This window comes from Cupressus sempervirens, chromosome 6, assembly GCF_028749045.1.
Source record: "Cupressus sempervirens isolate cs-2001-9-10 chromosome 6, ASM2874904v1, whole genome shotgun sequence".
Classification (NCBI taxonomy): Eukaryota; Viridiplantae; Streptophyta; class Pinopsida; order Cupressales; family Cupressaceae; genus Cupressus; species Cupressus sempervirens.
Genome location: NC_143123.1, coordinates 292,803,222 through 292,947,400, shown reverse-complemented (window position 1 = coordinate 292,947,400; position 144,179 = coordinate 292,803,222). Strand labels below are relative to the sequence as shown.

Sequence of the window (144,179 nt, the reverse complement as noted above, 5' to 3'; positions counted from 1 at the left end):
AGACTTTATGTGTGCACCTTAAGTGGGTTAGAAGAATGGGGTATTTTATTTAATTAAAAGGGGACATGTTCTTTTAATCAAATAATGAACTTAGGATAGCATAGTCAAACTATAGGTTATAATCAAATAAATTGATTATTAGCAATTTGGTCTAGGTAAATGATTAAACTAATTTAGCCAAAATGCTGAGAAGGGGGCTAATAGTCTAGATGACCATTTTTAGGTGATTACATTTGCCCCTCTTTGACTAATGCGTGATCGATTTGGGAACACATTATGTCAAAGAAAATCGAAGCCAAGTAGGCGATGATAGATATAGATGTCTAATTTCGAAGAGTGAAATGCAGAAATAGATAGCAAGTCCTGAATGCACAGCCTGATAGCAGTAGTACTGAACACTAGGAAGAGATGATGTTAGAATTCAAGAAGAATACTAACACTTAGAAAAGCAGATAGAGTGAGAGCAAGTGAGAAGATCAAACAAATGCTCCTAAGAAATAGATAGCTGTAACAATCAGCAATAGAGTATTTCTGCCCCCTCGGGATCGAAATCGAAATGAGGTAAGAGGAAGTAGAAACTAGCTAGACATGAGAAAATTGAGATATAGCAATGTCCAAGATGACAGATAGATGATTAGAACCCAAGAATGACTATATAAAAAAATTGATAAAATGCCCCAGTTTGACTAGAGTTGACCTTGAAGGATATAGCATAAAAATAAGGTCGAAATGAGTAGAAAGGTGATTTTAGACATGAAATAGTGAATTTAAGTAGATATGAAGTATGGAAATGATGAAGACATGAAGAAATGAAGATGCCCCAGTGATGATTCAGAGATTAGACCTCAAAAGGTCAGCTAACTGCTCAGAAGAAAGTAGAATTTTAAAAGACAATTTTGACCATCAAGATGAACTCGAATTTGGATTTCGATCCCGAAAATGAATCTAGGACGTCAAAATTATTTAAGAGGTCAAAACTTTATATAATGTGATGATAAGATAGAAAAGAGATTAAATGAAAGATTAAGAAGGTGAAAAGACATGAACAAGAAGAAAGTAAAGAAATATATGAAAGGAGTTAGCTGATATGTCCACAGAAAGATGAAGAGAGAGCTCTCCCCATATGCAAGAATGCAAGACTAAGCTAGAAAATGAACCTAAAATGCAAGCTAACATGCAAAGTGGTTTACCAGCAAGAAGTGCATAACATTTAGACTCTTAATTTCATCATTGAGCATTTATTAGGGACATCATGAGATCATACAACCATCACTAGTATAACTATGAGGATATGAATATGATCGATATTAGATAGGTATGTGGAAATCCAATCTAAGCATCAGAGACATGTAAGTCAAGATAACTACACGATTAGATTCCCTAAGTTTAATTTAGCAAGATTACACTTGTATCAAGGCATAAGCGCCAGGATAAACCCTGAGTGCGGTCTTGCAAAATAGTCAAGGATGATACATTTATAAGTCAAAGTGTTGAATAGGACAAGCATGAATGCTTACAACACTATAGACAAACAAAAGTATACCCACAAGCAAAAATCAAAAAAATATGTCCCATGCCCCCAGTCTTCTAGTCAATGACATCCTTGAAAGACTATTAGGGAGGGAACACCTAGCAAAGAAATCATCATAGACAGCACACAAAGTAGATAAAGATCAACATAGCTCAGTCATTTAAGTGTTAAAGTGTGTGTGTGCAAGTCACTTGGCCATTTCTTCAAGACTTGATTCTGATAGTGAGAAATATTGCAACATCGGAGACTGTAGGTAAACTATCTGAAAAGTGTTGAAAAACACTTGATGTCAAGGTGGGGGAAGTGTTGAGAAACACTATTTTGTGAGTTGTCAAAGAAACCCTAATGCACAAGAATACCTCAATAGGCTAAGTAGCTATGCCCCCAAGATGAGGACAAGAAATAATTCCAAGCCAGGAAATGTGTAGTGAAGAGGATGATTGAGTTTGATAGACATAGGTGCAAGGGTTTCAAGTAGTGCCTCTTTCCAGGTTTTCACCACTTGACAGATTTTTTTCAGGACTTTTTTCAATTTTTTGTATTTTTGTATTTTTGATTTTTTTGGGTGATACATCAAAGTGAGGTTTTCACTAAGATGATCATTTTTTCAGGACATTTTCTGATTTTTAGGATTTTTTCAAGATCATATATGGATTTTTTGGATTTTTTAGAAGGTTTAGAGATCACTAGTTCTCAAGCAAGATCACATCATTTTCTCCCAATGTCTAGCAAGGTATAGGACATGATGGAGAAACAAGTCGATGGATAAGCAAAGATGCATGAAAAAGGAGTATGAAGCAAGTGAAAGTGATCCTCAAGGACTAACTCCTCAAGAGTACCCAAGCTAGGGAAAGAGGTGAAATAGTCATATGCAGCATATTTTGGATAAGCAATGGAAGTAATGAGAAAGACAGCATGTAGGATAAGCAATGAAGCCAACAAGTGAGATAGCATGAAGTGTATAGTCCAAAAGAGTAGCCATGTCAAGAGACCTATGAGAACCATGTTTCATTTATTATGATCAAGACCAAGGGGTCAACTAGATAGTATAGCAATGGGATAGAGCAATAAGGCTCAAGATAGAGGCTATGAGTGAATGAGAGAGCACAATAGAAAATCTGATGGATAAGATAGCCAATATGCAAAGATAGCTCAACATTGTCAAGATCAAAGAGAGAAGAGGGGATAGATGGATGATGGAAGAATTACGCATGATGCCTGTTTGCCAGGTTTTCATCATGGTACTTATCCAACGTGCCACAAGAAGTAGTTTTCACCATAGGATAAATTTATTTCTCTTTACTTTTGCTACCAAAGTGCCACAAGATGTGGTTTTCACCAAGGCACATTTTCATTTTTTTTTCATTTTTTCTATTTTTTCTTCTTTTTTTTTTTTTTGAATTTTTAGAAAGAGCTCAAGTTTTGTCAATTTAGATAGTGCTCTTATAGGAAAGATAACCCATGATAAGCCAAGACCATAGAAAGGTATGCTCAAAGATGTTGATAGGGTGATGAAAGGGAAATGGTAGTAGGAAGAATATATGGAGGATAATAGTTCATGTATAGAAAGTAAGTGTAAGCTTTAGAGGATTTCATGAGGGTAGTTGAAATATTGGACAAGATCAACATTGACACACACCTTGAAGGGTATTGGAATGATGGAGGAATCATGGATGAAATAGCTTGAGATTTAGATTTATGAGGTGGTAGAAAAGATTTGGAAAAAAGTGGAGTGGAAGGCTTTAGAATATTTTTAGGAAGATTTTTAGAAGAAGATGGAATGGAAACCTTTGGAAGCTTGAATGTCAACTTTGAAGTATTTTCAATGTTCAAGTCTTTTAAAAGAGACTTGGGAATCCATATAGCTTTAGATTTTCCTTTGGATAATTCAAAACACATTTCTTCAATAATGGGTTTAGGAACCCATATTTTCTTTGGTTTAGCTCTTTGAGTAGTGGACCTTTGCGATCTCTTTTGTGCATTCTCCTTCTTAGCATTCACATGTCGATTAGATGGGACATAGTGATCTTTCTTTTTCAATGGATTCTTATGTTTATTCTCACTTCCAAAGGACTTGGGATTTGTGGATGAATAAAGATGATATGGCTGGTTTAGATGTATAGATGGGTGAAAAGTCATCAAGGATGAGTGTCTTTGTTGATCTTGAGGTATTATAGGAGAGCTAGGGAATGAGCTAGGAGTGAATGTAGGAGATGGAGGAACATAAGGCCCCAATATGGATGGAAGGTTTGAAGACTTTAGCTTTGATGGATAAGGACCAAGGATAGATTTAGAAGATGCAAAGGGATAGTGGGAAGGGATATCAACATCTTTAGAGTGAGAAATGTGGTCAAAGCCATCAATAGACTCATGAGTAGCTTTGACAGGAGCAACATTTTTAATAGGAGCACTTGAAGCTTGAGTAAAATTTTGAAGTGGATGCGGAGAAGTAGAACATGAGGGGATGCTTTGATCTTGACAAGTAGCTTTGGATAGCATATGAAGAGAACTTTTCTCATAATTTTCAGCAAGCTCAAGGGAAACGGTGGAAGTGGTGTCTTCATCATATTTAGGAGGTAGATAAGACATAGGATATGGAGGGGGGAAATCTTGAAAGAGATGAAAGGGTGCTTGATCTTGATCTTTCTTGGCATTTATAGCTTTTTCTTTTTTAGAGTCCTCTTGACATGGAGCCACTTCTAAGGACAAGGGAGAATGAAGAGTGAATGGAGTAGTGCTTGGATTAGGCATAGTAGTGCATGAAGGTTGAGGATGTTTAGGATTAGTAGCATGGAAAAGGTTTGCAGCCAAGTGAAGGTTAGCTTGAGTTTCTTTTAGAGGTAGCCCTTGAGGATACACATAGTCAATGTGGAAAGCATTAGGTTCCTTATTTGATAGAGGCATGTTGGAAAGCTTTGAAGTGTTGGGAGATGCACGAGTATTGGAAGAAGTGGAAGATGTAATAGAGCTGCTACTAGACATAGGTTCATTAATGTAATCTTGCTCAAGAAAAGTATCCTCAACACATGAGTCACTAGAGGTTCCAAGATCAACAATCTCATCATTAATGAGATCTTGGATTTTATGTTTCAGCTCTATACAATCAGAAGTAGCATGGTCATTAGATCGATGATAGGCACAATAGGTATCCAAGAATGGATTTCCATAGGAGCTAGACTTAGGCAACATGATGAGCTTGGTGCCAAGAAGTGTTCTCAAAATGTCATCATAAGAATTCCCCAAAGGAGTAAAATTTCTCTCAAAAGTATGTCTAGAGTCCTTTTGTTGTTTCTCAAGTGAATAGAATGCATTCATGTCTTCATCATTATCTTGGTCAAAGATAGGTCCATCATGAAATTTTAGCATAGGCTTAAAGGAGGTATCACTTGCTTGTTCTCTAAAGAGGTCTTTAGATCTAGAAGATGAAGACATTTGATGTCTTGAAGTAGAGCATGTATACCTAGAAGAAGAGGATGACCTCAAAGAAGGTGACTCACATGCATGTAAAGACCTTAAGGAAGATTCATGTAATGATGCAATCTTCTCCTCTAACCTTTTCTCAAGTTTAGACTTCATTTTTATCATGCGCTTAGAGAGATGAAGGTAAGAAATATCATTTGTCTCTTCTAGTTCTTTGTATTGCACATATAGATCTTGAAATTCTTTAGTGACATGGAGGATATCATGATCATCTAGATTTGGTTGAGGTTTGGTAGCACAAGATTTGAATTCCATAGTGGTAGATGCAAAGCCAAGCATAAAAGAGCCTAGAAGATAACTTGATGTTGAAACTATAGGAGGTAGAGTGTTTACTTGCCAAGATAGTAGAGAGAGATTAAAGTGACTTGTCAAACAATATGTCCAAGAAACTTACGACATGAATGACTCAAGTCAATAGCTAGGCAAGATGCCCAAATAGCCAAATAGATAGAGCAAGTGGGTGACAAGTGAACAACTTTCCCAACCCAAGAGTGTTGTCAAGAAATCAAGGTAACCATTTTAGCAAAAGGATAACTAGCAAGCATGCATAGACCATGAAGACAAAAAGACCAAGAGCACTAAGACCAAAGAGCCACTTTAAGTATGTTCAAGAACTAGAGACATAGAAAGTAAAATTCAAATTATGAGACTCCTCTTAGCAAGCAACACAAGAAAAATGTTAAGACTTGATGCTTTGACTTGGTTGACAAAGTTTGACAATAGTTGATAGCATAGCAAGTTTGATGTTCAAAAGCAATTTCTTTCCAAGCAAGATAGTGACACATGGAGTAGTCTTCAAACAATCAAGCAAGGGACAAAGCAACCTTGCATGATACAAGCATATGTGAGGTCTTAAAAGAAAGCCGTATAAGTATCATCATGTGTATGTTCAAAAGATTTTCACAGGTCTAGCACATTCGAGAATACATCAAGTAATATCTACCTAGAAGTCATGGTTCATTACTCAACAACTTGGCCCACACTTGATGCTCCTTTGCCTCACACCAAGTGGTTGCCCACAAGAGATATTGGCTTTGTCATGAAAATGCCATAAGCATAACCAAGGGAACACATATGGTGAGTGTAAATCTTGGGGTGATCCGGGTAGTCCACTAGGATCAATCCTTGCACCAAGAAGTTGAGCGGCTAAAAAAGGGTAGTTACTAACTTAAGGTGTTTAGATAGGGCTTCCGTTCATAGTGTTCCTCTTGCTCCCAATTACGGGACACCTCACCTTGCGATGAGTAACCGATCTCGCGATCACAAGAGTACCTTAAGCATTCTTGCCTAGTGATCTCCCTATGGTCGAAATCCCATAAGCGATCACACTAGGCGAAGATAAACACTACGTCTACCAAGGTTTTGTGTCCTCGATAGCCTTGAGTTTATAGTGGGTTGGAAGAGCCGGGTAATTTGCTTGTCCCCACTTGGGTCGTTCCTCTCAGGTTGTCCGAGAGCAGGCCCTCTAAAGGATCTTAACTACACAAAGTGGATCAACTTTTGAAAGTCAAGATTTCTGGTTCACCACAAGGGTGAAGAGCATACTCTCCTATTCCAATCGTTTTTTCCCAAACACACCAAGAAGATTCAATTACCCCTTGCTTTTGAAACCAAATGGCAAGTCAAGATTTCTGATTCACCACAAGGGTGAAGAGCATACTCTCCTATTACCAAAAGACTCCAATCACAAGTTTTATGTGCCTATAAAAAATGAACAATTAGTCAATGCCACACATGAAAACAAAAAAGCAAGAAATTTTGGGTTTTTATGCTTTGGGCAGCCCTGCAAACAATGTTAGTATCCCTTGTGCATTTGAAGCTTTGACATGCGTTCTTTTTATGCAATGTTTCAGAATTTTTTTTTTTTTCATAAGGATGTCAACCTGTAATCACAACTTGTTAGCACCAAAAGTTAGTGTGAAATAACATAAACATCTACAATAAAAAGTGGTGAGTTTCCTAAAAAATCCAATTTATCTTCCAACCAAGTACATGCAAAGAAAGTGCAAGTTAATCACAAATGCTCTCATTTTTACTCTTTGGTTTTGACCTAGTCAACAAGATTGGACTTGTTTATTATGATTTTGTATCCAAAAATGAAAATGAAAAGAAGAGACCCTTGTTAAAAATCAGAGAGCTTTCCAAAAATGCAAGAAATTTTAAAAAATCTCTTCATTTACACTCTAGAGATCAATTTTGTCAAAACAGACCAAATTTATCAAATCGAGTTTTTGATCCTTAATACGACCTCAAAATTCAAAACACAAAGAAAGAACCCCCATTAGAATTGAAAACTCTTTCTGAAAATGTAAGCTTTTTTGAAAAATTCGCTGATTTGCGATCAGGAACAACTTTTTATGAAAAAAAAAAGAAAAAGTCATAACTCCGAAAAATCACGTTAAAATGTTCTGAAAATAGGACTAAAACATTTTGAGCACATACCCAACCTGCAAACAAAATTTCAGAACCAAACTCTAAGCGGTTTAAAAGATATGATCAAATCTTTAAACCAACTAAGTTTTTGGCCTTCAAACCAATTTACTTATGGGTTGGCCTTAAAACCAAAATGATAATTCTACAAAAGCATTTGATTAGATCCAATATGCTGCTGTAAAAAACCAAAGATAAAAAATGAAAGCAAATGGAGCTAGAACTTGATTCAAGCCCCACGGTGGGCGCCAAAAATGTACACTCGAAAGTGTCCCACTCTAAACCATTCTATCCAAACGATTCCATGAGTTGGAATGCTTGGATGCCGGCTTAGAGCTCCCTATCCACAGAGTGCAAGAGAGTGTATTTCAAATTCAAAGGCTCTCAGATGAGCCTTAGAGATACTCTTCTTGCTAGTAAACCATGCAATGGGAGGTTCCAAAGACAAAATGCAAGAATGCAAATGTCCCAAGGAGTTCCTCAAGAATGCAATGCAAATGAAGATTAAGCTAGAATGAGAATGTCAAATGCAGCTATGCTAAAACATGTATGAGAGTGTTACAATACCATTATTAAGCTATGTGAGATTAAGCTACATGTAAAAATGAAAGCTAAGCTAAGATAGAATGTCATGATGCCATGGATGAGAGAATGTAGACAAGAAATAGAAGTTCTCCACAAAGCTCCAAAGAAACCTGTTAGAAAACCTGCAGCATAACAATATTCAAAAATATGGATTGGATTGAGGGGGAAAGCTCTCTCCCTTTTAAAGATGTATGGACGGTAGAGATCAAGATGAAGATGGTGGATGATCAACGGTGGAATTTGAAAAGAGGAGTGATCCATGTGCACACACAAATCAACCAATAGAATATAAGTTGACTTGTCATATAAGACAAAAGTCACAAAGCCTTTTCTTTTAATTGAAAAATAGAAAAAAGACTTTATGTGTGCACCTTAAGTGGGTTAGAAGAATGGGGTATTTTATTTAATTAAAAGGGGACATGTTCTTTTAATCAAATAATGAACTTAGGATAGCATAGTCAAACTATAGGTTATAATCAAATAAATTGATTATTAGCAATTTGATCTAGGTAAATGATTAAACTAATTTAGCCAAAATGCTGAGAAGGGGGCTAATAGTCTAGATGACCATTTTTAGGTGATTACAGCATCCTTCATGAAGGTCATCAAGGTATCATTGAAAATCTTCCAAAGAGATTACAAAGTTATCCTATATAAATTTTTAGTTTTCCCTACTATTCAAGCATCTACAAATTGAACATGTGTTTGGTACTATGACTATCAAAAAGAATATAATGGAGGCATTATCAAAAATATTGGATGGAAGGTGTGATAAACAAAAAATTGCCAAATTTTACAGTGACATTTAGGAATCCAAACAGGCAAGAAAAATGTCATTCAATTAAATAGAAATGGAGACCAAATTAATATAGCTCCCTTCCATGGTTATTAATAGAGGAAGAAAGTAATACTATAAATAAGTCATACAAAAAAAATGATTTCCCAAGGGATATTTTTATGAATATAAACAATATCATAACAAAAAAAGATGAATTTGGGTTAGGTATGAAAATGCATGATTGACATAACTACATTAAGGTAGTTTATGTTCTTGTATATCTACTATATATTTGTATATTCCATGTACTTTTCATTATATTTTGTTGCCAGTTTTGAAAAACCAATGAAAATATTATTTTATAATTATTGTAGTATGTTCTACCTTTATCTCTCTCAGACCATTTCGACAATAGTGTAAAACAAGTTTTATATAATCATGGAGGATACATGAGGTAAGTAGTGATACTTGCTCAAATTATTATATAGATATTACATTTTTCATTTCTTTTATTTGTTATGTAATATATTGTATATTATTGTGTTAAATCTCCTTAATATCTTTGTGTCTTGAATCACTTGTAGATGGTTGTCATCTAAAGAAACCCGTAAAGAAGATATAAATTATTGGAAGAGAAAAATTCAATGATGTATCTTTTTATATCTTTAAAAAAATTGTCTTCTTGAGGAATCATACAAATATGTACCTAATTATTTTCATTTCTTTCATCTGACATATATCTCCTGTTGATATAGCTTTAGATAAGTCTTCTAGATTACATATACTAATTGAGAAATTGTTTGAACTTATTTTCTTTGGGATAATTTATTATTGGAAATTGTAGTCATCAATGCTCTACATGCAACACTATATCAAAACCTTGACTTGCACTACAAGTATAGTTCAATGTTTCTTTCAAAAAAATTATTATTATTTATTTAACATCTTCTAACCTTTTCTTTTTTTTTAATAGGTAATATGTGTATTATATTGATAAAAAGAGATACATTGTTATGGTATGGCTAAAAGCCTTTTAGCCTATACTACCCCTTCCCTGACCATACATATGCCATTAGACAACAAAATTCTAGAGTATGAACACTCTGACAAAGAAAAATCCACCCATCCCAGACACTAAACTGATCAAAACAAACAGAACAGAGCCACCACCATCTTCATTGTCTACTACTCCTTGAACCATCACGTCACTTCCTCACAAGTGAAAGTTGGAGTTGAGTGCTCATTCATCACCGAATTCCCTTGTCTCCCCTGGTAGCGCCTTCCACTGCCCTCCCCCTCTATGACTATCAACGAGGCATCAACCTAGACTCCTTGTGATGTGGACACACCCTTTTTGAGGTGGCATTTCTTCACAATTTGGTGGAAAATTTTTTGTCCACAAGCGAACATGCTCTTCCTCGGCATGACCTTCATAAAGCCCTATTCATGCTCCTTCGACGCCCAAATGTGCTTAGTCAGGAACTCCACTATCATTTTCCACCCCTGTTCTACTTTGGGAATATGAATGCCTTGCAAATTTGAGGATAGCCACACCACCAGTGGTTGAATAGAGGAGTCCCCTCCACCAATTAGCCTCCAAGGCTCAGTACTCATCTCAATTCCAACACCTAGAACAACTCTCTCGATTATGTCCTCCAACCCCATAAGCCACTACCTATTCACACATGCAGCAACTACTCGGTGGACCTCTTCTTTCAATTCTCCCACCATCAACATGAGCGCAAAAAATAGTGACATCACATCTAGATTTGATCTCCTCTTCCAGAATGCATTTAGATATTCTAGCCCTAGCATCTGTTGTACACCCTCTAGAAAGGCCAGGTCATCAAAAATAAAAATATGTTTAAGATGTTGCATGGAAATCTGGCCTTCTTAGGTCTATATCTGAGAATCTGAGCCAAGAGCGAAGTTTGCCTCCATTTCTATCGCAGTGAAAAACAAATGAACTTGACTTGCCTTCAAACTGAATATATCTGCCTTGGAACTCTCTAAAACGAAGTACCAAAGAAAACCAACACTCCATTTGACACGCGCAAGGGATACATTGGTAGATTGGAAATCTTTGCTTACCATGGAATGATATAATGTCATCAGAAGTTGGACTCGTGATGCCTTTCCCTTAAAACCTCCAGTTTTAATTATCATGAGTGAATTATTGTGTTTAATGGCTGAACACTAGTGCTCTCTTTATTCAAATCCAAGCTAACGAAAGTCCTCAAAGATTTCATATTGTGAACCCAATGCTAAATTGGCACCTAAATTGGCTAGCAAATCCACTACTTTGTTTGCTTCCCAAAATGATTGTGAAATTTTAAAATTGTTGAAACCAAGAAGCAATTCTTTGATTTGTTGTATACTTTGATCCAAGTGTCATGCCTCCATCTTTCCTCTCTTAATTCCATTTATGGTGATCTCTGAGTCACCTTCTAGATGGATTTGTTTACAGCCATTTTTTTCTCCTAAGCCTAGAGCCTCCCTAGTTGTAGAACATTCTATAGTATTATTTGTTGCATCCTACAAGTGTTTGGCTGCAAATGTGAGAATGTTTTCCTTATGGTCTCTTGCCACACACCCACACCCTGAAACACTCGAGTTCCCTTGGCTACCCCATCAAAGTTAATTTTAATCCAACCATGCTTTGGAGGTGTTCATAATGCCTTTGCCCTCTTTGAAGTTGGATTAACCCCAACAAGCCTATGAACAGGCACCTTCTAACCTTTTCTTATTATCAACACCCAAACACCCCAAAATATGGATCATTTATTTTTCTTGAATAATCTAGAAAATAATTATGCTCTTCCAAACAAAGTTTTTCACAATCCAATTCCACTGTGCTTTCAAGTATGATATCTTTAAATGAAATTTCATTGAAAAGGGAATCTTCATTCATCTCCATCAAATATTTTATACTAGAGAAAAAAAAATCTAAATTGACAAGTACCAATTTGTTACATACTTGAGTTATAGCTTCTTGAATGTCATCAAGTTATGTTTGGACATGAATAAGTTGTTTTTAAATATTTTCATATGACCTTTCATTTTATTATCTCTTTTTTAGTCAAAAGCCTTGATCTAATCTCTTTTTTTACCATTACTCAAATTGTTAGATTGAGTTTCAACTCAATTACACACTAAAAACCACATTAAACCTAATAAAAAAAATTCATATACTATTTATAGGTTCATAAATCTTACTAATTTATAAAAATTACAAAAAAATATTTTTTTTTAAATGATAAAATGTAAAATCAACTTCTACAAAATTGAAGCCTTTTTCACAATCTATTTAAACAATCATAGTCCTTATCACAAAATAAAAAATAAAAAATAAAAAATCTTTCAAACAACATCAAATAAATTAATTTCATATAAAAAACTATTAAATAGTACACTTTCTTTTTTACTATTATAAACGCTAAAGTTATTTCCTTGCATATGAGGCTTTTCTTGCATGGTTGCAAACATGACCAGGTGAGTCGACCTTAATGATTATGGTTATGAAGGTTTTGGTTGAAAGAATTTATTTAAAGACTCTTTTAGTCATGTAAAAGATAAAATGGGAGTATGATTCCTTTATTACAATTAGGAGATCAAGAGGAAGAGGCCAAACCCACAATGTAGATCTAGTTAAATCCATCAAAAAAAAGAGATAAAGCACAGGATCTCAACCTTGCAAATTTGGTGGGCTCTCCTTGGCTAAGATCCCCAATTAATGATGATGTGTAAATCTGATCCAAATGTGAGAATGCAATAAATAGAGATAGAAGTAGGTATACCTTGAAAACCACTAGGGAGAAAAGGCCAAAATAATTGATTTGTCACTGATTAGAAGCCCATATTGACTTGGTTTCTACTTCGAGCCCTCAAAAACTGTCAAATTTAAACCAGGTTGGATAGGGACAACTTGGAGTGTCAGGAACAACCTCATCCTTAACCTAGAGTTAGGGATAACCTTGTCCCTTATCTGGACAAAATCTGAAGCTAGAATCTCCAATTCTACACTTTGAACTATCAAATCTGCAGTTCTCCTATTATTGTAACTACAACATCAAGGATGGCCTTGCCCCTTACCTTAGACTACCAAATCTTGAAATAAAGTATAGATATAGAAAGTACTTCTATGACATTCCTTATATCTGCACTAGAAACTCTACTCTGAATCTACACCTACACACAATAGAGGGAGAGATTCAAGTTGATGGGGAGGGGCTTGCCTTAGTGAAGCCCATACTAAGGAATCAACCTTAAATTGAAATAAAGGATAGAGGAATGCTAACATGTAGAAGAAGCAACTATAAAAATGTAGAGTATCCTAGAAATGTTGATGCAATTAAGTTTGATTTATAATGAAGTATGTTAGAGCAATAGCATTTACTTAACGCAAAAATCAAAAGGAAATTGTGTAAGACAAAACCTCATGTATGTGGACGATTGTAACATGTCTTAAAAAATGAATGATTGTAGGAATGTAAATATCCTCTTCGATGACCAAACTCTAGTACAAAGTTAGATCTAGGAGGAAGAATGCATGATGGTTGATGATAATCTTGAAGGAATAGGAATGCCTTGCTTACTAGAAGCTCCTTGGATGAACTTGCTTGTTTGAAAGATATTGGAATGTAACTTGAGAGCTTGAGCATGGATAGCTTGTGTACAGATATAATTTCATGGATTCCCAAATGAGGAAAGAAGGTATTGTTTTATAGAAACTCTAAAGCAAACCTTGAGAAAGGTTGACTGAAGAAGGTAGGAAAAACAATATTTAACATTGAGCTTAGTGATTTTATGAGATAATCACTTAGGTAAGGGAAGGGTTTATCCCTTACCACCTAGGTAAGGGACAATCTTGTCCCTTACCCCAAGTGAGGGATGAGGTTTTCCCTTACCTAAAGGTATGAGGGCCCATAAATGGGCTTCGAATCCAAGAAATATGGCAGAATCGGGGAGAAATGGTGATATATGTAGGGGAGATGTCAGAAATGCATCTAAATCATGATTTATGTGATTAGGGGAATAAATGGGATGTCATGCATAGAAATTTATGTCAATATAGAGTTTTGAGCAAGGTTGGAAGAAGAAAGGGCATTGATTTAAGTAATTAAATGCAAAGGGAGGTTCTAATGTACAAAACCACACTAAGGAGGGCTAAAAGGTCTCAAACAAAAGTACTTCCATTTTAAGATGATACAAGAAAAAATGTCTTGGGTGGCATCCCAAGTGATTGTTACATTGCCTTGAATTTTTTATATTACCAAAAGTTCTCATTTCTGCAACAAATTTCTCCTTTAAAATCCAATTAATTCAAAAAAAAAAAGCCTTTTGTATAGTCTAAAGTCAAGAATCCATTCATATAATTTATTTAATGTTTTGATTAGATTTACTATATTTTAATTTAAAAATAATGTTTTAATCTTTGAAAAAACATTATTTTCTATCTCGTATTTCCAACAACAAACTAGACTAATTGTTAACCACTGAAACTGTGAATGTAGACTGGGGAGGATTTTCAGCATCAAAAATTATGCATGAACTATCTATAGCCTTTAGCTTCCAAAAGTATAAAAGAGTTGGATACATTTCATGATGATTTACAATGACCAACCATCACCTTATAAAGACCTCCAAGTGTCTAGAAAGTTACAATATGCACAAACTTAAATTATTTACAATTATTTTATTAATTGGGCCTCCATTATTTTATAATTAATTAAAGGTCCTTATAATGTTATTTAAATTTTTTGGGACCACTTAATTAATTAACTTCGATAAGTAACTTAAAGAAATTGGGGACATTACAAATCCTTTCCACCCAAAGTTTGTTTGCCTTTAAGCAATCTATCATCATACAACTTGTCCACTTGAAGCTACAAGATCCCAAACCGTGTGCAAATGTATGTAGTTGTGTCCATTGAAATCTCCAAGTTGCATCTGATCACCTATACGCACTTGGATGTAAGTGAGGTGCATAAATTGCCATCAATCTTTCGTTGCACAAACTTGATATAAATATCTCTATGCTTAGAGTAACCAAGATCCCCTAGAAGCTAGTCCTTCTTGATTTTCTTCAACAATTCAACCAAAGCCAATGTTTGCATTTTTTGTTTCTCGATCATGGGAAGGAAGGTCGACATCAATGACCTTGTGTTGAAAGTATGGATAAGTCTTTGTTCACTTCTTCTTAGCTCCTTCAACGCATCTTTCAATCCATCACTTAACACCATGAATTTATTTTATTTTTTAACATTATGACAAGATCACCAACTCTTGTACCACTACAATGTATTGATCTAGGTATAGCACATGCAAAATATTGTTTGTCTTTCACTTTCCTAAGGTAACTCGCAAAGTTTGTCACATGACTCTTGAATTTTTTGTATGGTGCCAATATTCATTGGGAAATAGGTTATTGATGTCGTTGTATGCTCTAGGTGGGATGTGTTCGAACTTATACCCCCATCCATGAAACACTACTGTTGACTTATGTCACTCTCAGTTTTCATATGTGGCTTATTTGATGATGACACCATCTATGTCACACAGTGTTCGTACAAGGGCATGGGTGTTGTACGTCCCCTTTTTCTACTCGAACACACTCTATAACAGTTGTATAGTAGATAGAACACACTACATATGGATGTCATCGACTATAAGAATGTTATACACTTTGGAGTTAGGATGCTAAGGATTAATATTCTTGGACAACTAATAGATTTTCAAGTGGAATTAATAATAACACTTCATATTATAGTAACTTTGGACAAGAGCCAAGCAATTCATATCCATCTTCAAAATGAAGACTTTCACAAACTTGATGCACAATGTGAAATATCAAAATGTTATTTCCAATGATAGGTTAGAGTGGGGGTGAACCACTGAAACTACTATGCATACTATGTAGGATATTCCACCTCTAGAACTTCGTACAAACTACCTTCAACATTCAACTTTTGAAAACACAAAAGATCAATTATATTCCACGATGATTTATGATGCCCAACTATCACCTTAGAAAGGCCTCCTAGCGTCTAGAACATTACAATATTCACAGGTCGACAATATTTTATGGTTTTGATTAAGTAAAAACGGGTTTTGAAAGGACCTAAAACCTTGTACAAAGGGACAAGAAAGATATAACAATGAAGGATCTTAATGCAATGAAGGGACAATATTTTATAGTTATTTAATCAGTTGGGCCCTCTTTATTTAATGATTAATTAAATGTCCTTATAATATGGTTTAAAACTTTGAGATTGTGTAATTAATTAATTTGAATAAGTCGCTTAAGAAAACTGGGGGCAGTGCAAATCCTTGTCACCCAAAGATTTCTTACCCTCAAACAATCTATCATTAGACTCTTTGTCCACTCGAAGCTCTAGGATCCCAAACCATTCACAAACATTGGTAGTTGTTCTAGTTGAAATATCCATGTCGCACAATGATCACATGTACACAATTAGATGTAAGCGAGGTGAGTAAATTGTCATCAATCTTCCACTGTGACACTTTGATATAAACATTGCTTGTCAAGAGTTACCAAGATCCCATAGAAGCCCATCTTCACACATATCAATGTTTAGATCCCAAGTCTTCATGTGATTATGCTCATCAATCCCTTGTGGAGTCTCGCAGCTCAAGTAGACCTTCTTGTTTCCATGAAGTAGCTCTTTACATGGTGAGAATGTAATCATCCACACCTCATGCACAACCTAAGGATATTCAACCTATTGTAGTTTTTGTTGCAAGAGATTATTAGTAGCCTCTCCATGATGTTGATTAACTAGTGGTAGAGTCTGCTCATTTGAACAATCACCACAAGGGCCCGCATTTCCATCAAGATGATTCTTGGGTGTGGTTCAATGAAATTTGTGTAACCAACCTCTTCACCTTTGTGGAAATCTTGAGGGTGTAGGTGCTCTCCATTTGAAGGGACAATTATTGTCTTATGCTTGTCCATATTTTCGTGTTGCTAAAGTGGATCTGGGAGTGTGCCTTTATCCTCATTAGGATCTAAGGTGTCGTGTAGCCATTTGTCAATCTACCACTTCAAATTATTCTATATGACAGATGGACATATATCTGATAAGGTTAGATAGAATATGTCCATCTAACCTTATCAGATATATGTCCATCTGTCATCCACCAATAACCCAATCATGCTTGATTTGCTTCAACAATTCAATAAAGTGGGTGTTAGCATTTCACGTTACTCAATCCTGGGAAGGAAGGTCGATATTGATGGCCTTGCATTGAAAGTTTAGCGGTGTCTCTATTCACTTCTTCATAACTCCCTAAATGCATCTTACAGTCCATCATTTGGTGCTATGATTTGATATTATTTCCAAAAGGTTGGAAAAATCATTGGCTTTGATACCATTGTAATGTACCAACTTGAGTATATGACCTCCAAAACATTGTGTGCCTTTGATTGTCGTATAATCACTCACAAAGTTATTTGTACAACTCTTGACTTTATGATGCCAATAGTCATTACCAAATACGTTATTGACGTCATCATGTGCTCTATTTGGGATCCATCTGAATTTATCCCTCTGGTCATGAAAGGTCATTATTGCCTTATGTCACTCTTAATTTTTGTGCGTGACTAATTTGATGATGACACACTGCGTCATATGGGGGTCTAGGTGTCCTGCAATCCCTTCTTCCACTCAGTCACACTTGATAATTGGCATATGACAAATGAAACACATTACAGATGGATGTCATTGACCACAAAAAATGTCATACAATTGGGAGTTAGGATGCTAAAGGCCAATATTCTCATACAATAGATATATTTTCAAGAGAAAATAATTATAGCACTTCAAATTATATTAATTTTAAACAAGAGCTTAGCAATACATATTTGTCTTCAAAATGAAGACCTTCACAAACTTGACGCAGAATGTGAAATATTGGAATGATATTTGTAACAGCAGACTAGGGTGGTTGTGAACCATCAAAACTACAATGTAGATTATGGATGATCTTCTACCTCTGAAACTATGCACTGACTACCTTTAGCCTTCAGCTTGTTGAAATACGAAAGATCGGATACATTCCATGATGATTTACAATGCCCAACCATAAGCTTATAAAGGCTTCCAAGCATCTAGAAAGTTACAATATGCACGAATCAACAATATTTTATAATTATTTCATTAATTGAGTCCCTTTTATTTACTAATTAATTAAAGGTCCTTATAATATTTAAAATTATGGAATCACTTAAGTTATTATTTGCCTAAGTCATTTAAGAAAATTGGGGACATTACACATGTCCCTAATAGCCAACAAAAACAAAAACTTCCTAATTGTAGAAGAATTTTTTTTAATAAAAACATTCTATTTTTTTAACAAACTATTTGGCAACTGATAAAGCTGAGATTCAATCAACTTCATTTCCATGGACTAATTAATCATTATCTAAATTAAGTGAAAGGGTTACAATTTTTGGTAAAGTTTTCCCATTTCTCATCTCTCACCATGTCTTATCGATTTACAAATGGTTGGGACTTGTGATATTCATAAATAGAATTCTAAAGTAGAGTTTCAAGTCAAACTCATTGACCACAAAGAATTAATTTTTATTTTCAATTCCAAATATACTTACCCCTCACTTATGAGCATAATTGTTCCCTTAGGCATGGGTCCCATGGGAGGGGCTTGGGCTCTATTATTGTGGAGCAGGTGGCCCCATGATATTTTTTTAGGGGAGCTACATGTTTATTTGGAATCTACTCCTATAAAATAGGAGCTCTGACTTTTTAGCCCCCTCAATTTAAGAGGGTGAAAATGGGGTGGAGCTAGAAATAGCCCCACCAACTTAGGAAAAAAATCTGTCACTTGTCAAAACGTACTATTTATTTTCCCACCAGAATGATATAATCTCACGAAAATTTTTTATGAAGAAATTAAATTTTTATTTTTAAAATTTATAACACCACAAAAGTTCCTTAAATTTAGGAGTTGATTTTTTTAAATTTGATTCACATATAAAATTCATGGGACCACTTCCTTTTATATATTCTACAAATTCTTAGCTGACACCGGCTCTATTCATAGGAAGCGAGTACCATGGGACCTAGCCTGGGCTATAGGATCTATTTTTATGGAGCAGATGGTCCCATGAAACAAAAAATGTTTTGCTATAGGATTAATTAGAATCTTCTCCTAATAGCAGCCCCTACTTTATAGAGTGTAAATTTGAGCGGGTGGAAAAGATGGGAGGCTAGAAATTGCTCCACAAGCTTAAGCTTTTTTTGCCACTTTTTAATCATATACCAATTTCTATTTCTTTATCAGTAATCTTTTTAAACATTTTTATTTATTTAGTAAGTGAATGAAATATGTTAAATAAAAATAATTAATGAGACCACTGCTTTCATAAATTATGTGGCTTAAACTTTTCAAGACCTTCCACTTTAAAATAATCCTAAAAAATCTTTACAACACCCGCTGAATCTTTTTAGGAAGCCCCCTCCATAAGACTGCACCCTTAGTACAAGTTTTCAGCTGTGCGCATTATGCATACAACATAGTTGATGATTGCTCGAAATGAATGCTCCGTTCTGTTTGAAAGAATGGGACTCGTATGAAAAAAAATTTAGGCTACTGTAAGATTATCAAACTGATCAGTAACCAGACTCTAGAAGATCAGTTCTAGCGCCCTTATTCTAGTGAACGATCTTAACCTTGAAAGATTTGACATTCGGAAAATCGATGAAATATATAAGAGGCTAGATAACCTGGTAGGAAATGTGAAAATTAACTTCAAACTCCCTTTCGTTGCTAGGTCATGAATTACCAAAATTCTCCGCAAGAGCAAAGTCCATCCTTAAAACAGTGGAAACGATTCATATCTCTCACAATAATCTGTCGTCCAACAATCTTTGAAATGTACTTGGTTGCATTATGGCAATCGCCACATATGCGAAGGTTCTTTGTGACTCTGATTGGTATACCAGGGGCTGTTTTTATGATCCCAAAAGCAATTGCCAATTTCTCACTGTGAGTAGACAGAATTCTTTCTCTCTCTTTCTCATCCTCTACATCTTCAAGCACAAAATTAGTGTCAGGCACATAACCTGAACATTTCATCAGCATAAATAAGCTCTCCAGCATTGCATATATTTCCTCTGATTCTGGATGTGACCTATCATCTCCAACAAATGCATGAACTTTGTTATTCACCTCGATCCAGCTGCACCCTGGGCTCTTTCTTAATCCTCTTTCTTTCAACATTTTCCTCATCTTTGCTACACCACTCCATTTTCCTGCTACAGCATAAATATTTGACAACACAATATAGTAACCCTCATTCATGGGATCTAATTCAAAGAGCCTTTCAGCCACAAATTCTGCCAGATCGACATTACAATGAATTCTGCAGGCACCCAACAAGGCTCCCCATATTCCAGAGGTGGGTTTTAATGTCATCTTCGTAATGAAGTTATACGCCTCCTCCAGGCAACCAGATCGACTGAGAAGATCGACCATGCAAGCATAATGCTCCAAACCAGGAGTTATGTTATGGTCATGATGACTTATGAGATTAAAGTATTGCCAAGCTTTACTCACCATGCCTGCATGACTGCAAGCAGAGAGTAGAGCAATGAAGGTCACATGATCTGGCTTTGTGCCTGAATTGTTCATTTCGTTAAAGAGTGCCAAGGCCTCCTCACTGCGTCCATGCAACCCATACCCTGTTATAACTGCAGTCCATGAAACTACATCTCTTCGAGACATTCTGTCAAACACTTTCCGTGCAATTTCCATGTTCCCATTTTTAGCATACATGTCTACAAGAGCACTGTTTACAAAAGCATTTGAGTTGAATCCACTTCTCAACACATACGCATGAATTGATTTCCCGTACTGCAGAAGCGTCAATTGGGCGCATGCTGGCATAACACTTGCAATGGTTACATGGGTAGGTTTGAAGCCTGAAAGCTGCATTTCTCGGAAAAGAGCTAAAGTTTCGTCACAATATCCGTTGTGGGCATACCCTGCAATCATGGCATTCCAGAGGACCACATCTTTCCGAGACATTTTGTCAAATATTTGACGTGAAGATTGTACCTTGTTGCACTTGGCGTACATGTCTATCAGGGAAGTACTCGCAAAGAGGTCCAATTGAAGCCCGCTTTTGATAACGTACTCGTGAATTGCCATGCCCTCTGATACATCGGCCAAAGACGCGCACGCATGGAGAACAGTTGAAATAGTAATCATGTCGGGTTCTACCATTTCATGATATAGGCTGAGTGCCTCCTTGTAATGTCCATTTTGGGTAAAAGAAGAAATCATTGCATTCCAAGAGATGACATCTCGATGAGGCATTTTGTCGAACACTCTGCCCGCATCCTCAACTTCCCCACATTTCGAGTACATACCAATCAGTGCGTTGCCCATGGATATCCCCCACTGAAGCCCATTGCGGATCCTCTTTCTCTCTTGTACACCTGATACTTGACAACAATGTGGGCGACTAGTTATGTGCATTGCAGGGCACCCAAATAACAAACAGCGTATCGGATGTTTATACTTGTGCTTGAGCGACTGACTGGTAAGAAAGTCCTCTAAGCATGGCATCCCATACATTTCTTCCCCTTCCCCTCCTCATATCATACTAATCAGAGCTGTGCCGGGATTGAATTTGGCAATAACCAGCGTAACATACTCATTTTCTTTAACAAATTCACTCTGAATCCTATCTCCATCCAATTCTTTCGAAATTCGTGTGGAGCATGTCACCATCTTCGAGCTTTTCAGGTGTGGGTTGACAAATCAGAAAAACTCGTGATAAACTTTGTTTTGTCATAAACTATGATGGGGTTCTATTTTATTTTTATTTATTTCAAAAATCTTATCTAGATAGAGTTTTCGTTCAAAAATCTTGTGTATATATACTTCTTTGTGGTGTCAGCCTTGGACTGAATATAAGAGATTACCTTCTTTTATATGTTAACCTGCTTGTAAGATGGCTTTCTAAACTCTAATAAGGATCAATAATAGGAGGTGCACATGTTGGTAGTAAAATTTAGTGGCACTTCTAAAGATTTCAAATATAAGTGAATCTACATACGATGGTGAGACATAATAGCATGTTAGGGAAATGGATTTATTTAGTTTGCTTCAACCTTGGGGTAAACTATTTAAGTTTTGTCATTTAAGTGTAAGGACATTAATTATGGCTTTCAACCCTCTAGGTACTTGCATAGTCTTCTCCATAGTGACAATGAATTGTCAAGGAGACATGAAAATGAATCTCCTTAGTTTGTACACTTCTTAGCAAGACACTTAGTATGTTAGGCAAAATGAATTTCTATAGTTTGTCTCAATCTTGTGTCAAACTACTCAAGTATTGTCATTTGAATGTTGGGACGTCAATCATTAATTTTGAACTCTCTATTCACATGCATAGCCTACTTTGCAATGGCAATGAATTGCCAAGGAGATAATGGAGGGAAAAAATCACTCTATTTCACACTGTGATTTTAGTCATCCAAGATAGCATATTCTCTTATTAATAAGTTTGTGGCTTTAAAGGAGAGCAAAATATTAGCTAGTGTTGACATATTACATTAATCGAGATAGTTTCTATGTTTAATTAGGTTAGTGTTGGTATATTACATTAATTACATTTATTGGCAATGAATTACTAAGAAAGTCCTCTAAGCAAACTATGAGGAACATCTAGGCTAGAAACAAAATCATGTTAAACTAATATTTTTCCTATACTACTTACTATATTCATCTATGTACAAGGAACATCTAGTCATTCTTAAAGGCATTCTTTGTTTTCTTCAACTTATCTTGAATCAAGTTGTGATCCACAAAGTAGCAATCCCCATGAAGGGAAAGTTGATTACCTAGAGATGCAGAAGGTTATGCCTCCACAATGAATTTTTCGGCACCCTTCTTCCTCCTAATGTTTGATTTAATAGTTTTTGCCCCTCCTCTTTGCCTTTGTAAAACCCCTAAATTGGCACCTTGCCACATTATACCAATTTCGATCTATCAATCCTACTACATTAGTCTTCTAATCAACAAAGTCCTATTTTACTAGGCGTTTTTAACCAATTGTCTCTACTTGATCCTAGTATCAAATTGCAAAAATTCTAAAATTGCAATAATCACTTATTTTATTTTATTCCTAGATATCGACTTCATTTAGCTAATATACCCTATTAATTTTAATTAATTTAATTAAAAGTCTATCGGTTAACAGTTTGTCTCTTTATCTTTTTGGTTCATACCTTGACTCTTAAACTGTTCAATGACTTGTGGATAACAAAGAAGTTAACAATATAATGGGTCAATGTAGTCATCTATCAAGGACCCTTGAATTGAAAGGTACAACTCCCTTTTGAATGCAAGATATGCAATGAATTTTGTTTTTCGGGTTTTGGGGGTATGCTCTTAACTAGAGAGCAGAAGAGGCAAATACCAATTTGCTCAACACTTTGAACAACCTAGGCAATTGAAGATTGGACTAACTCACAACATGCAATTTATTCTGACGGCAAAATAGGTAATTCCTGGATTACACAATTAGTTGATGTTTTGACAATACCTAGATTGTTTATTCCTCAACTACTCCACCCACCAATTTTTGACATCCTTATATAATGAACTACACTAAACACACAAACTACAAAGTACAACAAAGAGAACAAAGAAATGCTTATGTTGAAGAAACTAAGATATACAATCTGTTGAACAAAAGAAACAAAACCAAGTTCATTTACATTCATTCAATTCTCAATAGTAGCACATTCATTCCATATAGTATACTAAAACTAAATGAACAACAAAACTCAAAATGGACTTAGAGTCACACACAGTAGTCCCAGCTACAAGGGTTCACCCAAAAGTGATTTTGTCAATCTTTCTATCTTCTCAAAAGGTTACATTTATAGGCCTTCTCAAAATGGTTGGTTACACTAGATGATTGCTTCACAGAGCATCTCTAAATAGAATAGACTAAAAATAGGACAAGCTTAAATCATTTTCTATTACAGAGACCGAAAAAATGCCATGAATGGATATAATTAGGAAAGAGAAGAGGGAAAATGACAGATGTCTAGAAAAGCAACAAAACATCATGCCTTCTTAGAAGTAACTGCTTTGGCTTTGTAAGCGTTCATGGCTTCAATTACTTTGTCCAGCTCTTCGACATCTAAAATGATGATGTTGTCGGCTCGGACCATCCAGTAGTAATGTATCTCAGTCAATTCAATTTATTCTGGCAACCCTTGACTGGAACTTTTCTAATTCTCTCCTTATGATTGTGTCTGCTGTTGAGAGTTCCTAGATCTTCGACACTTGGAAATTGAGTGGATCTACAGCTTCATCAAGGAACGCCAAGAACTTTGACTTCATCCTCTCAATATCCACAAGCTTTCCATTAACGGACACAAAGGACTTTGTGTATAATATCTTCAAATATTGAAATAACTTCTCAAAGGCCTTTTGCACTAGGTCATGTACATCCTTGAGCTCATTTGCGGACCTCGTAGAGCTTTCTATGACAAACTCCAAGGATTATTTCCAATGAAACAATGACTCCTTGCCCGTCTTGAGGATCCCATCGGTAATGGCAACATTAATCTTCATGTCAATAACTTCTTGCAAAAGAGCCAACTGCTCTATCAGCTTGTCTATTACCTTTTGTATGGTGGTTTGATGATTTGAAGTTGCCTCCCTAAGTTTGTGAGCATCTAACACTAGGCTTACCAAGTTTTCAACTAATGAGGGACCTTGAGCCTTCATCCGATCTACCTATACTCGACCAACCTGCTTAAATTGCCTTTCTTGTTGCAACTTTAGGAGTAGATTTTTGTTCTCCTCCACATTCAAGTCAAATTGACTTAACGAAGTACTCCCAAGTGCAAACCAATGTATTCCACCAATTCTTTGTTCAAGGCCTTCAGGATTTCCTTCTCTGCTCTAAGCTCCTCCAACTTATCTTCAATTTTCTCGTTGGTGGACTTCCACATGTTCACCATGGAGTCATAAACTAGATGCCAAGATCCATCGTTCTGATCTAGAAATCATCTTTGGAAAGCTTATAGAATCTACCTTCCTTTTGTGGCTCAGCAATCTCAACTAGCATATGGTCAGTTGTCGAATCAGTAGCTAGTGCAATAATTGTCTTCTGCTTCTTCGTCTTATGGTTGAGAAGAGGTGACTTGTGTGATCAAGTCCTTCGATGGAGTCACTTCTTCATATCTCCTCTTCTTCCTATCAATGGTCTTTTTGAGCCATGACTCTGTAGAGTGCACATTGATAGCTAACTACAAGGTAGTAGGATAAAATATCTTCCTCAGAATTAAGGGAGTTTGCTTGCTCTATGAAGCAATAGGGAAGGTAGCAACCTTAGTCACTAAGAGTACCAATGTATCCCCTTGTAGAGATGCATCTTGTTCTTGGCCATCCATGGGGTGGGTGTCACTATCCAAATTGATGACTTGGACAGGGAAGATGGCTTGGCCACTTATTTCTCTTGTTCTTTCCCTTTGTCCTTGTCTTCATCCTCTCCAACTTTCCCAGTGTCCGAAAGAGAGCCACCTCCACAGGTAGGAGTGATTAGCACATTCTTCTTTGGAGGCTGGTCTCCACCTTGACCAATGGACTGTAATGGGCCTATGGATGTTGAAGTAGTATTTGTGGTGGTCATTGTTGTGGTTGACTGAGCGACTTCTATAGATACTCCACCCATAGAACTAGTACTCTTGGTCCTCTTCTTCCTTGCTCAAGTCCACTCTACCCACTTATTTGTTCTTTTGATTATTCCTTGCATAAGAACCTCTGTAGTGTCTATGACTCTATAGGTCGGGTAGACAAAATTGGGGTGCCTTTGATCGTCTCGTAGGATGTGGGATGCATGCAGGCTCCATCATTTGCAAGGTCATAAATATCAACATAATCATTATATAGTTTAATCTCATTAATTGTTAATTGCGACCAAAACCTCTCCGAGTTTCGATACTCGTTGAGAGACCTGGACCAGAAATCTTCAATATCTGAAACATGCCTATAGGCATATCCCAACTTCAAGTGATCCCTTACAAAGTTGACTAGATCATATTGAGGCTTGAGTACCTCATAGCCTATCAATTTGATTTTGCTCTCAGAACTCTTTACTAGATTCTTAGCATCAGATTTGGAAGCACATGAATACGGTCCAACCACTATAGGGAAGGGGATCCTAGCTATCTTCTTTACATTAGAATAGAAGGTGTTCACTTCAAGGATCTGTTGACACAGTTTGAATAGAACCATCTTGTCTTCCAAATATCTTGGAAGCCTCTTAGGAAAGTTATCATTAGCTCCTATTCACAATTAGGAGAAACTTGAAAACCAAATGAATGAGCATCCGAATTGGCTGATGGCCAAAATTGCCTCTAGAGAAAATCTCCTTTTAGGGCATCCTTGCAATTATTGACATAGCCTCATTGTTAAGGCATCATTTACAACCATGTACTCCTCTAAACTTCTCTACAACTGCAGATGTGGATAGAACTCATATACTTTAGTGTGCTCATCATAGTTCTGGATGCTAGGGAGGTTGGGCCACAAGTGGCGAGTTGCCAAGGCATAAATCAGATATGAGGACATGCAAAATTGCTTAAATCCTCTAGCCGAATTCAACTAGGAGACGAGACCATCGTAGATAATCTATGCCCAGTCAATCTACATATCCTCAACACATATAGCTTGCACTAGGAATAAATGTTTCTCAATGAACTCCAATATCTCCTCTTTTCCTTTTAGTCTGAAGAGGAGTGCGAGGATATCCATTATATCTCTTTTGAAATTTGTGTCGAACAGGGTCTTTGGCATTTCGCTCTTCTTTGAGTGAGCAGTCTAGAACCATGTCCTCTACATATCTTCCCATCTGACGGTCTTCTTCTCATTGAACATGGATGCGGAAGAGCCGAAATCAACATCACAATACTGCTCCTTCACAGGAATGTTGAACATGGACTATATTAGTGCCTTGTTGATCGAGATGAGGATAGATTGGTCAGGAAACAAAATCTACTTTGTTTCCAGATCGTATCTCTCAATACATTCCCTCACAAGCTCAGGTGCATGAATTGCCATTGGAAAACCAACTGCCTCAACTAGTCTGCTCTCTTCAAGCTTTTGAGTGATTGGGTGAATAGGTTGAGGATTGAGTCTTCTATGAAGATCACACAAATTGTAGAATTTGAAATATGTGTTTGTTAGCTCTTTTAATTCACTCTCTAGGTCTATTAACTTATCATAGCTAGCAGCTTTGATTGTCATTTGTTATGATTGCACAGGATATAGTTCTCAATAAATAGTTATTTTAATACACTTGAAGAAATCAATTATAGGCAATTCCAATGAAATAGATTTAGGAATTAGAACGTTGGCACCACATGAACGAAATTAAGATCATCCAACGATTATAACGGCAGGATTTGCATTTAATTCAATGAGTAAAGACTATTTAAACTTTCCATTCATTTGCACATAAAAACTTGTATTTTTGGAAGCTTTATTACTTCATTTAGAGTAAAGTAATAATACTAAAAATCAGTTAAAATAAGTCTTTAAGTTATGCGGTGGAGAAAGAGAAACTTAGCTTTTCCACAAACCAACTTTCCTTCTATTTGGAATCGTAGCACAAGGAGTAATCCTTTGTTAGCTTGAGGGCTTCATTCTTTCACTTTCTACCTTAAGCATTAAACACTACATTTCCTTTATGTCAGGCTTGCATTCTCATTGCTGACTTTTCCAGAAGTATCTTTCAAGCATCTCCGAAGAATATTCATACTTTAAAGCCTCTTGTGTTTCTATACCAAAAGTCTTCGAATAAGTAACCTTTTTCATTACCTTGGGACAGAAAACCCCTTTTTTAGCAACACTTCCTAGATTGGAGTACAACTAACAACACTTCATTCTTTAACCTCAATCTGATGGCCTTGAAGCTAGATCTCAAGCATGCCTTACTGATTAAGAGCTCGTAACAATTTACTCAACATCATGCCTTTACTACTTGTATATGAAAGCTTGGATATCACATAAACTATTGTGGCTTGGGAAACATAACAAAACACATCTGCTTCCATTAATGTGCAACAAAAAACTCATAGATCTGCTCTTTTCCTTCTGAAGGTAAAATTTTATCTTTGCAATATGAATGGCCTTCCTCCTAACTGAGATTCATGGTTTTTTTAGTCTTTCCATCATGCCATAATCATATACACAACTTCTGATTACTTTCATGGCTTCCTTGTTTCGGATACGCACTTGATTAAGTTTACCAATTTAGGAAAACTAGTTCAATTACTCAGAACCCACAGGAAAGAGGATCCTGAGGTAAGATAATAGATAGTGAAACATGAATAAATTACTTCTCATCGAGAAAATGCCAGAACACATCCCAACCATGCCTAGATCACCTAGACCCCTTGTGCACCGAAAAAACAAAAAACCCGCATAGCATGATTAGGAGACCTGAAAAGCAAAGAAAGTGAGGTACTCAGGAAAGATGAGAAGTAAGTAACCTAAAGGATACTTACATATCACACTTGAACACAAACTCTCTTAAGTACCAATAACTTCAAGCTTTTAAGGGTAAGACTTAAACTTAGCAACAAAGTCCTAACATATTTAATTTAATTAAAAGGTCCTAGCACATTTAATTTAATTAAAACATAATTTAATTAAAAGGTCTAGCACATTTTATTAAATTAAAACACCCCCTTTAGCTAAATACACATGAAAAGGGAATTAAATAATATTTGATTTAATTAAATACCCTCATCCTAATTATTAGATTTAATTATTCAATTAATTGGAATATTTCATTATGAGGACATATTTAATTAAATAAATCAAATATTATCTCCAAATTCTCTCTTGAGTTTTAAATTGGAAATTATGAGTTAACTCAATTTCAGAAAAGGAAACCAGGGAGTTAACTCCTTATCTTATCCTAAAGCAACTAGTTCTCCTTCAATTATGGAAATTCCTCCAGTTGAACTCAACTCTCCTCTAATCTAAACCATTCATTTGATTCAATCTCATTTGTCCATTGATTCTAGGATTTTATAAAAGGAACCTCTTGCCTCTCATTTGGGGATCACAATTTTCAACATTGAATTGTTGTCAGTTTGATTCTATTTTCAAGGCTTCATTCATCTATCATTTGCATTCTTAGCTTTATTCTCATTTAGATTAGTATGCATTCATTTAGCTTAATTTTCCTTTATTGTTCTTAGATCATCTTGCATAATCATCTCGATTTGTTTGTTTGTTTGCACATAAAATCACAAAAAAATGGCTTAATTGTAATCATCTCAGTCGAGATCGTGCATTCATTCTAGATTAAATCCTTCATTCTAGTTGGTCTGGTTACTAAACTCTCAATTTTGAGAGCGCATAGTAAAACCATGTCTAGTTAGAAGGCAACAAGTCGCTTTGCTAGAAATTTAGGATGGACAATCTCATGTTCATCCATGGATGAATTTGGCATGTAATGACTATGTTGAAGCATGTGGTTAAATTAGAGGCTCATATTTAGCACCCACATTTTTGGTGCCCATCATGGGGACGGAAACTCAAATTTTTGGCCTCAATAGTCTACTTTTTGTTAAATTTTAATTTTTTTCATACGATTTCAAAGAAAACTTGTATAGGAAATCCTTTTCTCACATGAGTCCTTCATACTCTTGTGTGGCTTGTGGGATAATATTGCATGACATTGTCCAAGCCTCTCGTAATAATTTCATTTTCTCACGTAATTTAAGGCATTGTCTCGAGCAGTTCTCTATACTTGTTCATGTGAGTCTTGGCATCAATGTTTACATGCTAATAGATTTGTGCTTTGGATTTGATTGATTACTTGCCTCTATTATCTAAAAGACTTTTCTGATGTTTTTTGGAATAGCATAACGATGGTTTGCAAGATGTATTATTGAAGACAATTATAAAGAAATCAAAAAGGCTAACTTGTGCTTGTAGGACATGTTTCAAAGGCTATTCAAAAGCAAAACTACTAACGAATTTGTGTTGCAAGTTGCCTCGGATGTTCAAGTAAACAGTCTATCTTTTGACTGCTTTACATTTCTAGGAACATTAAAACCTTGTATGTACTTTCAAAATATTGAGTTAAAGGAGTATGCTCTTGGTTTGTAAGGTCCAATCATAAGCCCAGAAACTTCATTTGAAGTACTATGAAGGATGTTAAACAACTATCTACTAGATCTATTTGGCATGTTCGGGAATTGGTCTCAAGAGAGGAGAGTATGATCTTGACCATTTGTGGCTCAATTAGAAATCTCAAACCCTAAAAGCTAATTCCAAGTCTTGTGAGTCTCTTTTAGAGGGCTCGTCGTTGATTAAAAAAGTATTGCGAGAACAACCCAAGTGGGAACAAGCAAACCTAGCTAATCCAACCCACTATAAAAAAGAATCATTTGGGAATAAAAGCCCAACTAGCATAGTTATCTTATTATGTTACTCTAGTACATGTATGGGGCCCTCAACCCTATAGCCTAAATTGTGAGACCATCTTCACCCTTGTACACTTAGCAATATGACGGAATACAATGGTATAAGTATGTAGGCTAGTACTCTCAATCTTGTTATGCAAGATTGCCTTATACATGAGTGCCTGAGAAGGGTGTGAAAAAGCCCTTAATCCAACTTTGTGGGAACTCAAGAGATAATTACAAATGGAACTCTTTCTAAGAACCTTAAGATTGTAACCTACCCAACTCACCTCTGAAAGGGGGCATAATCTTTCTGCAGGGAGGGGGAAGAATCTCTCCTAAAGATACTCACCATAGATACACACCTAGACTTTGGAAGGTGGTATATGACACTGGCCCCTACCTCAAGGGTAACTTTTTAACATATATGTTATTGAGTCCTTGGAATACACCAAAAAAAGTAGCACCCTCTAGTGGGGTGATATGATTGTGTGAGGTGTGAGTGTATACATAAGATGTGGGAAAAGAAATTGTCTCTACAGCCAAATTGTCCTTAGGTATATCTGTGCTTGAAGTGTCTTTATTGTGCTAGACCTATGAAGAATGCTCTTTAGTGTTCAAAAATGCCGCAATCATATCATTGAGTCAGACTTCCCCATTATTGTTATTCCATGAGATTGCTTTGTTTCTTGTGGAATTTCTTGTTGACTACTATTCTCTTCACAAAATTGTTGGTAAACTAGATCCTTAAACATTTGAAGTCCAAGACACAAACTTAGTCTGACTTTAGGAAATGAGTCAGCTATCATTCAAGATCCTAACATGTTTATTCTCTGGACTTACATCATTACATTTCCAAAGTCTAGTTGGGATATCCATATGTTGTTCAAAATCTAATGAAACCTGGTTAAAACACTCTAACATTGTCTAAGAACTATCAAAATTGAACCATGTTGTCTTAAATCGATCTCAAAATTTGGTCAAACTACAAAATCTACATGTTTACTCACCTATTTCATTGTTAAATCTCACACGAGTCAAAAATTAAGGTCTTGTCATTTTGTTTACTTGTGCCACTCTCTATGTTTCTTCGTGTGGATATCTTTGTATCCTTGTGCAAACTTTTGCATCTACATTATCGAAAAAATAGTCAAAACTATTCAAGCTTTGCACAAACTTGTGCCTCACAACACTATCTTGCATGACTTATACCACATCTTCAAACTAGACAAAACTCTCTCGCATGACATAAACATTATATCGCATGAGTCTATCAGATAGTTGTCCAGACCAAAGAGCTATTTTATGTCTCTCTGTCACATCTTTATCCAATCCGGTCTCTATTTGGGAATATTGATACACTTTTATGTCTACAAATAGTCTATAACTTGAAACATTTGGTCAACAACTACGTGATCCATGTCCAAACTTGTCTCGTCGCTTTGCTATCTCACTTTCCCTATTGGATTGTTATGACTTGTTGTCATGATATTAAAAACTCTCGGTCATTCAAGCCATTTCTCTAATGATTCGTACACAGGTATGCATCACCTCTGTCATTCTTTGTACTTACTTAGAGATGAAGTTTCAAGTATGGTCCTAGTTTAAACCTATCATTACATCTTTTGTCTATGATTTTTGCAACTAGAAGTGGCAACATATTTCATGTACGATGAGCTAGACGAGGTAGAGGAAGAGGTAGGAGTCAAGGTAGTGGTCATTTTAGAATCATTACATAGTTTTAGTGCAACGGAGGGTCTTCATAGTCACCTTCACCAACTACATCTAGGGAAGGATCATCTTGATCTTGTAAGAAAACTTGCAACCAAAAATATAATTGTTTCCACATAACCCATAATAGACCTAAAATAAATATGCAATTAAAATCTCCATGCAAGAGAATAGACAACATACCCACAAAATGTGACACAAGATATAACCTGGGAAACCCTCACTGAGGGAAAAACCTAGCCTCCAAATGCATCCATGACCATGTATTATTCAACAAAAAACCATTGCAATACAACCATGGACGCCTTCAAAGCCATATCCACATCCAATCAATCCATGTGAACGAGCATGAATCCACACATCCCATGTCATGCTTCCAAGCTTCACAAATGCTCCCTTGGCTAACTTGTCAAGCCTTGTCTTGCTCAACTTTTGTCTTTTTCTCGTCTCTACAACTACCCTTGTGGCTACTTATATAGTAGCAAGTCCCACAAAACCACCAAGTGGTATTACATAAGCCATGTGCTACCTAACCAATTGACCCCACATTTAATATTGGACATTTAATTCTTTTCCCCAATATTAAATAATTACATCAAATATTATCGCAATGTTACAATACAACTCATCAAGTATATCCCATGGGAATATTTACATGTTGCACACCCATCTAGGTGTTCCTAGGTGCATCATTACATAATAAAATAAAATAATACAATATAAACAATATTATGCAATGTATGCAACACCCATTATCTCAACAATCTCCCACTTACTGCATATATTGCATAGGATCAATTTGTAGCCACATAAATGAATAAAGAAAACAATCCCTCCTAGCACATCCACCATCATGGATCAAAGTACACCATGTGCTCCATCCTAGTCCCAAACAAAATCGAAGTATCTTGCTTCTCAAATACGAATGAATCCACCTTCTATTATGCCACTATCACTAGACATACATAGAAGTCATCCAAAGAGAAAGCCACCTAACCTGTCACATTAGAAGATCATAAAATCCTATACCAACTAAAATGTCAGGCACAAAAAACCTAATCCAAAGGTAATCATATGTATCTATAGTTGTCAAATATACATAGCTCAAATAACATCCACAGCAAGTGCTAAACCATCCAACTATCCATACTTCCAAAGGTACACCAAGTGAATCTCACATTGTCAACATATCCAATTTGTAACCTGAAATCACAAGCCTCAAGAGCAATATTTGCCACATATATACGAAGAAGCTCCCACTACAAAAGATAATATCAAATCTGTAACCAATTCACTCACAACATCTCATAGAAGTGAATCCATGTAGTATCAATGACATACATTACACACAAACCAATAAACTGCAAGAACAACTCTCATGACAAGTCTCCAACACTCTCTCAAGTTCTCCACAACCAACAAAGGAAAGAGATAAAGGAATAACCATATAATCTCTCACATGACATACATGAACACAAATCAGCAATCAAAAACTCCAACTAATCTCAAATCCAATGTAAGTGAAACCGAACATCTACGAAGATAACCAAGACCAAAGAGAAATTATGCAAATCATAATCTGTATCATGTCCTTCTACACACACCTCTAGATGTAAAATGTGCCAAATAAGATCTCCTCCATAAAACCCCAACCAAGAAGCCACAACAACACCTAAAATGTACCATTTGAAAGGTAAGAAGATTATGCTTCAAGAGAAGGATGAGGATAAAGATACTAAGGGTGATGATGCATGGAAAGATAATCTAGACCTGGATGAGGATAATTTGAATCTAAAAAGTGCCCATGATGATCAAGGGTATATGAAGGGTGTCTTGGGCAATCCTGGTGTGATGAGAAGGGACATTAACAATATGAAGGAACAAATGTAGGATATAAGAAGGGAGTTTGAGTATATCAGCAAAACAAATAGAGGTGAGAAGACCTTAGGCCAACACATGGATAGGCTCTTGGATGTGATTGGGAATGTTGAAGAAGTTAAGAATTTTATGGAGAAGTACTACCTCTTGAAGCTAAAAATATAGATATTGATCAAGTGGTGAAGGACATGTAGAAGAAGATGGACATTTTGGAGAATGGAGTTGAAAAAACTTGCTAATAAGAGTTGTTCCATATTGAAAGTTGTTGCAGAGAATATCAAGAATTTGTTGGATAAGATGGAGCAGGGGAGAAATTAGGGTACAAAGGAGATGAAGCATGATCGAGGTCCCAATAAATGCACAAGGGAAAACTCAAAGAAGACAAAGGTTATGGATGATAAAGAGATTGATGAATTGAGGGCCTCTACTATGAACATGAATATTTTAGCTGATCAGGCAGTTGACCTATTGAAGACTTTATAATTGTCCTATTTTTGTCTCTCTGCTATCTTTTTGTTATCTTTTTTTTGGCTTGATGTTTTAGGGCCATCCATTCTAGCTTGTTTAATTTTCTTGTGTTGATCCATAATTTCTCCTGGGCTTTTACTGCTTCTTTGCTTGATTCTTTGTAAAAGGCTTCGGGTCCTTTCAAAACCTATTTTTACTTAATCAAAATATCCAAACCATACCATATAACTAATCATGGATGCAAGTGTCTCACAAGAAGATCAAACTCATAAACCATTCTTAAACCAAGGAATAACCATTCCTAATCCAAGGATATGCGCAATATAAAACCATCTCTCATACTCAACCAACATTACAAAAATCATATGCACAAGGAGATAATTGTTTGTCATTTTTGCCCTCATTTAGCCCATCATTGATATCCCATCAGAGAAACCTACAATGGGTTGGATTCTTTGCAGACGAGATCCGACGGCTCATGTTTTTGCGAGCTATCTACCCATCTTCCCAAAAGCATTAGATGCCCCCACGCATTGCCTTTCTGGTGCTTCCTCCTACCGTAGTGCCTTTGTGAGACCCAGAAGCCCGAAATCACATAAGATGCTACCATGTGTCTTCATCCAAGTATTTCTTCATATGACAGAGTCTCTGTAGGGTTTTGAGGTTCAGAATTGCGCCACGTGGTGAAGGGTCCCATCTTCTACGTAAGTCCACCCAATATACATATGTCTAGATCAACAATAGAGATTCAATGAAAGATTAAATGATTATCATTCATTCTATTAAATAGTGAAAGCACAAGATGCTTCCATGTGTCACCATTCTGACATTTCTTCGTGTAGTAGAGTCTCCATGAGGCTCCAAAGCTCAGAATTGCATGACAGCCATTGGATCCGGTGCATCTTGGGGTCTCTTCACTGCATCTTAGTTGTTTTCTTGAAATAAAGTAGATCTACATCAATGACTATGACTTAATCTCTCATTGGGGATATTTTCTACAACATCTAGATCATCCATTTCAAAGAGGAGACCTTCATCGATGGTTAGCATTCAAATTTGGGAAAATTAGATATATTCCCTAGAGTCAACCCTGCATGTTGTGGGTGGATAACATGTCTTGTTATTCCTTTCTGTGGTTTTCTGCTAGCGGCATGAATTAGTTTCTTGTGGTTCACACACCATTAGGGCCATCTCTTCAATGCTTAATGACTTCTTGGGCCTTGATTGGCACAATACTATTGCACTTCATGCCTCTTTAATGCATATAATGATCAGATTTTAGTGATTGATCTCTTGCAGTTGGGTGCACAGGTTTCAGTCTCTTTTTGTCACTTCCAACATCAAATTGCACTCTATGATCAAATTTCTTTATAACTCAACTCCACCTAGTTGGGGTTTGAACTTAATGTTAAATCAAAGTTACTTTTTAAAAGGCAGTTGTAAATATGTTTTTTGGGTTCTTCTCTATTTATATTTTGCAATGGCATTATGCCCTACAACTTTTGCCTTTCCATTAATGAAATCTATGTTCCTTACCTTCTCTTTCCATTTTGTTGTCTAGTGCATGTATATACCTTGTAGTAAATGTTTTCTTTTTATTTTCTTGAGTTTACATGTTGGCAATTGTTGGATAAGTGAAAATTATCTTTCCTTCCAATATTTCACCAGTTTTAGACCTGCGTGTCACTTTGGGTTTTCATTGATGTTTTATGAATTGTGGGCAGAGTTGTAACCATATTTCTATCTTGGTGAATCACCCCCTTTCCCTTCAACAATTTAATTTTATGCATTCACTCTCCCTTTTCCTCTCAAGTGGTAGTGTGGGTGCATCCTGATAGTGAGGAAGTCAACCTTCTCCAAAGATTTAGCCTTAGAGCGCAAGTCTCACACTTGGAGGTTGTTTCCATGTTACACAAGGTTTCTTGAGAATCATACCTCAAGCAAGGGTGTAGACTTTTGTGTCAACAATTTTTGGCATGCCCAGTGGGACAAAAGGATTCAACTACTTAAGTCTACTAGTAGCCATTACAATCTTATCCGTTGAGAATTTGGGTGTTATTCTCAATGTCATCAGCCTTTGGAGGTATTCAATCAAACACCATGGTGACACTGGTGCAAATCTACTAGTTTCAAGATGAAACAATGCTGATATGTGAAGATCATGCTTGATCTTTTGTGATTTTTCTAACAAATTCTAGCTTTTATGAAGCTCTAACCATGGACCCATTTCATAGAAATAACTACTATCTCCCCCCCCCCCCCCTCCATATTGTGAAAGTTTAATTTCCTTAGCCCTCATATTGCCATTTTCAATATCAGCCCCAAGTTGTTTATAGCCAACCTGCTCAAATTATTACTACCTCTGTACCCCTGCCCCATTAAACCCAACACCTCCAAATGATGAAATGAAGACCATTGAAACTATGATGGCTAAGATGGGTGAGAAGTTGTTGGGACTCCAATTGTAGATAATGGAGTGAAAAAGGCAAATGGGTTTAAAGCTTCAAGAAAAGAATGAGCAGTTGTTGGCCTAGGATAAGCGGCTTGATGAGATTGCAAGGTGGCAAGAGATTGAGAGACAATAGGAGGAGATGGCATACCAGGCCTATCTCCAACAACAAGAAGAGAGGGAGAGATAGAAACACATTGAGGAGAAAATTGCTATGCAAGTTGCAACAATAAAAGAAGAGGAAATGAGCCTCAATTTGGCTCATTTTCAAACCAAAAAAGAAGAGGCAACCCCTTCTCCAAAGTATGTCATCCCAAGCTTCAAGAAGCTCCCTCCATTACAAGAGCTTGCTAGTGTAATTTCTCCACTCCCTATGCAAAAAATATGGCCTCGTGAGCCTTCCATACCTATCACCATTTCACTCTTTAAGGGTGGACCAATTGTATGGACTCATGATGGTCCAACTATAGAATTTTGGGAGAGTGCAGCAGAGCCCACAAAGCTGCCATTGGAGGAGTTACAACCTATTGAGGAGAACAAAGAGGTAGTTGTTGAGAAGAAGGAAGAGGATCCAATCCTCTTATTTGAAGAGCTTCCCTCCTTTGTTGAGGAAGAAGAAAAGGTTGTTCCTTTTTTTAGGAACAAGTCATGGCTTTTGAGCCTTTATAAGAAAATGAGGATCTACTACAAGCTAAGCAAGAAGAGAATCATTTATTGTAGTAGACAGTTCTCCATGATGTGGAGGATGGAGAAGAGAGCTTCAAGGATAGCTCTGTCCTTGAGGAGGAATGTGTTGATATGCATGAGGTTGCCCCTCAACCTGTGCATTTTATTGCAACAGAGCAAGAGGACTCTAATGAAGATAACTTTTGGGATGAGCTAAAGATGTTTTGTTCATCCTTGGACATGAAACAACATGCCCCTTCATCAAATAATCATGAGTTGCAACAGCAACAAGTGGAGAGCCACACCATACCAGTAGCTCTGAAGGAAGTGGTTCATGAGTAGCATGAAGAAGATGTGGAGATTATTTATTCATAGGAAGAGGAGCCACTTCCAATCTAGTTGAACATCACCATTGTAGAACACATCAGCATGGTCGATCCTAATTGCTTAGACCAAGTGCCATCAAGAGGATGCCCCATAAGGCATATAGTTTGTAGCAATGCAAGTTGCCCCTAGTCATGCCCATTACAGAACATGAGGGAGATGATCACAAGGAAGAGAAAGCATTTCTTGCTCAAGAAAGTAAGGCCCCAGTGTTGGAAAGCTTCATTGTTTTTAGCATTGAGAAGGAAGTGTTCTATGCAATAGTATGCTTGTCATACTTGTTGATTCACTTGACTGCCCTTATGCATGGAACAAGAAATTAGCTTGTAAGGAAGGGCAGCTACTTCAACAAGCCATTTAACGACTTTTTTTTTATTTTTGTTGTAAATATTTATACATAGTAGAGTAGGAGTTTCCAACTTTCCAAGAAGTGCACATGCACAACTTTCTAGAGCTCCCTAGAGTTTTTGTTTTTTGTTGGTTGCAAAATTTTGTGAAGTTTCAAGTAGGATCACACATCAATTCTTGGTAGTGATTCTATGCCCAATGGATTTCTTAAGGCCACTGATCTATTCTTAGCAAGCAAGCATCCCCTCTAAGTCGCTAAGAATGTTGGCCATTTTTCCCTCATTCAACCCATCACTTATATATGATGAGAGAAACTTTCAATGGGTTGGATTCTTTGTAGACAAGATCTAACGGCTCTCATGTTTTTGTGAGCTATCTGTCCATCTTCCTAAAAGTGTGAGATGCCCCCACGCATTGCCTTTTTGGCACTTCCTCCTACTACAATGCCTCTACGAGACCCAAAAGCCCAAAATCACATAGGATGTTGTCATGTGCCTTCATCCCAGTATTTCTTCATACCACAGAGTCCCTACAAGGTTTCGAGGTCTAGAATTGCACCACATGGTGGAGGGTCCCAATACACATATGCATAGATCAATGACAAAGATTCAACAAAAGATTAAATGATCATCATTTGTTTTATTAAATAACGAAAGTGTAACATGCTACTATGTGTTGTCATTCTGGCATTTCTTCATGTAGAAGAGTCTCCGCGAGGCTCCAAAGCCCATAATTGCACAACAGTCATTGGATATGGCGCATCTTGGGGTCTCTTCACTACATCTCATCCATCCGCAAGAAATAAAGAAAATCTACATTGATAACTACAACTTAATCTCTCATTGGGGAGATTTCCCTCAGCATATGGATCGTATGTTTTAAAGAGGAGACCTCCGTCGACAGTTAGTGTTTAAATTCAAAAAAATCAAATTTATTCCCCGCGATTAACCCTACATGTTGCGGGCGGATAACATGCTTTGTTATTCATTCCCATGGTTTTTTGCTAGAGGCATGAATCAAATTCTTCTAGCCGACACACCATTAGGGCTAGTTCTTCAATGCCCAGTGACTTCTTGGGCCTTGATTGACACAATACCATTACACTTCATGCCTATTTAATGCATATAATAATAAGATTTTAGTGATTTGATCTCTTGCGGCTAGGTGCACAGGTTTTGGTCTCTTTCTGCCACTTTTAGCAATGGATTGCACTCCATGATTAGATTTCTTTCTGATCCTTAGTTATTGCTCTCTTCTACAACTCAACTCCACTTGGTTGGGGTCTAAACTCATTGTTAAATCATATTTATGCCTGAACTCTTTAAAAGGTAGTTGTAAATATGTTTTCCAGGTTCTTCTTTGTTTATATTTTATAGTGGCATTATGCCCTACAACTTTTGCCTTTCCATTAATGAAATATATGTTCTTTACCTTCTCTTTCCATTTTGTTGTCTAGTGCATGTATATGCCTTGTAGTAAATGTTTTCTTTCTATTTTCTTAAGTTTACATATTGTGTTTAATCTATTGGCTATTGTTGCATAAGTGAAAATTATCTTTCCTTTCAACATTTCACTAGTTCTAGACCTGCATGTCACTGTGGGAGATGGATTGAAGTCAAGTTCAATGTATTTTGGGTTTTCATTGATGCTTTGTGCAGTTGTGGGCAGATTTGTAACCATATTTTTATCTCGATGCATCACCCCCTTTCCCTTCAGTAATTTAATTTTATGCATTCCTTTTACCTTTTCCTCTTAAGTGGTAGTGTAGGTGCATCCTAATAGTGAGGAAGTCAGCCCTCTCTTGAGATTCAGCCTTAAAGTGCAAGTCCCACACTTGGAGGTTGTTTCCATGTTACACAAGGTCACTTGAGGGTCATACCTCAAGCAAGGGTGCATACTTTTGTGTCAAAGATAATAAATGCTAATCCACCTTTCAAATAAATCGTCTAAAATCAAATCATGTACCATAGCTTAAGATCCATATCCATGAAAGATAAGCATAAACATCATATACTTGAGAGAAATAGTGGGCTATACCTCTCAAGTAGTAAAATGCCGAGCAGACCAAGAGTGGGGAATGAGAATTTTCATCAAGATATCCAAGTCTCCAACCAAGACTCGTCTAAGAACAATATCCTCTTAAGTCTATATCAGGTGAATGCCCCTCAAACTTTCTGTTGAAACCATCAACTATCCCAACAAATACTTCTCTAATCCAAGAGAAATCAACATCACCATCATCTCTAAGTATCCATGAGCACCTGTAACCGATCAATCTATGCCAACTCTAAATGTGACATAGCAAAATCATGAAGTATCTGACAAATGATCAAAACTAAACCAAGATCAATGTCAGAGTTCCAACCATGGCCTCAGAAACATAAACATGACAACATGGTCTAAACTATCTTAACCAAAGAGGCAACATGCTCCATATAAACATACCATAATATGTCAAAACTCTAAACATGTATCAAGAGTATACCATGACATAATAATTAAAACCATCCTTAGACCAAGGATAACATGTTAAATGAAAGCATAAACCAGACCTTTACAAAGATTCCTATGAGTCCTCAAGATGCAACTATCTCCACACACCATGAAGATAACCAAGAACCATCTCTACACACCATGAAGAACAAAGTGCACCATGCAAATGTCAAAGATGCTTCTACAACAATAGGATCTAAGAAAAACCTCCAACATCTACAAACACTCAATAATTATATCAATGCCAACAACTCTCACTCAACTATGGTACCAAGTCAATCGTGCCATCATAAAAACCATCTACTACATGAAGATCCTCTAGGTCTCATCACTATCACAAGCTCCGACTAAACTATGTATCCAAGCTATCCATGAAAACATGATGAAAAAAAACCATCCTCTAACCATTAGAATCAACCAAGGCATCAAACCATCAAAGAACTCAAAGTGCACATCATGAGCTCCTCAAAAGAAACCAAATAACCATGATCCTCAACCAAAAAGGATATACCACCATAACCAAAATAGGAATCCAAACCAATGAACATCAAGGATGTACCTTTATATCCAATCATTTCATGCCAAAATCTACAACACCCTGATCACATTTATGAACCGAGTGTCCAACTCTCAAAATGTCCAACCTGTCAACATAAAATAGTCAACTTTAATCCTCCACCATGACTATACTTGGTAACAACATCTCATCTCTTCTACATGAAGAAAAATTAGTAAACCATGTGATTTAGGTCATAGACAACTCAAATCCAAGCCAAAAATATGAATATGCATCAAAAATGAAAGATTAATGGGTAAAGACAACTCATATCCAAGCCATAAATACAACATGTAAGTATAGACTGCTTACAACACTGCAAAACTTGTAGACCCAACAAGTCATCATACACATCTAAATCAAACACTGATAACCATATCATCATAAGACCAATTTGAAATACAAGTTAAGTGTACAATGACATCAAATCTCAAATCTCCAAGCATATAATGTCATAAACTCGTAATGTTACCACAGTTAATATATATCATAAACCATTTGGATCAATATATCACCAAATAAATCATGTCAAACCTACACCAAATTTCAACTAATGTATAGATCTCTCCAAGAGCTTTCCGTTGACTACTCAAAGTCCAAATTTATCTTTGTATGCCCAAGTTATGCCCAAATCCTTGCTTAAAATAAACAACATCTAATTTTTAGGCTCTTAAAACCCAAAAAAAATGTTAAAATTATATAATCAAACCTGCACCAAGTTGTAGTTCTCTAAATTAGCTTTCCAAAGACTATAAGAATTCCAAAATCTAATATCCTAAGAGAAAGTTATGGCCTCTTTACTAAGACAATACTTTTACCATTTTCAGTGTGATTTGCTTTATTAGGCTGATGAAAAATTCTGACAGGATTAAATTTGACGGTCATTATGGGATGAAACTAAAGTCTTTTGTATTTTTCTCTCAACATGGCCAAACTAGGGCATATTATATATCAAAATTTATGAAAAAGCCAACCCAAATCCAATGGTAAGGTTTTTTTTTGCCCAGGAGGTCATTTTTGCAAGCTCCCCCCTGAAATTCTCATTTAAATGAAACATTCAAAAACTCCTTTTGACCAACTTTCACATGCCCAAAAAAATTCCATCCCATCATAACAACAAATCTAAAACCCTCAGATCTGCAATAAACAACCTATGAAAGCCATATAACTTGCTCTTTTTCCTTTTCTTTTTTCAATCCTCTCATGCATTCCTATGGATTCAATCTAGGGTTACAATAACAAAACCATAGCTCTAATACTACTTGTGAGGAAACTTGCAACCAAAAATATAATTGTTTCCACATAACCCATAATAGATCTGAAATAAATATGCAATTAAAATCTACATGCAAGAGAATAGACAACATACCCACAAAATGTGACACAAGATATACCCTAGGAAACCCTCATTGAGGGAAAAAACCAGCCTTCAAAAGCATCCATGACCATGTATTATTCAACAAAAAACCATTGCAAGACAACCCTGGACTCCTTCAAAGTCATAGCCACAACCAAGCAATCCATGTGAATAAGCATGAATCCACACATCCTATGCCATGCTTCCAACCTTCACAAATGCTCCCTTGGCTAACCTATCAAGTCTTATCTTGCTCAACTCTTGTCTTTTTCCCTTTCTGTCTTGTCTCTACAACTACTCTTATGGCTACTTATATAGTAGCAAGTCTCATAAAACCACCATGTGGTATTACATAAACCATGTGTTTAAACCATGTGCTACCTAACCCTTTGACCCCACATTTAATATTGGACATTTAATTATTTTCCCCAATATTAAATAATTACATCAAGTATTATCACAATGTTACAATACAACTCATCAAGTATATCCCATGGGAATCTTTACATGTTGCATGTCCATCTAGGTGCTCCTAGGTGCAACATTAAATAATAGAATAAAATAATATAATATAAACAATATTATGCAATGTATGCAACACCCATTATCTCAAAAAATATCTCTCACCTATCAACCAATCTTATGTAAGACGTATCTTTCTTGTAAACTTCAATCAAGTTCAAAATTCGTTGTTTTAAGAACATAACTTTGAAGGGTCTTCACCTAAACTCGAATTCATTAACACAAACAGGATTCCTTTAAATACCACATCTCAACATATTGAACCTTCTCATACTAGGTCTCCACATGCTGAAATTGTGAATAGCAACAAAATGGCAGACCCAAACCATGAGGGAGAACATAGTAGAGATGAGAATCAAGAAAACAATAGGATATTTGACAAAGGCAAGAGCCAATATCATAGCATAACTGATGATGATGAGATTGAAATCACTCAAGAAGATATAGAATAAGGCCAATCATATAATAACTTTCAAAGAATGATGGAGATCCTCCTAAACCAAGCAAACGAGAAATACCTCCACAAGCTCACTAAAGATGGAGCTAATTTGCCTTCAGGTTACAATCTCAAGAGTCTTGTGATTAAAGAGGAAGAAACTAAAACCTCTAAATTACAAAAAAAAATCCAAAGCATGCAAGAGAAACTACTCCAAATGATGAAGGAAAAGGAGAAACTAGTGAAGCAATTCATAGTAGACACCATTTGTCCATTTCCTTTTGACAAAAATATATTCATGCCTTCCTTTCCTAAAGGGCTTCAACTCCCAAAATATGAAAAATATCTGGGTACCTCTAATCCACAAGATCACTTGAGAGAATTTGGTTCCTTATCTATGGATTTATACATGATTAAACTTACCTTATGCGTCTATTTCCACATAGCTTGGGAGGACCAGCCATATAATGGTTCTCACAATTACCTCCTTGAATCAAGACCTTTGATAAACTTGCAAAAATGTTTTTCCAACACTACTCACACAACATCCAACATCTAATTAACATCTGTGATCTTTGCAATCTCAAACAGAGGACTATAGCACCTTTCTTGACTTTTCTCCAAAGATGGAGACAACCATACACCAAATACTCTCGTAAGATACCTAAGAGTGAGAAACTTGATATCTTTCTCGATAATCTCCTACCTAATTTTGGATATCATGTACAATTACAAGGACCCTCATCCTTTAATGATATAATTGAACAAGTTGTTTGTATAGAAGACTTTATGGTTAAGAAGGGATAATTAACCTTGCATTAGGATAACAAACATAGGTCTAGGTCAAGCAAAGACAAATCTAAATATGTTAACAAAAACTATGATTTTGTGAATGACAGAGAAGTAGACACTATAACTCCAAAACCACAAAAAGATGTTTTTAATCTCACAACTAGTATGCAAGAAGATAAATCCACTGAATGAGCTACTACATATAACAATCTACCTTTGGACAACTCTAAACACAAACTGTGGACTCCTAGACCCAAATGTGAGTTTACACCTCTAGAAGAACCTCTTGATGTGTTTTATTAGACACTCCTCCAAAATCAAATTATTACTAATTTGGATAACTCACTTCTATATGATCCAAAACTAAGACCTACTTGGTGGAATGAATCTGCATATTGTGACTATCACTAGAAGAAAGGTCATAAAACCAACAACTGCATTGATCTTAGACGTAAAATCCAAGAATTGATTGATAATGGTGATATAGTTGGAGGACATAACAAAAACTTGGATCATAAAGCATTCAAAGAGTCATTTCCTCCTTATGACAAAGGTGAGTCATCTAAATCAAAAAATAATGCTAAGTTCAACTACACATATGCTAATGATGATAATGTGATCAACATGCTTGAACCCATGGAGGTTTAATACTGTACTATAGTCACAATCAAAGGAAAAGGAGATAGTTCAAAACCAAAAACTTTGTTTTTCCTAGAAGGAACTAGGACTTCTAGACCTAAACAAGAACAATCCCAATTACACACAAATGTTGTCACTCAATCCCATGCTAAGATCATCCTCAAAGATCCTGCACCTCCTACATTTGATCCTGAACAACTCAAGGACAAAACCACAACTGGTACCACCAAAAAAGGTGCAAAATAGGTTAGTCATGTATTATGACCAATTACAATATTCTTGAACAATTTCAAAGAACCAATGACCAGATTACTATTTGTAAACTCCTAAAAATCTTGCCTGCTCATAGGTAGATACTTAACAAAGCCCTCACTGAAGCTAGTGTACCTAAGGATCTTGATCTTGATCAGTTTCAAACCATGGGGGGTCACCTGAATTCACCTCACTAACTATCCTTCTCTAATGAGGATGATCGCTCCTTGAGTCATCTACATAATCAACATTTTCATATTGAAATCATGATTGGTCAAAAACATGTTCGTCATGTGCTCGTAGATAATGGTGTTGGTCTTAACATTCATTTCGCTACCTTGCTGACAAAATTGGGCTATGATGATGAATCCATTGATCCTCATAGAAGAATCACCATCAAATCCTATGATGAAGAAGAAAGGAAATTCAAGAGTCTTGTTGTGTTACTTATTAGAGTGGGACCTATTGAATGAGATGTCAGGTGTCAAGTGCTTGATGTACATTTGTCATACAATATACTATTGAGAAGGACTTGGATCCACAAGATGCAGGTTGTACCTTCAACTTATCACCAGAACATTAAATTTCCATTCCAGGGTACAAAGGTAATAATACCTACCAACACCAGTTATACTTGCAATATGCTGACTAAGTCTACTGACAGCTTTATCCCAACAAATCGAGAGTCCACTGACTACTTTGATGCCAAATTGAAGGACATGGAGAAAACCCTCAATCTAACAGATGATGGTATTGGAAAATGCAAAATAGAACCTGTTATATCTTTCACATCTCTACCTTTGTCTCCGTGACACTATGACAAACCTCTTGAAGATAAGAAACCTTATGTAGTACCTCCCAAAATTCTCTATGATTGAATTTTTATACAAGCCATGGTACCTTTAGAATATGAAGATGAGAACAAGGCTATTGCAACTTGAATCTACAAGGAAGAAGATACATTCAAGTCTAAAACTTAGAATTGTAAGATAACCCCTAAAAGGTACGGAAGAGGTCTCAAACTCATGAAATGATTTGGATATAAGGGGAATGGTCCTTTGGGTCCCAATAATAATGGATTGGTCGATCCTATTGAAGCTACATCTAGACATCCTTGTGATACTGTAGGCCTAGGCTTAAAGAAAGTTCCCTATTATCTAGGAATCAAAAAATTTGTACCAAAGTCTGATAGTCCATCTGAACATGAGTATTAAATTGAGTCTAATAATCAACCAAAAAGTTATAATGATGAGGATACCTTTCCTTATCATATTCCTCTAGATCTTGCAATGCTCTTTGTAGAGCCAGATAACTTTGTTCCATGTATTATAGTTGTTTAAATTGACAATAATTTTATTGAAAATACTATGGATACTCCCCTAATTCAAATGGAATAGGGTGATTCTAGTCATGCTCTTACTATTGAGAGAATCATTCAAAATCAAGATGATACTAAAAGCAGAGAATGGGTACCTATGACTGTTGGGGAATACTTTAGTTTGACTCCATGTAGCACCAATTCTCAAGAGTATGAATTTGATTCCCTCTCAAATGCAACTTCTGATAAAAATATTGACAGAGTTCACATATATGAAAACCAACTCGAAATAGGGGAGCAATCTATGGTCATGTCTAGTGAGTTTAACTCCACTATTGTCAACTTGTCTTCTACTAATGTCACTAGGAGTCATAGGGATTCAAATACGCCTTTGGATATGATCGTGCTAGGTCTCAACTTACTTGTCTATGCTTTTGATGACTATACTATGAATGCACTTGAACCAATCACTTCTCTTTCACTCACTTACCTTGAGCTACTAGACCGAAACTCAAACACTACATCTAGCAAGGTCCCCATGTTCCAAGATGAATATACTCTTGCTTGCTACCTACATGTTGTTGAATGGGTAATGTCTCTATGTGAATACAATGTCAACATGACTAAAGATGACATCAAATATCTGTCATACAATAAAAAGGAAAAAGAATAAGTGCTTTAATGGTGAAAACCATGTTGTGATAGTATCAGAGTCCAAAATAGTAAAAAGAAAATATGTATGTGAAGGTAAAAACCTCTCTAAGATGCCCAATGATGACATATTTGATGCACTTCCTAGTCACTTCCAGGAACGGTCATCAGTGCTTATTGGATTGACTCAACCAGTGAATTTGGATACTAAAGAGAGTCCACACATTATCCATCTAGCACAATCTCTATCTACTAAAGAAAAAGAAGAGTTCATTGCTTTATTCTTAGATTTTTTTAAAAAAATTTGCATGGACTTATTCAAATATGTTAGGGCTAGATCCTAATTTCATCATACATCATCTATCTATTGCACAAGTGTAAAACCTATGAAAATGCACCCTCATGTTGCACTTCTGGTCAAAGCTAAATTGGAAAAGTTGTATAAAGTACAATTCATTCATGCCATTGATTATGTTGAATGAATTTCAAACATAGTCCCTATTTCCAAACATGATAAATCTATCAAAGTCTATATTAATTTTAGGGATCTAAATAAAGCATGTCCTAAGGATGATTTTCCACTACCCAGTATTGATATGATAGTGGATATGATAATAGGGTATGAGATGTATTCACTAATAGATGATTTCTTGAGATATAACCAAATTAAAATTGCACTTGAAGATTAAGAAAATATTTATTTCACATGTGCATGGGGCACTTTCTATTGGAATGTGATGTCATTTGGGTTGAAAAATGTTGGTGCTACATATCAACGGGTTGTCACCACAATTTTCCATGATATGATGCACAAAACAATGGAGAATTATGTTGATGGCGCTTTGGCTAAAAGCATGCACCAAAGGATGCACCTTCAAGATTTAGTTCCTATACTAGATTGCATAGAAAATTTTAGTCTCAGACTCAATCCAAAAAAGTGTGCACTTGGTGTGATATTTGGAAAGCTGCTAGGATACATTGTTTCAACAAAAGGCATAGAGGTGGATCCTAAAAAGGTCCAAGATATCATGGAAATGCCACCACCTCAAAATCTTAGACAAATGAGATGAATTCAAGGTCAATTATAGTCTATTCATCGGTTTATCTCACAATTAGCATATAAGTTACAACCTTTCACTAAGACTCTTCACAAAGGTGTGACCTATAAATGGAACAAAGACTATGACAAGAGCTTAAAAAAGATCAAGACATACTTGTCAAGTCCTCCAATACTGAAGCCTCCTATACGTGGGAAATCGCTTATATTGTATATCTCAATCACAGATACATCCCTGGGCACCTTACTAGCTCAAGAGGATCAAACAACAAAGAAAGAACTATTTACTATATCATTCAAACTTTCATGTCATACAAAAAGAATTATTCTATGATTGAGAAGGCTTGTTTGGCAGTGCTATTTACTTCACAGAAGTTGAGACACTACATGCTTTCTCACACAACAAGACTAATCACCAAGATTGACCCACTAAAATATATGATAAGTAAAGTTGCTCTTACAGGAAGATTGGCAAAATGGGTCAAGATACTCAGTGAATTTGATATTGAGTATGTGGAAAGAAAGACTATCAAAGGACAAGCAATTATGGATCAACTAGCCGAGACACCTTTGATAAATTTTCAACCTATGGGTATTGATTTATTAGATGAGTCTATCTTCCTTGTCATGCAACAAGTCTAGACAATGTTCTTTGATAGATCATCACCCAATAGGGGTCTGGTGCTAGAATATTGTTCATTGCACCTAAAAAATACTCTCTGCCTAAAACATACAAGTTGTTGTTTCCTTGTATCAACAACATCATTAAATATGAGGCTTTGATTAATGGAATGAAGATGACTATTGAATGGTGGGTGGATGAATTGAATGTCTATAATGACTCCCAACTAGTAATCAATCAAGTAAATGACAGTTATGAAAAACATTTATCAAACAAAATATGAGAAACTTGTCCCTTACAAGAGAATGGTTCATGATCTCAAGAAATATTTTGCACACATCACCTTTCAACAAATTCTACAGACAGATAATAAGGCAACTGATGTAATGGCTACTTTGGCTTCAATGGTCCAGATAGCAGATAATGACTTCATACATGAATTCCTGGTGGAGACATTACCCTAACCTACCTATGATACTCATGAATCTCGGATGATTTGTATTGTCATTGGACATGAATCAGCCTACTACCACCACATATTCTCTCATCTATCTAACAAGATTATTTCAAATAATCTATCCTGGAACGAAAAATGTCACCTTGTTTGAAATGCTTCATGGTATGTCATCGTCACTAACAAATTGCATAGGAGAGGTCTTGATAGTACACTCCTTAGGTGTCTAGAACCTGAAGAGTCAAAGTGTACATTAGTTGACATATACAAAGGTATTTTTGGATCCCACTCCAATGGATTGACAATGGCTCACAAACTTAGTAGAGTTGGTTACTATTGACCTAAAATGGAGAAAGATGCTACACAATATGTCAAATATTGCAAATAATGTCAATTGCATGGTAATCTGATTGATGCTTCTGCTAAAGAACTCATTCTATTCATCACACTCTAACCATTTCAGCAATGGGCTTATGATTTGTTGGGTCAGATTCATCCATCCTCCTCGAATGGACACAAGTTCCTAATTACAACTATAGACTAATTTATGAAGTGGGTAGAGGCAGTCCCTATTACTGAAGCTAATGGAAAAACTATGGCAATGTTCATTCTCAACTATATTATCTATTGATATGGTATCCCCTCTACAATTATAACTGACAATGGAAAGTGATTCAAGAATAAGGATTTGAAAGAACTATGTTATAAATTCAAAATCACTCAGCACTAGTCTTCCATCTATTATCCCCAAGGACATGGTAGATATAAGCATCTAACAAGATGATCCTTATAATCCTACTTCATATAGCCAACAAATCTGGGTGAGATTGGCATCTCCAGATTAACCCAACACTATAGGCTTATAGAACAAGTATAAGAACACCTATAGGGTCAACCCCATTTTCTTTGGTGTATGGAGAAGATGTTGTGTTACCAATTGAGGACGAGATTCCTACTTTGTAAGTCTCTCTAAAAAGCCTCATCACTGATGATGACTATAGAATATCTCGACTACAAGAGCTAGAACTACTAGATGAGTGTCGATAAGCAATGTTCGATCACCTAAGAGATTATCAAAAACAAATGTCCAAGAGCTACAAAAAGATGGTCAAACCTAGAGAATTCAAAGTGGATGATCTTTGCCTTAGAGAAAACCCAAAGAATCAGCAAAAACCCATCTAGAAAGGAAAATTTGAGTCAAACTGGCTTGGCACATATATTATAATAGCTATGTATGGGTCAGGTGCCTATTAACTCTCAACTACTAAAGGAGAACAACTCAAGGAGCCATTTAAATATAACCTTCATCTAAAAAGATTCTATAGCTGAGGCATCTTTAGAAGCTCTATGTACATATCTAGGTATCCTGAAAAATATATAAAAATTGCAAAAAGTCTAGAAAAAAATCTATTATCCTAGTGAAAACCTAGCAATAGACACCTTGATAATACCAAAAAAATCACAAAAGGAGAAAAATGCAAAAAAATAAAAAATAGAAAATATTTTTTAAAAATGAAAAAAGAAAAGAAAAGTGTCATTGATGAAAACCTGGCAAATAGGCATCATGGTAGCAAAAATAGAATCTCTACCAAGAAGGTGAAAACCTAGTAAACAGGCACCTCTTGTTTCAAATGCTCCATCTTGTAGTGCATCTTCTAGCTTTTGTATAGTCACTTTCCTACTTTTAGTTCTTTGTTTTTCACTTTAGTTTGTTGCTTTTGCTCATGTATACATTCTCAGTTACCTTAGACACTTTGCTCCAATCTACATGGATTGAAAATGGTCATACCCTAGAGGCAACTTACCTAGTCCAGGGGGCAATGTCTCATATCCTACTTGAGATTCTCTTCCACATCATTCACCAATTGTTCTAACTGTGTCTACCTACTATCACTTTGCTACTAAATAGACCTTCCTATTTGAGGCCTCTTATGCATTAGTCACCAGTTGTTCTAGCTGTGTCTGCCTACTATTGTGTCCAGTTGACAAGGATTTCTCAAAGATGCCTTTTGACATCAATCCACTTAAACTAAAATAAAAACAAAAACATGAACATTGAAATTGACTGAGATATGTAGAGCCTTTCATTTGTGTGTTTATCTTTTCACTTTATCATCCCCTCGTGAGCAACTCCAGGACATTAGGTTTTGACTAAGAGGAGCAATGACCGGGGGGTATGACCTTTTTCTTTAATTTCTATTTGTTGGTTTAGTTCCAATGATCCAAAGGATTCATATGAAAGGGGTGTCCACTATAAGAGGCTCTATCTTGTGTTGGATGGCCATGTATACCTCAATTTTATATGAAACTTTTGGTGAGGTTCGATATTCTCCTTATTTATTTGAGTGAATTCTCTATTCTTTTGTGATATCTTGATACACGTCCTCTGAAGTGAACGCACAGTTCACTATGAGTATACTTAGCACAATATTGTCTTAGGTTACAAACATAAGGGTCATTGCAAATAGAAATACTTATTGATCACTTAGCATGAGAAGGATCTCTCACATGTTTGGTCTGCTTGTATGCAAGAAACATTCTAGTCATCCTAGCCTCTATGCTTTGATGCTTATGTTTGCTTGTTAAATTAACATGAATAGATGCTCTGCTCATTATGACTTTTTGTGCCTTAATGCTTACATCTCATTCTAACATATCTACGATTAATGTCATATTCATATTCTTGTGATTGTAATGTTAGTAAGGGTTGTATGACATCTAGTGGCCTTTACGTAATGCTCTATGATGAAAACTATATCTTATGGGTTCAGTAACCATGTCCTAGGATTGCATTTAGCATAGTACTACTATATTTTAGACTTACATTATGGAATCATCTTGGTAAGTCATCCACTTGTATTCTTCAACTTGAGAGATAGGAGATTCCTTTTGTGTATCTCATTTTGATCTAGACTACACAAGCATTCAATTTCATGGTCGACCTTTGAGAAGTTGATAGAGCACCTGTCATGAGCAACAACTGTGAAACCTAGATGAGATGTCAGTACACATTCACTTGCATTGTCATATCATATATTTACACTTATGAATAATCAAACCATGTCACAAACATACATGTTGCATCTATATTTACTCCATACATTGGCATACATTTACATTTCATCTCATCTAAGCAATACATACAACATAAACATTTGCATATATCAACTACATCTAGGAAACATCTCATGCAAAAACATCATCAACGGAACAAATGACACGTGTGAAATATCAAAAAGAGCTTATATATATGTATATATATATATATATATATATATATATATATATATATATATATATATATATATATATATATATATATATATATATATATAATGTCAAAATGGGAATGATACAAAAGAAGTGCTACTTGAGCACTATCAACAACTCAAAATGATACAAAAAAGTGAGATGATGACACATCTCATATACATCCTATACATAAAAAAATGACAAAGGAGAGTGAGCTAGCTACATCCCTCTCCCTTGTCCCCTAGTGGAGGAGGAGCATCTTCTCTAGCTGGAGGATGAGCACTCTCTGAAACCTCACATACTCAGAAAAATGGGGCACGTGCTCTGCAACATCTGGAACTATTCTAACATAGAAAGCATAATAATACATGACTCAAGTTGTTTGTATACAAGCCTCATCTTTTTGTTTCTCCAAATGCTCTCTTAGCTCTTGGATCTCTCAATCCCATTCCACTAATCATGCATCCTAAACTGCTACTTGTATCTATAGCTCCCCTAGATATTGTTGTGTTGTCCTCACTGGCTCTCATGACTGCCATAGGGCATCCTGCATCTGTGCTAATACATCACCTCCATGTGGTCCCTGCACAGACTGGTCATGCATCTCCTCATCTCCACCCCCCTCTGCCTTCACCTGCTATGAAGGTTGGTCCTCCACTCTCTATCGTTGTACATCACCACCAATGGAATCCAATGTGCCCATCTCTCCTTGTGTTCTCCTCTATCTAGACCCACTTCCACTAGCACTAAGATCCATTCTCATCTATCGAGGCAAAATCAAAACTTGTGTTGCACTCTAATAGAATCTCTCCTACTGAGGCTATTGTAGTTGTTGTTGCTACTATCACACTACCTGTACAGGTGCTACACTAGATTTGTAAATTGTGGGAAAGGGTGACTAAAAAAATACTCCCTATACTCAAGAGTCATCACTCCATCTACCACCTCTGGCAAGTAATCCCATCCGGTCAATATCAGGGATTGTACATCTATCATAGACCGATCAGGATCCAATCTTGCTGACCACCCCTTCTTCACCTCCTCGATGAAGTAGGTGTATGAGAAGTACTCCTATGATATGTCCTACAACTACTCATATTGCCTCCACACTAATGTTAGTGGGAACCTCTTGATCACCTGGATCGATTGTCTAATCAATGGCCACGATGCAAACATATATCCCAACTATACCAAGGATTCATCCCATGCATCTGTATCCCTCCAAGGTCTCCATACCACTAACACCAAGTCATCTAGATGTGCTCTCTACTGCTCAGTCTTACCCAGTGCGAGCTAGATCATATGTCCTCTATATCAACAAATTTATGGCTCATGTGGCTATCAAAGATCCTCATAAATGGGTCTAGTCACGGGCAAGTGCTCCCATGACCATATCTATAGTACACACACCCCTGCCATTATGCCCTTCGCCTCTCTATAGGCGATCTCATGTATCTCATGAAACATGTGTAGCAGCATACACTGGTCCCAACCAAAATGAGCAGGCTACTCTATCACGTATTGTAGCATCCTTCCCCACCCACACTCTGATCCATGTTGAGCTTTTTCATGCATCAAGAAATAACCAAGGAAAGGACCTAGTACCACTACCAACCTGTGTGTCAAATCATACTTTTATATCAGCTCCTCCTAAGGGATGACCAAGCCCATAATGATAACCTCCTAGAAAATCACCCTCAATGCTAAGGCCCTGGGCCTTGACTATGTATCATACTCGATGAGTAGGCCATGAAAGGGAATCCAAAGAATCTAGTATATATCATTAGGCATCACTATCATCTCTCCCAAGGGAAGGTGGAATGTGTTCATTTCTGAATGGAAATGCTCCACCACTGTTGTCAGTAGATTGTGATTCACTTGAATATCTAGTATCTCACGAAGGTGTGTCAGGCCTAATACATCCAAATAGGCTATCTTGTCCCCAACCAACTGTTGAACCAAGCCTCCAATGGTTGGATAATGTGAAAAAAAACCAACATCTGAGAAATCCACCTGCAATCACATAACCAAATTGCAATATCAGTACTCAATGCCATCCAAATCAATCCATGTCAATGCAATGCTCATATATTCATGTCCTACGACTGCATACATTTTTATCTGATACCTCAAAATAACTCAAATTCCTAAGCATTCAAGCCTTTGTTTTGAGGTGAGTAAATAGAGTTTCAAAATCTGGCACTAAGTCTCGTGCAAGCAATTACATAGATGTGCACACATTAGCTCTCATGTGAGCTTTTACCGAGCCTCACTCAAAGAAAACCCTCTATTCAAGAGTTTCTTGCATGAGAAATGGGTGTGCCTAAGGTGAAAATATACCAAGCCTTGTGTGAGAATATGCCTTCATAGCATTTCTTCACGCAAGGTCTTCTACAAGCTCACACAAGAAAATGAGTCCTAACGCAAGGACTCGACACAGGACACCCTAGAACGACTCAAAAAAATTGACCAAAATGCATAAAATTCATAATCAAAAGGAGGTTTATCAACTAGATATAGGTAGTTCGTAGTCTGTCAACAGACTGTGTCGCTTGGATCGCTTGAATATGTGAGATCACATAGGGACCACCATTTTTGCCCCAAAGCTCCTTCTCCACAAAAGAAAAATGATCAAATGATTTAAAAATGACTCTTTAAGGCCTTATATCAGGTTTGACCTAATCTTTCAAAGTGCTTTGATTGACATGAAAATCACCCCATGGCTAATTGGACCACCCTGATATCATTTCAGGATCGAAATCAAAATTTGACAACTCTATGAAGCTCAAAATTGCATTTAAAATTTTTGGGACTAACACGATCGAATGCTTGTGTAGACCATTTTTTCTAATGTAATATTCATCTCAAAATCACGTCATATCAACATTTTCTCAAAACTCTCAACTTTTTCATCCAAAGTCAACTCTAGTCAAACTTGGTCAAACAAACCTCAAAATCACTTTGAATTTACTCAAGGTATTTTTTACCTTCTTCTACTCCCTTTTGCATTCTTTTGAATCTTTGAAACATCAATATCTTCAAATCTACTACCTTACATAACCATTTTGATGTGTCATCTTTCAATTTTGCTCCCGAGGGGGCAAGATGGTTACATCATTGAACCAATCAAAACTTGCTTCAAATCTAATCTAAAATCAATGTCCTCATCGGTAGGGGAATCTTCACTCCATCTATCTGTCATCATATGCTATCTAGCTCATCTATTAATTAGCTAATTAAACTCATAGAAGTCCTTATCATAGTTTGACAGATAGGTATCTGGAGATTCTGTCTAGACTCTTCAGGGTTAAGCCTTGATTTGGGGATAATCCTATGACTCATGATAGGTCTTGTTATCTCTTTTATGGATTAGTATTTAGGTGTTCCATCTAGACTCTAGAGGATTAAGCTTCGCTCTAGATATAATCCTAAGCTTTCTTTCAATCACTTTTTTAATGGACACGTATTGAGGCATTCTAACCCTGACTCCTAAGGATTGAGTCTCATTCTGGGAACAATATTATGAATCATGACAATCTTTGTTCTTATAGATCAATATCTAGGTGTTCTATTTAGACTCTAGAAGGTTAAGCTTCGTTTTGGAGATAACCCTATAAATCTCATTAATTGATCTTCGTACCATCAATCTTGAAGCCAATCTTAGTTCTCATTCTATGCTTTAGACTTTCAATTTCTTTGAATCAATGTGTTTCTTGTACATCAATTCAAAGAGGGGGAAAATGCAATACCCCAAAATTGGCACCTTGCCCCATTATACCAATTTTGGTGTATCAATCCTACTACATCAGTCTTTTGATCAACAAAGTCCTAGTTTACTAGGCATTTTTAACCAATTGTCTCTACTTTATCCTAGTATCAAATTGCAAAACTCCTAAAATTGCAATAATTACATATTTTATTTTATTCCTAAATATCAAATTAACTTAGCTAATATACCCTATTAATTTAATTGATTTAATTAAAAGTCCTAGCACATTTATTTAAATTAAAACATAATTTAATTAAAAGGTCCAAGCACAATTAATTAAATTAGAACACCCCCTTTAGCTAAATACACATTAAAAAAAATTAAATAATATTTAATTTAATTAAATACCCTCATCCTAATTATTGGATTTAATTATTCAATTAATTGGAATATTCTATTATAAGGACATATTTAATTAAATAGATCAAATATTATCTCCAAATTCTCTCTTGAGTTCTAAATTAGAAATTATGAGTTAACTCAATATCAAAAAAGTAAACAAGGGAGTTAACTCCTTATCTTATCCAAAAGCAACCAATTAACTCCTTCAATTATGGAAATTCCTCCAGTTGAACTCAACTCTTTTGTAATCTGAACTATTCATCTAATTCAATCTCAACCATCCATTGATTATGGGATTTTCTAAAAGGAACCTCTTGCCTCTCATTTGGGGATCACAATTTTCAATATCAAAGTGTTTTCAATTTGATTATGTTTTCAAGGCTTCATTCATCTATCATTTGCATTCTTAGCTTTATTCTCATTTAGATTAATATGCATACATTTAGCTTAATTGTCATTTATTGTTCTTGGATCAGCTTGCATAGTCATCTAGATTAGTTTATTTATTTGCAGAAAAATCACAAAAAAATAGCTTAATTGTAATCATCTTAGTCTAGATCTTGCATTCATTCTAGATTAAATCATTTGTCCTTGTTGGTCTAGTTACTGAACTCTCAGTTCTGAGAGCACATAGTAAAACCCCATCTAGTTAGAAGGCAACACGTTGTTTTTCTCATAAATTCAGGATGGACAATCTCATGTTCATCCCTTGATGAATCTGGCATGTAATGACTATGTTAAAGTGTGTGGTTAAATTAGAGGCTCATATTTAGCACCCACAACCTTGTGATGGCCTTCTATTTCGTAATTAGCCTAAAGATCGATCGTATAATTTTGTCCAAGTTATGAAGGGCTCATATCCCTCCTCCATTCAGTAGTCCTTCCAACATTTTTCACTTGTGAATACATTTTTTCCTATCCATTTTTGTTCAAAATAGTCTTTGCTTCAATCATTGGTTTCCTCTCTTTAAAAGCCATTTTGGACTTCATGGATAGATTTGGTTTTTTGATCACCTTCTCATCTGCTTTGCATTCATCCCTCAATCTTTTTTGGTGGCAATAATATTTGGGGTAGCGCACCATGAACCCATCATCCACATTATTCACATCCACATCAAATCCCCAAAAATCTCCTTTACAAAGACTCCCTTGCATAATTGTGTAGCTTCAAATTTTAATAAACATGTAACTAGCTGAATGGAGACAAACATAATTGAATGTCAAATTTAACCCTTAGCCTATGCTCTATATCAATATATTTATCACCCAAATTGATCTTAATTTCTCTGAGGGATAAATCATCAATGTCATCCACAATTATGCACCAACATTCATGTTTTACTTCACCCAAAATGTCATTTGACAAGCAATATTCTATGTCTTAAGTCTAAGGCCAAATGTCATCTTTGTGGTTGCTAACCCTTTTGTGCACTCCACCACACAAAATAACTAAGTTTTCCTTCTTGTTAGGAAATAATTTAACACATGAAGGCCACGATTATTAACTATGGTTTCTATCACCTAGTGTCCATACTACCCTTGTCGACATGTGTAAAATGTTATGTTTTCTTGTTGTTGTAGATTACAATCTAAGTTTGATTAAGTGCCTCAATATCTTGTGTTCTCTAGATCCCTCTATGGGGTTTTTGATACTTTCCATTTCATCACTTAGTTTGACTCATCTTATAATACCTCAATCTCGAGTGATCCAACTACCACCTTAAATTTTATTTTTCATATTTTTATCCAATGTATTGATCTCCTTAGTCTCCCACCCTCACTAACATCTATCCATTTGAATTCAAACATTATGTGCAAGTGATAACAACAACATATTGTCCCTCTTACCTTTCCACCTAAAATGCCAATATTGAAATATCATTGATGCAATTTCTTTCTATGACATTATCCAAACTTGATGCTTCTTGGTGTGCTTGTCTATATAAATGATTTATTGTATATGCCACAAACTCATTTAATATTTCTAGAGCTCTTTCCAATATTGCATTTAATTTCCAATTAGGTGTTCTACCAAACCTAATTGTATTTGCTACTATATTTGAATCCCCTTCCACTCAACTCTGTTTATTTTAATTTCTTTCTAGAGAAAGAAATCAATGATCAAAGCATTAAATTTTGTATAATTATTTATGTTAACTCCCAAAAATGTGTTCTTCTCCCTATCACATCTCCTTCCCAATTCTCAACAATGTAGCTTGCACCCAATGGAATTGGATTCTCTCTTTAGGATGCATCAAAATGTAGTTTATATCATCCTATCTTTGGGTAGATCCATTTTGCTTGATTTCTTAGTTTATTGGATTCCTTGCCACTTCCAATAAGGGTCAGATTTTTTAACCCATTCTAACTCAATATCATTTTTTCATTTTATTTTGAGAAGGTAGCCTACTCTTGGGGCATGTAATTAACCATGTTACTAACCACACCACCTTTACTATAGCTCCTTCCACTTTATGCTTAAAGGAACTTAGGGAGATCTTCTTATCCTCAAATTGTCTTTGATTATGTTTTATGTTAGAGTAAATGGTTATTTTCCATTTCACTCTTCTATTAAGTTTACTTAGGTGAACTCATAAATTAGGAGGAATTATATATTTTGGATATTATTATTAGGAGGATATTGTTGAGTCATCCTTTTGATTCCAACTACATCTAAAATGTCATATGTGGTTAATTCCAATTTGGACACCACCCTTCTAAGTTTTAGGTGAATGGTAGGTGGTTGATTCCATTTGGACTCTACTTCCTCCAAATTGAGACACTTGTCTCGATCTTGTCCAAGTTTCCTCCCAACTTATGCCTATGTAAATAGGCTAGCTCTTTGTATTTCATGTCTCTTATATATATCAAATATATCATATAACACATTAGGAAAGATTGATGCTATTATGCCTCTGAGCATTTAAATCAAAATTGGTCTCATATAATTATTATATCAATTTCATTTCCTGTTGTTTCATCTAAGTCTTTCAATAGATTCTGGTTTATATATTTGTTTTCACAAATTCTAACATGGTATCAAAGCAGTTATTGAAAGATTATATCTTCTCAGAGGTCTTGGAAAATCATGTATGCTCTTCTCTTGCATTTTAATATGAACTAGAGAATCAAAAAGGATTTATGAAAACCCATTAATCTCTTTTGCATATATACCGTTTTTTGTGTTCTAGTGATTGCAACACTTTGAAAGATCTTGAAGACAACATGCAAATAGAGCTTTTTTCTATTAGTGAAGCCCACCTTCCTATGGGGTCCACCTTATTGTCGGGCCCACCTTCTTGCGATGTCCTACATCAAACGGAGCCCACACCAAGTGAGGTCCACATCTAGTGGGGCCCACCTCTAGCAAGGCTCGCATCAAGCAGGGCCCGCCTTCAGCTAGCCCATTAATGCCCACCTTCTTGTGGGGCCCACCTATTATGGGTCTTTCTTACTATTCTTGATGACAGTCATTGTGTAATCTTAAATATTACAACTTCTAAGGCATCATTTGAGCTCATTTGGAGACTTTTTTATGTGCTATTTTTTTTAAAGTGCATGATTTTGTCTACTTCTCAGCTTTGGTATCAATTCTAAGATATTATGGTTAGACATAGTACTTTAAGAATTTGGTCAAAATTGGCCTAATTTGGCACTTGTACTCTATTAGATCCTTGAGTGATCTAGTGCCCTAATTTTATGAGTCTCTTATTGCTTTATATTTGAAGTTGTAATTATCAAAATTAGAAGTCCACTTTGGTCCATTTTGGCAAGTGGCAATTGTACATGCACTAAATTATAAAGTGCCAAATCATTGCTTCTTGGGGGGTGATTTCAGATCTAGTAAATTTGGGAGGGTGATCTTGTGTTGTTTTGGTTTCATTGGTTCTTGCTTGTAGTACAAATGGGAAAATCAAAAATTGAACTCCTAACTCCATATAATTATGAATCATGGAAAAAATCATTATGTAATTATCTAAGGGAAAAAAGGTTGCACATAATATGTGAATGAAACTATTACCAAACCAACTGAAGTTAATGCTCATCAAGCATGGGAGATCAATCGTGAGAAAAATCTTGGTTACATTTGTTCATTGGTCTCTTTTGATTCACAATTTCATTTGGAATCATTCAAGACACCTAAAGATGCTTAGGACGCTCTTGAAACTTTTTTTGGTAAAACTAACAAGATTAAGGGTTATCAAATTGATAATGATTTGATGAATCTTTATCCAAAAAGTTTTGACAACATCCAAGCCTACATCTCCAAGATTAAACAATTAAGAACACAGTTAAAGGACTACAAGATAATCAAGGAAAATATATTGTTGATTCTCAATGTGTTATCCAAGCTTGGTCCTCAATATTCTGTATTTATTTCAACCTTTCATACCAATTGAGTTTCTATGAGAGTTGCATATGTTGGTCCTACTTTTGATGCATTTAAAAATCTTCTAGTACAAGAGGAAGTAAAGCTAATTCAAATGAGTATCATCAAGACATTCAAGTCAAAAGCATTAATTGCTAGTGAGACTAAGGTATGAAAAGAAGCAAGGAATCCTAAATAGAACCAAAAGAATAAAAAAACCAAGTTATAGAGAAAATTTGAAGCTTCTTCCTCAAATAAGGAATCATCTAAAAAGGAAAATCCTAGTTGTGCATATTGCAAGAAGAATAAACATGAAGAACAACATTGCTATAAGAAGGATGTTGATGATCTCAAGAATATTCTTAAGAAAAATCAAATAAATCCACCTTCGAGAATGACTAATTCATTCTCTTCTTCTCATTCCAATGTTTCTAAAAGAAAATATAACAAGGGAAAGGTTCAAGCCTTAAATGCTACTTCGAGTCATGATTTAGGGAGATGGTTTCTAGATTTAGGAGCTTCTCATCACATGGCACCTTCACAGTCTTTATATTCTTCATTTGAGCCTTGTAATGCACCACCTATCTTGATGGGAAATCACAATTACATGAATGTGATTGGGAAAGGAACAATTGAGAAAGGGGAGGGAAACTTCAAAGGTGTGTTGTGTTTTCCCCACCTAGCTCATAATCTCCTTCCCATTTATCAACTCACTAATAGGCCAACAAGGAGGACTCTAGAATTCACTCCTGAATTAATTTTTATCAGAGACTCAAAGAGCAAAGAGATCATTGCCACAGGAGTGGTTGATCATAGACCTCGAATATACTACTTTGCAGACTTTTCTTCTGATAATGATAGTAATTCTTCAGCATATTATGATCACACTTTCTAGTGTTGATTTACATTTTGAGGAGAACTTTGGCTACTTGAACTTGGGTATTCTCACATGTGATCAAATTCCTGAGTCATTCATTCCTTATCTTTCTATTGATATTGTATCTAATAGTATTCTTGAAGATGTTTTCATTCATACAACCATGGGTTCACATGAATCAGTACAACAATTGGTGGAGATAACTTTATTTGCAAAGAATACTTTTGATTCTTTACAACATGTTCTAAATTCATCCTCAGTTAATCCCGATTTATCTTTTTGACAAAGATCCCAAGTACACATTCTCACATGGATCAATTAGCATTGGGTCCTTATTTGTCACCTTCTTCTATTAGGCTTGATCTTGATTAGTTTGTGACATCTTCTTTCAGCCTTGACATGGGGACACTTGAGCAAATTCCAATGATTTCATACTTTATGAGGCTTCTTCCTTCAGATTGGGGAGGCTTCATTGATGCACTTTTGGTTTTCTTTCTTCCTAAAGGAAGAAATGTTGTTATTCAACCATGGTGCAGTTTCTACATCAAACCTGGAGCATCTACCACCGGTCGATATTCTACATTGAAGAGGGGTTATTATGTCTCTCTTCTTCTCATACTTATTGATAGTATATGCATGATGTATATCATAATTGTGGGGGGGGGGGTCTTGATTATACCTTCAATTTATGCATCTTATTTTCCAGTTCTCTCTTTTTGGAGGAGGGTTTTTCCCATGTGGTTTTCCCTCTTTCTCCTCTTTATGAGAGATTTCATGTTTTTAGTTGTACATGGGTACCTAATATGGCTTTGTTATTGGGACCCATTATCTATATATTTCATTATAGTACCCCCTAAGTTGTACTTAAGGGGGGGTGTTAAAGTAAATGATTATTTTACATTTCACTCTTCTATTAAGTTTACTTAGGTGAACTCATGAATTAGGAAGAATTATATATTTTGGATATTATTATTAGGAGGATATTGTTGAATCATCCTTTTGATTCCAACTACTCCTAAAATGTCATATGTGGTTGATTCCAATTTAGACACTACCCTTCTAGATTGTACATGGATGTAGGTGGTTAATTCCATCGGGACTCTACTTCCTCCAAGTTGAGACACTTGTCTCAATCTTGTCCAACTTTCCTCCTAGCTCATGCCTATATAAAAATGCTAGCTCTTTGTATTCCATATCTCTAATATATATCAAATATATCATATAACACATTAGTAAATATTGATTCTATTATGTCTCTAAACATTTACATAAGAAATTGGTCTCATATAATTATTATGTCAATTTCATTTCCTATTGGTTGACCTAAATCTTTCAATAGATTATTGTTTATCTATTTGTTTTCACAAATTCTAACACTCTTTAAATAATTCTAACATAAAAAAGAAGGACATATCGTCCATAAACCCCTAAGTGAACATGTACTCATTCCTCCTAGCCAATGTTGAAAGGGGCTTGGAATGTCAACAGGGAGCATTGATTCCTATCCCAATTTGGCACACAACCATTTCCAATACTTTTGAGAAAGTCTACACCCTAAGAAGATGTGACAAACCATTTCTTCCTGTTCTTTCCATAAGACACACCTTGAGGGCACTTCAAACCAAAATTTCTAAATCTTTCTACAATCAATATTTTCTTTTGTAAGGCAATCCATGCGAATGCCCCTGCCCCTAGGACACATTTTGTATCCCAACACAGGGAGATATGAATATCTATTTTAGTTAGTTCAACACCATTTTAGATCTAGAGATTCCTATCTTTCACATTATATTCTTCATTCTTGGATATTTCCCAGATTATTCTATCTTCCCTAGATCTAAAATTTAAGTTTTCTTTGTGAAATGATTTGGCAGTGACAAAGAGTTCAAATCCTTCATTTCCCATCCAACAAAGAGATTTGTTTGCTGAGGTTTAGTATTATCTTTTAGTTTTTTGCCCCAATGATCCTTAAGATATGTCTTTTTTGTTCTCACATCTATTAGTGTAGAACCTCTTGATTGCATTCTAATGAGTTCAATATGAGATGTACTCTTATTTTTTTATTATGATTATCTACATGATGAGATGCATCTATGATAGTTTAATATTTTGGTTGTCAATATCTCGGTTGTGATAGTTGGTTAGATTATGTTTTTGTTTACAATTTGATCATATATGTAAGATGATGTTCATGATGTGACATGATGCCTTATGACAATATCTAATATACTTTGCAATTGAGACTATTGTTAATGTTATCTAGATTATTTTAATGGACTTCGTGATATTTGTGCCTTACATGCTAGTGGACATTTTAGTTATTTACTTTCACTAGTTTATGCTCATATAGTCATTAAATAATTATATATATATATATATATATATATATATATATATATATATATATATATATATATATATATATATATATATGTTTAATTAAATGCAATCTTTATTTAAATGACATGTACATTGAGTAGAATATGAGATGACCAATGCCACAACATTCTATATATTTGACTGTGTCACTTGAGTGTCAGTGTTCTATTAGGCAATTTTATTGATTTTATATATTCTTTGACTATTTATATTGTGGGTAGCTACAAGATGTTTATGTGTTTTGTTGCGTAGGTACTAGAAAAAATCTTCCTAAGCTACAGGATTTGAGTATGTCTATATCAACAACATCATATTTCCACAATCCATTTGAAATGTGTAATTTTATTTATGGATTCAATTGTGTCTATATCCTCAATAATGACACAAAGTTAGCGAAATTTACTTTTCATATTTAGCTAATGTCATCTATGAATGGACAATGTATTTGTAATTAATATGTTATTCCCCTCAGTATGTATTGATAAATATAAATCCATAATGCATATTGTGCTAGAACCATAAGCATGTTTTTGTGTTTAGAGCTCCACAATTATCACATAAATGTTTACTTAAAATATTGATTTCAATATTATTAGGGAATTTTAATATTTTATATATCAACTAATTTTCTCTAGTTGGATTGAAATTATTTGGAATCGATTATATTAATATATTAATTGAGGGAGGTATAAGAAACATTTTAACAAGTGAGCCAGAGGAACCTAGTATGAGGAAGGTAAACATAAGTAACTCCAAAGTGTGAACAAGAATATAAAGAGTACAAGTAGGATCCCTTTCAAGAAACTGAGGCAAAGCCCATCATTGGGTAAGATATCTCTCCAAATTCTATTATTATTATCACATTGTAGAAGTTGACATAAGGAACATCCAAATTAGGGACATTACAGGTGGTATCAGAGCATCTTTCTTGCCATCATGTGAAAGATAGTTAATGCAAACTAGGCAAAGGGCTCAAAGGGAATTGAAAAGAGAAAGGAGGAAATTTACCACCATGAGTAATCAAATGAGAAATTATTTGAGATAATTCATGAAACAAACAACCCAAAATACTCAAGCTCTCATGGAGAAAAATGAAAGGAATTTCCAAGATATCATTGAGAAAAGTGAGACAAATTGACTCCTCCTTGAAGCAATTCATAATATGAGTAAAATTGAAAGATATATGAACTCTAACCAATCTAAGAATACTAATAACCAATCAAGAATACCAGATGCAAGGCCAACAATGACTATCAGATGAATGATATCAATGAAATTGTAAATACATATTCCAGAGGCAATCCTAAACTTAGGAAGGAAATATCTTTTAAAGACTACTATGATGCCAAGATGAAAGCAACGTCTAATAAATAGAGGAAAACAACACAAGAAATGGAACTAAGAGAGCAGATAAATAAATCAAGTTTTCCCAAATTTTAAGGATCAAGGAAAACTACAACACATTTATGGGTGCAAATGTTGGACACCTATCTCTCACTAAGCCCCATTACAAAAGGAAGCATCATCAAATTTGTAGTACATTTAACCAGCGAAATAGAAGAATGGTGGCAACATGGTCTAATTACCAACCAATATCATAAACAAATAACATGTTATATTTAATTTAGACAAAAACCCATAAAGCAACTTGACCACACAAACCCACAATGGTATTTCAAGGTATTCACTCAACTTAGACAAGAAGGATTAGTGATGAAGTTCACTATTGAGTTTGAACTATTATCAACCATAGTACACAAAGTCTTCCAAGAAAGACTCGCCTATTTATCTATAGATAGATTAAAAGAGTAAAACAAGAGCACATTGGGAGCCCTAGAACTAGAAAACTTAGAAGAGGCAATCTAGAAAAGCATTAAAATTTGACACAAACCCAACAAAATACAAATCCAAGAACTATACCTCAAGCACATACTTTAAGAATTCTCATAAAAAGGGAAATTACATAAGGGAGTTCCAAAGAAAGGAGTTATGTTGCCAATGCAATGAACCATGGGATCTGAACCATAAATGTGAAAGTGAATTCAAGATGAAACATGATAAATTAAAGAGAAAGAATTTGTGCTTTATATGTAAAGAACAATGGGAACCAGGACATATATGTAGAAGAAAGAACTAAACTCACATACTATAATGTATCCAAATTGACAAGGAGATAAAAGAAAAATTGGGAAAAAGCTAAAACATGATCACATAAACATTCTAGTGAGGAATAGAGGAGGGGCCAAAGGGATTTTAAGGTTCTACAACTCTAACAATGATGAATAAGTACCAAATCATTTTTAGAAATGAAATTAAAATTGAAAAAATAGATGTACTATATGTACATCCTCGTTGATGTAAGAAAAATAAGATTAATGAAAGAAATATAGATAAGGAATAGAGTCACCATCTAAGTAGGCCACCTTGATAGATGCCTAACTCCCATCATCAAGGCCAAGAGGGTCAAATTCCCACTCTTAGGTTTAGATTGGATAAACCAAAAGCCCTATTGTACTTCATACATCATTTCTACTATACGAATAGAAGAAGAATTCCATTTAAGTAGACCACCTTGATGGATGCCTAACACCTGCCATCAAGGCCAAGGGTGCCAAAGTTCCACCCCTAGGCCTAGATTGGGCAAACTAAAGAAGGGTATAAAGATTATCTAAGTAAACCACCTTGATGGATGCCTAACACTTACCATCAAGGCTAAGAGGGTCAAAGTTTCACCCTTGGGTTTAGATTGGACAAACTAAAGAAGGAATAATTATCTAAGCATACCATCTTGGTGGATGCCTAAAACCCTAGGCACCAAGGCCAAGAGAGGCAATATCTTTCTCTTGGGCTTAGACTAGTTAAGTTGAGAACCCTACTATGATTCACCATATCCACCATTTAGGACGTGGCATGAATAGGGAATTTAAACAAGTGTCATGTTAAGTAGGTCACTTCATGTGTGTTGGCTTCTAATTTGACTAAGTTTTAACCACCAAAAAAAGATTTCAAATAAACATAAAATGGGTGTGTCTAGGGGTGGCTTAATTCCTATTCTCAACACATTCTAAAATAACTTGGACCAACTGAAAAAGTGATAAAGACTTTCTACACTTTGAACTCTACAAAGTTTAGGCGGGTAAACATGGGATTAGACTAATTTCACTTTCTTGACATCACTTCTCCCTAATCCCTAATAAAGTAGATAATTGTCTATGAAACTTCTTTACTTATGCAAATAAAGAAATAATGAAATAATTAATTTGCACAGTCAAATTACTCACAAGCTAAATGAGGGCTACAAATCATAGGCTTGCAACTTCAAATATAAAGTGATTTTTAATTTTAATTTGAATTAATTGTGAAAAGATGCACACATTATCCTATCAGTTATATCTTCAATCAATGCCTTATTTATCAAGCATATCTTGAATCAACAAACACCATACTGTTCATTTACCTTATAAATGAAAATCAATTGTTATTTAAAAATTCTATTCTTATACAAATCCTCTTATAAAATTTTACAATTATACCAGGCATAATGAGCTTTCACTTGACCTCTAATTAAAAGGATCATATATCATGTTATACAATTTGACGTAAATTGTAACCAGACCTTGAGCCCTTTGTTCCCAATATATAGAAAATTGCAAGATATTATAATTGGAGACATAATTTGAAACATAAAAACTTATGATATTTTTTGTATTAATTTCCCTGAATTTTGACAACACGCAGATAACAAAAAAACAATATCTTTTCATTAACTTAATATGACATTCCAATAACTCTTATAGTCTGACAAACAACCAAAAGACTTCTATTCTAAGAAACAATAGACAATACAACAAATAATTGATGACCCCTTTTCCTAGTCCTAGAAATCATTTTATAACTAAGGTTTACAACAAGCTTTGAATTTGGGAAAAAACAAAAATGGTAGGTCAACATCAAAGCTTTATAAAACATGCTAAAAGTAGTTTCAAAATGGACAATTGTCAACTCATATTCTTTAGGAACAACCTTTGTTTGTAATGTGGGTATATCCATAACAGGTGAACTGCATAAGTAAGATATTGTATTTAAATTAATTATCCTCTGTCTATTTTTTCTTCATGCCTTTACCAACATCTATCCTAACTGCTTCTAGGTGGCAAGGCCTTAGTCTCATCAAGATTCTCCCAAACAATTATTTCTCTCTTGCTTAACTATTTTGCCTCTCTAACAGTTTCCAAGTCTTGGTTGCATTTATTTCATTTAGCATTTGTGATGGCCCATGAATTAGTAATGAATTTATTCATATCTATTTCAACTTTATATAAAGCATCAATAACCTCACAAAAAATAGATATGTTAGCCCCATCCTTAAAGAATGAAATAACCCTTTTAGAAGTTAAAACTTGGTCAAATGAATCAATCCATTCTTGCCAATCTTTTGAATTCCCTTCTACATCTATAATAGAAGGAATAAAACCTTCAATACCTTCAACAAAAGTCTTCAACTTGCTCTATATAACCTACATTTTTCTAGTGAAAAACCATAATCTCTCATACCATGGTCAACATATTCTTGATATCGATAATCTTATCAGGTGTCTCATCATTCTTGGTCATTAACATAATTAATTTATCAAAGAATTATGAATAGGGTGCCCATTTATTGAAACTTGAAGTTAGAATAGATAAAGCATTAGAGAATTGATGCTCTGCCCCCTACAAAGAAATAAATGTACTATGAATGTGTTGGGAGTTACCCTTCAAAATATTTAACTTGTACAATAATACATCTCTTAAGGCATCCCTTTTAGCATCTTTATTCATATTAGATGTATCAATATCCATCCTTGTAGGCTCAATCACAATCATTAGAGTTGCATCCTCCCCTAGTTTAATATGAGCCTCTGCATCACTTACCCCTGTGCCAAGCCTTGATTGATTTTTCAAAGTATTTACCTCACTCTCCAATTCCTTAATATTTTGATCCATAATATAGATCTTTTTCAATTCTTCTTCATACACTCTTCTAGCCCAAATGTAATCTTTGAAAGTTCTTGTCAGTTGCTCCTCTTATTCCTCCACTTTGGTTGTGTTTATCTTTGAGACATGCTCTAACATGTGGGATATCTTTGGGACTGCGATATTTCCTAATCTTCATATCAATCTAGTTCCTTGTGTTGTCTCTTGGTAGTCAAACAATTTAGGTTTGCGAGAGTCAACAACCACATCCCATAGAGCCAAAGTTTTAGTATCAAGGTTGAAACTTTATCCTCTTGTCAAGCCTCCAAGTCCAAAGGATTCATAAGCTACAAAATTATCTTATCCCTTAATTTGATCAATCACAAATGAGTACTCAAGGTGCCAACCATGGATAAGAAACAACCCATTTCTTTTGACTGAATCCCTAGTCTCTTCTACAATTAGTGTCTCATTGCTAGGATCATAGGCTTGTAACTGTTCAATCAATTCAACTTCCTTTTCTTCAGATTCCCTGGGCTTTAGAGACAAGTCAACTCATTTTGCTTTATTTTAAAGAAAAATCTTTTAAACTCCTTTGACATAATAAAATCATCATCACTTAGGAATTCCTCATATCTAGTTCACTAAGAGATTTCTTCTCTTCATTAGCTTGTGAGACGAGTAAGTTATTTCTCATGTGCACAAAATATTGGATCTTACTAGGCAGAATGTACAATGCTTTTTGTGTAGCCTTTTGTGGTTCAACCATTAATCTATGCCATTTTGGAGGCCCCTGATCTAATGTAGAAGGCTCTCAATGTTGCTTTGTTTGTTCCATGAAAGCTAAATTTGGCCTAGGAACATCAGGGTTTACCCTTCCCTCTTCTTATTCAACGACTTCAGGAAACTAGTCATAGCTTCCTCATAATTACTTATACATTTATCAATTCTCATCAAATATGCTTCCTTAGGAAGGAAACCAACATAAGTGGGATCATTTCTTTTCAACAACTCCTTAACCCTCATGGTGTCTTCCCATTTTTGGGTTCTCTCTTTACAAAACTCTTGATCAAGGGAGTTCCTTATAACATATTCTTCCCACTGTGGTTGATTTGGAGGTAGGTTATAACTTCTCATTTCCTTAGTGCAACTCTAACAACATCTTTTGAATCATAAACATTGGAGGTGGAAAAAGAAAACCTACAGTGTTTTAGGAAATCATGATTTCATCAACAACATCTTTACCAATAAAAAAGTCTCCTATGTTAAATATTCTACACATAAATGTTCCCTTATGCCTCTTAGGGCCCAAGTGTTCCTAATCCATCAATATAATTTTTCATAAAAATTCTATTATACCTAATCTCTCAAGAACGTATTTGGACAAAATGTGGGGAGGTTGAGGACATCTATACACTCTCCTAATAGAAAAGTCTTTGAAAAGAAAAGTATCCCCCCAATTATGGTCACCTTGGAAATTATCATATCAAACCTTTGTTCTAAGAATTTTCCTAACAATTAAATGATTCTTTGTTGCGCTACCCCCAACATATTCATAATAGGAAAATAAAAATTATTGTAAAATGAATTGAATTGCCATAAGTTAATGACGATCCCATAACCTAGTCCATAATTCTAGAGGGACCACACTTCTAATGTCTTTAGTCTTGTCAATGAAATCCCTGCTGATGTAGCAAATGTTATTGTAAAGGATCAAGTGCATGAGCAAGGAGTAATGATGAAACTTGAAACTTCCTAAATTGTTATCCTTTGTAGGCATGATTTCATTATGCATCACATTGATTATGTGTCCCACATAATCATGCTCTGTATTTGTGTACAAATATTGTATGGTAGTGACTATTACAAAAATATTAGGTGTCACTATCAGAGATCCATCTATGTCCAAGATCTTGTGTAAAACATAAACAATGTTCTTGAAATAGGTGTAGAAGTACTCAAGGCTCAGAACATCCCCCACATTTTTGGGTATTTCACCAGCATGTTTCTTCTCATGAGGAATATGCCATAGCATGACCTTAGTAATTTTTGTGCTTTTTGAATAAGGCCTCATAATCAAGCTTGATTTCCACACTCATAGGGCCCTATAACTTAAAATCTTGAATACACATAGTCTTATCCAATGCAAAAATGATACACGTATCCCTATTGTGGAAAGCTTGTGTGGCATGGTTTTAAGCATTTATCACTATTTTCATCAAGTCAACATCCACAAAAACCTCAGGCACAATTAGCCTCATTGGGTTTCTATCCCAAGAATTTGAAGCTAGAGGTCTCATGAGTTCGTTATTGTAAAAGTACATAAACAACCCGTATCCATTTGTGTCAAGATAAATGACATCTCCGCAAAAAGAATAAGTGTCTCTCCATTCAAGAGCATTCACAGATTGTAAGTTTAAAGACTCTAGGAATATTTTCATCCATTCCTTTGTGTACACATTAGGATTTCTTACCCTTGTTTGTGTAGCCTTCACTAGAACTTCTACAACTTCAGGTGATCCTTGCTCTGCCATTTTAGTTTTATTGGATACTAGAAATCTATTCTATAACTTACACAGTCCCACAATCTCTATGCTTTGCAACTCTAGGAATTTGACAACTCTACAATTGGTAATCTATTCAAAGAAATGAATTTTCTTTAATAGTCGCAAAAACCACCTACTGCATTAATTTCTTGCATGCACAAACAACTCGTTCTTCATAAAAGAGTCTTTTTCACTAGATTTAACAGTGCAAGTCATTTACTTTCTTTTTTCTAGTGTGGCTTCATTCCATTGGTTGGGACCCCACATAGTATTTTTTCTACCTCTATTCAAAGTTTATATCTTAGAAAAACTCACAGTCAACCTAGTTATGAAGTTATGCACACCAGTCATATTAACTTCATCTCAACTTCACAAGTGTCATCAAACAACCCTTTGGAACCCTTATGGAGTCACACTCTTAATATTTTAGTACTTTCGCAAGGTCAAGACTCAATACATAGACTCCATCTTTTATGTCATGAAGTTACACAAACAACTAGTGCAACTTCAAAATTCTCTATCAATATAAGCCTTTAATTGTCATTGTTAGAGAATTAGATATTTTCTAATTAACTCTATTACTTAAGCTAAACTTTAGGCATATAATAATTAATTCTTTTATTACTTATTACAATGCAACCTAGGTTTTACCTTTTAGGGTTTTTTATCTCCTTTATAAGGATGATCTCTCTTTGTAACCTTATTCATTCACTTTTGATTAATAGCAATTTATCTTTTTTCTCATCAAGTATGTCTCATTTGTGGATTTGGGAATTCTAATCTCCATAGCTTTTATTCCTCTCTTTATGTCATAGGTGTTTGCATGCAGGTAATTCTTAGAGGTTGTGGGATTGATCTTTCATCAACTTCAACATGGTATCAAAGCTCTAGATCTCCATGCCCATGTTTTGTTTGTGAGAAGTTTGGCATAGTTTTCAGATCTATGTTTTCACTTTTAGAGGATTTCAATTTTCAAAAGTGTTTTGTATTGGATCTAGGGACCTATTTTTTGGAGCACTTTGAGCCCAAACGAACATCATCGTTGAGCTTAGAGCGCTTGAAACCCTCATTTTCATATAAAATACATCCAGTTTGGATGTTGTTGACTTTTGAGGCAATTTTTTACACCTAAACCATATTGACTTGGCCATGCAAAATGAGGCAACGATATATTTTTATTATTAAAAAAAATATGTCAAGTTCTTTTTGATTTTTTTTATCAAAAAAATTTATGGGCATACTTTTCAAGCATGGTGGAAAATTACTTCTGAAACAAGTGCATGGATTTTTTTTTTTTTGATATAAGTTCCTATACAAAAAGGTGGTCTTTATTGGTTGGACAGTGTTGTTAGCCTGAGGCCCCATGTAGTGGTACTTGAGATTTGACCCATACCTAATATTTTTTTCTTGGAGCACAAGAAGCTTTTTCTGGTTCCAAAGTATATTGGAGTGCAAGCCCTTCTGGCCCCACAACCTCAACACTTTTTTGAAGCACCACATTGACCTTAGGAGCATTGCTCTTCTTTATGAAGCTCGCAAGTCCTTTCTTTAGGTTGCACATTGTAGATCTATGTGGCACCTACACTCTTTACGAGTGCTCCTCCAACACCTTTTTTTTGCACATGCACATACCTTTTTTGGAGACCTACGTCATGATTTGTGCCCACTTGCACCTTCATTAAAGAGAAAACCCCTATACCCGCTGATGTCATCATACTTGGTGCTTCAATATTTGGCGCATGGGATTATTTTTGGTGCTTATTATAGGGTCAACGACATGCTCCTTGGCTTGTGCCAATCAATAAGTGGTCTTTGCTCCTTTTTGGAGTTGCACTTATTTTTGTTGTCAGTTTTTCCCCTCCTTTGCCCAATCAGTTTCGGTATCATTGGAAACCTAGGCTGCATTTATCACCATTGGTGGAACTAAAGGTTCTATTGCTTTTTGTTAATGGTCTTAATGACTTTTTATTTGGAGACATCATCAACTTGCACACCTTTTTGGCCCCTGCAAATGGCATTGCGAACCTTTTTTTTTGGCATTTATTTTTTCCAAATCAATGTATTTTGAAGGCCATGTGGACTATCCCATCTACCACTCCTCAAGATTTTTGAATTTTTTTAGTAAATAAAATCAACCTCATGGTCGCACATGGTGTTTTTTTTAATCTACCATGGTTTTGACCTCTTGATTATGGTTTCCCAAAATTCTCGATAGCTTTTGGCCCCTTTTTTGGTGGGTTTGAAACTTTTGTGGTTGTTTGGAAGTTTTATGGTCACCAAATTTATTATCCAGCACTGGCTTAATTTTTTTTTGACTTCCATTTTTTTGGTCAGATTGTCTTCTTTTGGTAGTTGGTTATTTTTTTCAGCATCAGGGGTCATTTTCAAGCATTTTTTTGCCTTGACAATTATTTTGTCCATCAAATTTGAGCTCATCACTTGCTAACATCAATATTGCATCATCATCTTGTTTTCTCTCCTACTCTATTTGAACCTACCTTCACATTTTTCCTCATATCTTAGGCATACAGACTCAATTTTTCACAAACGATATATCACCAAAAAGTTGGTTCCAAACTCGTCACAATAGTACATGTAATTTTTAGTTTTGATGGCTTTTCTTTGCTACCAAAGTCAGAGGCACATTTTTGTAGTCTAGGAGACATATCTTGAGCTTCTGATCTCTGATTTGAGAATTCTTTATATCATTGGAAAGATCTTTCCAGTGATGTTGGTTATTTTTCCAGATTCTTCTCTAGACACATTTTATTCAAGTTTTTGCATTTTTTCATTTTGGTGGATATCTTGGTTATTTCAGGTTGGGGGATCGATTTCGTTGCTTCAAATGATTTGTAATGGGTTGTACTATCTATTATATCGGCCTTATGTCTCTTTTGGTCCATTTAGACATCATTTGTATGCAATCTTACAAACACACTAAAATAAAGTGTCATATTCCATCTGTATTCTGATTTCAATTATTTTTCCTTGTTTTGCCTTTTGATTCAAGTAGTATCATCTGAGGATACTCATGAAAATATTGTATTCTTGGGATTCATTATATCATGTGTCTTATTGTACATGCACTAATCTGATTAAAGTATCATGGGGGGTTGATGTTTAGCCTTTTTTTTCCATCTTCCTTTGTCTGGTGAGTATTCCTTCCATGATACTTTCCTCACAAAGTGTCTAAGATTGATCACCTTAGTATACACATATGTATTCTTTTGTGCATCTTGATTTTGGTTCCTTGACATGTAGTTCTTTTGGCCCACTTTTCTAGTTGCCTATCACCCCACCCTTATCTGCATTGGGGGGTTCTTCTATTGTTTCTTATGCTTTCTTGGTTCAATGGAGTGAGCTATGTATTAAGTATTTATTCCTATGTACTAGATAGATGCAATGGCTAGGTACTTGTGCATTTTAGTGAGATGGACCATTTACCATATAGACACTCTTCTTTTCGTTCCTATTATAGATGCAACCTTCCATGTTTGATTGATCAAATCTTCAGGTTTTGGTGTTTTATGCTATTTGAATCTTCAAGTTTAGTTGTTTGCCTTTGTATGTCTGATGATTCAAGTAGTGTCTTTTGAGAGCACTCATGAAAATTATAGTCTTCTCTACCTAGTCAGGTTCTATTTCAGAAGAGGTTCTTCAGATCAACAATTACTTTTTTACAAAGCTTTTGTAACTTCTACATACTTTAGTGGTGTTCTACATGATCATCTTTTGTTCCTATCTTCTAAGACATTCTCTAGTTTGGAGGCTTCTTTAGTCCTTCACTAGTTCTTTCAGCATTCTTTCCATTTCTTTTTGGGGTAGGGTTTTTCCCATGCGGTTTTTTCTATTTCTCCTCTTTACAGAGATTTGGTTGTGCTTGGGTACCTCATCAGGCTTTGTTGTTGGGACCCAAATCTACTTTTAGTAGTAGTTTCTAGTTTTTTAGCTACTCCCTAAGTTTATCTTAAAGGGGGGTGGGGGGTGTGTGTTAGAGTAATTAATTAATTTTTAATTAACTCTATTCTACTTAAGCTAAACTTTATGCATATGATAATTAATTCTTTATTAATTATTATAATGCAACTTAGGTTTTACCTTTTAGGGTTTTTGATCTCATTTATAAGGATGATCTCTCTTTGTAATCTTATTCATTCACTTTTGACTAATAACAATTTCTCTTTTTGCTCATCAAGAATGTCTCATATGTGGATCTCAGAATTTTAGCCTCCATAGCTTTTGCTCTGCTCTTTTTGTGACAGGTGTTTGCATGCGGGTGATTCTTGGGAGCCATGGGTTGATCTTTCATCAACTTCAACATTCACGAAGTTATGCTAGTGTCAAAATCAACACTTTCTAGACCTCGCAACCTTCCTAGTGGTTCATACCTTAATCCTCATGAAGTTACCTCTAATAGCCACATACCTTTTCACCACCTTGAAACCATTAACTTAGACTGCCACATAAACCTTGAGATGTTGCACTTAATCCTTCAATATGTTTGTCATAGCCTCACAACATGAAATATAAACACTTATTTAACACTACGAACTCACGTGGTCAACAAGATGCTAGGATTGACATAATTTAATGAGTACCAAGATTTGACTATTGATCTACATGAGTCCTATAATTTGATCTGTCCATGTGGCACATCATCTTGTCTTTAATCAATCCTCCAAAGTTACGCAAGCCTTTCATCATAACCTTGAGACCCTTCAACAATGTCAACCATAGACCACCGTGAAGTCATGCCGCTAGAAACTTTATTGCTTCATAGCCTCGTAACATTATTTCCTCTCAAGCCACAAACGATTGATAAGTTACACTTGTCGCCAAATGCTTAAAACATAACTTCAAGACCATTTCATGTTACACATGCTTGACAATAAAAAAGTTACAAAATTTTTAACTCAATCTATCTCGCAACTTTAAACATTTTATTGCCTTCGAACTTTGACTATTGTGAACCTCTGCTAACAATTGAGCGCAACCTTGACACCACTTGTACCACATAGAAAATGAAACTTGTGAAGCTATGCTAGCCCTTTACATCAATTAGATCAGAACAATTATAAAAGGCTAGGAAATAAATCTTGAGATGCTTGGACCAACCCTATATCATGACTTTAGAATGCTAAGGGAAAGATAGTCACAACAAAATATGAAGTCACAAGCATGATTAAAATTGAGAACATTTGACACCATAGGTCGATAAGGATTTGAAATATTAGGACACACTTTGAAAAAATAGACAAGACCTAGGGTTTTGTATTCAAAACATTTAATTTTGAACCTCATCAACACTAGAGACATGAAATACAAACCTGAGTAAAATTTCAAAAAATAAAATAAAAAATAAATCAAAATTTTTACACTTACAAGAAATTTGACCACCAGAGTGGATGCCTAACACCTGCCTCTAAGGGCAAGAAAGTAAAAGTCTCGCTCTTGGGCTTAGTATGGATTGACTTAGGCAAATTTTTTACCTTTGAACCTATTTCTTAAAAATAATGATAACCTACTCACATCTTGAAATTTATACTAACTTGTTATAGGGAACAATAGTAAATTAATGTTTGAATTAATTCTTGACTTGCAATTATGTGTTTACATTGTGTGTGCTTCATGTTTTTATGCATTCACATGTCTACTCTATGTATCTTCTATGCCCTCGTGCGTTAATATGTATACTCCATGTATGTTTTATGTTTCCTTGTATCATTGTTTATATTAACTCTATGTGGTAAGATTTGTATGAATTGACATTGCTTGTGGACAAGCAATTTTGGGAAGGCTAGACCATCATGACCCATCCTAAAATGACAACTTGACAGTTATATAGAATTAGAGCTTTACATATTAAGTAAATATATAATAATATATTTGTTGGAATTAATATATGGGAAACAAGATACTGAGGGGTAGGGGGGGCGGATGAATCAATATTTTAAACTTTTTGATTTCAAAATCAATTTCATAAATCTACCATTAAAATTGAATGTTGAAACATAAATGAAATGCATTACATCCATAAAGATTTCAACGCATAACATAATGATTTGGTAACCTAGAAACACTTCAAGACAAAGGTAAAACTGGGGTGGGGATGAAAACCACAAATCTCCACTATTGCAACAATAAATTTAACCTATTAGGGTTATAATGTTTGATCATAAGATATGATCTACCCTGTGAGGACTCTTCCCTATTAAAAGCTTAAGAGATTGTTAGGTCTCACCTTGTTAAAGGATTTTACACTCACAATGAAGTAAGGACTCTATTAGGAGGTTTACATAGGTTTGTTAAAACCACTTTGTTAAGAGATTTACCCTGTCTCAATTAACAATAACAGATTCGATACCTAACCCTCGATTTTCTTTGTAAGCTGATCTTGGATCTCCTCTTTGCTATGTCTCCAATGTGATCTCCTAATATGATAACTCTATTTAGTCCTTCACTACTCTGATTTCTCTTTGTTTGATATGTTTTCGAACTTAGTCTTCTCTTTTTTAGATGTGCATACATCCAGTCATTCCTTCCTTCATACTCACATAAGGATATTCCACACGATTCTAGGGTTAGAATCCTCCTTAAATAGATGTTTTGTGAAGGTTGTAGATCTTGGTCGACAGTTTACACTTCATCATCTTTTGTCATTTTTATCCCATTTTCTGATTGGTTGAATTGAACACCTTGGGATCATTACCTTATGAAATGATGTGTGATCATCTTCTTAACTGGCTCTACAAATATTAAATGTCATATAAAAGTTGGCCAAAATGGTTTACATATGTATTTGTGCCATTACAAACTTATATATAAAAAATGAACTTCTCGGCACTTGAATTCTTTGACGCTCGGTCATGTAAACTTCTTCATGCTATGACTCGATTTCTATATACCTACTTGCTCAACAATCAATAACTTGTCAATGTGCTTGGTCACAACTATATTGCTCAACGTGTACACGTACTCAGTCTCTACTGAATACTCGACAATCACTATCCTGCTTGGCATAAGCTTTGTATGCTCATCCCTTACTAGATAACTCAGACGCAATGATGACCATGTAATCTTGCCTAGAAAATGACTAAGAGTTTGGACACTAATCGACAACATAGGCTTAGAGATTAACAATATTAGGCAAGATCCTACAACATAATGATAGATTGTGAGTCTCTTGTCTGGGAGGTCTTGGGTTCAAGTCTACTCAAACTTAATAAATAATAATAATAAATTACAACACAATAATAATTAATCTTGGCTTTGGCCTCATATCGATCAAATAGTAATAATAATATATTATCAAGATATAATTAAATAATACATAATCAAATATTATTATCACCTCAAATACACATATAATTATGTATGGACCTAATTGGAGTTAAAGTGAGAAAATGAAAGAAAGGAATCAACATCAAGTGATCACATTGATATTGTTGAAAAAATATAAATATATATTTAGCTTTCATTTAACATATTCATAATATCTAATAGTTCATTATTCATCAATGATGTGTATTAAATAATCTAAATAATAAGAATATTCACTTATATATTCAACAATAATAAATAATCTACGTTTCACAACTTTCCCACCAAATCACATACTTTATAAACTAAATAATTGATACATAACTTCCCCCCACGGTCAAAGGGTGTAAAATCATGACATGCTACTTAGGACATGTATAAAATAAGTAAGGTGGCTCCAAGGGAGATATTGAGAAGGTAGTGAATAACACCTTCCAAGGAAATAATACAAGTGTCATCGTTATAATAGAGGAATCTTAAAAAAGTACGCAAGGATATGTATCAAGTGAGAACAAACAACTAAGAAGAAGAGCAACTAATAACCTCTAAAGAGATCATAAGTGCTGCCACCCTAGAGTGATCATGATTATTATATGAAGACATTTATAAAAGAAGAGTATATAAGAACACAAAAAGACAAGGAAAAATATGGAGAAAATTATGGAAATACATACATACATACATGATGAGAGCCATTTACGACTTAATCCATTTCATTTAGTTTCATACTCACTTCCCTATTTCCATTTCCATTCCATTTCATCTCATTATTACCATTTTTACATTGCATATATATATATATAGTATTTAATACTGTTTCCGGACTAAAATATAGAAAATTAATCATTTATTCCTTTTTACTAATCTTTATTATCACAACATGTTGATGTATAGAACAGATCTTCCTATCACCTCCTTGATAAGAACTTCCTATCACATTTGAGACATAAATTATTGTGGATAATATTTTTCAATAACTTATTCATGCTATTATTTTAAAAGCATTACTCTAGTTTTCATGGTGGCATTACCTCTTCAAAATAAACCACGCTGGAGATGTTAAGAAACCGGTGATGCATATTTATCAACTAAAAAAAACCATTGTCCTCTCCACCTCAGATTTCATACATTGAGAGGACATCAAGGGGAATAATATGCGAGTGGACAACGAATAAAATATGATCAAAGATCATTCACTATTGTTGTTAATAGCGTAGTTGATTAATGTAGGAAAATGAAATGAAAGATCACATAATAAGTCTCATTTCCAAGTCTCACGTGGTCAGATTCTTCCAAACCATTTCAAAACCATATTGGATGAAGACAATATTGTTTGCTGGAATGATAACAAAACGTTGGCTATTCTTGGCATAAAACTAATTTCTAGTGTATTGTTACATCAATTGTTATTTGTATGGTTTACATTATCGAAATAGTTGTATAATTGTTATAGTTGCATATATTTAAACAACACAATGCAAAATAAAACATACTATTCTCCATTTATTTCATTTGAGGAATGAAATAACAGTTATGTTGACCAACCCAACATAGAAAATCATAGTTTCTTCACCCACCTTGCAAACCAGAGAAAAGGGCACACTCTTGGAATGTTTGGTGAGATTGTTAATATTGTGAATTATTTTAGATTGAATGTTGAGTGATATGTTTCGTACATGCAAACTAGTTTGCAGTATTGTGATTTACAACTCAATTATCTCTTGAACATTGAGTCAAATGGTCAAATTTGTTTAATTAAAATCATATTTTATTCAATCAATCCATTATTGAATATAGCTAATATCTAGAATTGGAATGCTTGAGTAGATTATTTATCATAGTGTTTGAAAATCTATTTTTTTTTCGTATTTATTTTTTGCAAGCTTACATTCTTGATTTCATCTTCGCATTTCATTCAAGTTCTCATTCTAATTTACTTCAAGAGTTATTTGTTTGTGATGTTCTTGTCGTCGGGAAGTGACTATTTTTGTCGTTGGGATTTATTTGATTTTTCATAGATTTGCTTTCATGTGTTGTAGTTGCATTCATAATCCCTCATCTCACAACTATTACCCCTTGATGACATATTGCCCTAACAACTTTCACAAGCTTACGCCCCAGATTGGTACAAATAAACCAAGCTAAAATTCATTTAAAGTATTAAATATTTTGTAATCATTTGCCCGAATGTTGGCCTATCAATACATACGTACACACACACACACATACACATACATATACATATACATATACATATACATATACATATACATATACATATACATATACATATACATATACATATACATATACATATATACACACACACATACATGTGTGTATACACACACGCATATGTATATATACATATGTATACATATACACATATACACATATATACATGTATGTATGTATGTATACATACATGTACATACATCTTACCTTGGTGGGCTTTGCCTCAATTTTTTGATAGGTATCCTACTTGCACTCTTTATATTCTTGTTCACACTTCAAAGTTGCTTGTGTTTACCTTGCTCATACTTGGCTCCTTTGACTCACTTAATTTTTTGTTTTAATCTCCATCAATTAGTATATTATGATATACTTGCCCTAACGTCTTATTTCGACCCTTGACTAGTTGCTTTATTTGATTGGTTCAATGTTCCTTTTTCCCTCTTCAATACCTTATGACAATGTAACTTAACAACTCTTAGTTTCTTATGTTTTTATTAGTTGCAACGTATGCTCTATCAATCTCTCCTTACACAAACACAAACACAAAAATTAATAGAAGATAATAAGGGATAGAGTACATGTGCATATTCATAAAATATTATATGTCAAAAGAAAAAAGTATATTAAACATAGTATATCAAGACAACAAATAAAGGGTATAGTGTCTATAAGGAGAGATTGATAGAGCATATGTTGCAACTAATAAAAACATAAGAAATCAAGGGGAATTGTCGAGTTACATTGTCATAACATATTAAGGAGGGAAAAAGGAAGATCAAACCAATTAAAATAAATTAAGAAGTCAAGGGCCAAAATAATACATAAGGGTGAGTATATCATAATATACTAATTGACGAAGATTAGCGAAACAATCTCACGAGTGAGTCAAAGGAACCAAGCATGGGCAAGATAAACACAAGCAACTTCAAAGTGTGAACAAGAATATAAAGAGTACAAGTAGGTTCCTTATCAAGAAATTGAGGGAAAGCTCTGGGTAAGGTATCTCTCCAAATTCAAGCATTGTAATTGCATTGTAGAAGTTGACATATGGAATGCCCAAATTAGAGACATTACAAACTATTTGGACAATGTTTGATTGAATCCTCTATTTGCATTTGCATTAAAAAAAATGAAATGAAAGCAATCTAAGATCAAAATATATGCAAACTAAACTAATATAATATTAAAATACAAGACTTGAAAAAGAAGTTCTAAAAATATTTATGAACACAGATGAAAATATTTATGCACTTTCCTTTTCTTCTCCACAAAACCAGATCATATGAATTGTTTAAGATTTGCCATTGTCATAGGGTGTTGTAATGTTGTTTTGGGTTCATATATATCAAGGCCGGGATTGAGAAAAGGGACAATTATGCTTGGCGAGGGTAGTTTTTTAATGGTTAGTGCAAGTTTATGGTCTGTGAAAGCCACATTGTAGAGGGCAGAAGCGTTTGGGCATTTGTGATTGCGGCAGGCGAGACAAGATGACGGAGGCAGCGATTCGAGGGAAAGCGGGAATGAAGAGCGTGAGGGAAATGCCTGTATTGCAGGATGGGCCGCCTCCAGGGGGCTTCCCTCCCGTGCGTTACACCCGCCGCATTCCTAGCAAGGGCCCCGGAGCTGTCGCCGTCTTTCTCGCTTCCTTTGGTATCATCTCCTACGGCATGTACCAGGTCGGTCAGGGCAACCGCTATAGAAGGTATTCATTTCTCTTACCGTTTAATTCCCATCTTGATACAAAATTAATGAATGAAAGTAATCAGCACAGACAATGGCCAGAGGTCCGGGGCGAAAGAAAATTATACAGCAAGAGAAATGGGATGTAGACAGATCTTTTAGAGCTATTGGGATCCATATTGTAAATTTGGTATTTTAGCAGTGTATCACTGTATACGATGCTTTCTTGAGAATCAAATTTTCCAATTTATCTTCATTCACTCGTATCGTCTGTTCTTCTTGTTTTGGTGTATCGAATTTTGTAATGAATAATCGGAACTTTAATTGTAGTCTAGAGTAAATCTTTGTCAACTCATAGTAGTATACCTGATAAATGGTAATTGGCAGCGGTTCCAGTAAGTTACTTATGTGTTGTTAATAGCAATCAGCGTAAGCACCAGCTGCCAAAAACAATGATGATAAAAATGTTATGATTTTAGGACAAGATGGTACCCCAAAAGAAACCATTTTGTAAAGGAAGTACGGAATAAGATAGGGAAGCCTTTTGTAGATACTGTTACATTTTTTGAAGCATATATGATGAAGGGACACACTAAGAGAGAAGTGGGGGGCCTTTTACAAAATTGTTGAAATTAGAATGATTCCGTAATATTGATGGAACTCTGCTTCAAATCTGATTAGTGCGTCTGAAATAGAGTCAATACATACACCACTTTGCCCTGCAATTCTACACAATTTCACTGAAACATAGCAGATATTGAATGTAGAAGGAAGGAAGTTAGAAACAAACTAAAAATGACCTTGTTATTCAAACAATTTTTAAAGAGGCGATGAAAGAGATAAATAAAATACCTGTGTAAAATGCGTTGATCATCAACTAACAATACCATGACATCTGCCTAGAACAAAGTTGTGCAAACTACCATGCTTAAAGACACATAATAATGGAGAAATAATGAAAAGTAGGGCAGCAGTTACACTTTCTATTTAACATTAAGTCAGATACAACCTGTTATGTTGAAACTAAAAACATACAACAATGAATGGTTAAAACTTGATGTTTAAGCTACGTTAACAGATTCGCCACTATGAATTCGAATTTGGTTCCTTCCAAAGTCTGGTCCTTGTCAGATATGGTCAAAATTCTGCTGCAGTGACCAAAATTCTATGGGAATTATCGGGGAGGAACCTGGGCAGAATTTAGACGAATTTTGGGCGACTTTGGATTTTAGTGGAGGGACCTGGACATTATTTTGCAGAAATTTGAGCAAATTTGGTCCAAAAACAGCTTTTGTTGTCTTTTTCTCGAAAACTCTTTTTTTTTGTCAAATTGGGTCTATTCGAACCTCCAAACCTAAGTGACTAGAAAAATGACCAAAAAGATTGTTTTATATGTCTTTTGTGCATTTGTGAAACTTATTTGCTGCTGCACACACACACACATACATAAAAAATATATTCTTGTATGGGCGAATTGCGAACGAAGCTGAACCCAGCCCAATTTTTTTTGAATGAATTTAAAACCCGAATTATGTACACAAATCTGAATTGGCAACTTAGGTTTTTAGAACAAAGTTAGAAGGTGTATCAATTGACACAAAATGGAAAAGCAATGCAAGACAAAAAGGAAGAAGTGCTAATTGACACAAATGGTGATGACAACGATTGTTCAAAATCATGGGCACTTTGTGAAAATTAAATGAAAATCTTTACTTAGGCTTCAGTTTCTTTCCTTCTTTAAGAGACCTATAGAAGTTCTAAAAGGTTTAAATGAATTCATCTAATTGGAAGGGAAGCTTCATTGTTTAGGTGCACCCCAAATGTGTAATGTCCCCTTTTTTGGGATATTAGAAAAACTAAAGTTCAATTTATGAAATATTTGATTTGGCTTATGAGAACTTAATGCAGATTAATAAAAGGGTCAATATGATTTTAAAGTGGCATTAATAAGAGACGAAATAGCAAGAAGGCTAGGAGATAGAGTAGGGGAAGCTGAAGAGTCATGACATTGGGCATTAAAAGGAGGATAGATGGTTCCATTTGGAAATGCTTGGTTTATGATTTAGACTTCATTTCCTCTCTTGGAGAGTTATTTGGAAAGCTTCAGCTTTCATCTAGCCTGAGGACAGAAAATACTTGCGTCTATAGACAGTGGATGCGACCCTATTGGCCGTGGAGACGTCACACTAGGTGTCTCACATGTGCTTACAGGTTCTTTCTTAGTTTCCCAATCTGACTATAACATTGTGTTTAAGATTGGATTTTGATAACTGGTTATTGTATTGCTGATCTATAATGCAATAACATATTCTGAAGAGTTTATATGCGCTTTTCTGGTCATCCTATTGTATTGCTGAATATTATAACACAATAGAAATCTTTGAGGTTTTCTATATGCATTTGTTATTTATTTACTGGTCAAGTTGGAAAGTTTATTGCATAAACAACCTGGTTGTATTCCAAATCATGTTTTTGAGATTAGTTTTGGAGAATATCTGTTCAGGATATTTTAGTGGTATTAGAACCTTGAACCTGCCATCTTGTTGGGTATTATGGGAAGTTTTATCAAAACAAAGTCACAAACCTGAAAATGGAGGGATGAGTATTTGCAGTTCTAAGATTTTTTATGTGGAAACAAAGAATTAGTCATGTTCTGAATGTTGATGGCAACACTTAGGGTTGGAACTTTGGTAAATATTACAAGGAATTTCTTAAAGGTCCTAGTGTGGAAATTGTTGGACCACAAAGGCTGCAAATTGTATATTTGAGTGTATATTACAACGGGTTATATTTTTGGGTGTTTATATAGCTGAAGCATATTTCATATTTTGGCGGTTTATATAGTACCTTTCTTGTGTCGGTTTGCAGATTGGTCAATGTGTTTATTGCTTTTGGACCCCTTCATGAATTAATCATATTTGATTTATGCCCTGCTTGGTAACCTCACGTGGTTTGTGGTGAATATTATTCTCTTGGTAAATGATATAAATGGAGAGTATAAACCAGAGTAACGAGGTTCGCTGCGAGTTGTCTGAGTCGATGAGTCGAGTTACCTCAGCTGGGTCAAAATGACTCATGACCCTGACTCGGCGGGTCAACTAGGTTGACTTGCCCGACTCACCCAACTCGGCTATCTAGCCTAGCTGACTCGGCTAACTCATCTAATTTTTAATTTTTGTTTTAAAATTTTTCTTAATACATCTAAAGTATACCTTTGTAATTATGTAATTGATGTATGTTATGTATGTGATCAAATTACCTTCTATTTCATGATGTTTTTGTGTCTTTAAGCTTTATTCAATACTGAGTGCATGAAATTTCTTTATATATTAAAAAATCTCTAAATTTCAAGGGTTTGGTCACTTTGTCGAGTCACAACTGAGTCCGAGCCGGGTCATGAGTTGAGTTACCCTTGCCGAGGGGTCCGAGTCTCATTACTTTGGTATAAACTATATAAAAAGTGACATCCTCATTCTAATGAAATGAGAAAATATATTAAAATGAGAAAGTATCAACATTCTAATATATTATTTAAGAGTACAAATAAAAACTTTTTTTTTCACATAGGTTTAATGATCCAACTTAAATGATAATGGATTTTGATGAATTGTATTAGTTAATTGTTTAATGAATAAGGAATGAACAATTATTTGAAGATCACTTGATAATGAGAATATATTGGTCCAATGTTATTACTCAATACATAGTTTAATCAAGGTTCATCGCAAAAGGCATGAGTTTTTCTAGGATGTGATTAAAGAATTGGATAGTATTTAGCAGATCTATGACTTGGATAGTTTCCCCAAGAGATCAAGTAACAAAATTTTGGATCACATTCAGCTGGTATATAATTCTTTGTTCGAGATAGATGCTGATTGGACATTTGATTATCCACTTTTTGATCTGGATGAGGAAGATCCTACCATATTGCATGACATGGATGAAATTGATTGTAGGATTTGGGACTCAAGTGTAGACACTAGTGATGAGACATTGTCATAGGACTACAACGATGGGGTGATTTCCAAAGAAGATTGTAGGAGGATGCACACCTATTCCTAGGATTAGATGGATGGACTGGTTTTGGTTCTAGGAGTTGCTAGGTTGAATGCTTTACTTTTTGAGGTTTATGACGAGTTACGACACAATTTGGGCCCTAAAGCAATTTTAATCAAAGTAGCACAATTGATGGGAGTAGCAGTGATTTTCAGGTTGATATAGGATCCGTGTATCCTATGGAAAGATGAGTTGGACTTGTACCTCTTGCTTCATAATATGAGGCAAAGTTATCTCATTGTTTCTATATTGGGCTACAGAGCTTCTAGTAGATTTATATGGGATCCAGGGATAATTATAGGAGTTATGATTGCTTGAGCACAACCAATGTCAAGGTGGGAGGACTGCAATGTCCCCTTTTTTGGGGATATTAGAAAAACTAAAGTCAAATTTATGAAATATTTAATTTGGCTTATGAGAACTTAATGTAGATTAATAAAAGGATCAATTTAATATTAAAGGGGCATTAATAAGAGACAAAATGACAAGAAGACAAGGAGACAGAGTAGGGAAAGCCGAAGAGTCATGACATTGGGCATTAAAAGGAGGATAGATGGTTTCATTTGGACATGCTTGGTTTATGATCTAGACTTCGTTTCCTCTCTTGGAGAGTTATTTGGAAAGCTTCAGCTTTCGTCTAGCTTGAGGACATAAAATCCTCGTGCTGGTAGACAGTGGATGCAACCCCATGGTCCATTGAGACGTCACACTAGGTGTCTCATGTGTGCTTATAGGTTCTTTCTTAGTTTTACAATTCGACTATAATACTATGTTTAAGATTGGATTTTGATAACTGGTTATTGTATTGCTGATATTTAATGCAATAACATATTCTAAAGAGTTTATAAGCACCTTTCTGCTTATTCTATTGTATTGCTGAATGTTATAACACAATAGAAAATCTTGAGGTTTTCTATATGCTTTTGTTGTTTATTTACTGGTCAACTTGGAAAGTTTATTGCATAAACAACTTGGTTGCATCCCAAATCATGTTTTTGAAATAAGTTTGGGAGAATATTTGTTCGTGATATTTCAAAATGTTTCCTTGAAATTTAGCTAGCTAGTACCAATGTACCGGTGGTAGGAAATAATAGGGCAACTAGGTTCAACGGTGGGTGATAGATTTGGTGCAAGCCTTCATTGGTGTTATTTATAGCATCATTCTTCATCATGTTTAAATAATAGCTTGCCTATTGCAAGCATATGTCTATGGGTGTATTTAATTGCTATTGAGTCTATGCTTGTATATTTGAGTTAATAAACTTTAATAGTTCATTGAATGGGGTGGTAACTGTTAGAATTAGGTGATAAACTAATCTCCCAAGAACACCTGCATGCATAACCCTGTCACATGTGTCTAACTCCTGTGTCTAACTCCTGTGTTGTAGGAGATTCTTGGCCCATCTTTTCAACTGCCTGTCACCTCACCTGCCTTAAGGGGAGGTTATATTGCTGTTCTATGCTTCTTTGGTTGATGGTTTGTGTCCGTTTGAGCCCAAAATGCCCCAATTTTTTTTTTTTTTTTTTTGCAATAAGTGCAAAAAAGTTGTCCGTACAGCCTCCCACTGCTCCGAAAAATGCAACTTCTGAAACGCTTCAACAAACCACGAACAGCAAGCAGCAAGCTAGCTCTGATACCATGTTAGAATTAGGTGATAAACTAATCTCCCAAGAACACCTGCATGCATAACCCTGTCACATGGATGAAGCAAAGAACAGAGGCAAGGAAAAATCATGGAGGCCAAAAAGCCAGATCCATCTTATGGACATGCAAAGAGCAATATCTCATATAATCCAATAAGTGAATTATTTAAAATACAAAGAGGTGAATCCTTATAAAGGAATCACGAAACCCTAAAAGGGAAACTAAAGCCTAAAAAAGCTAGGGTTGGAGAATATAATTAATAAAATATTAATTATATGCACCTACAAGATAGCTTAAGAAAACTAGAGTAATAGGCAACTTAATTAATTAAATCAAAGTGATTTAATTAATAAGTTAGAACAAATAATTACTCTAACAATAACTGTTGTAGTCAAAGATGATTCTTAGGTGGTTGATACCAATCTAATAATAGCTGATTCATCCTCCCTAAGGCATGCTTTCTAGATGGTACTATAATGGACACTTAATAGTGTTGTTTAGGGCTTAAGTTTCACCAGATCAAAGGAAAAGTTCACATCCCATTTAATTCTAAACCCATTGGAATAATCTAAATCTTAGCAACCTTTGGCACCAATTAAAGACCTCATCATGTGTATCTCAACCCACTTACTTATTTGGGTTCTTTAATGTTTGTAGATTCCTTTATCAGCTTTTTTATCAAGGGGATGGCAAGGGGATGCATCTTAAAATAGTAAATAAAAAATAAAAAATTGAAGTTCTAAAATACAAATAAATGAAACATACCAAAAATGGCTCCATTTAATTCTAAATCCACTGGAACCTTTTGCAAATCTAAATCTTTGCAACCTTTGGCACCAATTAAAGACCTCTCCATGTATATCTCAACCCACTTACTTTTTTGGGTTGTTTAATGTTTGTGGATTCCTTTATAAGTTTTTTTATCAAGGGGATGACAAGGGGATGCATCTTAAACTAATAAATAAATAAATGAAAAATTGAAGTTCTAAAATACAAATAAATTAAACATACCAAAAATGGCTTAGAAATACAAAGAGAAGTAAAGATTTATAAGATATGAACCATAGTTACACCACCTTAGGAGATGGGGGGATGACGAAATGGGGGAACAAGTTTCTGGGACAAGGGGACAGAGGGGCCTTAATTTGGGGACGGTGGCGGGGGATGGGAGGGGTTGTATATGCTATACATATGGTAGCTAAAATGCTAGTTATGAAAAGATGTATTGCAATATAAGATATTAAGATGTAAAAGAGTAAATACTCGAACATTGCATTGAATTGTAACATTGAACATTGAACATAAATAGTCGATCAGCAAATAGTCAACACTGGGACATCCCTCCATCCTTGACAAAGGCAGTAGATGGGGGAATGGAGTCTCCAAGTCCTCGGTGCATGTCCGTCTTTGGGACGTGGGGCAAAAAGAGGGGGGATGCGTCCCTGTGTTACCATGTTATTATGAACATTTAAAAATATTTGCTAGAAATGAATATGAGTCCATAAATTGTGAGTTTGAAACAAGATTAGTTTATGATGTTGGTGAACATAACTTGCTTTTTGTAAGATTGACAAGCGCGAAAGACACACGATAACATTGTTTAACAAAAAATTGAATTTGAAAGGTTTAGTGTATTTTATCTGGAAAGTAAAGGAAATGATTCTCTCCTTGAAATTTTATGGTAGCCTCCCATACTTTAGTAGTTTAGTGTTGACTTAAGCTCTAGAAGAAGGCTTTTGACTTGTATTTGAATAAAATTTTGACCACCAATAGGTAAAGTTCACAAGTTTGCTTTACATTAAACAAGTTCCTAAATTTAATTTATGGATGGTGTTTTAGTGTATATTCCTTGCTTTTATCCAACAATATTTTCTTTGTTGACATGCTTGTTTTGGCATAGAAAAAATGATGCGAGCTGATGTTTTGAATGGTTTATTGACTTAGGTCTTGGATTTTGCAATTCATCCATGCCCTATTGTTTTTGAGATGTTTTTATGTAGATCCTTGATAACCTATATTAAGGCCTTTCTTGATAACCTATCCATATTATGAAGTACCATAGGAGATTAGACAAGGTATTTTGAGCCTATTTATCAAGCCTAAGAGCATTGAATGACACTTATCGTTCACCCTCCCAGCCTTTGGGGTTACTCTACTCAAATGTACCCTTATGCTACTTGCATTCCTTGTATGTACCATCTTCCCTCCATAATGGGACAGTATATTTGTTTTAAGTTTTAAAGAATCCTCATCATCATCATCATGCATGCCTACTCCATTATTAATTATGCATACTTTAGAGCAATAGATTATCTGCATATATTCCTACTTCATAATGGAAGATGAATAATAAATTTGCCAAATAATATTGCAAGCATTATACTTCATACCACAATATTTGTTAATTAATTAACTGCTGTTAAATGTATTAATTTTAAACCTGCCTCTTGTCTGATTGAACACTGATTTCTACTTTGTCAGTGCCCTGAGTTGGTTAATATTTGAATAATTAATATAGACTGGTCGAATTCATTGTAGAATTAATTGCTCGTCTGTTTGCTTGATTCCCAATTGTTGTTCAATGGATGATTGAATGATTTCCTCTGATTTGAAGATTTGATATATTAGTGAATGATGATTGAATAATGGGAATTCATAAAGCAACGAGTGATGATTGAGTGACTGCTAGTTTGATGTTTGGTCAGTGATGACAGATAAGTTCCTTGAATGCTTGGAATTATTTCTCCTTCACACCATATTGGTGAAAGGGTTACCCCCTTCCATGAGAATTGAGTCACTTCTTTTCATTTTTCTTTTGAGATTAATATCCCATTACCCCAAATTGATCTCCCTTGGATTATCCTTGAATGAAACATTCTCCCCTTTGAATCTTCCTATGTGATGGAGAAGTTACACCTCGTCATCATGTCTGACCCTTGGCAAGAGTCACGATCTTTCAAAATTAACCACCCTTTGAAAATGCAACTGCTCATCATTTCTTGCCGTTTGAGAGAGTGACAACTTTTCATAACCACAACCCTTTGAAATAGTCACAACCTTTATTAGTGCTGCCCTTCAAAGTGGTTACAACCTTTCATAATTTTGACCTTTCAAGAGAGTCACAACCCTTCATGACTTTAGCCTTTTGAAGAAGTCACTTCATGATTTTCTTCTCTATTGGTTCTTCTTAATTCACACCTACCCTTTTCTCTTCCTTCTACACGCCTTTTAAATCAGTTCTTTTCTCCCTTCTATATCTCATGTTGAGGGAGTCACAACTTTTCATCTCATGCCTTTAGACCATTTGTTGTACTTAATTAAATTTTAGTTATGTTTAACTTTATTCTTTTATATTTATAAAAGTTTTGTTTATGTTCTTTTATATGATAATGATTATTGTTTTTTTTAAAATCCTATTTCAAAAAGGGGATATTACAGTCGCCTCTTTCCAAATTGCTTATCCTCAAGCAATGTCAGATATATTCATTTCATTCAATGTGATGGTTTTTTAAACTAATTCTAAATCTCTTTGTGATATTTTTAGCTTCTGCTGTGCAACTCTTATATTATAACATGCATCTGTCTTTAATTTAATTGTGAGTTGTCTCAACCAATGATTGCAAATTTGCAAGGTTTGTAATATTAATACAAGTTTTCTCTGTCTTGCATCATGTCGTGGAAGCCTTCTTCAATCATAGCAAGGGTGTGCTTTCCACATATTTAGATGAGAATTAGAAGCATGACATACATCTAGAACACACACCCATGAAGTAATCATGCTGAAATGACCTCAAACTTGAAGCAAACATATAATTTCATAGAAGATTCAAGATACAAAGCATATCCATAAATATATACGAAACATAGACATGAATATTTGTAAGGCATGGAGTATACACTAAAAGGTATGAAGCATACACATGAAACATGAAGCATGAAGCATACACATGAATGCATGTAGGGCATGAATCGTACACATGAATACACATAAGGCATGTAACATAGTCATACACATATGAATAGACATAGACATGAACCATACATGCATACACATGATACATGAATCATAGACATAAGGCATCAATACTTGTTAGACATGAAGTGATATAAGTTGATGTAAGACATGAAGTATATACCTTAAGCATTGAAGGCATGAAGCAATACACATAAACAAACACTAGACATATATGCCATGAAGCAATGCACATAAATACATGTTGGACATGTAAGGCATGGAGCAATACCCATAGATACATGTCAGGCATGCAAGGCATGCAAGGCATGAAGCCATACAGAAGGCACAAAGCATACATAAGGAATGTTCTCATGTAGCAAACATGCTGAAATCCATCAGTCATGCAGCAAAACACAAGGCAAATAAGTGAAGAGCATGCATATAATACATAAAGAGCATGCATATAATAGTCAGGGAGCAAGCATGCTTATATTAAACATGTTGTAGTTAAAGGCACATGCATATAGAAATCTAATTTGGATCTACTCAATTTTGTTTTGACCTACTTAAGAAAAGGATTAAATGATTAACCCTAATTAGGTGGTTGTTAAAGCAGGTTTGTACTGCATTGAAATGTTCTCATGTAGGAAACATGCATGAAGTCCATCAGTCATGCAGCAAACACAAGGCATATACATGAAGAGCATGTATATAATACACAGAGCATGCATATGACACTCATGGAGCAAGCATGCTTATATTAGACATGTAATGGTTAAAGGCACATGCATATAGAAATCTTATTCAGACCTACTCAATTTTTTTTGACGTACTTAAGAAAAGCATTGAATGGTTAAGCCTAATTAGGTGGTTGTTGAAGCATGTTTGTCTCGAAATTGTGGTAGGATTACTGCCCTGATACCAATTGTAATGTCTTTAATTGGGACATTGTCATATCCCAATTTTAAGATATAATTTTAATAATAATTAGATAATACAATGTTATTAAATAAATAATGATAATAAAGTTATATTGTTTGTACTGCATTGAAATGTTTTCATGTAGGAAACATGCTGAAGTCCATCAGTCATGCAGCAAACACAAGGCATATACACGAAGAACACGTACATAATACACAGAGCATGCATATGGAGCAAGCATGCTTATATTAGACACTTAGTAGTTAAAAGGCACATACATATAGAAATCTTATTCATACCTACTCAATTTTTTTTTGACCTACTTAAGAAAAGCATTGAATGGTTAAGCCTAATTAGGTGTTTGTTGAAGCAAGTTTGTCTCAAAATTGTGGCAGGATTACTGCTCTGATACCAATTGTAATGTCTTCAATTGGGACATTGTTATATCCCAGTTTTAAGATAGAATTTTAATAATAATTATATAATACAATGTTATTAAATAAATAATGATAATAAAGTTATATTAAAACTAATACTAAATATAAAACTACAAAATAATAATTATTTAATCTATATTATTAATGAAATAATAATTATTTAATCTATATTATTAATGAAATAATATTTATTATGATATTTTAAATAATTAAAAAATAATAAAATTTCAATGAGTAAATAAAGAAATTAAATAAGGTTGTACATTAATGATTGGAGGGATGATAGAAGGTGGTTCTTGTGGATTCACCTTTTCCCTTGTAACATCACTCATTGTCTTTTGTAGCTCATCTACACGCACCAAAACTAGATTATCACAAAATTTAGCCTATAATGTAGACTGATCTAAAATTTTCTTCAACTCATCTTTAGTAAGTGGATTGATGTTCTGAGTTGATGGATTAGAAACGTCCTTGATAGTTATAGTCTCAATATTCTTAGTTGTGTCATGTAGAGGGCTGACACTCGGGAATTATATGTCTTGCACACCATGTTCTTCTTGCTGCTCAGGCTCAATTGTTGCCTTGTCATCTTCTTTCATTTCTGTTTCTCCTCCAACTATGTTATCTTTCTCATCATCTTCTTTGTCATCATCATCTTCATCATCATCTGTAACCTCTGGGAGTTTAGCTTCTCCTTTCTTTATTGTAGAAAGTATGTTAACTTTCTAAATGGAATTTAATAATAAATAATAATAAACACAAATAAAAAAGTAAATAAATAATATAATACAAAATAATGTAAATTAACTAATTCTAATGAAAAGTCAAGAGATGTTTAACAAATAGACATGACTCCTTCAAATTAAGATATAAAAAGGAGGAGAGTTTATTTTAGAGAGAAGAAAAAAGAAGAGAAGAGAGGAGTTCAAAAAGAAAAAATGGAAGAGGAAAGTAACATGAAGAAAATAAGGAAGTGACTTTTTGAAAAGGTATCAATGATATTGAAAGGATGCAAACCTTTGAAAGGGTCATAATAATGAATAGTTGTGACTCTTTAAAAATATTTTGATTATAAAGTTTTGAGACTTTTTCAAAGGATTTTAGTTATGAAGTGTTGTGACTTTTCAAAGGATTTTTATTATGAAAGGTTGTGACTCTTGGAAAAGAAGAAACTTAAAGTATATTTTGTCCTTTCCTTGTAATTAAAAAAAGAAAAATTCTGAAAAGTAAATATAGAGTTGGATAATTCTAGAACAAATAATTCATTGAAGGGCCAACTAAAGATAGAGCCACATGGCCCAAGAAAAGAAGAAAGTAATAAAGGTATGTTTATGGATTATATTTGTTTAATTATATTGATGAATTTATTTATATTAATGTATCATGCTTGTAGATAATATGATGTTAATCTATGGGGTGAGCACCATGGATATCAATGTGAACTTGAAGCATGGAGCATGTGAGATATTAAGATCTCCATTGTCTGCCATGGCCAAGAATCAATGTGAACTCGAAGCATGGAGCATGTGAGATATTAAGATCTCCATTGTCCGCCATGGTCGAGAATCGATATCGAATCATGGAGTATGGAGATATTAAGATCTCCATTGTCCGCTATGCCTGATAATTGATGCGCCAGAATATTCTGATGTTGTCAACATATGCATATGAGTAGCCTTGGATAGAGGATGCCTGTCCAAGAAGAATCTTAAGGGGTGTGTTTTTGGGAAGATGATGAGGTAGCTATGAGCTAGGAAGCCCGACTTGGAGACGTCCTTAAGATTGGGGTTAACTTAGAGGGTAGAATAATATAGTTAGTTTTGTTATGGTTGTGATTCTAACCATTAGTTTGCAGTAATTACTTGTCCCAAACTAACCCTAATAGTGGAAACAGTACAAACATGATTCAAATTTGCCTAGAATGGCTAAATTAGGTGTAGATAATGTTTGAGAATGTAGATTGTCAACTTTATATTTTGAATTAGAGCCTACAACTAGTTTAGTTATCATTTTGAAAGATGAATAAATATATATTTTCTTAATGTTAAAAGTAGAATTCTAATCATCATTATAGCTGACATATTGCACATGTAGGACTCCCTTAAGGCTTTTGCCCCATCCACATTATGAAGTACCACGGGAGATCATATAAGGCACCTAGAGCGTATCCATCGAGCCCAAGAGCATGGAATGACACCTGGCATTCGGTTTGGGTTCACTCTACTCGAATAGACTCTTATGCTACTTGAATTTCTTGTATGTACCGTCTCCCTTACATAATGGAATGGCATATTGATTGTAAGTTCTGAAGGAATCTTCATCCTCATTATACATGCCTACTTTATTATTAATTAATGGGAGACAATTGAGATATAATACTTCATACCACAATATTTGATACGAATAGAAACTCCTGTTTAATGTATTAAGTTTGAGTCAACCTCTTATTTGATTGACTATTGGTTTCTACTACTTTGATGACTTCACTTGGTTAATGATTGAATGATTAATATGGGCTGATCGAATTGATGGAAGAGTTGATTGCTGATCTGTTTGCTTGATTCCCAATTGATGTTTGATGTATGACTGAATGATTTCTTCTGGTTTGATGATTAGATATATTATTGAATGATGTTTGAATGGTTGAAAATTCATGCAGTGAAGATTGATGACTGAGTGCGTGCTGATTTGATGTATTGATGTGATGATAGAGATGTCCTTTGAATGCTTGGAACGATTTCTCCATTATTCTTTATTGGTGAAAGAGTGACCATTTTTCATGAGAATGAGTCACCTCTTTTCATTGTTGCCTTTGTGTGATGAACCCATAAAGGTGAGGCCACCTAGCCTGGACGATAGTGCTGGCTGAGTGTGAAGTTTCGTCACCTAGAAAATCAGGAAAATATCAGATTGCTGCCTGCCGTGCAGTCTTATTTTGTGTAGGAAGAAAAGAATCAAACTTTCGTCTTGAATCGTCTAGCATGAGCTGCAGACTTCTGGAAGAAGCTTAAATTTGTCTTGTAGTGACAGCTGTCTCCTAGAACGAAACTCCAGTTCGCTGCCAACTGTCATGTCCCCTCTCCAACTCTGGTGAAACTCAGTGAATTGTTTGCTAAGTGTAGTTTTCCTCCAGCACTTGGATGATTTTAGTGAATAAAGAGGAGTTTGTTTTCAATAAGGTGGTGGGTCCATGTTCACTTAAGTGTGTCCCTATTTATCTGTCATTGGGTTGGGGCCATTTACTCTCAAAATTATTATTCTTTAAGTGATATTTTCTCCTTATTGCTGGGCACTGATGACTTAATTTATTTTTTAGAATTTTGCCAGATTTATAGGCCTTTTGATGGAGCACAAGCTTTAGGGTTGTTGGGCAATATTTATTGGGAATGTGGAGTTTGAGAAAGACGTGTTATGATTATTATTATTTTCTTATGCCTGCTCCACTTGCTGTTGCCTTTGGTTTACAGGCTCAGGATGAAACCCCTGGTAGCAAACAACCTTGGATGCCTACCCAGGGTTAATCGCCAACAACTTTCCAAATGTTTCATTATGCTATGATTCCCGACCGGAGAACAATGCATTAAATTATAAGGTTCAGCCAAAGGTTCCGCAATATTGGGATCAAGGAGAACAACCCCTTACCAATGCATGCATGTCACTTGCAATTTTTCTTCTTAAATCAGTACTAATAGTGTGGGTATTCTGCAGATTGTCTTGTGTTTCATTGCTATTTTAGTACTTTTAGTAGAAGTTCGGGACCATTAATCGTGTTAAACTTTTTGTAAGGAATAATCTTGTTTTCAATTTATATAAAGGTTTTGCTTTTTCTATTTCATATCTTGAGTTCTTTCATTTCAATACCCTAGGTGGGCTACTTGAGTGGTATTAGAGCCACAGACCATGCGAGCCTTTGTGGTTTCAGTTTACTTTTTTGTTGCATGTTAGTGTAACAGGGATCTATGCACTCCAAAGGGTTTGGACACACATATACAATACAAGGAGTAGGTGTGGACAACAGGTAGAAATAGGAATTAATTCTTTAGAAGCGGAAATGGGAAAAAGAGGAGATGGCAGTCTGCGAAGGGAAGTGAATAATCAATTGAATGATTTTCTAATGATCTTCGCCCAACAACATCAACAACAACAACAGGAGCACATGATGCAACAGTTCCAGGATTGCATGATCACAGCTATGGGGCAGATGAGAATTGGACATTAAAGATCGGGAAGGTCTAGAAGTCAACATAGTGGTAGTGAAGCCGGGCATGAGAACCAAGATGGGGCAACCTCTAACATTGTAAGGACAACGGATACAAGGTCCGATTGACTATTGCGTCCCACCTTTCTACCTCAACAAGTCAAGAAGGAATGGATTCCAGAGGTATAGGAGGCAAAAACTCACATCGCAAAAGAAATTATGGCGGCTCATGATGACTACATGCAATTACCAGCTGATGTAAGACAACTGATGACTCTGAATTGATTCATGATTTAACGAAAAAGACAAGGCGAGAAATCATCTGGGAAGACAAGATAGGAGGCCTAGAGGTCCAGTTAGACAAGGGACCTATAGAATACATAGGTGCTTTGAACAAAATAACAATTCCCATCTTTAATGGAACTGAGGCTATAGCAGCAAGGTCATGGGTCCATAAGTTGTATACTTTTTTGGCACTTAAGCCCATGGAAGAGGATAAAGCAGTACAATTTGCTGCCATGCACCTGGAAGAAGTAGCATATGATCGGCAACATCATGGATTAGTTGGCCAAGATCATGCCACGATTCACTCATATGAAGAACTTGTTAAAAGGGTGGTCACTCACTTTGATAGAAAAGACAGAGAAGCTTATTACAGGGAATTAACCCAACAAAAACAGATTGTACAGTTGGAAACTTATGTCAATGAGTTTCAGAAGATTTCTATAAACTTATGTCAATGAGTCTCATAAGATTTCTATGATGGTTCCAGATATGCCATAGAAAAGATTCGTCATGCTCTTTGGAAGGATTAAGCAACAAGTTGAAGGGATTCTCACATGCCTAATTCACTGGATGATGCTATTGGGTTAGCTTATGATTTAGATGTTACACCCTCACCTCAGTCACCAAAGAAATATTTTAGCTCATGGAAAACTAATAAGAATTTTTTCAATCAGCAGAAAAATATGAATTTCAATCAGCAGAAGACCATACCTTCTCAGGTGGAACAAGAATCCAGAAATGAAGTAAGAAGGAAAAATTGTATTTCACGTGCAAAGAGCCATGGGTGCTAGGGCATAGCTGCATGGGAAGGGGCAAGCTTCATTTGATTGAGGTACATCCAGGAGAGGATGACCAGGAGGAAGACATTGAGCAAGAAATTCAGGCCCAACAGATTGAACTAGAAGATATTGCTGCTAAAGAAAACCCACATCTACTCTCTCAAGAATACAGAGGAATAGACCTTTCCGGCTGAAAGGAGTCATTGAGGGGCAGCAAACAGTTGTCAGTGGACAACAGTGCTAATAATTTTATTGATGAGAGTCTGGTCAGTAGACAGGGACTTGAGGCAGAGGAATTCCTTGAGTTTAAACTGATTGTTGCAGATTGCTTTTCCCTGAACCTTGAGTTGTAACCATGTCATACCCCAGCTGAAAACTCAAATGGGAGACCATAATTCAATATGATACTTCTTGTTCTTGTTCTTAGTAATGTGGATGCTATCCTGGGTCTTCAATGGCTTGAATCTTTAGAAAGATATGTTCAGGACTTCAAACAAATGCAGTTGGAGTCCATGGTTGAGGGTAAGAAAACAATGTTGAAGGCCATGGCAGATGGCAGACCTAGAGTAGTCTCTATCAAAAGAACGAAGGTTTTTTTTCCATCATGATGACATTGAGTGGGCAGCCCACTGTTTTGTTTCTAATAATGCTACTACGGAAGAAGCACTAACCTACCATGTTGATGTACAACCCTTGTTGGACAAGTACGGTGCAGTATTTGGAGATATCCCTCTTGGATGTCCTCCTGATAGAGGATTTGAGCATGTGACCGAGATGGAAGAAGGCTCAAAACCAGTAATAACCACTCCTTTCAGGTATCCTCATCATTTCAAAGAGGAAATTGAAAAGACAATTAAGGGGTTGCTGAGCATGGGTCATATCCGCCCAAGTTCTAGTCCGTTTGCTTCTTCAGTAGTGCTAGTCAAGAAGAAGAATGACACATTATGGATGTGTATAGACTACAAGGCCCTAAATAAAAGGACTATTAAGAATAGGTATCCTATTTCTAGAATAGATGAATTGCTGGATGAATTACATGGCTCTACTCTTCTCCAAGATTGATCTACATTTTGGTTATCATCAAACAAGTGTGAGAGAAGAAGGCTTACAGAAAACATTATTCCATTGTCACTATGGGCACTTTGAATTCCTTGTTATGCCCTTTGGTCTTACCAATGCTCCATCTACTTTTCAATCTTGCATGAATTATGTTTTTTGTAACATACCAAAATTTTGAAACTAATTAACCTTTAAATAAAAGACATAACATCACAATCTTAACCGAAAGAAAATAGATACAGTTAAATCGGTTATTCTACTCTTTCATAGTAAGGAGAAAAACGAGATGTCTATATTTTACATTTCCACTAATTAGAAACTAAAAACCTTTTTAACTACTAGCTTCACTAGACATTAAGTTAATAACTACCATTTAACTTGAATTTCTTAATCTAGCTTCTTGACTTGAAGAAATAATCAAATACATGGAAGCAACATATTTTTCAAATGAATTGTGAAAAACATGAAAAGGTTACAAGAGAGTAAGCTACTGATGTCACTGAGTTGTGCAAGCCTTGGCATCTAGAAGAGAGGAGAAGCATTGCCATGCGCTTAACCTCCCAACCGTAGACCCTTAGTATCCCCACGCAATCTCCATTGAGAAAGGCCTTCCCTACTCTAGGAGTTGGCTTGGGACACCCTTATCCATCCATTGAGCATCTTGGTGTTAAGAGTGTGGACTAGTTAGCTGTCAAGGCTTTGGACACTTTCCAGTCAGCCTATCTCACAACTGCTAGCACTCTGATCTCTGGTGATCATGGTGGCAAACATGCCATTAACTAACTACCTTGGCCAAGGATTTCGAATGGGCAACTTATATGCCCGATCACCCCCTGTTTGACTTGACAACAAGAATGCATACAAAGGATTTTCATGAGCTATCTTCGTTACTGAATTTGAATGTTATTAATGATTATATTTTCCTTTCATTGAAGAACTCTTCCCACTCTCTCTCCCTTCATCTCGACCATGTTGGTCCTCATGGATGATTACTCGGGAGCTTCATTATATGATAATTGTTTAAAAGAATACTTATACATTTGCCATCTTCATGCTAGTTTTGGCCTATGGCATCATAAGAGAGTTAAGTCTTTACTTTGAATATTGTTTTCTTACATATAGAGCAGCTTCCCATCTCAGGAATATATGAATCATATCCTTGTATGGTTCGGTACTCCTGACAGAGAACATATGTGTGCCTTCGAGTTCCAATATTATCACATGCATAGCCTTTCGATGATCACATAATTTTTTCGTAACAAATTACAATGGAAAGGAATACATCAAGCAACTCCACCCGATTCTGACTTTCAATGAAAACAAGCAAATTGCTCTAAGAGCAACCCGACAAGTTAAGAATGCACAAAATAAACATGATTAGAATAAATGAATGTAATGCATGATCTGATTCTGCAGATACAATTGGAAAGATACGATTGGTATCAGCCTAGGAAGATGCCACTTACTTTGGTTAACAACTACAAATTTGATCAAAGAATAATATATTGGATCTCCTCCTAGACTCGATATATCAAGCATTCGCCAATTACAAACACCACTGCACTGGTTATGAACAATGATGAACTTAACATGAACAAGAAGAGAATTGTGTAGAAACAAATTGAATGCCAGGAGTGCCTGAGAGGGAATGGGAGCAATATAAACAAAACTTTCTCAAAGACCTGAGCAAGGTAATAAAAAAGTCACCCGCGTGCATGCTTAGTTGTGCAAGAAATGATTGAGGTGGCAAGAGTGTTTGCATGGGTTTTCAATTTCATATTTGAAATAAAAAATCAACATAAAGTTTGGTGCCTTGGAGTCATGGGAAAAGGTGGCCGCTCCAACAATTAAATAAATAATAAATAACCATAGTCAAGGATCGAAATAAAAGATTAAGGGTGGCAACATCATCTACGTTCATGCCTTAGTATATGAATGTCGCCCCATTATATGCATGCTTGATTGAGTAGCCTTATTATGTATATATACATATATGTATGTATGTGTGTGTGTATACATACGTACATTTTTTATACTCACAAGTATGAGTATAGACATGATATTACTATACTAAGACATGATAGAATTTGCAAGATATACTGAGATCATCCATAAAATGAAGGTAATATTTCTTATTTGAATTTCATAGTGTTCTAGTTTAATTGGATAGCTCATGGTCATCCTTGTACTTTCTTGCTTGTCAAGTCGTTTCGTCCTTGGTCCAGGTGGTTAGATTCATACTTGGTGGCTTGACAATAGATTTGGGTGTCCCACTTCCTAACACCTATTTTGGCAACACTTCCCCCCTTCATCTTGCTTTTGCAAAATGGAAATGATTTCGGGTAAAACATATTTCAATAATTTGAAATAATAATAAAATATCACATAATCAATTTCAATTTCTAAGATATTCATTTTTCAATTCCCATTATAATGGCTAACATGTCACATGAAGCAATAGCTAATAACCAAAGTTTCCATTTCACAAGAATCAAAATATCTCAACAACTTTATCTCAAGATCAATTTCACATGAACAATTATTTTCAACCAATTTACTGAACAACTAACTTCACATAATTTTCGAACGGCTAGTAAATTATTTTTTTCTATGTAGCAAAAATTTGGGATGTAACATTTTCTATGAACAGGTGAGGAATTTTGTATTGATATTTTTTGATGACATACAAATATACGTTAAATCATGGGAAGAACATTTGCAGCAGTTGGACATTGTTCTAAATATTGCGGGACAACAATCCTTGTTCATTTAAGCTTCGGAGTTTGAGTTTGGAATGTCAAAGTTTCTCTATCTAGGATATGTGATTCACATTGAAGGGGTAAAAGCGTATCAAGAGAAGATTCAAACGATTAGGGATTGGTCAATTCCAAATTTTTTTTCCGATCTGAGGTCTTTTTGGAGATTACGTTGCTAGTACTAGAGGTTTGTACGAGGATTTTCCTAGCTGGCTTCATCATTGACTGATCTTATTAACAAAGGGGCTTTCTAGTGGTCCGTAGAGACACAAGTTACTTTTGAAAAACTCAAAGATATCATGAGCACATGACTAGTGTTAGCACTTCCCAATTTTACCAAGCTTTTTATGGGGAGTGTGATGCTTCAGGACAGGGAATTAGAGCAGTGTTAATGCATGATAGACATCTGATTGTGTTTGAGAGAAGGAAGCTCGAAGATCCATAAAACCTGTATTTCAATTATGATAAATAAATATTGGCTATCATGCATGCTTTAGTCAATACTTGGTGGGGGCTAAAATTACTTTTAGAACTGATCATAATTGTCTGAAATATTTTTTGGAACAGAGGGATCTTAGTGAAAGGCAACAAAAATGGGTGAACAAGATTCATGATATGATTTTGATGTGGAATACATCTAAAGGAAGAAAAATATAGTGGTTGAGACCTACTCATTGTTCACTTCACAAAAGTTTTGGTTGATTGAAAATCTCAGTTGTTGGCTGAATATGCTAAGAATTCACTTGCTTGTGATACATTGGACAGAAAAATGCAAGATGACAGGTATACTGTGTTGGAAGAAGTAATATTCTATAAAGGTAGAATGTATCTTGTGCTAGGGTCTAAATTTTAAGTAGAATATCTTAAAAGCTTTACATGAGAGGCTCCCATGGAAGGGCATCCTAGTTTCTTTAAAACTTGTTAATGTTTGGTAGGATAGACAATGAGACTAAAGTGCATAAATAAATAAATAAATAAATGTGTGTGCGTGTGTGTGAGTGAGATATAATATGTATATATATAAATTAAATATATGAGATATGATATCATTAAATAATCATTTGTTATTATATTAATTAGATAATAATGGATAGACATGTCTCTCCATGTCTCTTCCTTAATATTAGTGATATCGCTGCCATTGAAAAACATATACCATAATAGGCAATGCAAATACATTCGCAGTGATCACCGAAAACCAACATGGTATCAGAGCCAGGCTGCAAATGTAAGAAAATCAGTGAATGGTTCAATCGTGTCAGAGGGAAAAATTAATATAAGCATGTATGATGGAAGAGGTTATTAGAGAGGTCATCTTATCGAGAATGGAAGAAGCCTTGTGTACAAGTGACAATTTACATTGCTGCACAATCATAAAGTATTAACTCAACAGCTCTGACTTTGATTATGCAATGATAGAAGCTGGCTGCACAAAATTTCTTCATCAATCTGGAGATACTTGTAAGCTTGTCTATAGATTTTACCATGCCAAGACCACCTGCTCAAAGAGTCTTCATTGCATGACAACAACAAATATTATAGAGGATGCTCATAAGTTTGGCGATTGTATTTTATCCATTATCATATCCAGATCTAAGCATGATTGAAGTGGGATAAAAGCATAATAAATCACAAAAGGTAATAGTCGTTCTTGGATATAGAACCGTAGAAGAAACTATCTCGTCACTCAGGATGGGATATAGTAGATGAAAGCCAATCAGTGACAAGGAAGTCTGTAACTCAAGTTGCGTTGCGGTTAATATATATGTTAGGAAGAAAGGATTGTACCATAGCCCTGGCAAAAGGAAAAAACAACCACACTCAACATTATTGGAAAGCTTGCTTGATAAATAAAAGAATCGTGTACCAGAAGTCAAAACAAATGGGATGGTCACCATTGAGCACTCTATAAATCAAAAAAACATTTTCCGTACAGACTAGGTGGTATCAATAAGAATGTGCGCTAACTATTGGAATGGTCGGGGTAAACATGTAAGGTATTAAGTTATTAATTGGATTCGAGACAATAATTCCTTTAACATCATCCCCCCACCCGCCCAATTTTGTCTGTGGGTTTACAGTAGTAGATTGATGTCAACTTATTTCTCCTTGAGGGCGTGCTAGAGGAGGGCTCTCATAGTCATCATTGTTGGTTTAGAGAGATAGTAAGAGTCATATTGGTTATAACACAAATATCTCAGTGGAACTAAGAAATGGGATGATCTAATGAATGCAATCACTCTCTACATAGGCCATGAATCGAGCATCAACCCATTAAAGGTGGGTATTAAGGTATGTAAAGAATATATATTATATGAATAACTATATATCAAACATTATGATAGTTTCAAATATAAAAGTTATGTTAATAATAATTGGTATCTTGTGAATTCAATCAAATTTCTAATGTTCTTATAATTAAAATATAATTATTGAGAATAATTATTAAGGGAAATTTTTATGAGTATAAGAGCTATATGATTTGATCTTTTCCTCTGAGAATATTATTGCAGGACAAGAGAGATTGATTTTAGACTCAGAGGGAGTTTGACACCTCTTCAAAGGTAACCTTGGACGAGCGGTTATGAAGATTGATATTCAAAGGGTGTCTGAAAGTCCATGTGTGCGACTACATGGTTTTAATGGGCATGCCCCCTGTGTACATCATGAGGAAGTGACGACTTCTAAATATTATCACTTGAAAGGTGACAATCTTACAATAACTTAATTTTTTATTATGATGGATATCTTACGATATCTATGCAGATCATGATAGATTATACTTTGAATGGTGGATGTTCATATGGTAAGCATTATGAGAATGCGTGTGCACATACCTTATGAACATTTTGAGTACATGGTGAGTGTTATGCAAATTGATGTTCAGGAGGTCATTACACAGAGTACTTGGTGAATATCAAATGAGTTGACATTTAGGAAGCCATTTCTTAAAGAGTACGTAGTGAATGCCAAATGAGTTGACATTCAGGAGGCTATTACTCCCAATATCTTTATATTACATTGAGGTAATATATGGTCATGTGTTTATCCTCCCTAGCTAAGAGGGAGTGTTGATGTTTTGTAGCTTCAGTTGGATATACTATGAGACTAAAGTGCAGAAATATATATAAATATATAATATATATGTGCGAGATATAATATATATATATAAATTAAATATAATTAAATATATGAGATATTATATAATTAAATAATCATTTGTTATTATATTAATTAGATAATAATGGATAGACATGCCTCATGAGAAAACATGTCTCTCCATGTCTCTTCCTTGATATAAATAAGAGTGATATTGCTGCCATTGGAAAACATATACCATAATAGGCAATACAAATACATTTAAAACTTATAGGCAGATTAGAGAAATATTTTCTTGGAAAAGGGCTTAAGGATGAGGTGCTGCAATATGTTCATGAATACCTCAACTTGTTAGGAAAACAAGGTAGAACATACCTTTCCTTCACGTCTTCTACAACCCCTGCCAATTCCTGAGCAAAAGTGGGAGGGTATATCAATGGATTTTATCACAGGACTCCCAATGTTACAAGGGAAGGGTTGGATATTCATAGTAGTAGATAGACTGACTAAATACTCTCACTACTTTTCCATTGCTACAGATTACTTAGCATCACAAGTTGCTGACATGTTTTTTTGAGTAGTATTTGGATTAGACGATTTACTAAAGACCATTGTTAGCAATAACGACAACAAATTTATGAGCATGTTTTGGCAAGAGTTGTTTCATTTGGTAGGGACAAAATTGATACCCGATACTAATTATCTTTCTCGGATTGATGGATAGGCTCAAATGGTAAACAAATGTGTTGAAGGCTATCTTAGGTTTTATGTTTTTGGGCAACAACATGCATGGGTCAAATGGTTGTACTTAGGTGAGTATTGTTACAATACTACCTACCATACAACAATTGGAATGTCACCATTTAGAGCTCTGTATGGGTACAAGTTGCTGCCATTCATTGACTTAGTATTTGATCATAGTAAGGTTCCCTGTGCAAAGAAAACCATACAGAGTTACCAAGATGTTCTTAAGGCATTACGAGATAATATCTTACAAGCTTAGAGTGAGCTGAAGATATATGGAGATAGGCATAAAGTTGAGAGGTTTTTCAAGTAGGAGACTATGTTTTCTTGTATCTACAGCCTTATAGATAGTCATCCTTGAAGAGCATTTGGACAAAGAAGTTAAAGCCAAGTTCTATGGGCCATACAAGGTGGTCAGAAAGATTTGGGAGGTTGCATATGAACTTGAACTTCCCATAGGAAGCAAGATACATAATGTCTTCCATGTCTCCTGCTCAAAGAAGGCTTTGGGTCAATGGATAGCAGCGTCACTCGAGTCGCCTATGTTGGAGGAGGAAGGAAAATTGGTGTTGGAACCTGAAGGAATAGCAGATCTGAGGGAAAAGAAGTCAAGGAATAAGACTATACATGAATATACAAAGAAGTGGAAAGGGTTACGAATGGATGATGCTTCATGGGAAGGTAGGGAGATATTGCAGCATCCTAACTTACGATTGCTTGTGGACCAAAAATCTTGGGAAGGGAGGATTGTCATGTCCCCTTTCTAGCTCTGCTGAAGCTCAATGAATAATTTGGTAGCTGATTTTGTTGCTCTCCCATCTCAACACTTTCGATGCTATAGGTCTATACACATGAAATAGCTCCTATTAACATAATCTGCAAAAATAACAATTTCTATGATCTTGAAATCTCTTTCATGATCAAAATGCAAGTTCTGATAAAGCTGTAACAATGTTACCTTGAGACAATATGTCTATTTCAGGGCTTGTTGCACCTATACGATCACTAGTGGCATGATCTGGTTTTACTGATTAGAGTTGAAGCTCAATGATCATCTTGTAAATAGCTGAAATATTCGACAAATGCATATCTCAAGTTTATTATTTTTGTATCCACCTCAATTAACAGCTTCATTGCGTGACATGCTAAACCTTAAAAGTATAGCATTCCAACAACATCTTGGTGCTAGAAGGTTAATTTGAAGAATATTAATGTATTGTAGATGAAACAAATTTGTCAAAAATTTAGCATTCCCACATCATGATGCTAGTTATTGAAAGTTTATTTGAAGAATATTTGTCATAAATTAAACTAATTCATCAAAAATTGTGATGGTAGTTATTAGTGGTCTCACTAAGCATACTTAGAAAACTCATGTACCATCCTTTAATAGAGACCCCAATTTTTACTTGGACTTGGGGATTAAAAAACCAATAAATATGTATGTTTCTTAAATAAACATGAGTTCTATCCGAAATATAGTTATAACATAGGAAGTGAGTTTGTAGGACAGTGGCAAAGTGTTCTATATTAGATGTGAATAAGAAAGAGTATTTTATCACATTGACACGGAAGATAACATTTGATAACGTGACATTAATACCATGATGATGGAAAATCATCATAAAAAATTACAATTCAATGATGTTACAATAATTTATTGTTTTCTTTCTCCTATACATCCGAGTGAGGTATGCTAGTTAAAAAATTGGTCCTTCCAAAATAAATTTGAGAATGACACGCTATGCCCAAGATTGGAAGAGAAATCTGAAACTAACAGTTGGAGAAATTACTATTGAATTAACAAATTTTCTCTGAATTTTAGAGGTACAGCTTCCTCTTATAATTTAATTCCTAAGTTGCTGGTTCGGATTTAGGTTTGAAATTTGTTCAATTATTTTTGGGTCGCTTCAAATTTGTTTTGGGTTCATCCATACAAAAATATATGTTTATATATATATATATATATATATATATACTATCATGCTAATAGTAAAGCGACATAATTAAATACACCACCATATATTTTAACATTTTAGTCCAAATAACATATAAAATATGTTGAGTAGCATGGATTGTATTCTGCAAATGTATGAACATTGTTATTGTAATTGATCTATTCCAAATGCAGATTTGAAGACTCATAAATATGAGAGGAGACATGTTTCTATAGTTAATCATCATTAGTTAATATATTAATAACATAAATAACCATATATATATATATATATATATATATATATATATATATAATATAAGAATATTTATCTAATGATGATTTACCATCAATAATGTATCTCATGATCGAATCAATCCGTTTGCAACTACAAACATAACACTCCCTCTTAGTTAGGAAGGATTGTTATATAACACATTTTGCTCTTGAGTATATGAAGAGATATCATCTCAATATGATATTCTTGTAATAACATATTTAAGGATATCAACATATATCCATCAACTTAGATGTTATCTTTCAATATAATCCGAAGTATGATTCAACAAGAAATATCAATCATATGATATTCATCATACTTATATTCTTTTGGTATGTGCATTGGCATCAAAAAATCCTTGATGCCTACCAAAATGATATGTTATATTCTAGTAGGATATGAGTTATCTGATTTCTGGCACTTTGGGACAACAACTTAATGTAGTCTATTAGATAACAAGAAATCACAATGTCATGGTCTCTATCATGACAAGTATCATGATCTCCGGCACTCTAGGACAACAAATGAAGTCTAATCATGATACGTTTGTTATGATGACTACCGACACTCCAACAACTTAATGTAGTCTATCATGATACCAAGTCAAGCTATTGATAAGATCGTCACCTTACAATATCAATTCTCTGAAAATACATCAGTGAAAGATCGCCACCTTTCATGACTTAATACACATAAGCAAAATAGTAACCACCATGAACTAAGTCAGAGGATGGAACAAGGGCTTTCACCTCAACTTTTCTCATAGAGAAGAATGCATTACAAGGAATCTCACTTAGAACTTCTCCCTCATAGAGAAGATATCGTTCACAAAGGATTGCACCTCAAAATTCTCCCTCTCAATGATGATCTTGGGAAGTTAGGTCCTCTAGTTACTCTCTTAGAGGCTCTCTTCGCTTGAGTATACTTGTCAGACTCCTTCTGAATTTAATATCAATCTTCAGACTTCCTAGTGATAAGTCGTTAATTCCTCATGATGTACATAGAGGTAGCCCCATCAAAATCATGTAGTCACACAAATGTATCTTTAGACTCCCTCTGATTATTAATCTTCTGAGCTCCAACATTGCCTTTGAAGCAGTGTGAGACTCCCGCTTAATTTAGAAGGATACTCATAATCTCAATCATCATAGATATTCGCTTTAAGAGCCTCACTTTGTCCAGCTTGATCACCACAATTCTTTGGAGCTACTTCATAAGATTAGTCTGTACGATATGCCTAATGTACCATTCTTCTTTTCCTGCAAGAGCATCTTTAGATACAAAGGAAAAGATCAAGGGAAATAGTTCATATAGAAATATAAGAGAGAGACTATAATGAATAGATAAATGTAGTATTTAAGAATAATAAATACTTATCTGTACATCAACATCCTTGATAATAATTTCTCCAATGAAGATTCATATGCATCAAATAAAAAAAAATGCCTCCAATGTCGAATGAAACATTGGTTAAGGTAATCATTCACCCCTCCTCAATGTAGAATTCCCACATGCTTCATCATTATTAATTTGAACCATCAAGTAGTCTAGTTCAACAGCTTTGAAAAGAGCACCACTTCCACTTCTAGATGAATATCCATAATTATATTCCTATTCAGTCCTCTTGAAGTGATCTGTGTGTTCTTGTTTTGTTCTATTTCATAATCCATATTTGTGTCATCTGGTAATTCTTCTTTGTTCTCTTAGCACTCCATAATACCTATCTTTATTTCAAAGAACATAATTTTCCACCCCTATTTGACCTTATAGTAGGTCCAACCTTGGAGTTCCACCACCAACTTGCTATACAAAAAGATTCTCATCCGACTCTTCCTCCGACATGTCTCTCACTATACAAGGCTTCTCATCACGTATCTCCACGCATTTATTCTTCCACTTCCACACTACTTTCCAACTCATTGTAAATATTACATTTATAAGTCTTCTTTCAAAGATCAACACTTCATAATAAATTTGTACCCTTTAATTTTTGAATGTTTCATTTATTTCTTACCTCAATCCACATACTATTCACTTTACAAATTAATCAACTTGCCTAGGGTAATGTAAATCTCTTTATTGATAATTTGCGTCTTCTTAAGTCTTAGCGGGTCCCCCTTCGTTGTCGAGGGAGATTGTATTACACCGTAGTCCTCTTCATTGGAAGGTTTTGAGGTAAGATTTAGCAATATTGTATACTACTAGGAGGAAAATTCAAAAGAAAAAAGGTGCAGAACCTTATGACTTTGAGGAAGATGTGGCACATGCCTTATTTGATTTGGAGAACACCAATCAGGAGCTGAAGAGCGAGCTCAAAGATTTGTATATTAACTCTGCCAAGCAAGCTGATATATTTGGAAATTGTAAGGCTATTGTCATCCATGTTCCATATCGCTTGAGGAAGGCTTTCCGAAAGATTGATGTGAGGCTTGTTCGAGAGCTAGAAAAGAAGTACAGTGGAAAGGATGTTGTTATGATTGCCACAAGGAGAATATTGAGGCCACCAAAGAAAGGCTCATCTAGAGTTTGACCCCATAGTGAAACATTGACTTCTATCTACGAGGCCACCTTGGAAGATGTTGTCTATCTTTTTCTTATTTCATCCTAACCAACAAATATTGGGTGATGTGGCTAATTAAAAAATTTAAAAATGTGACTTGCATGAGTTGTTTGATTGTGGGTGTGTATGGGTTTATCCTTCTATTTGAGAAGCCACGTCATGTACATTTCCTTCGTTGGCAATATCGTCAATTGTGTTGCAATTGAATTTTGTCAGTGGTTCAATAATATAGGTTGTTGTAATTGTAGTTTATATATCCAATGTATCCCCCAATGTAGACCCTCTAATTACCAACCACATTCATAGTACTGTCACTGCGACACGCCTGCTCATTCATGGACTCTTTGCAGAGGATCATCCAAAAGAAGATACTGCATGCAACAAGAATGCATTTGTGAACATGAACTTGCCTTCCCTCCATTGTCAATGTTATATCTCTGAACGTCTGCCCATTTATGAGAAGATTCAAGCAAGTTAGAGACCATGGAACACTCTGTCACTAAATAGCTGATTCTATTTATGTTGCTAACAAGTTGGCTCAATTATGTTCCATATCATTGCTTAAAACGTCTTGATAGATCCAACCTCGAGTCAACACTATCATTCCGAAGACATTGCCCAATCTCCTCTAAATCAGATTTTCATTGTTCCAAGAAGGAAGCTTGACGCCAGTCCTCCAAGCACTTTTGGGGCAAGTCATGGTTCGAACACTCCCTCCCAACTTGCACATACGGACCCCACATTATTAGATCTTCCGTGGGCAACAAGAAGCTCCAAGAACAAGTTGAATCCAATTTGGCGACTCCTAATCTTGAAGTCGAGCCATTTTCTCGCACCCCAATTTGCCCATCTCAACATTTAATCAGACCCAACTCGCCCGTCCATTGTGACACTCTAATCTTCCCATGCGGCCTAGCATTGCTCATTCACAATTATTACAGTTTCGATTGAGTCCCATGACTATTCTCGGTGATCCAACACGAGTTTGGCTAAGTTAGAACTTGAGCCAAATCAAGGAATTGTCCAACTTGCCATCATTAGATTGGTCTTGTGAGGAGAAAAACGCTGTAGATGGGCATTGGGACATTGTTATAGTAGACATTAGACCCGAGTGTCCAATCAACGAGCTCCTTTCCAAGCCATCATTGGTGAAATATTTTGATTGTCTTCAATGCAACACAGTATAAATTACTTCTAAGTTTGTAGATCCTTGTTAGTGAAACATTCAATACTTATAGAGTTTCCCATTAGCAAAGGATAGATGCTATGTTCTTTGTTACATTTGCAGTTGACTCTGATACCATGTTGAGTAACATGGATCATTTTCTGCAAATGTACTAACATTGCCATTGTAATTGATCTATTCCAAATGCAGATTTGAAGACTCATAAATATGAGAGGAGACATGTCTCTATAGTTAATCATCATTAGTTTATATATATATATATATATATAATGATGATTTACCATCAACAATGTATCTCATGATCGAATCAATCCAACTGCAACTACACACTTAACAATATCCTTAGGCCTTTTTAATGGTCTTTTTTAGGGTTGGAGGGTTGAAATAGATCAAATTAGACAAAAAAAGACTTAAAAAGTCATTTTTGGCCCAAAGTTGGCTTGGGTTCAGCTGCTGGGTTTGAAATTGGCTTCAAACTTGCTTAAATTCTGCTCGGGTTCTGCTGACAGACTTCACATCAAATTTGGTTACCTGTGGCAGACTTTGCAATTTTCGAATTTGTAAGGAATTAAACCTAATATTGGGCCTGCTAGATGTGTATCTGGTGACTTAGTTTAATTCTAATCTGGGGGTATTTTGTAAATGCAAAAGCATAAAAGGAAAGCTTGCACCTGAGCCTCACCATGCTGCAGATGTGGCAATGAATTCAAATTAAAGGGAACATAAATAAATGAACATTAACAGATTTCCACAATCCATTTGTACATAACTTGTCTTCTGGATTTGATTGTGCGCGCTTTTTTACCATAAAAAAAGGACACACAATCAAATCCAGAAGACAAGTTATGTATAAATAAATAATTCAAAGATCATCTACCTAGCAAGCACAAATTTCGGCTGGGAAATCCAAAATACACATCAATTCCTTTAAGTGGCATGAGCAAGTTAAGACTTAAAGATCAAATGCCAGACACACCCACGATTTGTTGTAATAGATGAAAAGCATCAAGGAATGATTGCAAAAACTCTAAAGGGAATACAAATAAATGCAAAGATTTATTAGATCCCTTGTTATTTTCTTAATAAAATCAGTAAGCTCTCAGCCTTCCCCGCTGCACAGCAAATCATGTTTTAAAAGGAAAACCCCTCTCTCTCTCTCTCTCTGCAATAAAAATCAGGACACCCTTCTAGTCGATTCACACTGATGTCTCAAAGGGCAAGGGGGATAAAAAATTAGACCTTTTTCAAAGTCCCATTCCTGCATATTTAAATACTTCCTCAACGAGACTTTTCAGCCCTTTTGACTGCCTCTTCTTTTGAAGGAGTTAGTTACAAAACAATAAATCTCATCATATTCATGCTGATATGAATTAAGACCCTATGCATAGAAAATACAAAATCCTTGGTATGAAACTGACAATTATCATTAGCCGCATATGTGGACTCTCAAGTCTCCTACATGGGCATACTAGAATGGTTATTCTCTGTAGAATCTAGCTCATCTGCTGATATTCGAGCTTGTTGAATTTGAACAGCTTGGGGGTAGCGGGGGACACAATTTACATTGATATGCTTGATCTGCCTGTTTGATCATCAAAAGTCTTCATATATAATAAATGAAGACAGACAATTTCATAGAAAATTGTATTGTCAAGGCTTGGCCCAATAGTTACACTCCCATTGATTTAGAAGGACACAAAATTTGTGCAGACTAAGACTAGTCAGTGAGAATTTATTGCTGTGTTCCAAAAGGGAATGCATCTATCTGCTGTCCTGCCTCCTGAAGCAAGAAGATTATGTTGATTAGGTTACCAAGCAACAGCCTTAACAGCAGCTGTATGCTCAGTAAAACTTACCACAGGTTGCATTGTTGTTGATTCCATACCAAAGTTGGCTATCATCTCCATCGGATGCAATCTCAATCATCAAATGACAACTTAAGCCCACGTTGCTCTGACTTGTATCATGAATATCACGTAATAGTGGTTTGATCACTGTTTCCTGAAGATAATATGTTAGAACTCCAAGCTAATGCTCATACACTAGCACGGGGTGATGCTCCTTGGTTTAACCCTTTTTTTTTGCACCATGCAGCATCCCAATCCACACTTCCATCTCATACGAGTGGCCATTTGTTATAGGAATCTTCAATATTTCAAATTTCAACGTCATCTTCTACCAGATTATATGGAGAATCTACTGCTGTCATCTCTTGTTCTTAGGACAGCGTAGAGTTTGCGAACTATGCCGTGAGTACCCGAGAAGAATTGTGTACAAACTAATGCAGATCTTGCATTCACAATTTGTGCAAAAGCACTGTCAAGTGCTTCAGGATGACCTCCTTTGAGCTAATCAGGATTTTGTAAGTTGGAATGCCTTCCATTAAAACCTTTGGTTCTAAGCAGGTAGTATTTCTGTAGGAAGGGCTTCCTTTTGATCATACCAATATATCCTAGCTTATTTTCAATTCCACACAAAACAGCCACATACACCACATTGACATATTTTTATCCATAGTTCCAAGTAATATGGCAGTCTTTGATAAGTTATAACACTTGAAGAACCCTAAAATGTATCCTATGCAATGATTTCAAGATGGTGCATCGGGCTCTAAAGTCCAATTAGGAAGCTGTGTGGAAAATTCCTATCTTTTTATAATTCTAAATGTTGTGTCAGGATCCAATACTGCATTTGGAACCCATGCAAAATGCCGATGCCTTTTTTTGACATTTCTTCCTCTTGCCACTGCCGCCACCTTTACATGCATCAGTCGCTACATTAACACCTTTTATTTTAACCTTTGGTAGAGCTATGCATCTACATACTTTCATTTTGCATTAATGTTCCTGTGACAAAGCTCACATTTTCCATCAAAAATCTTGGGTATCAATATTGTTCCATTTACCACTGGGTTCTGAAAGTGGTTTTTCTAACCTTGGCATGACACCAATTGTTTTATTGACTTAAGGGCTTAAAATCGAAAATGATGATATATATTGTAGCTTTGATCATTGGTTCAACTTAGATTGCTGGAGCTCGATGGTAGTTCTTGAACCATACCTTGGGCCTGAAATATTAATGAGTCCTTATAATTGCCATCGGATTAGGGACTTTTCAAAACGTTACTTGCTCCCAACTCTCCAGTTATTATAATCACTGCAAAAACCACCCAGTTTCATCATGTATTTGTTATATATTCACTTTTCCATGGCTCATCCTTAAGGTATGTATTGTAGCTTCCCCAATAATTTCAAGCATGACTCCTGTTGCTCCAAATTTTCTGACATTGACTTTCAGATTATTTCTACTAATCCTGGAAATGTGATCAAGTTCCCTTAATGCACTAGGCATCTTTATGTTCGTGCCACCTTTGATGAATCATCATGGATAAACAAATCTGCTATCATGAGTGCTCTGAAGAAATGCATTAATACCTCTCTGCCTATTTGATAGACCACAAAGTGGATTGCAGAGGCATGAAGTTCAAAATTTTCCAAGTTCAAAATGTTAAATTTTTGAACCAGAATATAATAATGCAATAATCAGAAATACAATAACAGATGACCAAATTATTATCCTGGGAAACTCTCCTCGAGGGGAAAAAAACCCAGCCACTTTTGAAAACAGCTTAGTGCCGATTTGGGTTTGGTGTTGGATTTGGGTTTGAGAATCCAATTTGTGGATTCTTGAATTTGTTTTTTCCCATTATGATTCGTCAGGATTTGTGAGTACATACATACATACATATATGCTGGATTCGTATGGGGTCAGGATTTTCCCTTTTGGTTCATCCAGACGATTCCACAGGGTCAAATCCGGACCCTGCCGAATCCAACATGAACCGGTTTGCGAATCTGGTTCAGGATCCACTTTGGGATCCAGATGTGTGAATCCAGTAACTAAGGAAAATAGTTCCTTTATTGAATAATTAATAGGACTCAATACAAAGCTTCACAAGCTTAGACAAAAGAACCACTTCTTCATCAAGATGTTATCACATAACAGACAACATAATATGATCACCCCATTTGAGTCAACGGTCACATGCATCAAACTAGTCATACAATGAAATATACACAGAAAGATTAGTCGCTAAATAACATTATTCAGTTGATAAGTAGGACATATTTTTCCACAGCAAGTCAAATTATGATATTCCTACCAGGATTTAACTGTGTAGTTTTTTGAGTCTAACTCATTGACTCCTGTTTCATGAGTAGTGATTCACATGAATCTATCTCTCATGAGAATAAGTGGAACACTTAGCACTCATTGGATGTAGGTGATGCCCACAAAAGTGAAGCACTGGGATTTCCTGGGAGGTCACCCATCCCAGTACTACTCCAGCTTGAGTGCGCTTATCTATGGAGTTTCCTCCATTGTTAAATCCACTCTGTTTGCAACCTCATTTACAAAACCTTCACCAAGTGTTGTGCCTTATGAACTATTCATTGGAAAGCCCCTTAAGCTCATCAATTGATAAGTAGGACATATTTTTCCACAGCAAGTAGGACATTATTCAGGTCATCACTATCCTGAAAATAGAAACAAGCCACAGTCATGGATACAGCCACAATCTCCACATATTGACCCCCTCATATAGTCCAGTCTTCACCGAGAATATGAATGCCTTCGAAAAAACATAATGACCAATATGACACAACTTTGATCAATGCTTCAGGAATTTGAAGAGTCTCCACTTGGGTCCATGAAGTGAGAATGGTTAATAAGTAACCGATGACATGAAATCAATTATTGGAGAAGGAACATTAACATCCGATTGAGACCACGCCAGATATTAAGAGTGAGCTACATCATCACACACTAGCTTGACAGTGAGGATGCAGTAATCAAACTTCATTTATTAATCTGCCTTCGATGAATTTAAATTTTAATCATACCACACTTGGACTGTTCAGTTTCCCATGGAATATCAAAGGACCGCCATTACAAAGCTCAAGGTGTCTTTTCATTGGTCCGACCTGTCGATACATGACCCGACGACACCATAAAATGTGAATTGTTGAATCATAAACTGATGGTATGATCAAGCTGCCAAGTCATCAAGGAATATTGCCATTCAGCACTATGAAAGACATCCACTCAGTGGAATGAGGTTGAGTCAAACCTGATGCTGAAACTGAATGCTCAATCATGAAATAACATTTTTACAGCTTGAACTCGTAACAGGACAGCTGGGTTGTAATGAGGACAAATCACAACATAATCTGAAAGCTCGAATTCAATGCAAGAGCTGCACGGAGGCAACTAGAAAGTAATTTGGGGTAAAAACCATCATCAGTCATGATATCATGATTGATTAGCTTTTGCTTCAGATTTTGTTCACCCTTCTTTGTTCGCCTGAAAATTGACAGATTTTTATAAACATGTGGCTCTTATCCTGGGCATTCTAACTGCTATATGGATCAATGTCATCCAAGTTGATTCTCACATAATATCTGAACCCTCCACCTTTTTTGAGTGAAGGTGAAGGTTGTCTTGCATGTCAATGAAGTCACTGTAGCACTTTGTCTTAATCATTTGCAATTCTTCATGCAAGTGACATCAAATAAACTCCAATTATCTAGTGATGTAGCAGTCAAACGTGGCAAAAATGAATCAACTGGGGAGTGGGCATGGAGGGCATACAAACAAAACAAACAGAGAAGAATAACTAAGATCAATTTAGAAAACAATCTATTTTCAGAAATTGAAAGCATAAAAAATGGGCCACCAATTTGTGAACCTGACAAACATATGTTACTCAATTCAAGAGAAGTACTGAAGTACCTGCAGAGACACCTTGCGATATAATTGATTTGCCATAACTCTACACTAAACACTAATCTAACCATAATCCTATATTACAAGCCAAAGCCCTTCAAATGAACAAGCAACTGAAAAAATAGTGCAAGAATGAGATTAGATCTGCATGGTATGAAAGGTTGATGCATGTCATTGTCATAAACATTTGCCTAAGAGGAAATCCAGTCTGCAAAAGATTTATAGTTTGCGAGCAAAACGACTAGGCTATACCTTGAAAATTGGAATTTAAGCTTGAAATTCTAGAACTGACAGGTCATCAGATGTAATTATGCCATTTGACGGAAGCTACTTTTGTGCTGGCCAGTAGATCTCTCAAGATTAATGTGCTTAGACCTTTCAAAGGTGCACGAGTAGGTTGCTAAGTGTGTGGGTTGTGTGGGCTTTGTGAGGATGTACAAAGGAAACAGGAAGGCTGGCTATGCATTTAGGACTAGAGAAAGCTTTCGTGGGCTAAGCTGCTATTGGATAGACATGCACTGACAAACAAGGTTCAAAAGGGCAAACAATGTTGTATCAACATGTGTAGGGGGTGTAGGACATCAAATTGCCGAAACAAAGAAAAACAACATGCATGCAACTTAAGCCTGCTTGCAACAAACCACCATACAGAGCAACGTGTGCTTATTTTATGCTTGCATGCAGGGAACAAGACACATACAATTTTTTTTGGTTGATGCAAAATTATGCCAACCCATGGATGCTCCTACAGAAACACCCTTGGCAAAAAGATTGTGCCCGAACAAACAATTGATTTGGTCACCCAAGGTAGCTTACTACAGTTTTAGAAATTCTCAAGTCTTCTTTGGACTCTGTATCCATTTAACAAGATACTTCTTGCACTTGCCCCATTGGGTCTTCCTGTCAATGCTGTTGCTATTTTGGTAATCTCCCTTATCCAATCTGTTGGTCCATTGGTTATGCAACATATGAATCTTTGGGTACCTGGTAGGAATACAAATTAGATACATTGAATAGCAGCAAGATATCCAACCCATCTGATAGCAATCTGATATTTGTTCCCAGAAAATTTGCAGATGATAGGGCATGGACTGATCTTACTGGGCCTTTGGGTAACTGGTCTTTTTCTTGAGATCCAACATGACTGACTAAGTTTTTGAGTCATCTTTCTGAGACTCATTTACGTGCAACTTGTACTTTGCACTGTTCTACTTCAATTGCTTCTTGACTTGGCATGAAACTACTTGTGCTTTGTGAACTTACTTTGCATTGTTCTTAAATTATTTCTTGACTCGGTATGAACCTTCATGTGCTGTGTGAAATCTTCAGCCTCTCCACATTTTCTTGCCATCTTCCACCTTAAACAAATCTATGACACCTTGTGGGAATATCTGATACTCTGCTGGGAATGACATCTTTCCTGATAATCCATTTGTATAGTTGCTCACAAACTCTGCTTTTGCCAACACAGTCTTCCTACATAGGCTTCTCAGCAATCAGACATTTAAAAAGAATTTTAAAGATATTTGAGTAGAATTTAAAGATATCAATTGGAAACCTCTGTCTGTTTGCAGATAATATGTAAAAGTGTAATGGAATTGTGTGCCCAGTTTTCTCTAAAGTGCCTCAGAAATGGTTTAGAAACATTGCATCCCAGTTTGGTGTAATGCTTTATGGTAACACATGCAACCGCATTATCTTTTTGAAGAACAAATCATCCATATTGGATGCATCATTTCACTCTAACAAAGAATGAAATGTTTATAAAAGTCGCCCACCACTATGAAGATAGTCATTATCTTTTGTGTGCATGGCAATCCAAGGACAAAGTCCATAGAAAGTTCGTCCAGTGGCTATTTGGTATGCACAGTGGCTTTTACAACCCCATGTTTTGTGTGATTCTCTTTGCATTTTGCAAAATCTTACATCTCTCCAGAAATTTAAATATATCTTTGTGCAAGTTGAGCCAGGGATACGTGTTCTCCAACATGGACCACACCCTGTTTGTGCCAAAATGCTCTGAGTCACTTTTTTATTAGGTTGACTCTCATTCAATTCTGCAGGATGCACATTATTGTCTTCTGAGAAGATATCCCTCTGGCATAAGTTTACCTCGTGAGCCTCTTTCTCCCCCTCTGGGTTCATGCATGTGTGCCATGTATCCTGAAATTCCAGATATTTGGTATACGGATCTTTTACCACCTGCAGGTCAACTAGCTTGACTTTTTAAGGACATCTGCCTCCTGCTCAAGGTGTCGACAACCTTGTTGGTTTTACCTAAGTGGCACTTCAACATTAAAGAGTAATCCTGCAGATGCTCCATTAAGATTGGGAAAGAAGAGGTATTGATTAGTTTTGACATATTAAAATTTTCAGTTTTGATTATATGGTAAAGTAAAACTATTAATTTTACTGGCTAAAGTAATTCTGACTGAGTCCATCTGGGCAGAGACTTTTGATGTACCAGTTCACTTAAATTCTTGTTGGTGACAGTTGAGACAAATTTGAAGGTGCCATTTTTCATCCTTTCTGTGACCTCACAAGTTGGCTTACCTCCAGTTTGTTAGAGAAGAAAACTGTGGTGCCACGGCACTACCTATGTCATACATAGTGTCTCAAGTGGTTTTTGTGACCTTACACGATTTCTATTGCTTTTGTGGGTTTCCATGATGATGAGTTTGCTGATGCAAAAATAGATTGTTCATTTCTACACTTTAGTATGTTTGTTTGTTTGCAAGTAATAAGATTTTCTATATTCCTTGAAAGTTCATTGTTTGATTGTGCATGACAGTCAACTTAAGCGGGAAAAGTTTGCCGCTCGTTCAGCAATTGTTCCCCTCCTTCAAGCAGAAGAAGACGAAAGGTAGGACTGTTTTCTTTCGATCTTTCCCTCAAATTTGCCTGTGGAATATGTAGGGAAATGCTCAAATCTATGCGAACAAGATGCGCATCTTTCTTATCTAAACAAGATAGCATTTGCCTGCTCAGATTTGTCAAAGCTTGGAAAGCTTATTTGGAGGAAGAAGCAGAAATCATGAAAAATGTCCCAGGTTGGGAAGTAGGCAAAAATGTCTATAATTCGGGAAAGTGGATGCCCCCTGCAACAGGCGAACTTCGGCCTGAAGTGTGGTAGTCCATGTTTGGCCTATATGGTATTTCAGTTGCAGAATAAATTTCTTATCTGGTTGGCTGCTAGGTTCCTGAACATAAAATTGAGGAAGAGTTATGAATTTCCTAACTTCTGAGGTTACTGTATCTTTGAAAATAATTTCTTATGAGTATATGTGCCTTATTGTAAGGATAACTCTGGTTTTCAAATTTTTTTTTGTGCAATATACTTTGCAGGAATAGGAATTTATTACTTGCAAAACCAATGGTTTGATTTGCTTTGGTGAATGCAATGCTGTATACAGAGGTTAAAAAAAAAAATTCCCATTCTAGGATGGTAAATTAATAAAAACTCAAGATGCCAAGGACTGAACTAGAAGTTGTCTATCATTCTTGCCTATATGAGCATTTATGCCAAGGGACTAAAAATCTGTGCACGTACCAGGCAGCCATATATTATAATAATCGATTTCCTAATTTTAGACCTCAACACAATTTAATGGTTGTGTTAGATAATTCACCGGATCAAAATTGTGGCTTGACTAAAATTAATATAGAGCATTTGCGTGCTGTTGATAAAATCATAAAATTACCCTACAAAGTCATGCCACTAGTTTTCCCATTTATGTTTTTGTTTTAAATTAAAAATATAATTACAAAGCAATCGGTAATAATTATGAAATGTGTACAAGAGATTTACCAAAAGATGACAATAATCGACTGGGTAACTACGATATTGATATACATAGCCAAAACTTTTAGGTATATCTTATGACGTTCCCAAACATTATTTTCCTAGAGGTCACATACCAATTCATAGTAATGTCAATAGGCATATACAAATAACCTTTGTTCTAGAATGCATTTTAATCTCTATTGGAGGTGGTGATAACACTAATAATTTACAATCAATGACTACAAATATGATTTGGGTCTTTTGGCGTGACTTTTTTGACATCAAATCTTGATAGCAGCAAACAGAAGTTGTCAGCAGCTATTATACACAAGATTGAGTCATAACCTACCTACATTAATTAGTTGAGAAATTGGATGATATATACTAATTGTTCTACAGAGTTTTGGGGTGGAGTATCGACGGATCTGTAGATACCTGAAAATGAATAGATGCATACTTGACAGGTCCAATGACGGCTTGATGGCTCAACACACAACCCTGCAGTGAAATTAAAAGTGGAACTAATGATCAGTTGATTCTAATCTAATGGGTGTGTTTTGATGCCTTTAAGACAGCTTTCTATCCCTGCTTTCTGGTTGCTTGCTTTTTCCAACTTTTTTCATGTTTTCTTGGTCAGTGCAAGCTTGGTTTTCTACTTTTATTGTCACATTTGCCCGTCTTGTCAGTTTGCATTGACAATCATGAAAATGTTCCAATGAACGCGTGAGATTTCTTAGCAACTTGAATGCCGATAAAACTGTGAACGTGTGCATAACCTTTTAATGTGTCCATTTTTGTAATGTCTCCTTTTTGGGACATTAGAAGTCAATTAAATAATTAAGTTGTCAAATTATAATATTATGTCACTTAAAATGACAATTTAGTTAAAAAATAATAATAAGTATTAAATTGAATTTTATGGAGCCTAATAATAATAAGTACTAAAGTGAATTTTATGGAGCCTAGTGAAAAAGAATAAAGTGAATTTTATGGAGCCTAGTGAAAAAGAATAACGAGACAGGTAGAAGGAAAACAAAGAGTCACAGTATGTGCTATAAAAGAATATTAAGGGACTCTTCCTATCATGCTTGGTTATTGTTTTCTCTTAGAGAATTCTGGGAAGCTTATGGGTTTTAGTTTCAAAAATTTGAGGACAAAAATCTGTAGAAGTTTTAGGTGGATTGAATGGAAACTCAATTCATCTTTGGAGGTGGATTTGCAACAAAGTTCACTGTTGGACAAATTTGTGAAGTCATAATCTGAAGACATTTCATGTCTATTTGAAAAATGAGGTTTTAATGATTTTATGTTCATATTTAATTTATATCTCTAATAGTCAAATATTACATGATTTTTAGTATAATTTTGTTGAATTAAAGAAATCAGTTTGCATATAAATTGTTTGCTAATTCATGTGAAACATTTGGAAAATGTGAAGCAAATTCTTATATGGGGATATCACAGTAGTCCCAAAGCTGGTTCGCTTGCCAGTCTGTGAGGTTTCGTGAGTTAAAAATTAATATTTGCTTCAATTTCTTATTTGGAGGATAAGATTATAAATTGTCTGAGTAATAATGTTGTTCTTATGTTGATGGTTCGCTTGCCAGTCTGAGGTTTCATGAGTCTCAAAAATTAATATTTGCTTCCATTTCTTATTTGGAGGATAAGGTTATAAATTATGTGACTGATATTGTTGTTCTTATGTCGAGGATATAAATGTGCGGAAAAGAAATCTCAAAAATTAATATTTTCTTCCATTTCTTATTTGGAGGATAAGGTTATAAGTTATGTGAGCGATATTGTTGTTCTTATGTCGAGGATATAAATGCGCGGAAAAGAAAACTCAAGCTATTTGAACGCTACTGTTTAACGGTAGAGTAGTTGTGAAATCCATTACATGTTAGTGGGCTTCCGTTTATTTCAATACAATACTGCTTGAATACTTATACTTAATGTTTGTGTAATTGTTCTTGAGTTCATCGTTTACCTATTTTAATGCAAGTAGGAGGACAACAGTGATTTGTTTTGAAACAATCTGTTTATCGATATGAAGAAGTCATCAAAAGAGACGGATTTAGTTTTTTAAACAATGGTTAGAATATATCAATTTCAAGTTTATGGAGGTCCCCCAACTTCGCTGTAACTTGAAGCATTCTATTGTGGGACTGAGATGTACGAGGTTTTCATTAGCGGAAGGGTAAGGGGAATAATTACATTATCTGCGATCTCATAGCAATGAATTATATTTACTAAGATTATGGTTGGGTTTATGAAAATAATTGATGCCAATGTAGAAAAGCTTGCTGAGGATTGAGGAAGATTATTGGATGGTATTAAGTTCGAAACTTGGTAACTTGTGAGGCCGAAATACTTGTTGGTGTTGGATTTTCATTGTCGATGGGGCCATGAAGGATATGTCATTTGGGGGTACTATGAGTCTTGCGCATTTGAGGGAGACAACATATATATGGTCAATCGATATTTTTTAGTAGCTGGGTGCAAACTACACTCACAGAGTTTGCACACCTCCTTTCTTAGCATTGCTATCGAACGACTAAGCCTAGAAGGAAAATGAGAGGTAGCCGTGAAAATAAGGATTCAAATAAGTGAGTGAATGAATGAATGAAAGTATTTTAATGACTTCTACGTGACCAGCCAGCCTATGGGATCCTTTTCATGTTCTTTTCAATGTCAGCCTGCCAGTTATGAATCTGCTTTAAGAAGCTCATTGTTTTATGTAGTCAAAATCTGGTGTAATTGACCCTCTTTCAAATTGTCTTCGAATTGCTCCTAGATATCGTTGCTTGTCCATATTTTCACCTTGTTACGCCGAGAGGCGTTCTATACAATGGCAGCACAAATGCCCAGTACGGGAATATGCCAAGATTCTTTGTCAATAAAAAAGAATTGGGAGCAGTTACAAACTTCCAAATTAAATATTAAAAAAGAATTCCCGAAATAATAGCTGGCCGAAATAATAGGAAGCCAAATGGAGGCCGAAATAATAGGTTCGAAAAAGTAGGGCCCGAAAAAGTAGGATCCGAAAAAATAGGGGCGAAATAATTTTAATATGATTTGTTTTTTTGTTAAATATAATTTTGCATGCACATTCATGCTTTTTTTTTTGCGGGGAGTGGGGGAATTTGAAACAAATTCGTGGAATGTGAAGAGACGTCTGTTGGGGGATATGAGGAGCCTCTCAGAAGTTATAAAACCAAGGCTCCTCATTTCATTTTCATTTTATGTTTTTGCAAGAAGGAAGAGGTGGAGGTTATTGGAGGATTAGATTGGAGTTTTTGAATAGGAGTAAATTGAAGTTTTGGAGTAACATTTTTGCAGGTGAGATTTCTATTTTTTATTTACATTTTTATTTAGATTTAGATGTAGAAGTAAATTGAAATTCAAAATTAGTTATAATATTCTACTTTGATTTATATTTCAATTTTAATTAATTTCATTTAGATTTAGAATTCTGTTTATATGACCGAAATTGAGGCCACTAGAGGACCTGTGCAGAGTTTTTCGTGGAGATAAGCATGTGGGTACTGAATCAAGGCACATTAGGCCTCTTGGAGATGTAATTGCGGTGACTTCCATGGCTTTTTGAATCGAATAGGGCAATCTAAACAATCTCAGATCTGAATTTTTTTTTTCCTTTTCAGCCGAAGACAGAACAAAGATTGCTTGCAAGAAATTTTGCAGAGTTTAAGATTTGATTGCTTATGGCCGACTATTCTTGGTAACTGATATTTCTATTGTATATTCCCGTGCTGCACGGGAAGTTTTAATCTATACAATTTATTTAGTGCATTTAGTGCACAAACTAAAGAATGCATATGCAATCAATTTTTTTATCAATCTTTATGATAGCTTTTTTTTTAAAATAGAAAATAGAAATTATTCTTTTATGTATGTAGAAAAAAATTAGGAAGATTTTATGTATGTAAAAAATTAAAAGAATTCTATATACATCTGGATTTATTGAAAAGAATTCTATTTACATCTAGATATTTTGATTGAAATAACCATAATGTAAAAACAAAATATAAAATAGAAATGTTAATATATGTATGTAGAAAAAATTAGAAAGATTGCATGCATCTAAAAAAATTCTATTTACATCTAGATTTTTTTAGAATGGAAAAAAATGGATAATAGAAATATCGGTTGCATGTTTGTAGAAATAAATTAGAAAAACATGTATCTAGAAATTAAAAAGATTCTATATGTGTCTAATTTTTAGATTTTACTTTATTCTAAACTAATTATTGATGGATATATATTTTAAAAATATTTATGTAGTTTAAAGTTTAGATTTTAATTAATTTGTATGCAAATAGGAAAAAGAATAAATATTTTATATATATGTAGATTAATTTCTATTTTTAAAATTTACAAGTAAATGAGTACTTTATTCATTTAAAGTAAACAAGTTTTTAAGTAATATATTTTTATTGTAGAAATATATTAATCATAATGTTCATTTATTATTACTTATTTAATATACTTACTCTCAAATCTAAGACAATAGAAATGATATTTTATTAACTTTGAAATAGGGAAGTGTTAAGCAAGTTCGTTTACAAAAATACCAAAAATATATTTGGTCTTTGATCAAATTGGAGTTAATATTAGAAATATAAATATGATCATTAACAATTAAGCTAAATTCAGTTCAAAACAATAATGTTATTTAAATTTAAATAAATTTTTTTGAAAAGAATTCTATTTACATCTACATATTTTGATTGAAATAACCATAATGTAAAAACAAAATATAAAATAGAAATGTTAATATATGTATGTAGAAAAAATTAGAAAGACTGCATGCATCTAAAAAAATTCTATTTACATCTAGAGTTTTTTAGAATGGAAAAAAATGGATAATAGAAATATCAGTTGCATGTTTGTAGAAATAAATTAGAAAAACATGTATATAGAAATTAAAAAGATTCTATATGTGTCTAATTTTTAGATTTTACTTTATTCTAAACTATTTATTGATGGATATATATTTTAAAAATATTTATGTAGTTTAAAGTTTAGATTTTAATTAATCTGTATGCAAATAGGAAAAAGAATAAATATTTTATATATATGTAGATTAATTTCTATTTTTTAAATTTACAAGTAAACGAGTACTTTATTCATTTAAAGTAAACAAGTTTTTAAGTAATATATTTTTATTTTAGAAATATATTAATCATAATGTTCATTTATTATTACTTATTTAATATACTTACTCTCAAATCTAAGACAATAGAAATGATATTTTATTAACTTTGAAATAGGGAAGTGTTAAGCAAGTTCGTTTACAAAAATACCAAAAATATATTTGGTCTTTGATCAAATTGGAGTTAATATTAGAAATATAAATATGATCATTAACAATTAAGCCAAATTCAATTCAAAACAATAATATTATTTAAATTTAAATAAAATAAGCCATGTTTACTTTGAAACATCAAACAACTAATTAACTAATACAATAATTAAAATAAATGAATCTATTATGACATAGAAAAATATTTTCGAAGTATAATTTCTTTGTTTTTGAATCAATATGAGTTTTTTTTTCTACTTGAAAAGATAAACCATCCTAATTGTCATCCTTAGTTAACCCTAACAACAACCCCTACCTTAGCCCTAGCCCCAACAATGATGTACAATATAACTATAATCCAACATTAAACTATAATTATAGCACTAAAACATATCCCTATTGATATAACAAAAATCTCAGTCCAAACCATAATCTAAACCAAAAACCTACACACTAATATTGGTTATAGTCCTAACCCTAAAATCTAACCCTTAACCATAATGTAAAAAAAAACTCCAAAATATTGATCAAAATCCTAAACCTACCTATATGGATAACCATGATATTAAACTCTAAATCCAGTCCCAAGGTCCTAACCATGGTGTAAACCTATAACCGAACTCTTAAAAAATTTACTAATCCCTGATCCTAATCACATTCCCAACTTTAAACTTGAACCATAAACCATAGTTGTAACCATAATCATAAACTTAAACAAAACTCTAACCCTAAAGGTACAATCATAAAATTAATCATAGCTTAGACCCTAATCCTAGCACAAACCACAATCATGACCAAATATAAATCTTCACCTTACCCCTAATCATAATTTCAATGTTAACCCTAACATTAGTTTCAATCCTACCATGATATGAACCCTAATATAGACTTCACCTTGATCCTCACCCTAATCTTAAGTCTAATTAAACCCTGACTAAAACCTAATCTAAATGATATATCTAACTATAATCCTAACTGTAATTATCATACAACCCAATGCTAACCCTCATGTATATTTAATCCCTAATCTTAACTCTAAATATTCTATAAACTCTAGAATTGACCTTGATTCTAACCATAACCCTAAAATCTAAATTGTAACCATAGCATGAAAGGTGGGGACCCTCGCTACATGGAACAATTCTGGGTCTTGGAGCCTTGCGAAAGCACTACAGAGTGAGGAAATGTCATAAAGGTGACATGTAGTAGCATGATGCAATTTTGGGCTTTAGAGCATTGCAGAAACAATGCAGCTTAAGGAGGCGCTAGAATGGAGACTCATGGAAAGAAGAGGAAAGACATTCATGTTGCTGGCAAAAAACTATGAAAAGAGATAACATGATGTCTTAACCTCCCACAAAAAATGCAAGGTTGATCCCAAGGGGGAATTTGGTTTCCCCAAAAATGAATGATGGTCATCGATGAAGGTCTTCCTCTCGAAATAGACGGCATAGATGCATCGCGAATCCTCACCAATGAAGGATTAAGTCGCAACCGTCGATGTAGATTCTCTCCTCAAAAAGGATGACTAAGATGCAACGAGGAAACTCCTCCCAATGAAGGATTAAGTCACATTCGTCGATCAAGATTGGCTTTATTTCCAATGGATGACTAAGATGTAGTGAAGAGATTCCTCCCAACAAACGAAGCAGATAGCACAAAAGGTGTGAACCCCCTCCATGTGGCACAATTTTGGGTCTTAAAGACTCATGAAAGCATTGTGGAGTGAGGAAATGTTGGAAAGGCAATGTGTGGTAGCATGATGCAATTTTGGGCTTCAGAGAATTGAAGAAACAATGTAGCATGACGATGCATCAGAATGGAGATGCATGGCAGCATCTTGTGCAATTCTAGGCTTTAGAGTGTTTCAAAGACACTAGCATATAAAGAAACGTTAGAATGGGAATGCATGGCAACATCTTGCACTTTTGGGAAGATGGGAAGATAGCTCGCGAAGAAATAAGAGTTATCGAATCTCGCAGCATGAATCAACCCAACCAAGAAAAAATGATCCAGCGTGGTCAATGAAGAAACCAAGCCAACACAAAATGTTAGCCGCCAACTTTAGCGATGTTAACCCTCTGCAAAGAACCTATCCCATTTAAGGTCTCTCATATCAGACATCAGTGATGGGTTGAATAGGGGGAAAAAATAGCACACAATGCCCTCCTAAATGAAATTCTAAATGTAACACTAATAACCACAGTCCTACTTCTTTCCCTAACCTTATCCATGAGCGTGGGAATATACATATTATTATATAGGGCACCTTATATAATAATAAATATAATCTAAAATCCCAACCCTTACTCCCCTCCTAACTATAACTGTGACCATAAGAAAACTTCTAAATATAACCCTTCCTCTAACTCTAACCCTAACCCTAACCCTAACTATAATTGTAACCCTATCCCTACCACTAACTGTAACCCTGAATCTAACTCTACCATAATTGGAATTTAACCCTAACTATAACTATAACCCTAAACCTAACTCTAACCTTAACCGTAACCATAACCGTAACCCAAAACCTAACCCTAATCGTAGCTAGGATTCTAATACTCTGTCTACCCCTAACTCAAACTATAGCCCTAACTATACCTCAAACTCTAACCGTAACTCATATTCTAACCCTAAACCTAACCCTAACCTTGACCCTAACCCTAACCCTAACCCTAAGCCTAACCCTTTGTCTACCCCTATCTCTAACCCTAAGCCTAAGCCTAACCCTACCCCTAACTCTAACCCTAAATCTAACTCTTTCTGTAAATCTAACTCTACCATAATTAGACTCTAACCCTAACCCTAACTTTAATCCTGACTGAAACCCTAACCCTAACCCTAACTCTAACCTTAACCCTGACTCAATCCCCTTACCCTAACCTTAACATTGATATAACTCTCTCTATATATAACCCTAACTCTAAATATAAACCTAACCCTAACCCTAACCCTAACCCTAAATCTAACTCTAACCCTACCTGTAAGCGTAACCCTACCCCTACCCATAACTCTAACTATAAATCTAACTCTACCATAATTGGATTTTAATTTTAACCCTAACCCTAACTCTAACCCTAACCTTGACTCAAAACTCTAACCCTAACCCTAACTCTAACATTAACCCAACTGTAAAATTAACTCTATTGGTAACTCAAACCCTAAAACTAACCCTAATTCTAACCCTAACTCTAACTCTAGCTCTAGCTCTAACCCTAACTCTAACCATAACTCAAACTCAAACCCTAAACCTAACCCTAATCCTAACCCAAATTATAATGCTCTGTCTACCCCTAACTCAAACTATAACCCTAACCCTAACTCAAACTCTAACCCTAACTCATACTCTAACCCTAAACCTAACCCTAGCCCTAACCCTAACCTAGAACCTTACCCTAACCCTAACCCTAACCCTATCTATAACCCTAATCCTAACCCTAACTCTAATCCTAATCTTAACCCTAATTCTAATCCTAACACTAACCTTAACCCTACCCCTAACTCTAACCATAAATCTAACTCTACCATAATTAGAATCTAACCCTAACCCTAACCTTAACCCTAGCTCAAACCCTTACCCTAACTTTGTCCCTAACCATATATCTACGTATGACTATAACATTTTACATTACAATATCCCAAAAATAAAATATATATTTTTATCTAAATTAAACTCCTTATATTAAATTTAAAATAATATTTGACTCAAACCTTAACCGTAACCCTAACCTTAACCATGAGCATTACTCTAACCCTAACCTTAACCATAAACAAAACTCTACACCTAACTCTAACCCTAATTCTAACTCTACCATAATTGGACTCTAATCCTATCCCTAACCCTAACTATAAGCATAACTCTAACCCTAGCCTTAACCATGAGCATAACTCTAACGTTAGCCTTACTATAACCCTAACACTAACCCTAATCATAACCATAACCATAACTCTAACCCTAACCTTAACCATGACCATAACATTAACCCTAACCTTAACCATAAACATAACTCTAATCTAAACCATAACCATAACTCTAACAATAACCATAACCATAACTCTATCCCTAACCTTAACCATAGCTCAAACCCTAACCCTAACTCTAACCCTAACTCTAATGCTAACCCTAACCCTAATTGTATCCCTAAGGTTAACATTAACTATAATGGTAACTTTGTCCCTAACCATATATCTATGTATGACTATAACATTTTACATTACAATATCCCAAAAATAATAAATATATTTTTAATCTATATTAAACTCCTTATATTAAATTTTTAAAAATATTTTGAAGCATAATTTTATACTAACTTCATACAACTCTAATTAAAAATTAATTAACAATTTTATAGTAACCTTATCAAAATAAAAAATAAAAAGTAAATATTTTTCCTATTGCGCCGCGACTGCCACTAGCTATATATACCTCTATATATATTACGCCGAGAGTAATCGTTCTCGAGGCGCCTATTTTTATTTTCATTAATCCCAACTTCGATTAAAATAACTTTGGGATTAAATAAAAATAGGCGCCTCGAGAACGATTACTCTCGGCGTAATATATATAGAGGTATATATAGCTAGTTTAAATAACTTAACAAACATATAACTGCAGAGGCTTCCATCGGGAACATCCCTACTTCAGCCAAGAGGATCTCGTATGGTATAGTTGATTTAAGGTTAGAAGTGATGAGGTTCTTTTGTATTATTTCTATTTGCTTCCATTTGTAGTTGGATAGACTGCTTCCCCCAACCTTGCACTCGTATAACACAACAGGGGTGACCAGTGTTCTAAAAAGAATCTCTTTGGTTTTCTAATCCCAAAGCTCTACTTGTCTACACTTGTTTTGTAGCAAAAAGGAAGTCCTCCAACCCTCTTGTATCCACTTAGCTCTACAAGTTTTTCAATTGAGCTTGTTGTTAAACTCTATGCCCAAGTAATCTCAAGAGTATTTCCTTCAAATTGGACGCCAGCTTGCAGATTTGAGCTTTAACATTTTTCAGCCCAGCCCAAAGCCCCTTTTCTCTTGCAGCCTTTACCTTCTCCCATTCTTTCCTCCATTCTTCTTCTTGTGCAAATATAAGATCTTCTTCAAAGTAAAATTCTGTGCCTTTTAGGATTGTTCTCAACTTTAAGATTGCATTTTTGTCTTCCACATCCTTTAGTGTAAACCTTACATGCTTAGATTTGTTATGATCCGGTTTCCTCTTTATCTTGACTGTGTGTTGGATATTACATGACCACCTTATTTAATCTTTCTGAAAGTCTCACTAAGATGTCCGTCCTTTCTTTTTCCCCAAAATCTTTCAAACCGTTGATAGTGAAATTTGTTGCATTACTTTGTCTTTTTCTTCTATTAATTAGTTCCTGATTTGTTTTTCTATAGTTTCCAGTTGTGCATTTAATGGGGTCCCATTCACAACTTGTACCCAAGATTTGGTTGCCTCTATTTGCTCCCTTAAACTATTTTCTCTCTCTCATGTCCTCCAATGCTGATTGTATTTCTTCCATATGTTTTGTATCACCCTTATCCAATGACTCTGCAGTCTCCTTTTCTGGTTTGTTTTTGTGTAACTCTTGTCTCAAAGTGAGTAGCTCTTCTTGTCCTATCTCCATAGTGTTATGCAACTTTGCAACTTCCTCTCTAAGCATCTTGTTTTCCTCTTCTAATCTCTTGTTAGCTTCTGTGATTTCATTCATCTATGAATCTCTGATTTGTTCCTTTGATTCTATGTTGTTAACTTGTTCTTTCAACAACATCAGTTCGTTCACATACAATTCAGAGGACCAAAGAAGTGGGGAGGTTGTAGGGTTGTAAGCGCATTGATTGTCACGGTATCCATCTTGTCTTTCCACCTTCTCCTCAATTGTCATACCAACTTTGGTTTGTACTATCTTATTCTCTTCCTTAATGAAAAAACTTCTTTTTCCCATTTATCCCTTTCACTTTGTTTATGTTGCCCAATCTTAGCTTGAGTTACTTGTGAGGTTGTATTATAGTTGTTTTTAACTATCTTTGGAAGGATCATGAGCACATTTTTTTTTGGTTGCCTCATCTTGTGTGTTTGTCTAAACCTAAGTATCCCCTTGTATTTCTTTGTGTCGACAAAAAATGACCTTTCCTTAATCATTACTCTTGCCATTATTGAAGTTTGCCCACTCCAAGCTTGAGTTCCACCATTTGATTATGCTCTATGTTTGTGTGCTAGGTCCACTGTTTGGGAGTCCGTTGTGAAATGTATCATATGACTTCAAGAAATCATTTGCCCTTCTTGACCCGACCACTTGGGCCAGGCCTCTAGATCATGCATGTCAATACCACTTATAAGTGGTCCCAGGTTTTCCAAATAGGCTGTGTTTATGAGCTCTTTTGTGATTTCGGCATTTACTGTGGTGTTTAAGAGGTCTGATGTGTTTGTGGCTAGAGGGTTTGGTAGGTTTGTCTCTACCATCCTCTGAACATATTGATGTAGGAGCATCTTAGGTGCAAGGGCAATCTTGCATCACCAAATTTTTTTTATTTTCAATCTTTTCCATTTTAATAAGGACTAGTAGATAGGGTGGCTACTATTTATGGAAACTTACTATTTTTAGTAAGTTTGTCGTATGAGCTCAGAATGTTCTCATTTTCTATAGGAAGGTTCATTTTAGAGTTGCAAGCCTACCATAAAAATCTCATTGCTCAAGCATTAGTATCAGAGAAGTTATTGTAGATTTTCAGTGGAATATTTTTGTTGAAAAATCTTCAGGCTCACCATTGGAAGCCTTAGAGTGTCCGGATGAGGTTCGAAAACTCGAAAGAAGGGTGCTAGTGCTATTTCAAGCCTATAGATCAAGAGTTGGCATTTTCGAAAAGTGGTTATAATACTCAATCAGAGCAACAATTCGTGAGTTATAGCTTTCGAAAGTTGGGCTACCGAAATTTTTAAAATAATTTGTCAAAGATGTATTTGGCCAACTCTATATGTATTGTTAGGATTTGTCGACCCTATGTATTAAGTTTGAGCATCTAGAGCTTTCTCGGGTGGCATAAAATTGCCTATTTAAGAAAGACCTGAACATTGTCTAGGACAGCTCTGGGTGATAGTTCGCAACTTGTTTTGCAAATTATTGTACTGAAGGCACCCATGTGGGTTAGCATTTTGTACTCATGAATTTTGTAATTCTGCATTTGCGGTGCAAATAAGAAGTTCATAGTTTGCTCTCGCATTTTCTATTGTTTCTATGTTTCTGTTATGAGTTTATGGTATTAAGGGGAGCTCCTTGCATCAAGTGGTTTCAGAGCTAGAGTTCTTGAGTGTGTGGAAAAATCACCGATTGTGAGGCAATTCACACCAGGACCGTGGTTTGGGCTGAGCGTGTAGACAGATCACCGATTGTGAGGTAGTTTGCACTAGGGTTTCAGCGGAAGCATGAAAATGCCTCTACGAAGAGAGTGGGGCAGAAGAGCTGTAGGTGTTACACCTGAGAGTTTTTGAGCCCTCCAAAGACAAATGCAAGCATTGGAAGAACAAATGCGTAGAGGAATGAATCTTCCCATAAGAGATAAAAGTGAGGATGAGGATGAAGTAGAAGAAAATGCCGAAGTAGAGGCAGTTCTAAATCTAGAGGAAGAGAGGCTTTTTAGGGCCATCTTCAAGATTGGAAAAAGACTTAAGTTTGAGGTTCCCACATTTTCGAGAAATCTTAACCTAGAGGCGTTGATCGATTGGATCAATAAAATAGAGGAGTACTTTGAGTATGAAGATATTGATGATCCTGATAGGGTCAAGTTTGTGAAGGCAAAACTAAAGGGACATGTGAAGATCTGGTGGCAGGAGGTTCAATTGGAGCGAAATAGAAAGGGAAATGACAAAATCACCAGATGGGATCGGATGAAAGATAAACTGAAGCGACAATTCATTCCCATGGATTATGAGCTTGATTTGTTGAAGAAGATGCAAGGGTTGAATCAAGTAGGAAAATCTGTTCAAGAGTATACCGAAGAGTTCTACTGAGTTCTCATTAGAATCGACCAAGTAGAAGTTGATAAGGAGAAAGTCGCCCGTTATCTTAATGGTTAAGGCCCAACATTCAGGATGAACTAAGTTTGGTTTGAATGAGCAGTATTGAGGAGGCATACCAGTTTGCCCTAAGAGTTGAGGAGAAACTAAGCAAGAAGTTTGACAATAAGAACAGTGGAAGATGTCACGGTGGAAGATCTGGTGGACAATCTTATGGTGGTCGTAATGATGATCAAAAGAATAAGGATGAGGTTGGAAGTAGCAGTCAGAACTAGAGGGGAAACAATTTCAATCATTTCTATGATCAAAACAATAGAGATTAGAGAGGAAGAGGCAAAGGATAAGGATTTGGAAGAGGAGGCTTCCGTGGAAAATGTTTTCACTATGGAGAAGGGCATAGAGCATTTGAATGTACCCAGCACTAGGGAAGAACAGATCGAAGAATAAAAGGTCAGGCGAGAGTTGCACATGTTGATGAAGATGCCAGATCCTCACATTCTGAAGATGTTGAAAGAGGAGAAGTCCTAGTTAACCAAAGAGTCTTGTTGAGTGTTGAGAATGAACCTGAACAAAGAAGGAGCTTGTTTTGCACAAGGTGCAGATGTGAAGATAAGTGTTGTGATGTGATCATTGATGGCAGAAGTACTGAAAATCTGGTGTCAGAAAGGATGGTCACCAATTTGAACCTGAAAAGGCAGAAACACCCACGTCCATACTACATTGCTTGGGTGCAAGATGACCATAAGGTCATGGTCAATGAGCAGTGCTCAGTGAAGTTCAAGATTGGAAGCTACCGGGATGAGGTACTATGTGATATCATACCTATGGACATATGTCATATGTTGTTGGGTAGGCCATGACAATTTGACATGCATGTTGTACATGATGGGCGAGCAAATACCTACACTCTAACTAAGGATGGAATGAAACATAAATTGAAGTTGTTGAAGGATAAAGAAGAAAAGGTATGTACTGCTACCAGAATATTTTTTGTTGATGGAAAAGATTTTCTTAAAGGTATGAAGCATGAGCATATGTGTTTTGCTATAATTCCTAAAGATAGTAAAGAAGAAGTAGAGGAGGTACCTGCAGAAGTTGCATATATGTTGACAGAGCTTTCTAAGATAGTATCAGATAAAGTACTTGAAGGATTGCCCCCAATGAGGAAGATCAGTCACCAGATGGATTTGGTTCTAGGAGCCAGTTTGCCAAACAAGGCAACACACAAAATGACACCAACAAAAAGTGAAGAGTTGAACAGGCAAGTTCATGAGTTGTTGTAGAAGGGGTTGATTTGAGAGAGTCTGAGTCCATGTGTTGTACCAATAGTATTAGCACCAAAAAAGAATGGAGAATGGAGGATGTGCACAAATTCTCGCGCTATCAACAAGATCACAATAAAGTATAGATTTTCATTGCCAAGGATGGATGACATTATGGACTGTTTAAGTGGAGCTAAGTATTTTACAAAGATAGATTTGAAGAGTGGGTACCATCAAATTCGTATAAGAGAAGGTGATGAGTGGAAGACTACTTTCAAGACAAGGGAAGGACTATATAAGTGGTTAGTCGTGCCTTTTAGGCTAACCAATGCACCAAGCACTTTAATGAGACTCATGAATGAGGTACTGAAGGAGTTTTTGGGTAAGTTTGTCATTGTTTACCTAGATGATATATTGATCTTTAGTAAGACATTAAAGGAGCATTTGATTCATATTCGCAAGGTGTTTGATAAGTTGAGGGAAGAAAAGTTGTTGATAAACCTGAAGAAGTGCAGTTTTGTAAAGAAAGAGTTGGTGTACCTGGGGTTTGTAGTCTTAGGAGAAGGTCTGAAAATGGACTCAGAGAAAGTGAAGGCTATCCTTGAATGGCTTACTCTAAGGAGTGTGACAAAGGTAAGATCTTTTCATGGACTGGCTACATTTTATAGAAAGTTCATAAGAAGTTTTAGCAGTATTTGTGGACCCTTGACTGAAACAATGAGAGGGGACAAGAAAGAGTTTAAGTGGACTGTAGGAGCAGATAAGAGTTTTAATTTGGTGAAATAGAAAGTTACTGAGCAACCTATTTTAGCACTTCCCGATTTTAACAAGATGTTTCAAGTAGACTGTGATGCTAGTGGTACTGCAATAGGAGTTGTTTTGAGCCAGGAAGGTAGACCTATTGCTTATTTCAATGAGAAGTTGAATTGCAAAAAGAAAATATTCTATTTGTGATCAGGAATTTTATGCTATAGTTCAAACATTGAAGAAGTGGAGACACTATCTTCTTCCTAAGGAGTTTGTTTTCAATACTGATCATCAAGCTTTGCAATATTTGAATAGTTAAGGAAAATTGAACCAAAGGCATTTAAAGTGGGTTGAGTTTTTGCAGAGTTAGACATTTATTTTGAAACATAGGAGTGGGAAGTCTAACAAAGTTGCAGATGGTCTTAGTAGAAGACAACTTTTTCTGACAAAAATGTAGATAGAGGTGGTTGGATTCAAGGAGCTCAATACATTGTATCTAGATGATTTTGATTTTGGTGAAGCATGCAAGGCTTGTACAGAACCTGTTACACTTGACAGGACAAAGTGGTTGGATTTCATGATCCAGGATAATATATTGTTCAAAGGAAGCCAATTGTGCATTCCTAGAAGTTCAATGAGAGAGAATCTCATCAAGGAGAAGCATAGTGGAGGATTGGCTAGACATTTTGGTAGAGATAAAACCGTAGCTTTGGTTGCTAAAAATTATCACTAGCCACAGTTGTAGCAAGATGTGATGAAGTTTGTACAAAGTTGCAAAGTATGTCAGATGGCAAAAGGAGTGAAGCAGAATACATAGTTGTATCAGTCATTACCTGTACTAGAGAAGCTATGGGAGGATATCAGCATGAATTTTGTTCTTGGATTATCGAGGACACAACACGGGCATGATTCTATTTTTGTGGTGGTTGACTGGTTTTCAAAGATGGCACATTTTATTCCTTGCAAGAAGACTAGTGATGTTATTCATGTAACAAAGTTGTTTTTTAGAGAAGTGGTAAGATTACATGGTCTGCCAAAGAGTATAGTTTCAGATCGAGATACGAAATTTGTTGGGTATTTTTGGTGTACATTGTGGAAGAAGTTGAAGATAGATTTGAAGTTCAGTTCATCACATCATCCACACACTGATGGATAGACAGAAGCTGTGAATCACAGTTTGGAAAATTTGCTGAGAGACTTGGTTGGAGATAAACCAAAAGGATGAGATATGATTTTACCACAGACATAATTTGCATATAATAATTCTGTCAATAGGAGTACTGGTAAATCACCATTCCAAATTGTATATGAGAGTAGTCCCATAAATGCTTCTAAATTGAGGCAATTGGATAAAGCAGAGATAAGTGGTTCTGAAGCAAAAGATTTGGTTGAACATTTAAAGAACATCTATGAGGAGGTGAGGAAGCACATCATAAAGATGAATACACAGTATAAAGCTAAGGCATATGTGAAAAGGAGATAAAAAGACTTTCAAATTGGAGATGAAGTCATGGTTCATTTGAGAAAGGAGCATTTTCCAGTGGGTACATATAATAAGTTGAAGGTGAAGAAGTTTGGACTATGCAAGATAGTGAAGAGGCATGATTCTGGCAATGCGTATGAAGTGGAGTTGCCTGCTAAATTGAATATTTTAGATTTGACAGAGTATTATGCAAGAGGCGATAGAGAGGAAGTTGCAAAAGTGTAGTGGAGCATTCCAGCAGCTAGTTTGGCTACAAAGAAGATTGAGGAGATACTAGATAGTCGTGTTGGAAAAAGTACCAGAAACAAAATTTATGAGGAATATCTGGTCAAATGGAAAGGGAGACCAGTTGGGGATTCATCATGGCTAGCAAAGGAGGAGGTTGACTGTCTTGGTTTTCCTTTGAACACCTGAGACGTGATGGGGTCACTTCCCAAATTACCCCAAGTATTTGATGCAGGAGCATCCTGGGTGCAACGACAATCTTGCATCACCCAAAAATATTTTATTTTCAGTCTTTTCCATTTTAATAAGGACTAGCAGATAGGGTGGCTACTATTTATGGAAACTTACTGTTTTTAATAAGTTTGTCATATGAGCTCAGAATGTTCTCATTTTCTATAGGAAGGTTCATTTTAGAGTTGTAAGCCTACCATAAAAATCTCATTGCTCAAGCATTAGTATTAGAGAAGTTATTGTGGATTTTCGGTGGAAAAAAATTGTAGATAAATCTTTAGGCTCACCGTTGGAGGCCTTAGAGTGCCCGGATGAGGTCTAAAAACTTGATGGAAAGGAGCTAGCACAATTCTAATCCTATAGATCAAAAGTTGGCATTTCCAAAAAGTGGTTATAATAGCCAATCAGAGTAACGATTCATGAGTTATGGCCTTCTGAAGTTGGGCTACCGAAATTTCTAAATTAATTTGTCAAAGATGTATTTGGCCGACACTATATGTATTGTTAGGATCTGTTGGCCCTAGGTATTAAGTTTGAGCATCTAGAACCTTTCCGAGCGACATAAAATTGCCTATTTAAGAAAGGCCCGAACATTGTCTAAGACAACTCTGGGTGATAGTTCGCAGCTTGTCTTGCAAATTATTGTATTGAAGGTGCCCATGTGGGTTAGCATATTGTACTCATGAATTTTGTAATTGCACATTTGCGGTGCAAATAAGTTGTTTTGTTCTCACATTTTCTATTGTTTCTATGTTTCTGTTATGAGTTTATGGTATTAAGGGGAGCTCCCATCATCACATACTGATAAAAAATGCTATTAAGAAAGTCAAGGAGAGGAAAAGAGAGAAAAGTGCAAACTAGTATGCTATAGAGTTATATTGAGTTGTGCCAAGTCATCATCTCTAGTGCCATTAAGAGTACTCTTGTTTCTTTTGGTTGGAGAGCTAGCTTTAGGGGATTTTCTTTTCAATTTGAAATACATAAATAATCTACTTTTTGTTAAAGATATCAAAGTGTTTTCAATTTGGAGTAAGATATTGAAGAGTCAAGAGAATAAAGGGTCAAGATAATGAAGAGTCTTCATTTTGTAATGACAAGATAATGAAGGGTCAAGACAATTCTAATATTCTTCAAGAAAGAATTCTTTGATATTCTTTGACGAGTGATTTTATTAAAGTTGTATTTCATTCATTGTCTTATAGATAGGGATAATGATCACTGCTTCAGTTTTGGCCTAATGTTGGACATATTGTAAATCTGTTTAATGCTCTTTCATTATTAAAATGATTCTTGTGTTGTTGGGTTTTTCCTCAATGGTTTTCCCATGATAATTTGGTGTGTTTTTTGTTCATTTATTTTGTTTTTAATTTATTTTATTTTTCATCATTAAAAAAAAAAAAGTATCGGAGCTAGTTTTCATACTAATTTGTGAGGTTTATTAGTGACAAATTAACAAATAAGTTGTCAAAATAATTTGTGTTAGCTAAGAGTTAATATTCAAAAAATGAAAAAATAAATAAATATATAGGTTTGAGAAACTATATGATTAGATAACTAAATATTGAGCCTGAGGAATTATTTATGATGAATGACATAAATTAGTATTGTAGCTGAGAGAGCCTTAAATTTAATGTATATTATTTTATTTTAGTACTGTCAGATTATATTTGATAAAAGGTACTCCCCATATTAACACAAATACACACAACAAATTAGAGAAATAACAACAAATTGGGAGAATAGGAGTTTGATTTCTTATTATCTTTAATAAAATGAAATTACATTATTTAACAATATGACATACAAAGCCACATGAGTATTTTTCTTATAATATTTTGCAAGTTAGAGCTACCATATACATCTAGACAATCCTATAGACCTTTAATTTTTAATCATCCGCGAAGGTTTTAGAAATATTAACCCTAAAGTTTGAGATTGACCAACTTAAATATTTAATAATTTATATTTTATTACATTAGAATAGGCCTCAAACAACTTCAGAATTCGAAAGAAAATTTGAAGAAATTTTATTTTCTCCTGCTACACGTGATGCAACTTTTGTTGACTCCTTTTCAGAGCCTCTAAAATCTTTGTAACTAAGTTGAAAATTTCTAAACTTGATACTAATACCAAATTTTTTCAATATATTATAAACTAAACTTGATCTTGTGATGAAACTTTATTAACAAACTGATGAAGAAATTAAAACTTTGTGATCTCCAACAACCAACTTACTGAAAATTGTAATTTTCAAGAAATAACAACTCTCGTGAGATAGTCCTTATTGACAAAATAAGATAAGATAAGATAAATTTATTAATGTCCAATAGGAGACCAATGAGGGTCTAAGGGATTGGAAATAGTACAAAGGGCAAATGCCAACAAGGAGAGCACCAAACGGTGCCCATAGAAAGAACGAGAAGTAGTCCATAATAGAAAGGTGGGCATTAGAGAAATCACGTACTTTGGAAGGTTGTTGCCAGTGTGATATCTGCGGGATCTCATAGATCTGGTGTGACCCAAGATAGTACAAGGAGACCACTTCAATCCTCGGACAGAGACTGTAGGACTGAAGAAACAAGACAAATCTAATGATATATGTGAATCATGTAAGATCACTCTTACACTTATGATGCTTAAAACCTTTGTCAATATGCTGACATGTTTAAGACTTGGCCTCAGATTTAGCAATTGCTTTGTGAAAGCTGCCTTAGTTATTGCAGGCCCAAATGAAATGTTGCAAAGGTCACTGAAATTACACTTGATTATAGTCGTAGCAGAATTAATTTATAGGCATTGTCCACTTCATATTATTTTTTCGCACTTATGGACATGCATGATTAGCTCTCTTGAAGTCTCTTCGATTTGATATGAAACTTTAGTGGGATGAGATTGCACTTCCGCAACAAATATTGAAATCTCTAGCCTTGAAATAAAATTCATAGGAAAAATCAGTAAAGAATTAAACGGCTTTGGCTGAAGCTTGTAAGAATTAGAATAGATCCTATGAAGAATTGTGACATACATTACTCATGTTTGGTAGAGAAATCGTTCATCTCTATTTCTATGGTCCTGTGTCATTACAAGTAGTTCAATTCCAAGATCATGGTATGAGCCTAGTTATTATATATCTTGGGCCAGCGTATTAGAGACGTGGCTTCCATTATATCTACTGCAGAACGAACATAAATTCAATGCGATGTCTTCTCTGTCGATTATGCTAGCTGGGAGAGAGAGTTTGTTGAAGCTTTGGCGTCTGGGGACATTAGTTTAGTAAGAGGTTTCTTAACTTTGGTGCAACTGTGTGGAGTGAGGTGATGATGTTAAATAAACACACAAAATCAAATTTAGAAAAAGATTTGCACTTCAAATTATGGATTGTGAAAATCTAATAATGTTCGATTAAAGAATAAGAAAATCAATTTTTTATTTTTATTTTGACAAATTTAGGTTCATCTCATCTCATCAACTATTCTTGAGCCATCAGATGTATGTTAGATAACTTGCAATATTTAACATGATTCCCTTGAGGTTTTAGTTTCATACATCCTGCCCAATGCTATTAGGTCTCTTGGTGAATAAATTTGCTGGCAAGTTGGGTAATCAAAACTAATATTGTGATTGATTTAAGAGTTCTATATTTTGAATTCAAATATATTATTTGAGTATTATAGGTTAATGTTATAACATTTATCACCAAGACTTCTTAATATTGGCAATTGGAAATTATATGTATATAGAGGCACTAGAATGATACAATTCTATACTTATTGAGCCAACAATGTTAAGGAAACGTAGAAAAAATCAAGGGAGTTATCACATTGAGCATATACATTGTATAACAGCTAAAGATGGAAGCCAAGTCTCATCATTGGAAGCACTCAATATGTCTTGTATTTGGATGTAACTGCAATCTATGTGATGTTTCATTGTATTGGGCATGTTCAATATTGCCTTTCAAGTGCACAAATACCATGTAGTGACTCTTTATGTCAGGTTAGAGATTCAAAGGGAGCTTGAGTGACAAATGAGGAGTGCCATATCTTTTGCATAGGATCGACAAACTCGTGAAACAATGTTGCTTCAAAAGATCCTCATGTGGTAAGAAATTGGAGCCAACTACAATTTATTGTGATAACCAAAGCTCTATGAGTGTTGCCCTTGTCGAGAGGGAGTCTTTATTGAAAGGAAGTGTCAACATCAATTGCTCTTATTATGTTATAAAATGCGTATTTTTTTGTGAGAGAAATATGAGGTGAAAACCATTGTAATGTATATTTTTCTATATGAGGTGAGAGCCCTTATAATGTATATATCTTTGTGAGAGAAATATGAGGTGAAATC

General features: G+C 35.2%; 1 protein-coding gene and 1 pseudogene across 2 annotated transcripts; one reads left to right on the top strand and one right to left on the bottom strand.

The window, feature by feature from the left end:
- Positions 1 to 19,204: 19,204 nt before the first annotated feature.
- LOC149552366 (putative pentatricopeptide repeat-containing protein At3g23330 pseudogene) lies at positions 19,205 to 21,702 on the bottom strand (annotated as a pseudogene). Its single transcript, XR_016352909.1, has one exon. The product of XR_016352909.1 is annotated as a putative pentatricopeptide repeat-containing protein At3g23330 pseudogene (transcript).
- Positions 21,703 to 82,623: 60,921 nt separating this feature from the next.
- Positions 82,624 to 122,080, top strand: LOC149552365 (NADH dehydrogenase [ubiquinone] 1 alpha subcomplex subunit 13-B-like). Its single transcript, XM_089787904.1, has 3 exons — positions 82,624 to 83,118; positions 121,568 to 121,639; positions 121,765 to 122,080. Exons 1-3 carry the CDS (start codon positions 82,904 to 82,906, stop codon positions 121,907 to 121,909), a joined length of 432 nt encoding a protein of 143 aa, XP_089644030.1. The 5' UTR covers positions 82,624 to 82,903; the 3' UTR covers positions 121,910 to 122,080.
- The last annotated feature ends 22,099 nt before the right edge of the window (positions 122,081 to 144,179 follow it).

What these genes read in the sequence shown, in the direction of transcription:
- LOC149552365 (XM_089787904.1), top strand. Translation starts at nt 82,904, where the DNA reads ATGACGGAGGCAGCGATTCGAGGGAAAGCGGGAATGAAGAGCGTGAGG. An exon ending in CAGGGCAACCGCTATAGAAG is followed by an intron (nt 83,119 to 121,567) that starts GTATTCATTTCT and finishes TGTGCATGACAG; the next exon opens with TCAACTTAAGCGGGAAAAGT. An exon ending in CAAGCAGAAGAAGACGAAAG is followed by an intron (nt 121,640 to 121,764) that starts GTAGGACTGTTT and finishes TTGCCTGCTCAG; the next exon opens with ATTTGTCAAAGCTTGGAAAG.